The following is a 127,413-nucleotide window of genomic DNA, read 5'->3' on the forward strand; positions in this document are numbered from 1 at the left end:
TAGGGTGAAGGGTTAAGGGGGTTTTGCCTGTTGTGCTTTTTTAGTAATACATTTAGCACATGGGAGGGATATTTTGTACATATTTTGAACATAAAACCAGATGATATTCCAGGAACTTGTAAGTGACTTACATCAAGCCAGCGACTAACATAGCCAACGCATTTGCTCTATGAATCCAAAATATTGGTCTAAGTGTTCTATGGTACCTAAACAAAACATGTGGTGAACTATCCAAAATGAGAGAAAAGGATTCAACTACATCTTTGTTCGTCATAACGGACTCCAAACGAGAGAGGACATTTCTGCATTTTCACATTGGAACCATTACCCATTTTCTGAGCCACCGAAAAGAACAACTAGCTTCTTAGAGCTATATTTCTGCCACTTCAAGGAATATGAAAATACAGTTTTGTGGTTATTGAGAGTACACATCTTTGAGGCAAACCTAGATTCTAGGTCAGCCACTAAATATATAATTTTGGGGAAATTACCTAACCTCTCTAGGTTAGTTTCCCATCTGTAAAATGAGCTGATGATATTTTAATACCTGTCTTCCAGAGTTACCATGAGAATTAGATGAGATGTTGTATGTGAAGCAATTAACACCCCCTTGATACTTAGTAAGCACTCAATAAGCATTCATATTATTCTTATTAATTGAGAAGTCAAGTCCAACACAATCTCTGCAATTCCTTGGCTATCCAGCTAGGGTAGAAACCAATTATTGTTGTGCCCACAGTCCCGACCAAAGGAAAAAGGTATGTGTGTTGGGGTGGAAGGAGGGTGAAGTTCACCTATCCTCAGGCCTATGAAAATTTGCTCTTAACCCTGAACTATAAGGATCTTAAAACATCTCCAGGTCCTAGAATGTAAGGGTCATTGGGATAAATGAAAGCAAAGTTATGTACTAAAAAGTCAAAAAATGAGACAGAAGCGGAGCTATCTTAGAAGAAGGTTATAGCCTTACTTCTGCCTCCATCTCTAACTATATTGCTTGCTGATGAATTAGAAGAGGCTAGGTGGGGCTGGCCACAAAACATGTTCCCATGACACAAGACAATAACCAGCTCACACATCTTTGGTGGCCCCTGGTACTGAGCACCAGAGGCCCTCATTGAGGATGGGTACTCATTTTTCACCTAAAAGTATTTCCTCTCTACTGGGAATCAAAAATTGCCTTCTACAAACTAAATTGCCAGCAACATTCATCAAGAAAATAGCACTAACTTAGCATAAGAGGCCTTGGGTTTAGAAGATGACACAACAACATCTAGAGACCCAACATGATTGTCAAAGACTGGGGAGCTTGCTGAGTGGGTGAGCAAACACATTCTAAGTAGCCTCTGTATTGGGAGGTGAGAAGTCCTATATAAAAGTACTAATAATCTGCATTAATTTATTTGTTGAAAAAACAAAAAATAAAAATAAAGTCACTTACTAACGGCCAGTAAATACAGAATTCCTTCCTTGGGTAATAGATAGTATAATGGGACATTGCAAACTTGAGAAATGGAACCATTTCTGATTTATGGAGGCATATACAGTCTAAGCTAACTTGTAGGATTACTTTGATGGGATAGAAGAAAATAACCCATTTAAACTCCTCTGACAAATCACTTTTTAAAAATGCTTCCTTTTTAGAGCACTAAAACTTAAAGTAAACTAAAACTATATTGTTTAAGAGTACATAAAAAGGTGATGAAACTACAGTGGAAAGCAAGAACATGAACACCTTGCTGTCCTTGTTAGGATACTTACCTACAGGGGGAAGGAAAAGGGATAAATTAGGTGGTATAATTTAGAAGGTGTAAGCAATGTCCTGTTTCTAGCTTTAATGTTGATCTATACTGCTGCTTGTTTTTTATATACTAGGGTATGTTTTTCATACAGGTGTTCGTTTTATAAATCATTAAACTAAATTTGTTTTATGCAAAAAAAAATTTATTAGAGAAGTATATATCAAACTAACGGTAGTTATGTCTACTGGGAAGAAGTAGAACTGTGAGAATCTGTCAGGGTGACTGTTGTTTTCCTAAAAAATACTTCAGTATCATTATTGTAATAGTATATAGTGCTGATTCACTCAAGCTTTGATTCTAGAGAAATTCAGCAACATTCTTTCAAGAACTCAGTACCAAGGTGTGGGCTAATATTATACTAGAAAGGGCCTCTCTCCATAGTGGCCTCTGTTAAGCCCTTCTGCTGTCTGTATCTTGATTGACAATAGACATTTTGCTGATGCATAAGATATCAAATTAGTCCAATTAATTATGTGATACTAATGACTATTTATTTGCTTGATGCCTGCTAGAAATTTTCTCCTATTTATGTAATTACAGGTATTCAAGGAATGTGGATTGTCTAGAGTTGTTAAAGATGTGTTCACTCCTGTGTGTACAAGGGAACTGAGTAACATGTCTCCTTAGGGATGGAAGATAATCTCTGATACATTCTATATCCAACCATTGTTTCAATCAAATAAGACTGACTAGATGACATAGAAACAAGTCAACCTGTACTCTGACACCTAAAAGTGCAGATGGCTGAGATTTCATGGAGCCTGCAGATCAAGTTCATGAATAGTTTTGTGCCTGCTTGCTGGTGAATGCTTGTTGAATACATATTTGACTATATAGCAGACTTCAGTCTGAGACATGTATTCATTATAACCTGGTAGCAACGTCGTGGAGAAGAAGCTAATCATTGCTACTTCAAAAATATTTTGTGGCTACTGTTATCAAGACAAAAAAAGAAAGAACCTAACAGTTTTGCATGACTAACATGATGAAAGTTGGTTCACAACAGAGTCTTTTGCTTTTTACTGATCTTTTTCTAAAATTATTGACATTTGTAAATTGAATGAGTCTTATTTTACAAAAAGAAAAACTATGAAAATACCTAATAGAAAAAGAAGCAAAAGACCCAAGCAGACATTTCACACACAAAAAAATATATAGTCAAAAAACATATAAGGAGTTGTTCAACATTATTATTAATCAGAGGAATTAATCAATGTGATATCATTTTAAACTCATTCATTTGGCAAAAAAAAAAAAAAAAAAAAAATACTGAGTCTGACAATACTTGGCATTTTCAAGGATGTGGAGCCACAGAATTTTCTATGTCTTGCTGGAAGTAGTTTAAATTGAGTCAATCACTTTGGAAAATAATTTTTCTCATCTCAAGAAGTTAAACATTCACATACCCTCTTTCACTCCCGGGGTATACCCAGTAGAAATCCTTGTGCCAGTACTCCCAGAAACATGCTCAGGAATGTCTGTAGCAGCACCGTACACAAAAGCAAAACTAGAAATAGCCCAAATGCCCATCAACAGGATGGATGGAAAAAAATGGCATATTCATACAACAAAGTACTATTCTGAAATCTCATAAATTGACAATAGCAATACACAATAATATAGATGAATCTTAGCAGTATGTTGTTAAGTTAAACATAAGTCTCAAAAGATTACACACACAGTAGGATATCTTATTTAGGAATAGATACAGATGCAATAAATTATATTAAAAGAAAAGCAAGAGAAAGCAAGGGTGATGCTTCCCTGGGAAGAGAAAGCTAGGAATGGGGTGGTACAGAAGAAGGAAACCATATAACTTGATGTAAGTTATTATCAATAATTTAGCTTCTGTCTTTGGCCAGGTGCGGTGGCTCACACCTGTAATCCTAACACTTTTGGAGGCCAAGACAGGCAGATCGCTTGAGGTCAGGAGTTTGAGACCAGCCGGGCCAACATGGTGTAACCCCCATCTCTACTAAAAACAAATTACAAAAAATTAGCCAGGCGTGGTGGCACACACCTGTAGTTCCAGCTACTCAGGAGGCTGAGGCAGAGATCGGCTTGAACATGGAAGGCAGAGGTTTCAGGGAGTCGAGATCACACCACTGCTCTCCAGTCTGGGTGACAGAGTGAGACTCTGTCTCAAAAAAAAAAAAAAAAAAAAGAATTTAGCTTTTATTGTTGATGATGAGTTTATGGATGATTATATTAATCATGATGGATGAGGAGATAAAAGCTGGTCATACATACAACAATGGTGAGGTTGTATCATGAGACATGAATTAAGTTTTCTCCTTTCTGTTCACCTGAAGACAAAATCAAAACAAATCTAGGAGAAAAATAAAACTTTAAATCATATATATTTATATACATATAGTAGGCAACCCAATTGTGTTAATTCTGGATGAAAACTATTGCTGTTATCTTGCTTCTCACATCAAAACATCTGTATCAAATTGTTTTTTAACACCATCCTAAGGATTTTTTTTTTTTTGCATTTTATCTTCTAGCCAAAGCCAAGTATAGTTGGATAGTTCTTTGACTTTCTACAGTTTTTTTAAGTGAAAAGAATATTATTTATCATTTTTATGTTGCAAATGACACAGTAATTACCAAACTAAATAAAATATTTCAGGATCTTTTTGTTACAATTATACCATTTATGAATTTCTTGCTGGAACCCAATTAATTTGAGTGGAAAAAAAAATCAGCTGTAAAAATCACCAAGAAGGAATAAAAGACATATGTATACCCAATTGGAAGTGTAAGCAACAAAAGTCCTGCTTTGAATAAAAACATTACCACATGAAAGTAAATAAAGTATTTTGGAATTTGCTGAGATAATTGTTACATTAAAACATTAAGTACAAGTTTTTCTTTTTTTTTCCCTTCCGACTTTTATTTTAGATTCAAGGGGTACACGTGCAGGTTTGTTACATGGGTAAATTGCATGTCATGGGAGCTGTGTGCAGATAATTTCATCACCCAGGTAATCAGCATAATACCCAATAGACAAGTTTTTAATCCTCACCCTCCTTCTACCCTCCGCCCTCAAATAGGCCTCATTGTTTATTGTTCCCCTCTTTGTGTCCATGTGCACTCAATATTTAGCTCCCACTTATAAGAGAACAAGCAGTATTGGGTTTTTCTGTTCCTGTATTAATTCACTCAGGATAATTGCCTCCAGCTCCACCCATATTGCTACAAAGGACATGCTCTCATTTTTTATAGCTGCATAGTATTCTGGGGTGTATATGTACCATATCTTCTTTACAGTCCCCTGTTGATGGGCATCCAGGTGGATTCTATATTTTTGCTATTGTGAATAGTGCTGCAATAAACACACCTGTGCACGTTTCTTCATGGTAGAATGATTTACGTTCCTTTGAATATATACCCAGTAATGGGATTGCTGGGTTGAATGGTAGTTCTATTTTAAGATCTTTGAGAAATCTCCAGCCTGCTTTCCACAGTGACTGAACTAATTTACATTCCCACCAGCAGTGTATAAGCCTTCCCTTTTCTCTACAATCTCACCAGCATCTGTTATTTAATTGTTTGTTTGTTTATTTTGAGATGGAGTTTCACTCTCCTTGCCTCCTGGGTTCAAGCAATTCTCCTGCCTCAGCCTCCCAAGTAGCTGGGATTACAGGTGCCCACCACCATGCTTGGCTAATTTTTGTATTTGTAGTAGAGACGGGGTTTTACCATGTTAGCCAGGCTGGTCTCCAACTCCTGACCTCAGGTGATCCGCCCGCCTCAGCCTCCCAAAATGCTGGGATTACAGGCATGAGCCACTACATCGGGCCTTTGACTTTTTAATAATGGCCATTCTGACTAGTGTGAGATGGTATCTCATGGTGGTTTTGATTTTCATTTCCTAATGACTGGTGATATTGAGCATTTTTTAATAAGCTTGTTGGCTGTGTGCATGTCTTCTTTTGAGAAGTGCCTGTTTACTTCCTTTGCTCACTTTTTAATGAGGCTGTTTGTTTTTCTCTTGTTAATTTGCTTAAGTTTCTTACAGATTCTGGATATGAGACCTTTGTCAGATGTATAGCTTGAAAATATGTTCTCCCATTCTGTAGATGGTCTGTTTGCTCTGTTGATAGATTATTTTGCTGCGCAGAAGCTTTTTAGTTCAATGAGGTTCCATTTGTCAAGTTTTGTTTTTGTTGCAATTGTTTGGAGTCTTTGTCATGAAGTCTTTGCCTGGGCCAATGTTCAGAATGGTATTTATTGTTCCACTGGTCTATGTGTCTGTTTTTGTACCAGTACCATGCTATTTTAGTTACTGTAGCCTCTGTAGTATAGTTTGAAGTCAGATAGTGTGATGCCTCCAGCTTTGTTCTTTTTGCTTAGGATTTCTTTGGCTATTTAGGCTCTTTTTTAGTTCCAAATGAATTTAGAAAATTTTTTAATTCTGTGAAAAAAAATGTTGCCAATTTGATGGGAATAGCATTGAATCTGTAAATAACTTTGGGCAGTATGGCCAGTTTAATTGATTCTTCCTATCCATGAGAAGGGAATATTTTTCCATTTGTTTGTGTCATCTCTGATTTCTTTCAGGAGTGCTTTGTAATATTCTTTGTAGAGACCTTTCACCTCCCTGGTTAGCTGTATTCCTAGATATTATATTCTTTTTATGGCTGTTGTGAAGGGGATTGCATTCTTGATTTGGCTGTCAATATGTACATTGTTGGTATATAGAAATGCTACTGATTTTTATACATTGATTTTTGCTTCCTGAAATGACTGAAGTTGTTTATCAGATCTAGAAGCCTTTGGCCAGAGACTATGGGGCTTTCTCAGTATAGTATCATATCATCTGCAAACAAAGATAGTTTGACTTCCTCTCTTTCTATTTGGATGCATTTTATGTCTTTGTCTTGCCAAGTTTTTCTTAAGTGTGTTCCTTTTCATCTTGATTCTGACTATTTACTACATATTCAGCAGAATATTCTTTCTCCAAATTAAAACTATTTTTAAGATGAAGAATATAAGATATAAGAAGAATATAAGATAAGAATATAAGAGAATAATATTTAATGACTTCACAACACTCCGTATAAAAAATTCAAGCAGTGAAAAAACAGAAGTTTCTTATGCTAACGTCAAAATCATGACAAACACCATTCCCAGTTTGGAAACACCATATTAACAGAATAATGCATTTTATATAATATCATATTTTATATTCAATTTCAATTTTCTTACATAATAAAAATGTCATTTTTCCAAGAAGAATGTTACTTGAATATTAACAATTATAACCCTAAATAAGACATTTGTCTGAAAGCAGTTTTATTTTCACAAAGACCTAATTGTTGAATACTTAGTATGTGCCAAGCCCATTGCTGACACATACTACTTGGATGTGGTATCTCCTTGTTTGTAAAACACTTGGAAAATAGATGAGTATGTGTTTTTTAAAGATCTATAATGGATCATACTGTTCAAAATATAACCACTGGCCAGACGCAGTGGGTTATACCTGTAATCCCAGCATATTGGGAGGCTGGATGAGGAGGATCACATGAGGCCAGGAGTTTGAGACCAGCCTGGCCAACATGGCAAAACACCATCTCTACCAAAATTACAAAAATTATCTGGGCATGGTGGTGCATGTCTCTAATCCCAGCTCCTCAGGAGGCTAAGGCACAAGAATCACTTGAACCCAGGAGACAGAGGTTGCAGTAAGCCAAGATCACACCACCGCATTCCAGCCTGGGCGACAGAGGGAGACTCTGTCTCAAAAAAATAAAAATAATAAAAAATAACCACCAGTTATTCTTGCAGTCATGCTTACTACTGACACTATGAGTGAGGTACCATGCAGGAGAATGTAAATACTGTCCTGGCATTTTTTAGTAGGCAACTGTTGTCTTGGAGGCGTATCACTTCCACAAGACTATATCCCAGCAGAAACAGAGAGCAACTGGAGACACAGGAGAATTTATCCCTTTGTCTTCCTTTAGGATTCTTGATAAAAGCCCTGCAGCAGAATGTTGTCCTGTGATGAAGTACCCTGGGTCACCCTGCACAGTTCTGAGTATGCACTCTGCATAAAGCACCTATGGGGGCCAAAGTGGTGCTGGATCCACCAGCATAAATTTAACCTGTAGCTTTTCCTAATTGGTATATCTGGAGGGGCTCCTTCTTGTCATTTATTTGCCTAGAAAGAGCAAGTGTTTCTAATTCACATGGAAGTTCAGTGTATATTTGCTAAGACTTTGAAAGCTTCCAACGTGAATTGCCCAGAGTCTAATACCTCTGATGGGTTCCGGGCAACTGTTGTCTCTGAATGTGAGAAGATGATGTACTGGTGAGTCATTCTGACAATCCTAATGCTAACTACTAAGGGAAGGTTGCATGGATGTTTCTCTCCTTCTGCATGTAGCAGAGTAATGCAGCTGAAGCTAAAACAAAGCCGAATCTCTTCTCCCAGAGCTCTGCATAATTATAAATTAATTTTAGTTAACTTGAAACAAAACATGCACCATCGCTCCAATTAAAGAGACTTTAAAAACACACAGAATCCTTCCTACTAACACCCTAAAAACATATCTGCCACCCCGTATAAGAAATATCCATTAGTTGGCCAGGCGTGGTGGCTCATGCCTGTAATCCCAGCACTTTGGAAGGCTGAGGCGGGAGAATCACCTGAGCCTAGGAGTTCAAGACCAGCCTGGCCAACATGGCAAAAAACAATCTCTACTAAAAAATACAATAATTAGCCAGGCATGGTGGTGGGTGCCTATAATCCCAGCTATTCAGGAGGCTAAAGTAGGGAGAATTGCTTGAACCTGGGAGGCGGAGTTTGCAGTGAGCCAAGATCACGCCACTGCACTCCAGTCTGGGCAACAGAGCGAGACTCCGTCTCAAAAACTGAAAAATAAATAAATATCCATTAGTCATACATTGAGTGAAATCACCCAAAAAAAACCTCTATTAAAATAATTAACATTTGTTGCTTATTTTACAGTATACAAAATTAGTAGTATTTTCTATCTTCCTTAGCAAATCTTGAGGAAACAGAAAAAACATCAGCAGCTGTATTTTACATGAGCAAAATTGAAGGTCACAGATTTGCGAGACACAGGTAATAAATAGCAGTCAAAACTAAAAGCCAAGTCTTACAGTTTCCCAATCACTGTGCTTTTCTCAGGCACAAAGCTCTTCTCAGTGATCCATGAACCACCAAGTGCTCATAATGAATCAAAGGACAAACTGAGGGACCCCATTGCTTGAATAGGGAGCAGTTGGTTGGAAAAGATTTGAAGCACAACAAAATAAAATGGAATGGCTGAATGTCTTCATGTCGATGGAGGGGAAGGCAAGTATGTCAGCCAGAGAGATGAGCAGGAGCACAGGTAGAGGAAGAAGAAAGCCTGGGAGGTGTTGAGAGAATGACCCAGTTTAGCTAGATTAAGAGGTGCAGAGAAAGACTAGGAAAATAGGCTAGGGTCGAAGCACAGAGAGCTTTGAGTAACACTATGGAATATTTGGATCTAACCCAGCAGGCAAACAGTTAAGTTCTCTGAATATGGGAGTAGTGTGATCAGAACTGTGTTTTTGGACAGTTAACTTGGTAACAACGTGTAGGATGTGTTATGGAAGGAAAGCCAGAGGCAGGGAGACTAGGTGTGATGCCACAATAGCCCAGGTGGGAGAAAGTGAGGAATTAAACTGGAACCAAAGCGTTGGCATGGAGAGGAAGAGATGAGCATAAGAGACATTGCAGAGAAAAATATGGTTACTAAGATTTGATGCTTAATAAAATAGGACAATGAAAGAGTACAAAGAATCAAATATGAATCTGTATAACTGAGGAATTATCTGTTCATATAAAGGGAATGCTTTTTTTCCCCCCCAGACAGAGTCTTTCTCTGTCACCCAGGCTGGAGCATGATCTCGGCTCACTAAAACCTCCACTTCTCAGGTTCAAGCAATTCTCATGCCTCAGCCTCCCAAGTAACTGAGACTACAGGTGCATGCTACCATGCCCGGCTAATTTTTGTATTTTTAGTAGAGATGGGGTTTCACCATGTTGGCCAGGTTGGTCTTGAACTCCTGACCTCAAGTGATCCGCTTGCCTCGGCCTCCCAAAGTGCTGGGATTACAGGAGTGAGCGACCATGTCCAGCCTAAAGTGAATGCTTTAAAAAAAGATCATTAACTTCTTAAATTTTCTCCTAGCTTATGTCATAAATCCATAATGAAGGAGGTTCACATCAAGTTATTAATCCCTGTCCTGCTGGCACAAAGAGAGCAATGGTCCTTAGAAAGCCTCCATTTTAAAATGTCTCACTTTTATCTTACCACTGAGAGATTCACTTTAGTTAGCAAGTTCCTCTTTTAAAATGCAAATGGCCCCTGGAAGAGTTATTCCATTATTCAATCCAAAGTGGAAATGATAATAACCGGATAACCAGCTATATTGATGAAGAAAAGGCACACTGTGAGATTAGCACTTAGTATTCCCATTTTGCAGATGAGTAAACTGTGATTCGCAGAAGTTCATAACTTGCCCAATGTTACAGAGCTAGCAAGTGCTATATCCAATGTCTTACCTCTTCTGTCTGATCCCAATGTCTGTACTCTTTCCACTATATTAGCAGATTTCCCTGTAGAATCAAACAATTGGGGAAGCCATTTTCTATAAAGGACAACACAAGGAGAAAAGTAGAACATTTTCCAAAATTAAACAACTGTCCTGCACCACTTCTCCAATGTTAATTGCCAAGATGATAACTATATGGTTCTCTTAGTGACCTGAAAGAGGTAATGGACATAATTTCAAGTCTCAGTAGCTAGAGCAAAAGAGAAAAATCTCTCATTTGATGAGAATAGGGGCCACAAATTCAAGTGTCTATAGAAACCAGGCAAATATAGAGATGAGTGAAGTAGGCCAAGTACAAGCTATAAGTTGGCAATTAGTGCAGGCCCCGTTTTACAGATCTCTTTAAGGAACAGAGAAGAATTGCATAAAAGGGAAAGTGTAGGCCCCAACTGAAATAGAAGCAGTAACTCATCTCCAGCTAGTTTTTGACAAGCAGGAATACAAACTAGTATTGTCAAATTATTTACTTCTTTTAGCCAGAAATTTAGATTATTGTGTAAAATCACTCAAATTTTTAAATGCTGACAACTAATTTAAATTTAAACATCATTCAAGGGCCAGATGCAGCGACTCACCCCTGTAATCCCAGCACTTTGGGAGGCCAAGGTGGGTGGATTGCTTCATCCCAGGAGTTCAAGACCAGCCTGGGAAACACGGCGAAACCCCATCTCTACCAAAAATACAAAAATTCATTGGGCATGGTAGTGCATGCCTATAGTTCCAGCTTATTCAGAAGGTTGAGGTGGGAGGATCACTTGAGCCCAGGAGGAAGAGGTTGCAGTGAGCTGAGATCATGCCACTGTAATCCAGCCTGGGTGAGAGAGTGGGACCATCTCAAAAAAATAACATAAAATAAAATAAAACATCATGCAAGCCAGGACTGTAGAAGTTAAACCAAATACACTTAAAGAGAATATAGGCCACAGGCTATCAGTTTTTTACTTCTAAAATGCAAAAAATTTGATCTTCAAGATAATGTTGGGAGTCGTCACAAACTTGCTGAGTTGAAACATTATCAGATATCAGTGCCTTTTCTCTAGGAGTTTGCAATCTACTGGGACAGAACAGCCCACTTAATTCCATGTAAATAGGACTAGTCAAAAACAACATGCTGAATAAACGATGAATGTAAGTGTACTGCCACACATCCATCACCCCAAGATCTATTTGAATGTCACATAATGACATGAGCCACATTTGCCATCCATAAATCAGCATGAATTATCTGCTGGGCTCCATTCTGGATTCTGAGGATAAAGCAGTAAACAGCAAGGTATCTGTCTGCTTGGAGTTTACACTCTAATATTGCAGTTATCATCCTGTCATGAGCATGGATATGAAGGAAACTAATGCAGGATATGGCAACAGGAAAAAGAGAGTCATCCGAGAAGCCTCTCTGAGAAAGGTTGGTTTGATGGAGAGTAGAATGTAAAGGGGAACTCAGTCACATCCAGGGTAGAAGCATTGCAGAGGAGAAAAGAGCAAGGACAAAGCTGTAGGTGGGAAATTGCCTCAAGTATTGCAGGAACAGGTAAGGTCATGTAGGGCAGCAGAGAGGCTGGTAGGGGATGAGGTTTGGGTGCTAGCCAACAACCTGTTCATATAGGGCCCTGTAGGGCTTGAGAAGGACTTTGCTTTTATTCTAGTTGTAAGGAGAAGCAGAGGCAGGAAACAATCTGGTTTACATTTTTAAAGTTTCATTTCTGGATGCTGAGCAGAGAATGTGCTACCAGGGTCACAAGAGTGGAAGCAGGGAGACAAGTCATGAAGCTGCTGCAGTGGTCCAGGACAGGGGGAGGGGTGAGGACTCAGTCAGTGATGATGGAGATGGGGAAGAGCAGTCAGTGTAGGTGAAGTCAGCAGGATTTGTTGATGGAGTTGATATGGGGATGTGAGATAAAGAAAGGATCAGAAATGTCCCCACAGTGTTTTTGCATAACCAGCTGGGTAGACAGTGGTATCATCTTCTGAGTTATTTCTTGTGCAAGGAAAGAACAAGTTTCTTTTTAGGAGAAGGGCGATGTGGAATCAGGAGTGTGTTGGAAATATTAAATGTGGAAGTCTACCAAACTTCTAAGTGGAGATGCGTAGACAGCTGAGTTTCAGTCTGGAATTCTGGGGAATCGTCAGCACTGGAACTAGAGAGAGGGTATTTAAGGTACAGAAGTGCATGAGGTCATCTGAGGGAGAGAGAAGAAAGGGAGCAGAGCTATGAGAACAAGCCCTGGGGCACTCTGGGCAGAAGTCATGAGAAGAAAGGGAGATTCAGTACTGAAACTGAAGAGGGTCAGAACAGGAGAGATGGAAAAGCAGAAATGGGGTTGGCCCAGGAGCCTGGTGAGGAAAGTGTTTCAAGGAGGCAGTGAATTGATGTGGAATACTTTGAAGAGGTCGGGGAAATGCGAACTAACTGATCGTGACATTTCTCCACATAGAGCACAATGGAGACCTCAATAAGAAGCATTTCAGCAGTGTGGAGGGGAGACCAGTCTAACTGGAGTGGGTTCAAGAGACACTGGGAAGCAAGCCGACTGAGATAGCAGTACAGCCAATTCTCTTGAGTTTATTTTTAAAATATATTCCAGAGGAGAAAGAAAGAAAATTCTCCTCACACGCACATAAATTTTCCAACCTGCTAGAATTCTTCCCAATTACAGTTCACCACCTAACACCATACTTAAACCTAAACACAAGTCAAAATGCAGCAATCATTGGTAGACTAAATCTCAATAGAAAAAGCAATGCCCAAAAACATAAGTCACGTCCAAAAACTAGCCTCAACTACTGTACTAACCAAAAAGCCCAATGAAACTGCTTTCTCTCATTTCTCATTCCACTTTTTCTAAGTACACTTCTTGTTACCTAATTTCCTCAAATAATCTCAATTACAATGGAAATACTAACAAAGATCAATGCTGCATGCCCGAAACTTGCATGTGTTCCTCGTACTTTGAAAGAAGACAAGATAGCTCTATATGCAGATGACACTGTACTGTGGAAGACAGACTGATAGTGTCTTAGTCAGTTCGAGCTGCTATAGCAAACTACCAAAGGCTGAGTAGCTTAAACAACAAACATGTATTCCTCCTGGTTCTGGAAGCTGGAAGTCCAAGAATAGTGGCAGCATGCTCAGGTTATGGTGAGGGCCCCTCTTCCTAGAAATAAGCTTCTTAGGGCTCTATCTTTCGTCTCCTAATCCTTTTTTCCACTTTTACTCTCTTAAAAAATCTCTACACCCAAATTTCTTTCTCTTTCTTCCCTCCCCTCCCCTCTCCTGCCTTCTTTTTGTTTTGTTTTGTTTAAGGCCTCTGATTACATGATTGATTACATATCTCCTCATCACCCCCACACCTCTACAAACCACCAGCAGCAACCTATCAAGCTGTTCTAGGTCAAGAGCTAATTGTTCCTCTTCTGCCCTCAACCTGTAGGGAGTCCCAGAAATATCTCCAAGCAAAATTGTTCTCTTTCCTTCCCCAGGACATCTAAACCAGGTCTAGTTGAAGCAAAGTTGGTTGACAGCTCACGCCTCTTGTCCTAGCCTGTTCCTCCAGTCTCTACAGCTGCCATTGACGTTCAATCTCCAATGACAAGGTAACCAGGGGCAGGGACTCCAGGTCTGGAAGCCAAGCTGGGGATGGGAGAAGTTAACCCTTCTCTCAGTTTCCCAAAGCGAAAAGTGTGGAGAGGCTTCTGAATTTTCAGCAGCTGCTCCCTCCTCTCCCTTCCTAGCCTACTTAGGTCTATGTCGGTGAAGCAGGCAACAAAACCACCCATTGCCGTCATGTGTTAGCTCAGGTTCCCAGAGAATCTGAAAGGCTCACCTTGCTCGATGTGTTCAGGCCATTCAGCTACAGTGTTTTAAGGTTACTGACATTTTTCTCAGGCTCAGAACCTTAAGATGATGCTTTTTCTGATGACTGCCTAGATTTTCTGGTATTGATCAGATTAGAGCATGTCTGAGAAAATCTGTCCTCTGGGGACCAGATAGGAAAAGAGACGGTGAATGATGAAAAAAAAAAAAAAAAAAAAAAGTCAATTTACAGATACCACAAACAGCCAGGAACATTTCTGGCCAGAGGTGTCCTTTCTGATAGTGCTAAATGGGTTAAAAAGCCATCTCATCAGATCAGTGGAACAAATGAGAAACCACAACTGCGAGTCAATAGGTATTGATTTAACCCTGTTGTGCTTTAATGATGTTTCAAAAGAAAAATGATACCTGAGCAGAGGCACACATCCACAGCAGCCAGCCTTTCTGAAAGGTCAATCAAGAGTCCCACAAATAAATTGCCTACCATTGACAGCAGGGGTGTTTCCGTTTAAGCTTTATTGAAATAGAAATCTACAGCCTTTGCAAATGTAACATGTGAGACCAGGAAATTTGTCTTTTCAAATCATTAAATGGTTAACACCTTAGCTAATTCAGTAGCAAGTGCACCCACTGAAGCAGAACCTAGAGTTGTGAACTAGCCCTAAGACCCATAAATCTTTTACATTGAGAAATAGGCTAGAACCTGCTTTTTTTACACCAAAATGCTAAAACTTTTTAAAATACTCTGGGATCATTTGGGATTATTACAGCTATAAGAAAAATACATGTTTCATTGAATCACAGGTGTTAAATACTCCCTATATTCACAAAGTCTCTCTTATTAAGGGAAGGGATTGCCGTGTCAATCTATTTATAAGAGAAAAAAAAAATGACTCAGGTCCAAAAAGAACGTAGTATATTTTACAAGTAGGAGTTAGATCCCATTCAGAAACTGCAGGTGGAAACAGTATCTATTATGGACATTGGGCTGGTCAACAAGGAAACTGTGGGCCAAAAACCATGCGAAGAAGTAATAGCAGTGCCATCAGCCAGTTAGGGCAAAAGGGTGAAATGGCATACCTGTCACTTTCCCTTTTACAGTTTTCCTTCTCCAGCTGAAAGTTATTGGCTTCACAATGACCTCAACTCCTCTTCCATTAAAACGTGTTGAGACATGTTGGCACCTTAAAGCATTCCCAAAATTTTCAGAAGATGAAAAGACCAAAACTGTTAAGCCTAGCTTGCAAAAATAACAACTGCAAAATGAAGTGGGAAATATGTTTCAACCAGCCAGGGGGCCGAAGTCCAGCACACTGGGCTTCAAAGAGCTCTATGATTATAAACACACACCTGAATGCTAATCCACACCAAAAACATACATTCTGAAAATAACAGAGGAGGCCAGTGAGCAACACAATCTCAGATCAGTCAATAAACACCCTCTTGTTCTGGGAAGACAGGGAAGAGGAACTACAGAAAGACAAAGGTGAAAATCAGCCAACTATATATGTTTTGACAAACTTTGAGCTTGTACAAAGATATGAAAAAGTTCATCTCTAGAGGAAAAGTTAAGCATTCCTGCAAACTAACTGGGCAGTTCATGAGAAATCTACTCCTCATTTCCAATGATGTTGAAACAATTTTTCCAAGAAGTCTTCTCTCTCACTCATGGGAAGAAGCCTGTAGCAAATCACTTTTGAAATTCTTCCCTCAGGCATCCCCCCGTCCTCAGATCTAGGCACTTTGAGTTTTCTTTGACTACAGTGCACATCTCCATCCGTAGGACCTCCCTAGGCTGTGAACACACTGCATACCTTGCATATTTTCCTGCTTTTCCCTTCCATGTAAAATATACTTGTCCTATGTTCCATTTCTCTAGATTCAGTCCTCAACCAAAGTCACAATGAATTAATTATATAAACAAATTAGCCCGTGTGCTACACCTCTCACCTAGAAAAATATGTTTGTAATCTTGTTTAAATGCTTATTTTCGTCAAAAGACATTTGAGTGGACTAGATGACCTTCAAATTCTCTACCAATGCTAACATTGTAAAATTATATGAGTAATTCCAATCAGAAAAACAAAAATTAAACCTTGGCCTAAGCTAATTGGTAAGTTGACCTTTTGGGGTCCTTGAAATTAGGCCATTTGTGTTGTTGCTACTGGGTGTAAACATGTCACATCTGCAGTTGACCTTCAATCAAAAATTTAATGGCAATTTTTAGAGGTTATTATTACGTTTTCTTGTCTATTCTATGTCCTTCAGTGAATTAAAGATGACTCAAATTCTTTGCTCTTCCTGCCATCAGAAAGTTAGTCTATTTTCTCTCCAACATGGAATCAAGCCAGCCTTATGAATTTGTTAATCAATAGAAGGTAGTGAAAGTGACACCTTGCCAGCTCTGGCCTAGGCTTTCATAGGCATGGAAGCTGCTTTCAGCCTCTTGGGAACCTTAGCCAATACATAGAAACATTCCATTACTCTGCTGCAAAGACCAGTAGAGGGAGAGAGAGAAAGATTTCTGGCTAGCCTCCAGTTGCTTCAGGCATCTTAGCTGAGGTGCCAAACATATGAATAAAGCCATTTTGGATCCCCAATCCTATAAAACCTCCAGATAAGTGCAGCCACATGAGTAAGTCAGACAAGGCCAACAGAAGAATCACCCACCTGAGCTCAGCCCATAGTTGTCATTATCAAGCTACTACATTTCAGAATGGTTTGTTACCCTGCAATAGATAACTGCAGCACATCCCCAAAGGTTGACCTATTCCTGTCTTTGAATAAAGAAGGAATTAATAACAAACAAAATAATTTTTAAATTAAAGTTTCTAATTATCATAGTCCTTTCACCCTCCAGCACACACTTACTCTTACAATGGCACATCAATAAAACTCATTCAACACTTTCTCAGCTGCATGCATGTCCTTAATATCTGTTGCCATCCACAAAGTCATAAATTGTAAGATCCTGCTGGCTAGGATCCAGAAACTCCAATAAATATTTTGTAAAGGCTTTTTAGCAATAATTTCAGTCAAAGCCTTCAGCAATGATCAGCAATATTTCCTATAAGTCTTACTACTTTTCCACATTGAGAAGTCTAGAAATGGATCCTCAGAGAGAAACTCCACTTTTAAAGCCTCCACTTTTCATGTCATGCTTTTGACTTTAAAGAGCATCAAAACCGTAAACCTCTCCCAATGTTCTTTCCACAACAACACAATGAATTATAATTTGGCAACAAGCAGGAGTCTATTTGTATTAATTGGCTGGGAGGTTGGTTATTTGTAAAAGGAAATTTTTAATTCCTCTGCCATGCATTCATGTGTGACAAATCCCTGACACCTGCATAGACATTCCTAGGCCAGAAGCTTATGGTCTTGTCTGGCCCCCCTAAGCTAAAGAGTCATCCTGAAAGAATCCATGGATAACAGAGATGACAGTGTTTCAGAAGCTTAGAGTTTGTAAACCATCATCAGAAATCCAATAGGCCACTCATCCATGACCCCTTTCCATGACCTATGACCTTTTCTCATAGGTCATGGAAAAGTGAAATGTTGATTTAATTTTTTTCATAAAATGCAAAGTTAAAATGGTATGAATTTTGTATTAGTCCATTTTCATGCTACTGATAAAGACGTACTTGAGACTGGGAAGAAAAAGAGGTTTCATTGAACTTACTGTTCCACATGACTGGGAGGCCTCAGAATCATGGCAGGAGGGTGAAAGGCACTTCTTACGTGGTGGTAGCAAGAGACAAGGAGGAGGAAGCAAAATCGGAAACCCCTGATAAACCCATCAGATCTCATGAGACTTATTTGCTATCATGAGAATAGCACAGTAAAGACCAGCCTCCATGATTCAATTACCTCTCACTGGGTTCCTCCCACAACAGTGGGAATTCTGGCAGATATAATTCAAGTTGAGATTTGGGTGGGGGCACAGCCAAACCATATCAAATTTCTTTTGGGTAAAGGATATTCCGTTTACAGTCTATATACTTCTGAAATGTTGTGCTTTTTAAGAATAAATATGCATTATTTCAGTATTCTTTTAAACATATAATCAGCAGAGAAATTAAATTGTACATAAAACATTCATATTAATATCTTTTTTTTTATTTGTGGAACAGTCATAGCATAAGTCAGGAAACTGTGAGGCATCCTAATGAAGACAGGGCTGTTACACACATCGTGACACAAAGGACTGATATTGTTATACTTTATCTTAATGTAACGACAATTGACTTATAAATGCACTATATATACATCATGCCCTTTCCTATGACACTGCATAAATCTCCACATCAAACACCAAACTCTTAAAATTTGAATAATGTAAAATGCTGTGTCTTGATTATAATGTAAACTGTCTGCCACATAATGTGATCTAAAAGTCAGTTTTGCACCCTAAATCTCCTTTTTTACCAGCCTCTTTTTAGCCATCTCTTTTTTACCAACTTAACCTAAAGAATTTCAAGTATGGCTGTGCTTGAAATTCCTGCCAAAGCCATTCTTCAGGTTGTTATAATGCCTACAGGAGACCTCCTTTAAATACAAATAGCGGACTGGGCACGGTGCCTCATGCCTGTAATCCCAGCACTTTAGGAGGCCAAGGCGGGAGGATCACTTGAGGTCAGGAGTTCGAGAACAGCCTGGCTAATATGGTGAAGCCCTGTCTCTACTAAAAACACAAAAATTACCCAGGCATGGTGGTGGGCGCCTGTAATCCCAGCTACTGAGGAGGCTGAGGCAGGGGAATCACTTGAACCCAGAAGGCAGAGGTTGCAGTAAGCCGAGATCACGCCATTGCATTCAAGCCTGGGTGGCAGAGCGAGGCTCTTTCTCAAAAAACAAAAATACAAATAGTGGTTTTCTTAGAAAAGTAACCAATTCACCTGTTAGAATCAACAGTTTTACCTGATTAAACCATTACTATACAAGGCTTGACTCCAAATAATGATCACTGCTGATTGCGCTTACTTTCCTGATCTTTTCTCATGTTACTATTAATGCAAATGATCATGATTATCTATACAATTTGCTGAGCACCCCTAATGAATTGGGTCCAGTAATTAGTACTTGCCACACATTATTTCTAATACTGATATCACATTGCAACATCCTATTCTCTCATTTCATGGATTAAGAAACAGATTCGATAAATTTACGTGATTCACCCAAGTACACGTAGCTCCTAAGAAAGAAAGTCAAGATGCCAAGCAGAGCGTGTGAACCCAAAGCCAGAAATTCCTCTACACTGTGCTGATACTTAAAGCCAAGCAAGCGCTGTACCTCTGACGAAGTTACAGAATTACCTGATTTATAAGGAAAATTCTTTTTTCTCTGCCATGCCATATTCTTGCCATTTAGAGCCAGTGACAGAAAGAAGGTAATGTCACCAATCCAGTCCATCTTCTGCATGTTCCTTTTCTCAACCCGTGGCCCTTAGCCAAGATTCTGGTCTATCCCACCCTCCTTCAGTTATTCAAGTCTAATTATAGCTCTCAGAAGCCTAACTCAGCAGATAATAACCACATCCTGTTGAGTTCAAATAAAATATTTTTAAAACAATGATAATTGTACTTAGTGATGTTTTTATAAATAACAAAAAGATATTCACCCTTTAAATTCATACAGTGAGTTCTTCCTTCTCAAGGAACTTTACAAGTATTAACTAACTGGTGTTGTAAGATACAGTCATAGTAACTATCCTCTAGCTTGTGGAAGCAAGAGTGTCTTACTTAAGGTAAAGCAATTCTGACCCTTGCCTGATAGCACAGGGTAGGCCTGACTCTCACCCTGTGGAGAGGAGCCTCCTGAGCACAATGGGGATGGAGCAGAAAGTAAAGTGAAAACAACAGCTAGGAATTTGTGGAAATCTTTTCATCTACTGGCCACGCTATTCACAACAATTATTTTGATAAAACGTTCTCCCGGCCATACAATGTCTTTTTTTGTTTTTGTTTTTGAGACAGTCTCGCTCTGTCGGCCAGGCTGATGTGCAGTGGCGCAATCTCAGCTCACTGCAACCTCCACCTCATGGGTTCGAGTGATTCTCATGCCTCACTCTCCAGAGTAGCTGGGATTACAGGCATGCGCCACCACACCCAGCTAATTTTTTGTATTTTTAGTAGAGATGGGGTCTCGCCATGTTTCCCTGGCTGGTCTCAAACTCCTGAGCTCAGGCAATCTGCCCACCTCGGCTTCCGAAAGCGCTGGGATTACAGGCATGAGCCACCACACCCAGCCTGCTATTTTAAAATGTGGCTTTCCCAGGAATTTGAGACTGCAATGAGCTATGATTGCACCACTGCACTCCAGCCTGGGTGACAGACTGAGATTTAGTCACTAAAAATAAATAAATAAATAAATAAATAAATAAATAAATAAAATAAGGCTTCCATCAATTATGATAGTGTAGTATATGATGTAAGGAAAGGCTGAAATCTCAGCAAACTATTCAACCTGACACTGGATAAAAAACTAAGCTAGTAATACTTAAGGCCATCCAGCCTTCTGCCACCTAAGGAAACGCTTCAGATGGCCAAATATTTCCCTGGTTCTGTTTCAGCTTTTATTGGAATTGTGGCTAAGTTCCTCTATTGTTTTAGTACAAATTGCTCTAATAGTTAAATAACATACCTTTTCTCTATTAATTTCTCTAATATTTGAACACTTCCTTTAAAGATTTCCAAATAACCCTTATTGGCATGACAACATGTTATCTCAGGGGCACAACTCTGAAACTGACTAGAGAAATATGTGAGACCCTTTTTGGGACCCTGGGCTGAAAGATGCACAAGTGTAATCCAAACTAAATGGAATTCTGTACAGAAATGGGACCCCATGCAACATTCAAGAAGCTAGCTCTCCTAGCCAGTAAGAAAGAAAAGAGAAAAAGTTGCCTTCTATGTTTAACTTATTTTAATAAAAGAATCTCCCAAAGAACGATCTGGCTGTTTCATCTTTATGTTTATATTATTAGGCATTCATAGCCTAGTAACTAGAGCTACAGTGGAATCCCCAGGTGCTGCAGAAATCCTAACATGTCAAAGACAGCGCTCATCAAATTCTGTGGACTTCTCTATATTTCACAGCCTCTTTCGCAGGTACATTGGGGGGTCACATGACTTCTAGTCAAAGGAGTCTGAGCGGAAATGACGTGTCACTTCCAGGCTAAGGTGAGTGAGAGCCAGTGCACCTCTGCCATCTCTCACTTCCCGTGCTATGATCATTGCAGAGGGTGCACATTCCAGATTCTATAGCTGCAAGATAGAATGGGAAATAAGCAAGAAATAACCATTTACTGTGTGAAGTCCCTGATATTTCAAGATTTTTATCTATGTGACAGCTAGGGTTAATTTTTTTATCTAATACACCTTAGAACTCTCATTCCTGCAGAATACTTTATGACTTCAATACCATTTTAAGCTTGAATATGAACTTGAACCTGCCTGCCAAGTTGTAATATCATACAGTAGTGGCTGGACGACTGAATATGGTGGCAACAAGGCAGTTTTAGCATTGTGTCTCCATAGGAACCACTCATTGAACTCCTTCTGTGTGCTTCAGCCTGGGCTACATGATACGGAGAGACAAGAAGGATAAAGACACAGTTCAGGCTCTTCCAATGCTCAGGATTTTGTTTCCAGTAAGGTTTTAGGCTCCTGCCTCTCCTAACCAGGGTATTACTAATGCACTGTGGCTGGATTGCTTAACAAATTACGTAATTATGCCACATCAAGGATTTATACATGCCTAGAATGGCAATCACGTGAACAAAGGGAATAAGATATGATGATTTAATTGATGCTATGAATTTCAACTCCAATAGATTAATTAAATTTATAATTTAGTTTATAGTAACTTTTTCCACCGTAACTCTGCCAGTGTTTGGGAAGTGGTAAGGGTTAATTTAAAATAATCAGAAAAAAAAATGCTAATTGAAACCATAAAACTAGTGTGGTGGCTAGATTAGTAGGCATTTTAGCCAATAGTAATCTCCATATCTCATTTCAAAAGACATGAGAACCTTCTTTTGTCATTTATCTTCTTTTCACTAATGGGAAAACTTAGGGACATGTGGGCCTATGCCCCCTCTCAGTCCTCCTGCCCTTTCCTTTTGTCTTTTTGAATGTCACTTCCCTGTTCTCAGACGATTAAAAATATTATTTTGTTTTTGTTTTTTGGTTTTGCCTCTTTTGTTTCCATGGCATCTACCTATTGCATTTGAGTTGCTGGGAAATCAGGTGCACTGCCTGGTTCTCTTGTGACTCTTCAATAACTTCTTCCAGTGTCTGTTTTTGGAAGAAAAAAAGAGAGAAAAAGAACAATTTGCTTAATGAATTTTCCCCCTCTAAGAGCCAGTGGAATCCTAATTATCAAAGCCTTATATAGGAACCTGTCAAGGGTATGAACTGATTGGTTTATATTAGGCCAACTCCCTCTTGCTGGAACTGTCATTTACTCAGAGTAATTTATTTTATTTATTTTTATTTATTTATTATTTTTGAGATAGAGTCTCACTCTGTCTCCCGGGCTGGAATGCAATGGCACCATCTCGGCTCACCACAGCCTCTGCCTCCCGGGTTCCAGTGATTCTTGTGCCTCAGCCTCCAGAGTAGCTGGAACTACAGGCACAAGCCACCATGTCCAGCTAATTTTTGCATTTTTTTGTAGAGATGGGGTTTCCCCATCTTGCCCCAGCTGGTCTCGAACTCCTAGCCTCAAGTGGTCTGCCCACTTCAGTCTCCCAAAGTGCTAGAATTACAGGGGAGAGCCACCACGCCCAGCCAGAATAACTTCTGTTAAATTGCCTGTTGATTCCTCCAGCTACCATAATAAGCATTTCAATTGCTTCCTCTAAATGTCTCAGGGAAAGGAAAAAACTGTCGGGTTAAAGAATGTTATATTAAGAAAATAAAAAAAGAACAAAACAAGACTATTGAAGACTTGCTACACTATAGGTCAAATGGTTTTGTTTGCATTATATGTATTTTCTCATTTTATTAACTTGCAAAAATGTCTGCAATATAAATATAGGTGTAACATTTGTCCATATATGGCCACTTAATAAAAGCTATCATTCTGTGATACTCTCACTAAAGCATAGCCTTTTAAATAAAGTCTTCCTCTAAGAAGATTCAGCTCTTAAGTATTCTTTGTGAAGCTCCATAATGCCATAAATCTTACATTGAATATAAAGGTACTTCTCCATTTGCATTATTCTAAAATGTGGCAAAATATATTGAAGGAATCAACATGCACTATAACATAAAGGCAGCTTATTTTGCTGGGTGTTTTCTCCATATGATCAGAAAATACTTTATTTTCATACAGTGTTCTAAAGTGAATTACGTTTTTAGGTAGAATGGAAAGAACATGGGACTGAGAACTGGAACACCTGCATGCTGAACCTCGCCTTGTGCCTTAGACAGCTGTGTAACTTGAGGAAGTCACTTAATGTCTCTACGACTCAGTTCCTCATCTACAAAATGACGAGCACATTTCTATATTGTCTGAAAAATCTAATTTAGAATACATGCTAATGATCATATATTTAATAATATTTTTCATTTCTCTTATACCTCCATCTCTCCACCATCAAATAATCGATGATCAGTCACCTATTGTATGTTAGTCTCTGCTAAAGCCTAAGGATACAATTTAAAAAAAAAAGATTAACTCTGTTTTCTACAAGACCATAAGTGGGTGAGGAAACAGTCATGTAAACAACTAATTCAATGTTATCATTGCTATAATAGGGATGAGGATCCAAGATCTACAGGAAAACAAACAGGGCAGTTGGAACAGTCAGAAAAGGCTTCAGAGAATATATGGCATTTGTTTAGGGCCAAGAAAGATGAACACATCATATTTTTGCATAATCTCTCTCTCTCCACCTGCTACTACTTTAATGAGTATTTGGTCTTCTTTCATGATACATTAAAAACCAGTGCTCCAACAAACTTAACCATGGCCCTAAATAAAATTTCTTTTCTGACTATACAGCAGTAATCCAGTTGCCAAAATAAAAACACTTTATCTCTCTTAGGAGGGAGAATGGATACATAAAATTAAGCAGAATGGAATGTGAAAGTGACTTAAGATATAGAGTCAACTGAAACAATCCAAAGAGCCCACAGTTTCCGTCTCTCATAAGGAAATTCTACTTTGAGATGCCCTGTGATTTTACAGTGTTCTCTTGCTTAGATACCCAAACTCTTGTAAAAGAAATTCTATCCAAAAAATCTAAGCTTTGGTTTATCCTTGGAACCTATAAAACATATATTGACACATATAGGGATGTGATGACTCAAGCATCTCTATCAACACATCCATAGCTGTGTATTCCAACCAGCCTCCATTCACAGCCAGAGTCCTATCACTCCTACCATCTTCTATCAACACTCTAACCAGGCAAGTAACCTGTATTCTTCCCATCAACAACTGCATCGGGGTAGACTTGATATGGAGAGATTCTCAAGTTGGTGTGGCAGTATGCTAAAGTGAATGGAGTAAAATCTTAAAGATGTGCGCAATGGAACCCTTCAGGGGGATCTTAAATAAAATAAAAAACATCCTTTTTATATTAAAAAATGAGTCCTCAAGGCTGACAAGAGTTTAATGGAAGCAAGAATACTAATGCACTCTTGACAGGTCTGCAGAAGATTATAGTCCTTTAGGAAGTGATTTATCCACATGTCTCAAAAACGTAAAAATGTTCATGCCCTTTGTACTAGTCCATTTTCACACTGCTGATAAAGACATATCTGAGACTGGGCAATTTACAAAACAAAGAGGTTTAATGGACTCACAGTTCTACGTGGCTGGGGAGGTCTCACAATCATGGCAGAAGGCAAAAGGCACATCTCACATGGTGGCAGACAAGAGAACAGATTGAGAGCCAAGCAAAGGGGGTTTCTCCTTATAAAACCATCAGATCTTGTGAAACTTATTCACTACCATGAGAACAGTATGGGGGAAACCACCCCCATGATTCAATTATGTCCCACTGGGTCCCTCCCACAACATGAGGGAATTATGGGAGGTACAATTCAAGATGATATTCGGGTGGGGACACAGCCAAACCGTATTACCCTTGGACACAGCTTCTGGGACATAACCCTACTAATGTTGTTACCTAATGATTGTTAATTGTAATAAAAATACAATACAATCCAAAAGTTCAACAATGAGAAAATTGTGTATTGAAATTATTGCAAATTCATTTTACAATACTGCAGTATACAATAGATTCATTAAGTAAAACTTAACAAAGAGTTTATAAAATAACTTAGGTTACAATATTAAAGTATTACACCAAAATACAAAATTAAATAAACACTTGAATTTTAGACATAATCATGCTTTCTAAAAAATGCATTAAAAAAGATTGGCAACATGCAGAGAAGGCAGTTCCAAGATGGCCAAATAGGAACAGGTCCAGTCTACAGCTCCCAGCGTGAGCGACGCAGAAGGTGGGTGATTTCTGCATTTCCAACTGAGGTACCGGGTTCATCTCACTGGGGCTTGTCGGACACTGGGTGCAGGACAGTGGGTGCAGTGCACCGAGTGTGAGCAGAAGCAGGGTGAGCCATCCCTTCACCAGGGAAGCAAAAGAGGTCAGGGAATTCCCTTTCCTAGCCAAGCGAAGCTGTGACAGATGGCACCTGGAAAATTGGGCCACTCCAAGTCTCATACTGAGCTTTTCCAATGGTCTTAGCAAATGGTACACCAGGAGATTATATCCCACACCTGGCTCAGAGGATCCCATGGCCACGGAGCCTCCTCACTCATTGCTAGCACAGCAGTCTGAGATCAAACTGCAAGGCGGCAGAGAGGCTGGGAGAGGGATGCCCACCATTGCTGAAGCTTGAGTAGGTAAACAAAGCCACCAGGAAGCTCGAACTGGGTGGAGCCCACCACAGCTCAAGGAGGTTATGCCTGCCTCTGTAGACTCCACCTCTGGGGCAGGGGCATAGCCAAACAAAAGGCAGCAGAAACCTCTGCAGACTTAAATGTCCCTGCCTGACAGCTTTGAAGAGAGTAGTGGTTCTCCAAGCATGGAGGTTGAAATCTGAGAATGGACAGACTGCCTCCTCAAGTGGGTCCCTGACCCCTGAGTAGCCTAACTAGGAGGCACCCTCCAGTAGGGGCACACTGACACCTCACATGGCCGGGTACCCCTCTGAGACGAAACTTCCAGAAGAATGATCAGGCAGCAACATTTGCTGTTCGGCAATATTTGCTGTTCTGCAGCATCCGCTGGTGATATCCAGGCAAACAAGGTCTGGAGTGGATCTCGAGCAAACTCCAACAGACCTGCAGCTGGGGGTCTTGACTTTTAGAAGGAAAATTAACAAAGAGAAAGTACATCCACACCAAACCCCATCTGTATGTCACCATCATCAAAGACCATCAAAGACCAAAGGTAGATAAAACCACAAAGATGAGGAAAAAACAGAGCAGAAAAGCTGAAAATTCTAAAAATCAGAATGCCTCTCCCCCTCCAAAGGAATGCAGCTCCTTGCCAGCAAGGGAACAAAGATGGATGGAGAATGACTTTGATGAGTTGAGAGAAGAAGTCCTCAGACGATCAAACTTCTCCAAGCTAAAGGAGGAAGTTCGAACCCATCACAAAGAAGCTAAAAACCTTGAAAAAAGATTAAACAAATGGCAAACTAGAATAACCAGTGTAGAGAAGTCCTTAAATGACCTGATGGAGCTGAAAACCATGGCACGAGAACTACGCGACAAATGCACAAGCTTCAGTAGTTGATTCGATCAACTGGAAGAAAGGGTATCAGTGATTGAAGATGAAATGAATGAAATAAAGCGAGAAGAGAAGTTTAGAGAAAAAAGAGTAAAAAGAAACAAACAAAGCCTCCAAGAAATATGGGACTATGTGAAAAGACCAAATCTACATCTGATTGGTGTCCTTGAAAGTGACGGGGAGAATGGAAATAAGTTGGAAAATACTCTGCAGGATATCATCCAGGAGAACTTCCCCAACGTAGTAAGGCAGGCCAACATTCAAATTCAGGAAATACACAGAATGCCGCAAGGATCCTCCTCAAGAGGAGCAACTCTAAGACACATAATTGTCAGATTCACCAAAGTTGAAATGAAGGGAAAAATGTTAAGGGCAGCCAGAGATAAAGGTCGAGTTACCCACAAAGGGAAGCCCATCAGAATAACAGCAGATCTCTTGGCAGAAATTCTACAAGCTAGATGAGAGTGAGGGCCGATATTCAACATTCTTAAAGAAAAGAATTTTCAACCCAGAATTTTATATCCAGTCAAACTAAGCTTCATAAGTGAAGGAGAAATAAAATCCTTTACAGACAAGCAAATGCTGCGAGATTTTGTCACCACCAAGTCTGCCCTACAAGAGCTCCTGAAGGAAGCACTAAACATGGAAAGGAAAAACCAGTAGCAACAACTGCAAAAACATGCCAAATTGTAAAGACCATTGATGCTATGAAGAAACTGAATCAACTAACGAGCAAAATAACCAGCTAACATCATAATGACAGGATCAAATTCACACATAACAATATTAACCTTAAATGTAAATGGGCTAAATGTTCCAATTAAAAGACACAGACTGGCAAATTGGAACAAATTGAGTCAAGACCCATCAGTGTGCTGTATTCAGGAGACCCATCTCAAGTACAGAGACACACATAGGCTCAAAATAAAGGGATGGAGGAAGATCTACCAAGCAAATGGAAAGCAAAAAAAGGCAGGGGTGGCAATCCTAGTCTCTGATAAAACAGACTTTAAACCAACAAAGATCAAAAGAGACAAAGAAGGCCATTACATCATGGTAAAGGTATGAATTCAACAAGAAGAGCTAACTATCCTAAATATATATGCACCCAATACAGGAGCACCCAGATCATAAAGCACATCCTTAGAGACTTACAAAGAGATTTAGACTCCCACACAATAATACTGGGAGACTTTAACACCCCACTGACAACATCAGACAGATCAATGAGACAGAAAGTTAACAAGGATATCCAGGAATTGAACTCAACTCTTCACGAAGCAGATTTAATAGACATCTACAGAACTCTACACCCCGAATCACCAGAATATATGTTCTTCTCAGAACCACATCGCACTTATTCCAAAATTGACCACATAGTTGGAAGTAAAGCACTCCTCAGCAAATGTACAAGAACAGAAATTATAACAAACTGTCTCTCAGACCACAGTGCAATCAAACTAGAACTCAGGATTAAGAAACTCACTCAAAACCACTCAACTACATGGAAACTGAACAACCTGCTCCTGAATGACTACTGGGTACATAAAGAAATGAAGACAGAAATAAAGATGATCTTTGAAACCAATGAAAACAAAGACACAACATACCAGAATCTCTGGATACTTTTAAAGCACTGTGTAGATGGAAATGTAAAGCACTAAATGCCCACAAGAGAAAGTAGGAAAGATCTAAAATTGACACCCTAATGTCACCATTAAAAGAACTAGAGAAGCAAGAGCAAACATATTCAAAAGCTAGCAGAAGGAGAGAAATAACTAAGATCAGAGCAGAACTGAAGGAGATAAAGACACAAAGAACCCTCCAAAAAATCAATGACTCCAGGAGCTGATTTTTCTAAAAGATCAACAAAATTGATAGACCACTAGCAGACTAATAAAGAAGAAAAGAGAGAAGAATCAAATAGATGCAATAAAAAATGATAAAGGGGATATCACCACCAATCCCACAGGAATACAAAAAACCATCAGAGAATACTATAAACACCTCTACACAAATAAACTAGAAAATCTAGAAGAAATGGATAAATTCCTGGACACATACACCTTCCCAAGGCTATGCCAGGAAGAAGTTGAATCTCTGAATAGACCAATAACAGGCTCTGAAATTGAGGCAATAATTAATAGCTTACCAACCAAAAAAAGTCCAGGACCAGAAGGATTCACAGTCAAATTCTACCAAAGGTACAAGGAGGAGCTGGTACCATTCCTTCTGAAACTATTCCAATCAATAGAAAAAGAGGGACTCCTCCCTAACTCATTTTATGAGGCCAGCATCATCCTGATACCAAAGCCTGGCAGAGACACAACAAATAAAGAGAATTTTAGACCAATATCCCTCATGAACATCGATGCAAAAATCCTCAATAAAATACTGGCACACCGAATCCAGTAGTACATCAAAAAGCTTATCCACTATGATCAAGTGGGCTTCATCCCTGGGATGCAAGGCTTTTTCAACATACACAAATCAATAAACATAATCCAGCATATAAACAGAACCAAAGACAAAAACCACATGATTATCTCAACAGATGCAGAAAAGGCCTTTCACAAAATTCAACAGCCCTTCATGCTAAAAACTCTCAATAAATTAGGTACTGATGGGGCATATCTCAAAATAATAAGAGCTCTTTATGACAAACCCACAGCCCATATCATACTGAATGGGCAAAAACTGGAAGCATTCCCTTTGAAAACTAGCACAAGACAAGGATGCCCTCTCTCACCACTCCTATTCCACACAGTGTGGGAAGTTCTGGCGAGGGTAATCAGGCAAGAGAAAGAAATAAAGGGTATTCAATTAGGAAAAGAGGAAGTCAAATTGTCCCTGTTTGCAGATGACATTATTGTATATCTAGAAAACCCCATCATCTCAGCCCAAAATCTCCTTAAGCTGATAAGCAACTTCAGCAAAGTCTCAGGATACAAAATCAATGTGCAAAAATCACAAGCATTCTTATACACCAATAACTGACAAATAGAGAGCCAAATGATGTGTGAACTCCCATTCACAACTGCTTCAAAGAGAATAAAATACCTAGGAATCCAACTTACAAGTGATGTGAAGGACCTCTTTAAGGAGAACTACAAATCACTGCTCAATGAAACAAAAGAGGACACAAACAAATGGAAGAACATTCCTATGCTCATGGATAGGAAGAATCAATATCATGAAAATGGCCATACTGCCCAAGGTAATTTATAGATTCAATGTCATCCCCATCAAGCTACCAATGACTTTCTTCACAGAATTGGAAAAAAACTACTTTAAAGTTCATATGGAACCAACAAGAGCTCACATTGCCAAGTCAATCCTAAGCCAAAAGAATAAAACTGGAGGCATCACGCTACCTCCATGACTTCAAACTATATTACAAGGCTACAGCAACCAAAACAGCATGGTACTGGTACCAAAACAGAAATATAGACCAATGGAACAGAACAGAGCCCTCAGAAATAATAACACACATCTACAACTATCTGATCTTTGACAAACCTGACAAAAACAAGAAATGCGGAAATAATTCCCTGTTTAATAAATGGTGCTGGAAAACTGGCTAGCCATATGCAGAAAGCTGAAACTGGACCCCTTCCTTACACCTTATACAGAAATTAATTCGAGATGGATTAAAGACTTAAATGTTAGACCTAAAACCATAAAACCCTAGAAGAAAGCATAGGCAATACCATTGAGGACGTAGGTATGGGCAAGGACTTCATATCTAAAACACCAAAAGCAATGGCAACAAGAGCCAAAATTGACAAATGGGATCCAAGTAAACTGAAGAGCTTCTGCACAGCAAAAGAAACTACCATCAGAGTCAACAGGCAACCCACAGAATGGGAAAAAAAAAATTTTGCAATCCACTCATCTGACAAAGGGCTAATATCCAGAATCTACAAAGAACTCAAACAATTTTTCAAGAAAAAAAACAAACAAGCCCATCAAAAAGTGGGCAAAGTATATGTCTCAAAAGAAGACATTTATGCAGCCAACAGAAACATTAAAAAATGTTCATGATCACTGGCCATCAAAGAAATGCAAATCAAAACCACAATGAGATACCATCTCACACCAGTTAGAATGGCCATCATTAAAAAGTCAGGAAACAACAGATGCTGGAGAGGATGTGGAGAAGTAGGAACACTTTTACACTGTTGATGGGACTGTAAACTAGTTCAACCATTGTGGATGACAGTGTGGTGATTCCTCAAGGATCTAGAACTAGAAATACCATTTGACCCAGCCATCCCATTACTGGGTATATACCCAAAGGATTATAAATCATGCTGCTATAAAGACACATGTATGTTTATTGCAGCACTATTTACAATAGCAAAGACTTGGAACCAACCCACATGTCCATCAGTGATAGACTGGATTAAGAAAATGTGGCACAAATACACCATGGAATACTATGCAGCCATAAAAAAGGATGAGTTCATGTCCTTTGTAGGGATATGGATGAAGCTGGAAACCATCATTCTGAGTAAACTATCGCAAGGACAAAAAACCAAACACCGCATGTTCTCACTCATAGGTGGGAATTGAACAATGAGAACACTTGGACACAGGAAGGGGATCATCACACGCTGGGGCCTGTTGTGAGGTAGGGGGAAGGGGGAGGGATAGCATTAGGAGATACACCTAATGTAAACAATGAGTTAATGGGTGCAGCACACCAACATGGCACATGTATACATATGTAGCAAACCTGCACGTTGTGCACATATACCATAGAACTTAAAGTATAATTTTAAAAAAAGAGTAAAAATAAATAAATAAATAAATAATAAATTTAAAAGATTGGTAGAAAATACACAAAAAAAATTCCCAGTGATTGCCTTTGAGTAAAATAAATTGACCAACATTTGTATTATTTTACTTTATAGTATTTTCCTTGTTTTCACTAATGAGATTCAGGAAAAAATTAAGTTCGTCATATGCAATAATTTAGAATGGTGCTGTTCAGGTATGGTGTTTTTCATAAATCCACAGACAGCCAGACAGATCAATGACCTCTATGAGCCACACAAAATTCCAAAGGATGACAACGAAGTCAAGAGCTAAGGGAGGCTCAGTGATATAAAACAGCAAAGTTAGATTCCCAAAGCTTGTGAGTAATAAAAAGATAAATGCAGAGAAATATTGTTATTCAAAATGCATCTGATTTAAGAATAATTTGCATGACAGATGCATTCAGAGTGTCTCTGCTATTGAATCTTAATTTAACCAAAGAATTAATTCAATTAATTCAACCAATCTTTATTGAGCACCTGCTGTATGCCAGGTATTTGTCTGTGTACCTGGAACACAAATATTGCATTGTCCTTCAAGAAGCTTAGAAGAGTATAGTTCAGTTCTGTAGCTCTTATTATATCTGGATTTAACTAATGCAGGTCGTTTCCAAAAAATTGCCTAAAGATAAGAAATTTTTAAACACTTCATTTTGACTAGTAGAAAAGAAGGAAAGTTAAATTCTTAGGAACTGATGATGAAACGTTAAAATTTGGAGTTAGGAAGTCAAGTTAAGATAAAGACAATCATAATTCATTCTGATATCCTACAGCTGCTAATACTAATAAGTTGGAGGAAGAAATCAGCTCACCGGAAGTGAGTCAGCTGTCCACGACCATTAGTTGTGTGCCCACTATGGTCAGAAGCACAAAAAAAAAAATTTTAATAAAGAACATTTTATCTCTTCCACAAGAAGCATACACAGTAATTTGGGAAACATAATGCAAAAGAAATAAGAAAGCTTTTGCAAGCCTGGTGTGATGGCTCATGCCTGTAATCCCAGCACTTCGGAAAGCCGAGGTGGGCGGATCACTTGAGCCCACTAGTTATAGACTAGCCTGGGCAACATGGTGAAATCCCCGTCTCTACAAAAAATACACACATTAGCTGGGCGTGGTGTGTGCAGCTGTAATCCCAGCTGTTCTAGAGGCTGAGGTGGGAGAATTGCTTGAACCCGGGAGGTGGAGGTTGCAGTGAGCTGAGATCAAGCAACTGCACTCCAGCCTGGGTGACAGAGAGAGACACTGTCTCGAAAAAAAAAAGACAGAAAGCTTTTTTGTGAATGTCACTTGTCCAATAAATCCAAATGGAAAAGTAATGAGTAAGAAAGGCACCACACAAAACAGGGAGCATAATCTCGGGTATAAATAACACAAAGATCCCTGGAAAGGCATCTTTGCAACTGTCTTCTGCAGATAATGAGGGACGCTGACAGAAAAGAAAGAGGAATGGCGCCCCTCATGGAAGTGAAACTAAAAGGAAACATCCAAAATAAGGCCAGGAAGTTGAGTTTAGCTTGACTCTAGCCCACTGATTCCCAACCTCGATGACTCCTGGGAACTTTTTAAACACACCTGTGCCCAGAGATTCTGGCTTAATTGATCTGTGTAGGGCCTAGGTGTTAGTGATTTCAAGAAAATTCTCCCAATTGATTCTGGTGTTCAGCCAGTGTGGAGAACCCCTAGATAAAGAAACCATGTGACTGAATTATGTGAAATGATGTACTTGAAATAGAAAACAAATATTTGTGGCTTAGTTAAAAGATAGCTATAAATACCATAATTAATTTGACTCATTAGACTGTGAATTTCCCAGAAGCAGGGATCATGTTTTTATTCATTTCTGTATGAAAATAATACTAAGTTAATACTTTTAATGATTGAATGATTGATTAAATGAAAGAATATGATGTTTTAAAAATCACAATAGGCACTTCAGCCAACAGATAAGACGATAATAATTTTTAAAGGAGGTTATTTCAACACTGCAACCAAAGGGTGAAAAAACAGGTAATGGTTAAATGCTAGGGAATGCTCCCTGTGCACCAGGTGGTGTACATGCAGTGTGTAATGTCACATACTCAGCCTTTCAAGTAGATGTTATCCCAAATAAGGGAACCAAGGTCCAAGATCACTCCGTGTTGATGAATAGCAAAGCTAGGAATCTAGATTTGCAAAAATGTTGTGATAGTTCCTCTTGGTGAATGCCTAAATGTATATGAACAAACACCACACACACCAACACAGGTTCAACTTTCTGAAGAGAGTTCCAGCTTTGGTCCTGCTCTAATGATACAGAAATAGTATGTGATTTAATTAAGATACTTACCTAACTACAAGATTAGAGCTCTTAACGGTAATCAGACAGGTGGGTCAACATTTGATGTTTCTGGGAAATAATTTCTATTGCTTCATCTCTTCTCTCATATAATTTTATCAGAAATGTAATAGAAAAGAACACATATTGCATTGCACTTTGTTTTGGAATAGGAAATACAATTGCTTTCTCATTTAGGGGAAATTTTTCATCACTCATTATTTCTCTGTTCGCATTTAAAGAAACCTTTTCTTTTCATTCTTTCAGAGATTGTCTGAAAAGAAATGTTTCCGTTCTGTATGATGTCATGTATTATCTAAAATAGCAGAATTATATGTGGATAGAATTAAGAAACTAATAAACTGAAGAGAGCTTCTCAAATCATGTATTAAAGATTGTGATTGACCTTGAAAGACTGCTCTAGATAACCTTATTTGGGGAACAAGACACTTTAAGCAGTAAATTTGTTTAAAAAGTCAGACTGAGGACATTTTAGGAAATATTATCGTCTGTTCAAGGATAAGTAGAAGCCCTCAATTACAAAAGGAAAAATGCAGCCACCCTGAAATGGAAAATGGGAAATCATCCTATCAGCATTCAGCACTATCGATATAAACAAGTTAAGCACATTAATTGCTTTGTGATGCTTTGGGAAATCAGAAACTGGAACTTTTGAGAAACTCTATGTTTGGATACAACCAAAGCCAATTTAGTCGAACAACAATTTGCAATATATTGCCAACTGGAAACACAGCTGAATTTTTCTATTCTTAAAACACTTCAACTTTGTAACTTCAACCTCCAAAATCATATAACCTCTACACATTTTCAATTTTAACTTCCTTTTAGTATGAATGATCTTATCACTTGAAAACCTTGAATTCGCTGTTAGAATTTTCAGCCCAGGCTCAGCAACTACTACCTCTGAAACATTCATTCATTTACTAACTGAGGTTTGCTTATATTTTTAAAATATCAAACTTTCAATGTCCCTCTTTCTGGCCTATTCCTCCTCCCTCAAATGCATGAATGACTGCAGTAAACATCACTTATTTTTGGCGTCCAAGCTTCTATGTTCTAGTTGGGAGCTTTGCTTTTGGCTTGGACTATGCACTAATGATACTCAACAAAGCTCCTGTGACAGAGTCTCTGAATTGTTCTAGAAGTTAGAAAACAGAATTATCTAGAAATTTTCTTGAACTATATTTAGGAAGAGTTTACTACCCTCTGTCAAGGGAACCTACCTTCTGGGTCCCCTGATTTATCAGAAAGGTACTTTGGGATTTAGAATGGTCTTTTTTTTTTCATTGCTTTTTTTTTCTGTTTTGTTTTGTTTTGTTTTGTTTTTTCACTTCAAGGTCTGGGGTAAATGTACTGAACGTACAGGTTTGTTACATAGGTATACATGTGCTGTGGTGGTTTGCTGCACCTATCAAGCCTAGACCGGTCTTTCTAACTTATTAGATGCAAGACTGGGACTTCTCCATAGTCTAGCCCAGGAGGGCCACTCTGAAAAAAATAAAGGTCTTCCTTGCTGGGGACATGGACTGTCACTTTATGTAACAATTGTAAATTATATTACTCTCCATTTTCACTGCCTGTGTCTCTCATCATTATACTCTCTTATTCTTCATTTTAAAATGACAGATAAAAGGGAAGTGAGCAATGATAAAATAGTTCAGAGATTACATAATCAAAGGCAGAACTCAAACCATAAAACAAGTTGCTACAGTAAAACCACCAAACCCCAACGGAATAAAAACAACACTATGAGAAGCAAAGTCCTCTGACAAAATACGGTTCATTGAAACAGAAGTATTTTTGGAAGTGGAGCCAAAAGGCAATCTCCTGTGAGGGTCCCAATGACTTTCACCCTGAATACCTAGAAGAGGCTGAGACAGAGCTAACTACCATGGGCAGCCCATAATATGCAAAGCTCTGTACCCCACATACTGCCCAGTTTATTTCTTTCCCAATCAGTTGTGTACACATGATGTTCTTCCTTTCCCTTTTTCCTCCTTTAAATTGCTGCGTTGCACAAATAATGTGTTTTAGTCATCTTTCTGTCGCTGCAATACAGTGCTTTGCAATAAATGCTTATTGAATTAAAAATTCTAATTCAAGACTGTGCCATTAATACAGGTCTTTTCATTGCAAATACAGGAAGATCTATTTATATAAACACAAACTAATTTTAATGACCTGCTTTGGTAGGAGTTTCGTGCAGTAAATTGATTGTTAGAAGGCCATATTTTAAGCCTAATGTTTTGTTTATAACATCCTAATAAATAATAGGGGTCAATAATGTGAATATTAGTCTGTAAAATTGTGTTATTAAGTGCTATTTAACTCTCACAACCTTTCCTTCTTATTCCAATACAAAAAAAAAATGTGGAGCAAGTGAGGATTCAACAATTATGCCTCTTGTTTCTGCTCAACAAAAACAAAAAAAATATTTAATTTAAATATACGTAAGTATTAACACCTTTCATATTTTGAAATTATAATTGTAATTTCTGTTTCAAAACAGAAAAACAGCAAAAGGATTTCCTTTTGTTTTATAACCAAACCAAATCGAGAGAAAACTAAACACATTTTCCACAGCACCTCCAGCCAGTAATCTTCACAGCTACTGAATTTTTTCTAAGTTCGTTTTCCTAAGACAGAAAGTAAGCAAATTAAAAGAATTTTTAAAATCAAAAATACTGTACCCCAAGTTCCCTGGTCATTTAGGTTAAGTACAAGAAAGGAAAATGTTTTGCATTCAAGCTTCTGTCCCCACTTCCCTTTATGTGTGAAAAAGTTCTCTGATTACAGTGATGGTATTTTAATAATAATCTGAAACCGTACCTGTGTTCAAAGCACTTACACACATTATCTCCATCTAACTTCCATAGCAGACATATGAGGTCACTATTATTATTATCCTCACTTTACAGATAGAGAAACTGAGAAGTGAAATAATTTGCTCAAGTGATTCACATAGTTATTTGGAAGGTCTGAGATTATAGGCACACACACTGGAACCATCTTCCCTTATATAACTCTGTGAGGTGGGTAGAAGCAGAAGTAAAGTAAAGTAAATGTTTTCTTTTCTTTTCTAAGCAAGTAAAATAACTCAACTGAAAGTTTTCAGGAAGTCACTCCCAAAAAGGTTCATTCGTGACCAAACTATTATAAAAACTCTCCTTATCAAACGATTCCTATCTTTAGTGGCTGATCCATTTATCTTGCTTCTAAAATTTCCTGTAAATAATATATTTTACTCAGGTATTAGAGTTCTTTCTCAATTATCAAAACCCAAATTCCTTGGAACACATAATTTAAAATATTTATAAATATTTCCAATTATTCGATTAACATTGCACAGAGAGATGTTACAGGAATCCAAACATGAAGAATCTTTTGGATATAAGAAAATAGATAAGACCAACAACCAGGAAACATCTCATTCAGTTTTTGGAGTGTCTAATCTTAACTCTACAGGGAAGAGAATTAGGAGGATGGTTTATGCTATACCCACACATGGAGGGAAAATGTAAAACAAGACATACAGGAAAAATGTCTAAGATTTTTAAATTATTGTTTTTGTGTATATGATATAAGTGATTTCTCCTCCTTTCTGTTGTTCTCTATATTAGTTTTAAAATAGAAAACATAATCCATATTTTACAAAATTTAAGGCACCATCAATTTTTTTAATTTACTCTTTTTATTTCTTTTGAGATAGGGTCTGGCTCTGTCACACAGGCTGGAGTGCAATGACGCAATCTCAGCTCACTTCAACATCAGTCTGCCAGGTTCATGCAATTCTAGTGCCTCAGCCTCCCGAGTAGCTGAGATTACATGTGTGCACCACCATGCCTGGCAACTTTTTGCATTTTTAGTAGAGAAGGGCTTTCACAGGCTGGTCTTGAACTCCTGACCTCAAGTGATCCACCCACCTTGGCCTCCCAAAGTGCTGGGATTACAGGCATGAGCCACTGCACCTGGCCTTAATTTGCTTTTGTTAGCCAATTTCAATGATGTGTAAAGTACAATTTTACATACAGTAAAAAGCACCAATTTTAAGTACAGAATTCAGTGAGCTTTGGCAAGTGCATTCAGTTGTGTGACCATCACCACAATCATGATAGAGAACTTTTCCATCATCTCAAAAAATTCTTTTCTATCCCTATGCAGAGTCTTTTCACCCCGACCTGAAACAACTATTAGTCTGTTTTCAATCACAATAGTTTTGCCTTTTCTATAATTTTATATAATTGAAATTATATTATGTGGAGACTTTTGCATCCAGCTTCTTTAACTTTTAAGATTCATCCATGATGTCATATGTATATTCATAGTTTACTCTTTTTTGTTGTTGAATTCATTATATGGACACATTACAATTTCTTTATCCAATCATGGTTAATGGAATTTAGGTTGTTTCCAATTTGAGACTAGTATGAATATTAGCATATAAATGTTTCTTTGAATATGTTTTCATTTCTCTTGATTAAATAGCCAGAAATTGAATTGTTGGGACATACACTAAGCATGTCTAACTTTTTAAGAAAGTGACAAATTCTTTTTCCAAAGTGGCCATATAATTTTGCATTTCTACCAGCAAAACATGAGAGTTCCAATTGTTTCACACCCTTACCAACAACTGGTTTTGTCAGTCTTTTTCAGTTTAGCCATTCTAGTAAGTATGTAGTGAGATCATGTTGTAATGTTAATTTACATTTGCTTATGACTGATCATAAATGTAAGATGCCATTGATATTTAATGTGCTACCAAAAAGAAAAACTCTTGCCAATTAAACAATTGCACAATGATGTTTTATCACTTAGAAATTTTATTTTATGGCTACTTCTTAAAGTCATCTCAGACTTATTTAGACATAAATTTTTTTCATATATCTCTCATGTATAAACTAAAAAGGAATATATAAGCAAAATTAATTGGTGAAGAAAACCCTAAAACTTCTTAAAATTTGGAGCTCCACACTTCTAAATCCTTTTGGCACAGTTATCAATGTTAGCGTTTTCCTTGTAACATCATCTTCTGTGTCCACAATGGCAGTGGAGCAGCAGCATTTTATTTTGGAGTGTGCACCATTGTTGCTTCTGAAAATTTTCATTAAGCCACTAACAACATTCTGCAAGCTTTGATGCTGAAACTTGCTTGATTTTATCAGACTGAAGTGAATTTCTTATCAGAAAAGATTCACATTTTTTCTTCCTATGGCTTATAGACTGAAATGGTAACGGGTTTCAGTTGTGCATCACGCTACCAGCAATGACAAGCATGAGTGAACGTGAACAACAAACGATAACTGAATCAGGACAGTTGTCCAAAAGTAGTTACTGTATAGATGTATTATCAAGATTGTAAAGATCAATTGTAAGATACACCCCAGTTTCAGAAGAATATGTGAAAAGTGCATCTTAGAAGCATAAAATATAATTGAAAATAAGCATGCTTTTTAAAAGTTGTCTTCTTGTCTTAGATCTGTGTTCTTCAATATATGACACACTCATAAATGCTGCACTTCCATTGTTCTTAAACTACATCACACAATTTGACAAGTAATTACTCACAGTCATAAAATACGCTCCAGTTGTTGGTAAGTTAGTCTTCTCCCCAACCCCACTTGACTATAAAGTTCCTCCAGTTCAGGAATTTTTCCTTTGCCTCCTCTCATATTGTTTATAGCATTAATTTCAAATTTTGTGTAATAACACATTAGAGTCATGAAATCATTCTGGTGGGTCATGACCAGCACTTTTTAAGCAAAATAGAATAAAAAATATGAGTGCAATACATAGTAAGGGTAAGAATCATTCCATAATACTTTTGTTTTTAAATTATATTTATATATGTGTGGACTACTTGTGGCATCAAATGTATTTCTTACAGAATGTCATAACAACAAAGGACTCAAAGACATTACTATAATGGCATTAGAAGCATTCAATAATACCAATTAATTGACTTTTGCAGACTAAGCCAATTTTAAATTTCTAAAGTAGCCTACCATGATGGTCCAAGTCTTTAGAAGTTATTATCAGGATGGTATACTTCTACCTTATTTCAATGAGGATAATATAGGGAAAGCTCTTGCAATCCCTGTTTATCTATATGATTACCATAGAATCGATATAATTCTGTTTCTAAAGGGAAGAGTCTCAATTTCTGACTTGAAAATGAGAAAATCAGGGTTCTGCATCTGGTGTAGGTTCTGCAATCTGAACTGGACCCAGAATTTTGAGTCCCCGGGAGCCTAGTTATTTCAAACCCTTTCAAACTGAAATTATTTAAATAATTATTCAGCCTTTAATTGAAAAAAAAGCCCTCTCCTCAATTCTTCTATCAGTAAATCTTGTCCCCAATCTGCAGACCCAAACCAAAGACACAAGGATTCTAGGGATAATCAGATCCAATCTCCCTAAAAAGCAGTTCTAGGACGACTTATTTGTAATTTCTTAAACACACCACTCAGTGTGACCTCACTGCACACACATGACTTATCAAAATATTTCTTCCAATCAAATCTGGTAGTTCTTTCAGGAAGAAGATGTGGTGCATACAATTTCTTCCATCCCTGTTTCAACAATTTCAGTAATGTTCAGCTTCCTGGCAACCTGCTTTCTTCTAGAATTGCCTGTCTAACCTATCTCATAATGCCCTCAATCTAACTCTGGCTGTCATAGGAATACTGCCCTTGAGCCAGGAGTTTTGAGTCCCTGGCCATGTCACACAAGTGATCTTCGACATTTTACTTAGACTCAGTGGGTTCCATTGTCTTCACCTGTAGACAAAATTAGCTCTCTGCCTTTATGTGCTCCAATGCTCTATCTAACGTCATGAGTTCATATTCTTGATGAGTAGACTTCATATCTTCTCCAAGAAATAAGGGTTATGAGACGTGAGGTATGAACATTAAGACCATGCCATAGAAGTTCTGCTACAATCAGTTTTATATGTTAAATGTATATCAGGTTTCATTTAAACAAGTGATTCCCTAGACAAAATAAATAAAGCATTATAGGCAACTGATTCATTTCAAATATTTGTTACAGCCAGGTATGGTGGCTCACATCTATAATCCCAGCACTTTGAGAGGCCAAGGCAGGAAGATTACCTGAGCCCAGGAATTCAAAACTAGCCTCAGCGACATAGGAAAACCCTGTCTCTGCAAAACAACAACAAACAAATAAACAAACAAAACAATAGCCAGGCGGGCTACTTGGGAGGCTGAGGTGGGTGGATTGTCTGAGCCCAGGAGGTTGAGGTTGCAGTGAGCTGTGATCATGCCTCCAGCCTGGGCACCATGCCACTACACTCCAGCCTAGGCAAAAGAGCAAGACCCTGTCTTAAAAAAAAAAAAGGGTGTGTGTGTGTATATATATATATATATAATTTGTTAAGTAAGAAGTAAGATCCCAGACACTGTTCTAGGAGCTGAAGTTTTCCTTGTGAACACCACAGAGAACCACCCTGCCTTGGTGGATATTTAAGTGAATATTTATACGAAAGCAATTTTTATAAACTTGAAAGCACTACACAAAGTAATATGTTTACTTACATTAAGTGTATATAATTTTATTTTAAAAAGTCTTATTTTATCATTAAAATGTTTCTATCAGATCTAGTATTGGTATAGTCCATAAGAAGAACATAACTGAAAATATCTATATAATCAGCTGGAAAAGAAAAACATTTTGTAACAAGAACTGAATTTCTGTAAAATATATCTCACTAAATGAGTGTAACAAAGATATTACAGCATTTCCTTTCAAATAAGGAACTGCCGATCATCTGTTAGATAAAAATCATGAGAACAGAGACTGAATATAACGGAACCTGCCAATATTAATCTGACCCTTAATATCCATCTCTTCCACAACACCGTAAATCCCTTCAGGGAGTTTGTCATGAGGATACATATATCTATCATGCATTTAGTTCTCTCATAGCACCTACAATAAGACTTTCTTATACATTGGCTTAATGAATGAAACATGCCAGGCACTCAACTCTGGGAGCTAACACTCCACTGCCACCACCATGGTAAGTAGATAACATCAGTTTACCCAAACTAGTTCCAGCATAAGCCTGTTGAAGGATAATTATTATCAGTGCCCCTTTCACTCACAGAAGTATCATGTTTTGCAAGATAAATCATATGTTTGTCCTAATTATAGGACTTAGTCACATTTATCCTACTTTGTAATTGCTTTTAAGGCAAAGAATTCACAAACATTCTAGCTTCATTTCCTGATTTTATTTTGCTCTGTAAGTGAGAAGAGTAAGTGCAGATCCCAATAAATGCATTCCTGTTTCACTCTCATCACAGGACCTATGGGGACTCTCCTTAGGGAGAGTGTGTATCTTTTAGAGACCAAGCTAAACCACAAGCAAACCTTGCCTATGAAGACAAGACCACCAAGAAATTTGACTGAAAGGCAAGCAGTCTCAAGATTCCCCCGTAAATAAAGATATGACCTGGAGAGAAACCTTCACCTCCATCCTGGTGATCCTAAACATCTATTAGGTGGATAAACCATGCTACCTGCTACATCCAGGGATTCGGAAGGACAACTGAATCACATCTGTTAATTACTTTGAATTCCACAGAAATGGAATTTCCAGAGAAATTCCTGACATTGTTAGAAGAATGTTGCAAAGGTCAGATGGTAGGATAATTTCTCTCTGGTTATAACTTCAGGGAAATTACCCCAATCTAGAGTTCTACTTCCATCAAATGTGCAAAATAGTAACCCAGTAGCACCCCCTTTGACTTTACCCCTCTGCTCTCTCACAACCCTGTGAACATGCATAGGGAGGCAAGAGTTTGGGGGCAAATGGTGGCACGCAGCATCTGTGTGAGGGAAATGCCAGTAAGAGATGGCCAAGTTTTGAACATAGAGAATCACCTTGAGGATAAAGTAAAAGCAGCCTACATCCTTTGTGTTTATATAGATAATGTCCAGATTAGGACTGTCAGGGTCTTCTGATTTCTCATCTTCTTCCTGCTCTGGGTCTGGTAGTGATATAGGCAATTAAGTAGCAGCCCCAACAATGTACCAGATGTCCTGAAGAGGAGGTCCCAGAAAAGGAAACATTGTCTCCCTTCTTCCCAAGTGAAGTTAATTCCTGTCCAAGCCTAAAAGTCCAAAATTAGATAAAAAAGAGTCCTGGAGGCATCAAACTGACCCCAGGGAAAGTGTGAAGCTAAATGCCCACTTACGGTACTCTCAGAGAGAGGTTTATGTCACCCTGGACTTATATAAGATATGACAGATATCCCCAATTTAATTCTGATCTTAGGTTAACATACCTACCTGCCTTTCTTCCTCCTTCTTTTATACTTTATACTTCTTAGCTACCCCACTGTCTCACCCAACAGTAACAAGTCATTTAACCTCTTCATATTTTAGTTTCCTCATAGGCAAAATCAGTGAGGCAGTTGAGAGAAGAATGGGGACTACATTTAGACAAAAACCACCCTACAGAAGCCCTGTATTTCTTCATGAAGCAAAGGCATAGCTACCAACTCCCTATACCTAATCACTCTGCAAAGTGTGAAGAATAAAGTGAAAGTGACCAAGGCACTGACATCAAAGGCAAGCTAATTCTGTTGCTACATCAAAGGATGGTTATAGTATAATCAGAGCTGTGCAGGGTTCCATAAAACAAGTCATTTATCCATAATACTCATTGCAGGTGCTTCCCAGTCTGTTTTCCCTCTGTCTCCAACTTGAAACTATAGGAGTCAAAGAGAACTGCCTACTTATCGATCCCAAACAACTTGCCCCCATCTGCCATGCCTATAGAAAGGGAGATCCAGAAGTTGAGAGCCCGGATCTAGCCCACTCTCAAACAAGAATCAATTCTGTGATCCTGGGGCCATCTTTTAACTTCCTGGACCGATTTTCTCTCCCAGCGCCAATGAAGGGTTTTGTCTCCATTAACTTTAAGATTCTTTCTATTCAAACATCTCCAATTGCCTAAGACTTTTTATGTTCTTTTATATCTCCTCCTTTCTGTCTTCTTACAGTTGTGTTTGTGCTCCCATGCTCCTGTATTTATAATCATCTGGCAGAGCCATAATAGATCAGAGGTTAAGAAGTACAGCCTTCGGCATCAGAGAAACCAAGATTTGAGGTGCAATCCTGCTACATACCAGCCGTGTAACTTCAGGTAACTTATCTTACCTTATCTGTAAAATGAGAATAATAATAGTGCCTACCGCGTAGGGTTGTAGAGATATTGCATGCAGAATTCTTGACACTTATTCAGTTATTCAAGAACCTACTTTGTAACAGGCACAGTGCTGGACCCTGGGAATACAGCGATGAGCAAAACAGATAAGATCTCTGCCTATATGGAGATTACTATCTTGTGGGGAGTGAGTTCTTGAACAAGTCATTACTAAAGTCCAAGAGTGATACATCCTGATGAAGGAACCATCTGGAGGGGTGCTGAACGATGTAACAAGGAAATTAATTTTGGTGGGAACATGGCAAGAAAATCTTCCTCAAGAAAACTTTAAGTCTGAGTAGAATGGGGGCCAAGGAAAGAGTGGGAACAAGACCCCAAGCAAGGTTGGGGAAGGGCTCATGGGAAAACCTAAAGCTGGAAGGAGTGGCCACGGCCAGAGATGTTGAGTACAAAAGTGGCTAGAGAAGTAGGCAGAGGTTTCATCTTGCAGGCAGAGCAGTCACACAGAGGTTGGTTGCTGCCATTATTACCATCCCCACAAATTTAACGTATCTAAACTGAAATCCATCTTTCAGCCTAAAGCAATTCCTCCCTCCTGCCTTCCCCATCTGTTATCACGGTAATGTTATTTTGCTGTCTTCATATTTTAAAGTCCTCCTTGGTACTTTTCTCCTCTTAGCACTTTCGTTCATTTGTTCCACAAGTTTTAAGTACCTGCTTTGCTAAGAGGCATAATCTATCTGAGTTTCTTCCTCTTTCTGCTCTTGTTTCTATTCCAACAGTTCCCACCAAAGGCCTTATTACCTCATGCCTGAGTTACTTCAGTAGCCTCTTAACTGGCAGCCTTATCTTCATTCTATATCAACTCTAAGAACCCCTGGCCACAGACTGAACAAAATACTGCTTTATCCATCTTTATTACTGCTCAATAATAATAATAATAGCCTCCCATCAATCTTCAGATGAAACCGGTTTTCAGAGTTCTTCAAGATATTCCCTGCCTATCCTCAGGCTGCTCTGCGTGTAGGATGAAGAACGCCCATTCTCTTCAAACTGATCTCCTTTGTCCTCCAAACACATGAGACTCATTCCACACTCTAAGCCAGTTCTCAATCCATGAGGCCCATTTTAATCACCTAAAAAGTGCCTAAAATACCCATGCTTGTGCCCACCTCTGGAGATTCTGGAGAGGAACTCAGTCATCAGAATTTTTTTAAGCATGCTAGGTGATTCAAATGTGCAGTCAAGGTTGAAAACCACTGCTCTATGCATTCTACCTGCTGTATCCCTGCCTAAGATGCCTATTCTTCTTCCCTCCCCCACCCCTTCTTCTGTGTCCTTGTAGGTTCAACAATTCCGACTGTACCTCTCTTCTACTGACCATCCAGATTCCAACTTTCTCAAGACCCTTAGAGTATTAGTGGTTTGAGTCAGTTGTTTTAGCAACAAAAAAGCTTTACACTAAGTGGGTGTCCTAGAACTCAGGACCTATAATATATGATGAAATAAAAAGATTAGTGTGAGTCAGTCTTGGAAATTCATGATCATTTATAAGATTTTTATCTCTAGAAAAGTAAGTCCTCTCTTATTAAAGAATCTAACGACCATTAGGAGAATGCACTCAGATTTCTAATGTGGGACACTAAGCATTCAACCCTGCCTGTCTTTACTGCCACTCTAGAGGAGTAAGAAATATCATGTCGGGAGGCCAAGACGGGCGGATCACAAGGTCAGGAGATCGAGACCATCTTGGCTAACCCGGTGAAACCCCGTCTCTACTGAAAAATACAAAAAACTAGCCGGGTGAGGTGGCGGGCGCCTGTAGTCCCAGCTACTCGGAAGGCTGAGGCAGGAGAATGGCGTAAACCCGGGAGGCAGAGCTTGCAGTGAGCTGAGATCTGGCCACTGCACTCCAGCCTGGGCGACAGAGTGAGACTCTGTCTCAAAAAAAAAAAAAAAGAAAGAAAGAAAAGAAATATCATGTCACTAATATCTCACGTGCTGGCAAAGACAGAACAAATTTTTCAAGGCTCTGGCGTTGGTTTTCACGTCCTTTGACACCTACTGGAGACCCGTGTAGCGCCTTCCCCTTTGCTGAATATGTAGCAAATGTACTATGTTAGATAGTGCTAATTGTTTGTCCTCATCCTGGAATGAAGCACTTCAAATAAATGGATTTTCTAGAAAGCTAAAATTTACCTCTTTGAATACACAAGTTTTGTCTTATCCATTTTATTATAATACATTCTTACTTACCTTTGAGCTGAGTAAATGTATTGAAATCTCTTCTTAGTCACTCAGTACCATTATCATGAGTCATCAAGAGAGCCATGTAACATCATACAGATGCCTGCGAGGGTTTTTAAAATATCAAAACACTTCCCTCATATATATTCAGTTATCTCATACTGATATCATTTGAATGTATGTCCCTGCCAAATTTCATGTTCAATTGTAATCCCCAATGTTGGTGGGTGGGGCCAGGTGGGAGGTGTTTTGATCATGGTGGTGGATCTCTCATGAATGGCTTGGGCAATTCCCTGGGCAGTAACTCTAGCTCTGAGTTCACATGAGATCTGGTCATTTAAAAGTGTATGGCATCTCCCCGTAAACTCTCTGTTTTCGCCATGTGAAGTGCCTGCTCCCGCCTCGCCTTCCACCAGGATTTGAAAGTCCCTGAGGCCTCTCTCCAGAAGCCAAGCAGATGCTGGTGTCATGCTTCCTGTACAGCCTGCAGAACCATGAGCCAATTCAACCTCTTTTCTTTATAAATTACCCAGTCTCACATATTTCTTTATAGTAATGCAAGAATGACCTAACACACAGACGTAAACACTTGGCATGTTTATGCCAAAGGGAGGGGAGGAAAACTTTGAAGACTGACAAAGTCATGAACGTCTACCTTGTGCCTGAACCTTGCTGTGTGTGCTCCCATTGACCACACGCCTGAATCTTTCTGTGTGTATTCTGTGTGATCTGGATGAAAGGTTGAGGGTGACTCCTCTTTTGACCCCATTATAGCATACTTAAATTCAGTGATGGATATCTTTCTCACTGTTAGAATCATCTTTGTTTCATGGATCATTAACCCCAAGGTGACCAGAAGCCTGAAATAAAATGAATGTGTAGAAGAGATTTTCTTGTTAGGGAATAGGTTTTTTTGCATTGATTATGCAAGTGATTCTGGTTCTTGGTAGGAAATTTGCAGTAGGCAATGACCTACAAAAGAGTATTAGATCTAACATCCCCAACCAAATCCCAATAATACAACATAAAAATCTAAGTAACCCTTATATTGCACTTAATACCTGTTTGGAATTAACAGTCATAATCTTGGAACATTTTCTAAAACTTTTCTTGGGACCCAAATGCATAGTTAGGTTCTTGAATGTATTCCATGACCCTCAGGTGATAAAGGCTTATAATCCCCTGGTTATAACCTTATACACAAGCTCCTGGAGGCTTTAAAATACCCATCACACCCCAAAACAAGACACGCCTTAGATTTAGGCCAAAGTAAGCACCCATATCTGCATATTTCAACAACAACAGTAAGATTTATTTGCCCTATTTGATAATTTTCTGATTGTTAAATTTGTGGTAAGTATTCTAATATATATATATATATTTTTTCCTATTTGCAGCTATTATTCTTTCTCAAAGAAAAGTAAAAAACCAAAGTTATTTCTACATCTACATCACTGTTATAGCATCTTTCTATCTGCAAGTAAATCCTTGTGAATTTTGTTGGCAGTTCATTGGTAGTTCCTCTCTCTAGCTCTCAGTCTCTCTCTGTCTCCCTCCCACAACCTTCTCTCTCCCTTAGTTGTTTGAAACTTGAAATGAAAATGAATCAGCAACAATGACTGCTGCACTTAAGGAAATGTATGCTCTGGTTTATAATTTATGTATTGAAATCCTGAAGGAGCTTAAGTACTTAACCCCCAGTTTATGATGAAAGTATGAGTAACGGCATCTCTGAATTTGTATCTGATTCAACTTGCTCATTTTATCCAAATCGGGTGTCTAAATTTAGTTCCCACTCAACTTTCATTTCACCAGCATTTTAATCCCTGAATGTGGAGCTGCAATAAAATATTTGTGCTTATCCAAAATGCTTTTTGTTTCTACTTTCAAGAAAAACTATAGCATAGTATCTTTCATAGTCTCAGAAAACTATACAGCTCTACCTGATGGTAAGTAGGATTACTCCAAGGAATTCTTTCTCAGGGAACTATGTCAAGGGGAGGAGGAAAGGGAGAAGAGAGCAATCACATAAGAGAAACATTTGTTGATCTGGTGTATTAATAATCAACTAAATACTTTCAAAATTATCTAAGGATAATTTTATTCGTGTCTTTCCTATCACCACATCAAATCCAAACTTTTCTATTCAGTTTTTAAGATTTAGCTCTACCTTTTCCATCTAAACATACCTTCCCACTTCTCCCCAAAATAAAGTGCCTGCCCCATTGGATCCCACACAAACTCTGCTCACTCCTAACTCTGTTAACTGTGTGACTTGATTAGCTAAGAGGTGGGTGCATAATGGAAAGAACCCTAGACTAGAAAATAGGAGGTATGGATTTTATTTCTTTTTTGTTAATAAACTAACTGACTTTGCTATGTTACTTAACTCCTGTGAGCCTCAGCTTCCTCATTTATAAAATGAGAGGGTTAGCTTGATACTGTCTAATTGCATCACTTTTTTAGAGCATTCTCTATGCCTACATCACTAACCTAAATATTCTTTTAATTCCATAGTACTCATCATGGAATATATTTTTACTTATCAATTTTTTTCTTACCTCTTTGTATTAGAATGCAAGTTCTATGTGGGCAAAGGTGTTTTCCCATTTTGTTCACTACTGTATTCCCAGAACTTAGAAAAGTTCAATGCATCATAGACACTAAATAAATACTTGTTGAATGAATTAATGCATTAAAGAATCATAGATATTATTCTTCTTTAAAGGTGCTCTGCAGATTGAGTTTTTTTCCATCAAACTCTGTTGACTATTTCAAACCCACATTTCTCCCTTCCATGCACTTCTAAGGCAATTACAGTTAGTTGTATAGTTTGGCATTTAAGAATCCTCTTAATATTTCGGATAGATCAGTGTTAACTTCCTTTGTTAAGATTATACATTTCTGACATTTTGGGCTAGATGATTTAAAAAGAGTATAGATTTCTTAGCGCCAAGGGCTCTAGCCTATGATATATTTGCTAGGTATTTGATCAATTAAATTTATTAAAAATGTCAGCCACATGTTAGGTAACTAACTCAGGTTTTGGTCATCTGCATTTCTTATCTGCAATTCTCTGTGTCTGTTTCGTGGCCGGAGATTATGGAGGTGATGAATAAGTCTCTGCAGGGAGCACAGGGGAAGAGCAGTTATTGCTTCCTTAGCTTGTCACTCCAAATGCAAGTATATAATAGTATCCCTGGGTAATAAAGAGATTGTAGTTGTGGGGAGGGAGGATTTTTGGGAGAGTCAGAATAAAAATAACTGCAAGGATCTTTTAAATAGGAGAAAGAGGAAGTAGAGGACTTGACTTCAAACATTAAAGATATAAAAGTACCTTAGGCATTGCCTCTTCTCTTACCCTGTGTTTGTGTAAGGAAATTGATTATCAGAGAGGTGAAATGATTTGCCTAAATGCACAAAGAGATTATTATTGAAAGTACAGTGAAATACTGCTCATCAAACTCTGGTCAAATAAATTGAATTTTCTCTTTAAAGTTTTACAGGAAACCCATTTGATGTGTAAATATGATCAAAAAACTTTCTAAAATATACCAGCGAGGATACATAATATATTGATACATTTTACTTCTAAGTATAGCCTAGTTAAAGTAATTTCATCTGTGTTTGATATTTTAGGGATATATTACCTGGCATCAGTTGTAACCATAGTGTATTAAAGATGTGAAAACTATAGGAGCTACAATTGAATTATGCTTGGCCCTGAAAATGGATTTGGGGATAGTTGCGTTTTCTAATTTATTTCCTTGGATTTGCTTCTTTCTCTTAAAAGTCAAACATATACAAATAAATAAATTACAAACCCAAATTAGCTCATTTCCAGTTCTCGTTCTATAATCATGGAAAAGGGTTTTTTATAAATGAATTAACTGTATCATTGCAGAAATTCTGATTTTGCATTTATAAAAAGGTGTTAGTGGGTTAATCAAATGTATCTTTATTGACTATGCTTCCATTTTCATTGCAGAGTCGTAGGTCGAGAACTTAAAGAATACCTCACCATATCTCTTCACATATCCATGAAGAAATTGAGATGCAAAGAAGTTAAGTGATAAACCTGAAACCACACAGCCAGTTAGAGTTAGGACTTCTAATAAAATCCCAATGGTTAACTTCAGGACCATAACCAAAGGTATCCTAGTTGCTCCAGGGGGCAACCTTCCACGGGCTACAATTGCTGTTAATCCAGACCCATGTGCACAGCTTCCTTGTGATTCCCTACACCTTTTTATGAGAATGTAATCTCAACTGCTGGAAGTTGCCCTGTTGACCCTGAAAAGGCTGCCACGTGGGTGTTCCTGAAACCTACTGAATCCAAGTTTAATCTTTTCCGTTAAGCAATGCACAGCATGTAAGCCTCAGTTGTGGAAATTCTCAAGAAAGCTCATTCTGTATGAATCAAATTTCTGAAGTGATTCTATTCTAGGGAACTGCAATCAGTCCTGTCTGGACTTCACGTTAAATAGCTCATTTTTTGAGCCTTCATCATACTCAACATTCATTGCGAAAGTTCCCAGGGAGCCACAGTTTCTGAAGGATGCTATTGTTGCTCAACTGGCAAACTCAAATGTGGCTTGAAGAGCGTAAATCTTAATTTCCTAGGTTAAAACTTATTTTGCTTCTCAAATCCCATTTATCGATGAAATCGTTTTGTTTTGTTTGTTTAACTGAATAACATCACAAGTGCAGAAGACTTAGCTGGGATGGAGGTTGGGGGAGTGTCCATGCCTGTTTCAGGGAACCAATAAAGGACATCTCAAAAACCAAACACAGTACTTATGATGTGCCAGGCACTCTTCTGAGGGCTTTACACAGTGTAACTCATTTAATCTTGAGAAAACCCCTAAGAGGTAGATATTGACATTATCCCATTTTATAGATGAGAATCTGAGGACAGATACATTAGGTAACTGGCCCAAAGTCATTGTAGATAATAAGTCACAAAGCTGGGAGTATGAGCCTGGCAGTTTGTGTTTTTACCACTGTGCTACACCTTACATATGTAATTTGAGAAAAAAAAATTGAAACAACCTTTTAACCTCCATTTTCTAAACATCTCAAGTTAAAGTATTTGGGGTCTGAGGAAAGTATTTGGATAACTGACCCAATAGCTAAAGACTCAGCCATGTAATCATCTCATAATTTTCACAATTTACAGCTTCACAGTTTTACAAAAAAAGAGTCCAATGTGTGAGCAAATTTATAAGCTACATAATCTTGATTAAAAAAACAATTCACTAACTACCTATTATGTGCCAGGCTCTGGAACAATGCCACGAATTAGACATGGCTATTCCAAAAATGCTCTGTGGAGACAATATTTGGATATAGGAAAAAAATGTAACAACAAAGGCAATGAATGATTTATATCAAACTGGTAGGCTAACAATAAATGAAAAAAACTCTTCTAGAAAGAATTTGTGCATTTAGCATTCCAAATATTAAAGAATATAAAAAATCTTAGAATAACTAAAAGAAAATGTGAAGATTTTTGTATTTTTTATTACAATTGTGGAGATATTTCTTTTCAGATATTGTTATAATCAAATGAACACTTTACTAGATATCTACTCCAATTAAAACACTTTGATAATGCTTTCTAAAGAATTGTAAATTGGATACCAGATAAATATTTCCTTTGTTACTCACTAACAACTTCTATTAAAGCTTTTATGCTCATGGAAATGTGAACTAGTAAAACCACTATGGAAGACAGTATGAAGATTTCTCAAAGAACTAAAAGTGGAACTACAATTTGATCCAGCAATTCAACTACTGGGTAAGTACCCAGAGGAAAAGAAGTCATTATATTAAAAAGACATTTGTACACACATGTTTATAGCAGCACAATTTGCAATTGCAAAATTATGGAACGAGCTTAAATGTCTATCAATCAGGTGGATAAAGAAAATGTAGTATATATGGCCAGGTGTGGTGGCTCACACTTGTAATCCCAGCACTTTGGGAGGCCAACGTGGGCGGATCAATTGAGGAAAGGAGTTTGAGACCAGCCTGGCCAACATGTAAAACCCCGTCTCTACTAAAACTACCAAAAAAAAAAAAAAAATTAGCCAGGCATGGTGGCAGGTGCCTATAATCCCAGCTACTCGGGAGGCTGAGGCAGGAGAATTGCTCAAACCCAGGAGGCGGAGGTTGCAGTGAGCCAAGATCACACCATTGCAACCCAGCCTGGTCAACAAGAGCAAAACTCCGTCTAAAAAAAAAAAAAAGAAAAGAAAAGAAAATGTGGTATATATATACCATGGAATCCTCCTCAGCCATAAAAAGGAACAAAATAATGGCATTTGCAGAAACCTGGATGGAGTTGGACACCATTATTCTAAGTAACTCGGGAATGAAAAACCTAATATTGTATGTTCTCACTTATAAGTGGGAGCTAAGCTATGAGGACACAAAGGCATAAGAATGATATAATGGACTTTGGGGACTCCAGGGAAGGGTGGAAAGGGGTGAGGGATAAAAGACTACACATTGGGTACTCTGTATGCAGTTCATGTGACAGGTGAACCAAAGTCTCAGAAATCACCACTAAAGAACTTATCCACGTAACCAAAAACCACCTGTTCCCCAAAAACTATTGAAATTTGTTTTTAATTTTAGTTTAATGTTAATACCTTTTTCATGTCTGTTTTTCTTTTAAAAAAATAATAAAGGAAGTAACATAAGTCCCTTTCATTATAATCATAAAAAGATTTCAAAATATACCACACAAACATCAGAAGCATTCTTACGTTAATTTCCCTCTATTACAAATGTACAATTTAATTGTTCTTTATGCGTTAAATGTGTGTCATAAATTTGCCTATACATCAAGTTGATGTTCTATTTTAATTTTCTTTCTTTGGCAAAACAGGTTCGTAATTATCTGTTTTATATCAATAAACTATCATCAGTTATTTTAGTATGAATGTTTATAGTCATTTTTATTCCCAATTCATTCCCACTGAAATTTGTAAGAATAACAAAAAAGCAGTGGTGGCTGGAAAGATGGCCGAATAGGAACAGCTCTGGTCTATAGCTCCCAGCGAGATCAACAAAGAAGGCAGGTGATTTTTGCATTTCTACCTGAGGTACCTGGCTCATCTCATTAGGACTGGTTAGACAGCAGGTACAGCCCACAGAGGGCGAGCTGAAGCAGGGTGGGGCATTGCCTCACCTGGGAGGCATGAGGGGTCCGGGAACTCCCTCCCCTAGCTAAGGGAAGCCATGAGGAACTGTGCATGAGGAATGGTGCACTCTGGCCCAGATACTACACTTTTCCTATGGTCTTCAAAACCCACAAACCAGGAGATTCCCTCGAGTGCCTACACCACCAGGACCCTGGGTTTCAAGCACAAAACTGGGCCATTGTTTGGGCAGACACTGAGCTAGCTGCAGCAGTTTTTTATTTATACCCCTGTGGTGCCCAGAACCCCAGGGAGACAGAAATGTTCACTCCCCTGGAAAGGGGGCTGAAGCCTGGGAGCCAAGTGGTCTGGCCCGGCAGGTCCCACCCCCATGGAACCCAGCAAGCTAAGATCCACTGGCTTGAAATTCTGGCTGCCAGCACAAGAGTCTGAAGTTGACCTGGGACTTCAGTTTGGTGGGGGGAGGGGCATCCACCATTACTGAGGCCTGAGTAGGCGATTTTCCCCTCACAGTGTAAACAAAGCCACATGGAAGTTCAAACGGGGTGGAGCCCACTGCAGCTCAGCAAACCCGCTGTAACAAGACTGCCTCTCTAGATTCCTTCTCTCTGGGCAGGGCATCTCTGAAAGAAAGCCAGCACTCCAGTCAGGGACTCATAGATAAAACTCCCATCACCCTGGGACAGAGCACCTAGGGGAAGGAGTGGCTGTGGGTACAGTTTCAGGAGACTTAAACGTTACTGCCTGCTGACTCTGAAAAGAGCAGTGGATCTCTCAGGACAGTGCTCAAGCTCTGCTAAAGGACAGACTACCTCCTTAAGTGGGTCCCTGACATGCATGCCTCCTGACTGGGAGACACCTCCCAGCAGGGGTAAACAGACAACTTATACAGGAGAGCTCCCGCTGGCATCTGGCAGGTGCCCCTCTAGGACTAAGCTTCTAGAGGAAGGAACAGGAAGTAATCTTTACTGTTCTGCAGCCTCTGCCAGTGATACCCAGGCAAACAGGGTCCAAAGTGGACCTCCAGCAAACTCCAGCAGACCTTCAGCAGAAGGGCCTGAGTGTTAGAAGGAAAACTAACAAAGTAATAGCATCAACATCAACGAAAAGGACGTCCACACAGAAACCCCATCTGAAGGTCACCAACATCAAAGACCAAAGGTAGATAAATCCACAAAGATGAGGAAAAACCTGCACAAAAAAGCTAAAAATATCAAAAACCAGAATGCCTCTTCTTTTCCAAAGGATCACAACTCCTCACCAGCAAGGGAAAAAAACTAGACAGAGAATGAGTTTGAAGAACTGATAGAAGTAGGCTTCAGAAGGTAGGTAATAACAAACTCTTCCAAGATAAAGCAGCATGTTCTAACCCAAGGCAAGGAAGCTAAGAACCTTGAAAAAAGGTTGCAGGAATTGCTAACTAGAATAACCAGTTTAGAGAAGAACATAAATGACCTGATGGAGCTGAAAAACGCAGCTCAAGAACTTCATGAAGTATACACAAGTAAAATACCCAAATAGATCAAGTGGAAGAAAGGATATCAGAGATTGAAGATCAACTTAATGAAATAAAGCATGAAGACAAGATTAGAGAAAAAAAGAATGAAAAAGAATAAACAAAGCCTCCAAGAAATATGGGACTATGTGAAAAGACCAAACGTATGTTTGATTGGTGTACCTGAAAGTGACACGGAGAATGGAACCAACTTGGAAAACTCTCCTCAGGATATTATCCAGGAGAACTTCCACAACTTAGCAAGAGTGGCCAACATTCAAATTCAGGAAATGCAGAGAACACCACAAAGATATTCCTCAAGAAGAGCAACCCCAAGATACATAATCATCAGATTCACTAAGGTTGAAATGAAGGAAAAAATGTTAAGGGCAGCCAGCGAGAAAGGTCGGGTTACCCACAAAGGGAAGCCCATCAGACTAACAGCAGATCTCTTGGCAGAAACCCTACAAGCCAGAAGACAGTGGGGCCAATATTCAATATTCTTAAAGAAAAGAATTTTCAACCCAGAATTTCATATCTAGTCAAACTAAGCTTCATAAACGAAGGAGAAATAAAATCCTTTACAGACAAGCAAATGCTGAGAGATTTTGCCACCACCAGGACTGTCTTACAAGAGCTCCTGAAGTAAGTACTAAATACGGAAAGGAAAAACCAGTACCAACCACGAAAAGCATACCAAATTGTAAAGACCATCAACACTATGAAGAAACTGCATCAACTAATGGGCAAAATAACTAGCTAGCATCATAATGACACATAACACATAACATATAACAATATTAACCTTAAATGTAAACAGGCTAAATGCCCCAATTAAAAGACACAGACTTGCAAATAGGATAAAGAGTGAAGACCCATTGGTGTGCTGTATTCAGGAGACCCATCTCACACGTAAAGACACACATATGCTCAAAATGAAAGGATGGAGGAAGATATACCAAGCAAACGGAAAGCAAAAAAAAAAAAAAAAAAATGGGGCGGGGGGGTTACAATCCTAGTTTCTGATAAAACAGACTTTAAACCAATGAAGAGCAAAAAAACAAAGAAGGGCATTCCATAATCATAAAGGGATCAATTCAACAAGAAGAGCTAACTATCCTAAATATATATGCACCCAATACAGGAGCACCTAGATTCATAAAGCAAGTTCTTAGAGACCTACAAAGAGACTTAGACTCTCACACAATAATAGTGCGAGAATTTAACACCCCACTGTCAATATTAGACAGATCAACAAGACAGAAAATTAACAAGGATATTCAGGACTTGAACTCAGCTCTGGACCAAGCAGATCTAATAGACATCTACAGAACTCTCCACCCCAAATCACCAGAATATACATTCTTCTCGGCAAAACATCACACTTATTCTAAAATTGACCACATAATTGGAAGTAAAACACTCCTCAGCAAATGCCAAAGAACAGAAATCATAACAAATGGTCTCTCAGACCACAGTGCAATCAAATTAGAATTCAGGATTAAGAAACTTACTCAAAACTGCACAACTACATGGAAACTGAACAACTTGCTCCTGAGTGACTACTAGGTAAATAACAAAATTAAGGCAGAAATAAGTAAGTTCTTTGAAACAAATGAGAACAAAGACACAATGTACCAGAATCTCTGGGAACAGCCAAAGCAGCATTCAGAGGGAAATTTGTAGCATTAAATGCCCACAGGAGAAAGCGGGAAAGATCTAAAATTGACACCCTAACATCACAATCAAAAGAACTAGAGAAGCAAGAGCAAACAAATTCAAAAGCTAGCAGAAGACAAGAAAAAACTATGATCAGAGCAGAACTGAAGGCGATATAGACACGAAAATCCCCTCAAAAAATCAATGAATCAAGGAGGTGGTTTTTTGAAAAGATCAACAAAATAGATAGAACTCTAGCCAGACTATTAAAGAAGCAGAGAGAAGAATCAAATAGACACTATAAAAAATGATAAAGGGGATATCACCAGTGATCCTACAGAAGTGCAAACTACCATCAGAGAATACTATAAACACCTCTACACAAATAAACCTCAAAATCTAGAAGAAACGGACAAATTCTGGGACATACAACCTCCCAAGATTAAACCAGGAAGAAGTCAAATCCCTGAAGAGTCCAATAACAAGTTCTGAAATTGAGGCAGTAATTAATAGCCTACCAAACCAATAAAAGCCCAGGACCAGATGAATTTACAGCAAAATTCTACCAGACGTACAAAGAGGAGCTGGTACCATTGCTTCTGAAACTATTCCAAACAACAGAAAAAAACGGAATCCTCCCTAACTCATTTTATGAGGCCAGCATCATCCTGATAGCAAAACCTGGCAGAGACACAACAAAAAAAGAAAATTTCAGGCCAACATTGATGCAAAAATCCTCAATAAAATACTGGCAAACCAAATCCATCAGCACATCAAAAAGCTTATCCACCATGATCAAGTTGGCTTCATCCCTGGGATGCAAGGTTGGTTCAGCATATGCAAATCAATAAACGTAATCCATCACATAAACAGAACCAATGACAAAACCACATGATTATCTCAATAGATGCAGAAAAGGCCTTTGGTAAAATTCAACATCCCTTCATGCTAAAAACTCTCAAGAAATGAGGTACTGATGGAACATATCTCAAAATAATAAGAGTTATTTTTGAGAAACACACAGCTAACATCATATTGAAAGGGCAAAAACTGGAAGCATTCCCTTTGAAAACTGGCACAAGACAAGGATGCCCTCTCTCAGCACTCATATTTAATATAGTGTTGGAAGTTCTGGCTATGTCAATCAGGCAAGAGAAAGAAATAAAGGTATTCAATTAGGAAAAGAGGAAGTCAAATTTTCTCTGTTTGCAGATGACATGATTGTATATTCAGAAAACCCCATCATCTCAGCCCAAAATCTCCTAAGCTGATAAGCAACTTCCGCAAAGTCTCAGGATACAAAATCAATGTGCAAAAATCACAAGCATTCCTATACACCAATAACAGACAGAGAACCAAATCATGAGTGTACCCCATTCACAATTGCTACAAAGAGAGTTAAATACCTAGGAATACAACTTACAAGGGATGTGAAGGACCTCTTCAAGGAACCACAAGCCACTGTTCAAGGAAATAAGAGAGAACACAAACAAATGGAAAAACTATTCCATGCTAATGGATAGGAAGAATCAATATCATGAAAATAGCCATAATGCCCAAAGTAATTTATACATTCAATGCTATCACCATCAAGCTACCATTGACTTTCTTCACAGAATTAGAAAAAAACTACTTTAAATTTCATATGGAACCAACAAAGAGCCCGCATATCCATGACAATCCTAAGGAAAAAGAACAAAGTTGGAGGCATCATGCTACCTGACTTCAAACTATACTACAAGGCTACAGCAATCAAAACAGCATGGAACTGATACCAAAACAGATATATAGACCAATGGAACAGAACAGAGGCCTCACAAATAATGCCACACATCTACAACCATCCGATCTTTGACAAATCTGACAAAAACAAGAAATGGGGAAAGGATTCCCTATTTAATAAATGGTATTGGGAAAACTGGCTAGCCATACACAGAAAACAGAAACTGGACCCCTTCCTTACACCTTATACAAAAATTAAATCAAGATGAATTAAAGACTTAAACATAAGACCTAAGACCATGAAAACCCTAGAAGAAAACCTAGACATTACCATTCAGGACATAGGTGTGGGCAAAGACTTCATGACGAAAATACCAAAAGCAATGGCAACAAAAGCCAAAATTGACAAATGAGATCTAATTAAACTGAAAAGCTTCTGCACAGCACAAGAAACTATCATCAGAGTGAACAAGCAACCTACAGAATGGGAGAAAATTTCTGCAATCTATCCATCTGACAATGGGCTAATATCCATAATCTACAAAGAACTTAAACAAATTTGCAAGAAAAAAACAAACAACCTCATCAAAAAGTGGGCAAAGGAATGAACAGACACTTCTCAAAAGAAGACATTTATGCAGTCAACAAACATATGAAAAAAAGTTCATCATCACTAGTCATGAGAGAAATGCAAGTCAAAACCACAATAGATACCATCTCATGCCAGCCAGAATAACAATCACTAAAAAGTCAGGAAACAACAAATGCTGGAGAGGATGTGGAGAAATAGGAACGCTTCTACACTGTTGGTGGGAGTGTACATTGGTTCAACCATTGTGGAAGACAGTGTGGCGATTCCTCAAGGAGCTAGAACCAGAAACACCATTTGACCCAGCAATCCCATTACTGGGTATATACCCAAATAATTATAAATCATTTTACTCTAAAAACACATGCACACATATGTTTATTGCAGCACTATTCACAGTAGCAAAGACTTGGAACCAAATGCCTATCAAGATAGACTGAACAAAGAAAATGTGGCACATATACACTGTGGAATACTATGCATCCATATAAAAAGACAAGTTCATGTTCTTTTCAGGGACACAGATGAAACTGGAAACCATCATTCTCAGAAGACTAACACAGGAACAGAAAACCAAACACCACATGTTCTCACTCATAAGTGGGAGCTGAACATTGAGAAAACATGGACTTAGGGAGGGGAACATCACACTCCAAGGCCTGTCAGGGGGTGAGGAGCTAGGGGAGGGATAGGATTAGGAGAAATACCTAATGTAGATGACGGTTTGATGGGTGCAACAAACCACCGTGGCACATGTATACCTATGTATACACCTGCACGTTCTGCACATGTATCCCAGAACTTAAAGTATAATAAAAATAACAATAATAATAAAGCTCTGTAAGAATTTATCCACTGTATGGACTGAATTATGTTCCCCTCCCACTCCACTCTTTCCCCAGCTCCTGCAAATTGATATGAAGCCCTTACCTCAGAATGTGACTGCATTTAGAGATACATTTAGAGATAAAACCTTTATGGGGTGATTAAGTTCATGTGTGGGCATTAGTGTGGGCCCTAATCCAATCTGACTGGTATCCTTATAAGATGAGGAAATCTGGATGCCTCCAAGGGCAAGGAGCACAGAGGAAAGATGGTAGGAGGACACAGCAAGAAGGCAGCAAGCCAAGAGGGAAGGTTCCAGGAGACACCAACCCTGCTGACACCTTGATCTTGGACTTCCAGCCTCCAAAACTGTGAGAAAATAAATTTCTATTTCTTAAGGCACCCAGTCTATGGTATTTTATTATGACAGCGCAAGCAACATGGGTTTGAATTCTGCAGGCCCACTCGTATGCAGATTTTTTTCAATAAATATATTGGAAAGCATTTTGGAGATTTATGACAATTTGAAAAAACTTGTAGATGAGTTTCATAGCCTAGAAGTAACAAAAAACTTAAGAAAAAGTTAGAAATGTAATGAATGCATAAAATATATGTAGACACTGCTCTATTTTATCACTTATAACCATAAAATATACACAAATTTATTTTAAAAGTTAAAATTTATCAAAACTTATGCACACAAACACAGATTGTACATGGTGCCATTCAGTTGAGAAAAATATAAACAAAAGTGAAAATGCAGTATTAAATTATAACATCACAAAATGATCATCCATACTGTACTGCTGTAATAATTTTGTAGCCACGTCCTATTGTTACTGCATTGAGCTCGTGCTGTGCGTATTCCCTTAAAAAGCCATGTGATGATCATTCCCCCTGAGCAGTTCATCTCTACAGTAAATTGCATATCACAGTACAACTTGATCTCTCATGGTTCTTTTGTTTTTTTCATCCTGTTTAGTTCTATACTGCAAATCTTGAATAACATCACATGATCCACAGGAAGTGTAGTGATGCTGGAAATACTCCCAAGAAGCAGAGAAAAGTCATGACATTACAAGAAGTTAAATTGCTTGATATGTGCCATAGATTGAGGTCTGCAGTTGCAGTTTCTGCCATTCCAGACAGATGATTCATCTTGTAAAAAGATAATGTAGGTCTGGGTGTCGTGGCTCACGCCTGTAATCCCAGCACTTTGGACGGCCGAGGTGGGTGGATCATGAGGTCAGGAGTTTGAGACCAACCTGGCCAATATGGTGAAACCCCATCTCTACTAAAAATACAAAAATCAGCCAGGCATGGTGGTGCGTGCCTGTAATTCCAGCTACTTGGGAGGCTGAGGCAGAAGAATTGCTTGAACCCGGGAGGCGGAGGTTGCAGTGAGCCGAGATGATGCCAGACTCTGTCTCAAAAAAGAAAAAGACAATGTAAACTTATAGTATGGATAAATACAGTACAGTACCGGAAGTGTATTTTCTCTTCCTTATGATTTTCTTAATAATAGTTTTTCTCTAGCTTGCCCTATTGTAAAAATACAGTGTATAACACATATAAGATATGTGTTGAATGACAGTTTATGTTATTGGTAAGGCTTCTGGTCAGCAATGGGCTATTAGTAGTTAAGTTTGGGGGGAATCAACAGTTATATGTGGATTTTCCTCTGCAAAGGGGCTTGATACACCCTCACCCCTGTGTTGTTCAAGGGTCAACTGTAGACTAGTACACACCAGTACACCCATGGAGATAATTACTTTTATCTTCCAGAGAGCCAAGTCCTTAGAGGTAGAACTTTAAGAATTCCAGTTTGTCTGTGTTATCTTATTTCCGCCTTTCCTTCCATGTCATATTTCTTTTCTTCTCTGCTAAATCATGCCAAATTTAGGAACACAAGCTATAGCTCTAGTGAGATGAGTTCTAAAACACATGCGGAAATCCTGACAGCTTTTAAATTTTTAGGAAGGATACTGCTTCAGGATCAGAGTGTCTCTCCTAAGTTAAGAGCATCTGAGAGCCACTAGTTTTCATCTTCGCCATTTTTATTATAAGTGTAATTTACATTAATTATTTTTAAAAATAAAACAATATAGGTATATATAAAGTTAAAATGGAAGATACGCCTACTGACTGAACACCCACCAAATCTTCACCAAGAAATACTCATTGTTGACAATTTGGTGTGTAAAACCCCTGCTCTAAAATTAGGGGAATCTTAGGGGGAGAAGGAAACCGAAAGTTATTCGTCAAAAGGTACAAATTTTCAGTTATGCAAGACGAAGAAATTCTAGCAATCTACTGTATAGCATAGGGCCTACAGTTAACAATATGGTATTGTGTACTTTAAACATTGGCTAAGAGGGCAGATTTTATGTTAAGTGCTCTTATCAGAAAAAAGAATAAAGAACGTAAGAAGAAACTACTGCAGATGATGGCTATGTATATAGCGCAGATTTTGGTAATGGTTGCACGAGTATATACTTACCTCCAAATTCATCAAGTTGTCTACCTTAAATATGTACAGCTTTTTGTATGTCAGTCATATCCCAATAAAATGGTTTTTAAAATAAATAGAGGAATCTCTGTTAAAACACAGTTGCAATACTCTATAGGCTGCCTTCTTACTTTGTGAGCACTGCTTTAGCCAATTTCTCACACCCTGCAGAAAAGATACCTCCTTCACTTCTGGAGCAGGAGACCCAACTGTAGCTTAATAACCTTGGTATCTGCCAGCCAGAGGAGAATTTCAGTCTATGTAGACAGTCTTCCATAAAGTTCTAATAGAAGCAGCCCAGAATTGCTTAAACATCAGATGAGTAACTGTTCTTATTTATTTGTTCCTGATGCAGTATGCCAACCCTTGCAGTTGAAAATTAAACGATAATATACTTCCCCCTCTGCTCCACAAAGCTATAACTGTTTTCCTGGAGGATAATCAGAGGCCAAAGGGTGGTAATTTATCACAAAAGAGGAATGGGAGTATTGCCAAGAGTAACAAAGGGGCAGTGATATCCCTGTTCCTGCTGTAAGGCACTGGTTTAATTAAGGTAAAGCTAATAAACCTTATCCCCGATTCCCAACAATGGGAGGTCAAATTCAGTCTTCAGTAAGCCAAGGTAGCCAGCCAGATCACAGAAAATATGTAGGAAGTAAAAGATATCATGTTAATCACCTTTTTTATGGCCAAAAGCTATATTCCTAGGAGTCAAAAGACTACTGTGTTATAACCTATTTGGCTTCTTTAAGAATCTGTGATATTTTATACAGATATACTAATTAATAATATGGGCCATACTAGCAGGAACTAAAAGAAATCAGAACAGCCCTCAGAACAAAAATGCAAAGACATTAAGGAACTTAAGTCCTGTGTCTTTCTTTAAAAAAAAAATTATAGATTATTTTTCATGACAATTGCATGTGCATGTGTATATATGTGTATGTGTATGTGAAACCTCTATGTGCAGTCTTAGAATCACGTGCTATTGAAGCCTATTTAAAGACTTTCTGGAAAAGGCACTAAGGAAATAAAAAGTAGTATTAATAAATAGATGAGGCATTAAAGCAAATTTTGTAGCTAATAAATTTTGTTTCCAGGTTCAAACTTACACACATGGAAAGGGTGGCTATGGCTATTCACAAGAAGTGAAACAAGGGAATTCCAAGTCAGTGCTTAGATAATATGAAAATATGTGCAATTTTATATATAAAGAAGAGATGTATATGGATTAGGAGAGACACATCCTTAAAGAATATAGTAATAACAGGCCGGGCGCGGTGGCTCACGCCTGTAGTCCCCGCACTTTGAGAGGCCAAAGCGGGCGGGTCACAAGGTCAGGAGTTCAAGACCAGCCTGACCAACATGGTGAAACCCTGCCTCTACTAAAAATACAAAAATTAGCCAGGCATGGTGGCGCGCACCTATAATCCCAGCTACTCAGGAGGCTGAGGGAGGAGAATCACTTGAACCTGGGAGGCGGAGGTTGCAGTGAGCCAAGATTGTGCCACTACACTCCAGCCTGGGTGACAGAGCAAGACTCCATCTCAAAAAAAAAAAAAAAAAAAGGAAGAATGTAGTAATAACAGCTACTATTTATTGAGTGCTCACCAACTACGTACAGGCATTATTGAGTGCTTTACACATATTAATTCACTTAATCCCCACCACAACCCTGTGAGTTAGGCTCTATTAATAATCCTATCTCCATTTTACTTATGGGGAACCCAAGGTACAGAAATGCTGACTTGTCACATATACATATATACCTCCACGTTAATTCCAACTAAAATAATCACTGTGGGCCATAGAATCTCAAAGTTGTAAGACATTTTAAAGGTATCCTATTTTAGTCTTCTACCAAAAACTTGAACATGAAGTCCTCCAGCTTCCCTTGGGATATCTCTTCAGGGAGAAGAAGCTCATAGAAAAAATCTCTATAGAACCAGCTCTGACTTCTAGAAACTTCTTCCTTCTTGATTGAGCTGAACTCATTTCACCTGTAAATTTCACTTATGCTTGTGGTGTTTGGTCTGTACTCTGGCCCTAGTGGAGTTAATCCCCCCATTCACAAGACAGCTTTTGGATGTTTGCGGAAGACTCTCACATTATCGTTGAGACTTCTCTTTAATATATACTGAAAATAATTTTCTCCTAAAGTAAACCAGATCATGTCACCCTTTATTTGAAATCTCTGTTGACTTTGACTCCTGTTTGCCTGTAAGATAATGCCTAAATTCCTTTGCATGGCATGCATATGCCATGGCTCAAAATCAATAGGAGTATATTTCTCGCTCATATTAAATCCTGAATAGGTGGGCCTCATCAGCAGGCACCTATGGTCCAACAGTTGATTCAGAACTCAGGTCTGTTCAACTTGTGGCTTTGCTGTCCTCAACAAGTGGCTCTAAAGTTGATATACATAGTTTCAGTGAGATGGAGTTTAGTTTATAGGAGATTTGTATGGGCCAGATTGAGAATGGTGTAGATTACTTCTGTGCACATTGCAATTCTGAGAACTCAATCACATGGTCTCACTTAACTGCAAGGGAGGCTGGGAAATGTGTGTGAGGAAGAGGAGGTAATAGCTTGAGGAGCAGCTAACCACTTTCTAGTGAGGCCTTAACATGTCTTTTCTGCCCTAAGTTTCATCATTTACACTTAAACAACTATACTCAAGTCCAACCCAACTTCCTATTATTCTAAAGCACATCAGCTTCTCACTTTGCCTTGTGCATGTCGTTCGTTACATGTAAATTCCTTTCTTTGTTCTATGAAATTGTATTCATGCTTCAAGTCTCAGTTCAAATATCACTCCCACTCTGCCCTACCTCTCATTTCCCTGACTAGTGGTATTATTTTCTGTCTCCAGTGTGTACCCACAAAACTTTACACACTCATGCATTTTAAATTTTATATATTTATATGATATACTAATATATAAAACCCCCATTGTATCATACTATTTTGTTTACCTTCATTATCTTTAAAACTATTTAATTTATTTTTCACCTCCATAGGCCTTTAATTTCTCTACTTGGACTACTGCAAAGCCTGCATACTGATCTTTCTTCTGATCATTTTGCAATCCTCCACACAGATCCCAAAGTAATTGATCTGAAATGTAAATCTTGCTGTGGTACCTAGCTACTACTGAAAACCTTCTAACATGCATGGCATAGGGCAACTCATCTTTTTTTTTTTTTTTTTTACACTTTAAGTTCTAGGGTACATGTGCACAATGTGCAGGTTTGTTACACATGTATACATGTGCCATGTTGGTTTGCTGCACCCATTAACTTGTCATTTACATTAGGTATATCTCCTAACTCTATCCCTCCCCCCTACCCCCTCCCCACAATAGGACCTGGTGTGTGATGTTACCCACCCTGTGTCCATGTGATCTCATTGTTCAATTCCCACCTATGAGTGAGAACATGGGGTATTTGGTTTTCTGTTCTTGCGACAGTTTGCTGAGAATGATGGTTTCCAGCTGCATCCATGTCCCTGCAAAGGACAAAAACTCATCCTTTTTTATGGCTGCATAGTATTCCATGGTGTATATGTGCCACATTTTCTTAATCCAGTCTGTCACTGAAGGACATCTGGGTTGATTTCAAGTCTTTGCTATTGTGAATAGTGCCACAATAAACATACGTGTGCATGTGTCTTTATAGCAGCATTACTTAAAATTCTTTGGGTATATACCCAGTAATGGGATGGCTGGGTCAAACGGTATTTCTAGTTCTAGATCCTTGAGGAATCGCCACACTGTTTTCCACAATGGTTGAACTAGTTTACAGTCCCACCAACAGTGTAAAAGTGTTCCTATTTCTCCACATCCTCTCCAGTACCTGTTGTTTCCTGATTTTTCAATGATTGCCAATCTAACTGGTGTGAGATGCTATCTCATTGTGGTTTTGATTTGCATTTCTCTGATGGTGAGTGATGATGAGCATTTTTTCATGTGTCTGTTGACTGTATGAATGTCTTCTTTTGAGAACTGTCTGTTCATATCCTTTGCCCACTTTTTGATGGCGTTGTTTTTTTCTTGTAAATTTGATTGAGTTCTTTGCAGGTTCTGGATATTAGCCCTTTGTCAGATGAGTAGATTGCAAAAATTTTCTCCCATTCTGTAGGTTGCCTGTTCACTCTGATGGTAGTTTCTTTTGCTGTGGAGAAGCTCTTTAACTAGAATCCCATTTGTCAATTTTGGCTTTTGTTGCCGTTGCTTTTGGTGTTTTAGACATGAAGTCCTTACCCATGCCTATGTCCTGAATGGTATTACCTAGGTTTTCTTCTAGGGTTTTTATGGTTTTAGGTCTAACATTTAAGTCTCTAATCCATCTTGAATTAATTTTCGTATAAGGAGGGCAACTAATCTTAAAACTCAGGGACCCCTGAGTCCCTCCTCCAGAGAGTTTAATTCAGTAAGTCTATAGTAGGGTCCAAGAAATTGCAGTTTTAATAAGTACCCAAATGATTTGAATGTAGGAGGTGGGTAGGCCACATCTTGAGAAATATTGGATTACAGGATAAAATCCCAAAGTCCTGGCATGCCATTAGTTCTGTTAATACCAAACTATGTGTATTTCTCTGTATGAATGCCATAGTTTGAGTCCATTTTACTTCTGCATATGCTCTTCCTATATCTAGATTGCTCTTCTCTGGGTAGTTTTCCTAGTGCATTTCTATTCATTCTTGAAAATGCTGCTTAGGCATTATCTATCTAGGAACATTCCCATAGCAAAATGAATCTCTTCCTTCATATAATTTCTGTGCCTTGTAAATAGTTATATTTTTAAATATATCATGTTGTCAGAGACTCCATCAGCTTGAAGTGAAAGAGAGTAACAAAATAAAAAGAGGCCTTTCTACCCTAAAACTTCAAAAAGCAGGAAGTAAGCTGCAACACACTACTCAGCTGCAAATACACGCCACCTTTCATGAAAATGCAGCAAAGGCTCAGAGGCTGAAAATAAGGGTAGAAGGCGGAGCCTGGAGAATTATTATCAAGGCTTGATTCCTAATCAAGAATTTCCAAATTCAGATTCCCTAGTGGGAAAGCCCTAAACATAGCTGGCAAGTGAGACTGATGCTGGTAGCCCTGCAGGAGCTACAAATTGGTTTTGACATGAATAGATGCTGACTCTGCAGTAGGCTTTGCTTGCCCAGTGAAAGACGAAAATGCTCACTGTGCCATTAAAAAAAAAACCACACACACATGGAACAGAAGATACTGCAAGGATTTGGATACCCACTTCCTTTCCCCAGGCCAGGGAACACACTGTGCCACCGATAATGTCCAACAACAAGCAGAGAGAATCCTCTTTAGGGTAATAGTTTGATGGAGAAATAGAAATCGGCCATTGAAACATTGGTTGTCTAAAACAGAGGGAGATGAAAGCATGAAGGACTGGCTTACACGCCTTCACAAGTGTGTACTCACACTCAACATGAGTGGGACTAAAGAAGTGTCCCTACTAGATCTTTCTCTGTTTTTCTGGTTGATCTGGGAAAGAGCCGGTAGGGAGAATGTTGGTATGGCTATGTAATTCTTGCCAAAGGAAGAGTAAACTAGTATAGTAACTATGATCTTTTTTTCTTACCCAAGTTACCTCAAAAAAATTTTTTTCTCCCTTATTTGATGCAGTGAACTCAGGCCAAGGCTGCAACTATAAGTACTGGAAGCAGAGAGGATTTCTAAGAAACAAACTGTCACTGTGTTTTTAAACTTAGAATTCCTGAAGCTCCGATGGAGGCAGATTGCACCTTCACCTCATCTGGCAAAACTGGGGTTAAGAATAGATATAGCTCTATTGTCTGGTGGTAAAAATGGCTCACTTGTTTGAAACCTAAGTAATACCATTCTGTGTGAATGGAATGGACTGAAGGGGAGGCACTTACTAGACTAGTATTGCTACCGACAACCTGGACCACCACAGTGGCCGAATCTAACACCCCTTCCAAAAGTGAAAAGATTTGGACAAAAATAAATGACAAATGAAGAGAAGGAGGAATAATAGTTAAGGGTAAAGAAATGAATAAATGGGTTATAAATTGAGGGAAATCCAATATTACATTAATAACTCTAAATGGTCCCAGAACAAAAGATGACATTGTCTCCAAGCTCAATTACTCCACATGCCTGAAAAGGTGAAGCTGTATGTTTGCAAGGATCCTTCCTCCTTTTGGAGCCTGACAAGATTGAAAGAAAGCCTACAAACCTGAATGACCTCATACTGGGAGACATTCGTACAATATGATGGGCTGGACTAATTATTAATGGCTGTGTGTATTTTTCTGATGTAAAGAATCTATGGTCAAAAACCAGGGAGTAGCCTGTGATGTTATTTTATACACACACACACATACACACGTTTATGGATGAAAAACATATATACATATGAAAATATATGTTTTCAGGAGGAGGTCAGAGAGATTCTGTTTCATGAGGCCTGCCTCTGAGAACTGACACTCCCAGCATTATAACAAAAGACAATAAAAGGGGCTGTGAGAGTTATTAGCCAGGAACCGTGGATGAAAACATATATACATATGAATAAAAACATAGATACATAGGTTTTCATATGTATATATGTTTCATATATACATATGGATGAAAACATATATACATATGAAACATATATACATATGAAAACCGGGCCGGGCGCGGTGGCTCAAGCCTGTAATCCCAGCACTTTGGGAGGCCGAGGCAGGTGGATCACGAGGTCAGGAGATCGAGACTATCCTGGCTAACATGGTGAAACCCCGTCTCTACTAAAAATACAAAAAACTAGCTGGGCGTGGTGGCGGGCGCCTGTAGTCTCAGCTACTTGGGAGGCTGAGGCCGGAGAATGGCGTGAACCTGGGAGGCGGAGCTTGCAGTGAGCCGAGATCACGCCACTGCACTCCAGCCTGGGAGACACAGCGAGACTCCGTCTCAAAAAAAAAAGAAAAAAAAAAAAAAAAAGAAAGAAAACCTATGTATCTGTGTTTTTATCCATATGTATATATGTTTCATACATGTATATACATGGTTCCTGGCTAATAACTCACACAGCCCTTGCTACTGTCTTTTGTTATAATGTTGGGAGTGTCAGACCTCAGAGGCAGGCTTCATGAAACAGAATCTCTCTGACCTCCTCCTGCCCTCCTTTCACCTGACCCAAGGCAGGACTCTACCCTTCCACACCCTCCCCTTTCTCACTGTGGGTCTTAAGACCCTCTCCAGAGAGGGTCCTGCTCTATACCCAGGAGGAAGGAATGCTGAGGTCATGAAACTTCCCAAAAACCCAAGAGGAAAGACTGGGTTCAGGGAGCTTCCAATTAGCTGAACACATGGAGATTCCTAGAGGGTGGCATCCCAAGGAGGGCATGTGTATTAGTCAGGGATCTCTAGAGGGACAGAACTAATAGTATATATATATAATACATATAAAGGGGAGTTTATTAAGTATTAACTTACATGATCACAAGGTCCCACAATAGGCTGTCTACAAGCTTGAGGAGCAAGGAGAGCCAATTCAATTCTCAAAACTGAAGAACTTGGACTCTGATGTTCTAGGGCAGAAAGCATCCAGCACGAGAGGAAGATGTAGGCTGGAGCCTAGGCCAATCTCACCTTTTCACATTTTTCTGCCTGCTTTATATTCCCTGGCAGCTGATAAGATGGTGCCCACCAGATTAAGGCTGGGTGTGCCTTTCCCAGTCCATTGACTCAAATGTTAATCTCCTTTGGCAACACCCTCACAGACACACCCTGGATCAATACTTTGCGTCCTTCAATACAATCAAGTTAACACTCAGTATTAACCATCACAGCATGAAAGCTCCAAACCCCTTCCCCTATACCTTGCCCCTACACATCTCTTCATCTGTGTCCTTTGTGACATCCTTTATAATAAACCAGTAAATGTTGAAAGAAAGAAAGAAAGAAAAAGAGAAAGAAAGAAAAAGAGAAAGAAAGAAAGAAAGAAAAAAAAGAAAGAAAGAAAAGACAAAAATAAAAAAAACTGCCAACCTGTGCCCAGTTTGATTTCAGAATTACTAATTCCTAATCCTGCTTAACAGGGGACCTAACAGAAGCCTGCTAGCTAACTCAAGCTGTGGTCGCCGGTTGAAAGAAACTCCTAACTGAAATTTGTGATATAATCTTGAGTGAAGACAAATCCCACTGGCCAGAACTGAGGGGTGAGTGGGAAGTGCACTGTAACCATAGGTGCCAGAGCTGGGTGCTCCTGCTTCATGGGCGGACCCAGAAGGGTATGGTCTGAAAGTTGAGGTTTCTGCGGTAGTTTTGAGTTCTGAGCACAGACTGCCATAAATCTAGTTAGCTGCTGCTAGTGGAACACTACAGGTATGAGATTCACCTTGCCAGTTAGTTCGGTGGGACTTACTGCTTGGTGCTTAGTGCTACTCCTCACTCCCCACACAGACTGTTCTGTACAGCAGAGGCAGCTGTACTCCTCCCTGGAACATTACCCCAGCAGCCAGAGAACTGCCCTCCAATCCCCACTGTGGCTGCAGTCTGTGCCCTCACTTGGAAAGCCGGAGCTCGAACTTGCCTAACCCAGCCCACACCCATTTTTGCACCTCGACCCACTGTGGTAGCTTAACACAAAGGACAGAAAGTTTTTGGAGTTCCATGGTCCCAAAAGCACCAGAGGCACTTGAGGCATCAGAGTATCCCCTCTGAGTAACATAAGGCAAGCACAAATTTCCACCACTACCACCACAGCTGGTGCTTTTGCAAGTGCCACCTCTTGGCTGAAGGCCAACCAGCACAGACATTTCAACATCTGCAGAAACAATACCACAACTCTAGGAAAGAGAAAACTTTGGCACAACCTCAGCTATCACCATTACCTACATCACCCTGGCTAACCAGGAGGTGTTGAGTCTGTCCATGTGCCCAGTACATCACTACTACAGCTGACATTTGAGAAAACTAACATAGTAAGGCTATTTATAACCAAGGAAACTTCAGAGTCTTTGCCGCTCTCCTCCCACCCCCCATCAGGGCTGGTACTGGTACCCGCTACTGGGAGACTAGAGGACAGGTCGCAGCACATTCCTAGCACCAGCCTGGAGTGTGGCAGCCGCACTCGGTGGCTAGACCCAGAGGAGCAGCAGGATTCACAGTAGTCTGGCCGTCAGGGGCTGCTACTCCTAGGCAGAGTGCACCACAGTAAGAGAACACCCCGTGGGACAAAAGAAACCAACCTGGGAAACATGGTGAAACCCCATCTCTATAAAAAATACAAAAATTAGCCAGGCATAGCGGTGCATGCCTATAGTAACTACTCAAAAGGCTGAGGTGGGAGGATCACTTGAGCCTGGGAAGTCAAGGCTCCGATGAGCCATGATCGTGTCACTGCATTCCAGCCTGGGTGACAGCAAGACCTTGTCTCAAAAAAAAAAAAAAAAAAGTTGACACCACTAGGGAACAAGACAAGTTTCATGAGACCTCTGCCATTCCAGCCCCACGGCAAACAGTGAACCTGCTCACATACCCACCACGTTGCTGCTACAACCAGCATCTGAGAAAGCTGTTACAAAAAGATTCTCTGTAACCAAGGAATTTATACAGTCTTCACCACTGAATGCACCTAGAGCTGAAGCTAGGTGACAATAAACTACAAACATTAAAGTCACATCCTCAAGGGGAAAAATATTTTAATAAGCCTGTCAAATAAAAAATAAAGACAAAAATAATTAGAAGAAATAGTCCATACCTGAATGAAAAAGAACCAGAAAAATAATCCAGGCGATATGAAAAAACAGGGTTCTATAACAACCCAAAAAGATCACATTAAAACTTTCCAGAGGAAAGTTAAGCAGAAGAAAAGAAATAACAAAGATCAGAGCAGAACTAAATGAAACTGAAACCAAAAAATGGGAAAGATTAATGAAGCAAAAGGCTGGTTGTTTGAAAAGATAAACAAAATTGATAGATCACTACCTAGATTCACCAAGAAAAGACGAAAGAAGATTCAAATAAGCTTAATTACAAATGAAAATGGAAACAATACACCTGACACTACAGAAAGACAAAAGATCATTCGAGACTAGTATGAACACCTCTATGAACACAAACTAGAAAATCTAAAGGAAATGGATAAATTCCTGAAAATATACAACTCCCCTAGCTTGAATCAGAAAGAAATATAAATCCCAAACAGAGCAATGACAAGTGGTGAAATTGAATGAGTAATTTTAATAACTGCCAACAAAGAAAAGCCTAGGGCCAGACGGATTCACAGCCAAATTCTACCAAACATTCAAATAATTAGTACCAGTTCTACTGACACTATTCCAAAAGATTGAGAAGGAGGGAATCCTCCCTAACTCATTCTATGATGCCAGTATTACCCTGATACCAGAGCCAGGAAAGCACATAAAAAAGAAAACTACTGGCCAATATCCATGATAAATACAGATGCAAAAAATTCTCAACAAAATGCTAGCAAACCAAATCTAACGGCACATTAAAAAAAAAAAAATTCACTGTGATGAAGTGAGTTTCATCCCAGGGATGCAGGGATGTTTCAACATATGCAAATCAATAAATGTGTTTCGTTACATCAAGAGAATTAAAATAAAAATCATATGATCATCTCAATAGACACGGAAAAAGCATCTGATAAAATCCAGCATCTCAAGCAGGATTCAGACTAGAATATAGCTGTTAAGTGCTGTGTTGCCATTTCCCCTGCTTAAAATAAAGTTTTTTTCTTAACTATACCTGTCTGCTATCTGCTGTAGCAGCCAGGGATACTTGGTTTCATACATGTTGAAAGGAATAAATTTTAAAAAACACCAGCATCCCTTTATGATAAAAGCCCTCGGCCAGGCGCAGTGGCTCATGCCTGTAATCCCAGCACTTTAGGAGGCCGAGGCAGGCAGATCACAAGGTCAGGAGATCGAGACCATCCTGGCTAACATGGTGAAACCCCATCTCTACTAAAAATACAAAAAATTAGCCAGGTGTGGTGGCGCATGCCTGTAGTCCCAGCTACTCGGGAAGCTGAGGCAGGAGAATGGAATGAACGCGGGAGACGGAGCTTGCAGTGAGCCAAGACTGCGCCACTGCACTCCAGCATGGGCAACAGAGCAAGATTCTGTCTTAAAAAAAAAAAAAAAAAAAAAAAAAGTCCCTCAACAAGCTAAGTATAGAAGGACAAGGACATATCTCAAAAAAAAAAAAAGCCATATATGCCAACACTACAGCCAACATCATGTTGAACGGGGAAAAGTTGAAAGCATTCCCCTTGAGAACTGGAACAAGACAAGTATGCCTATTCAACATAGTACTTAGTGTAAGTCTTAGCCAAAGGAGTCAAAGAAAAAAATAAATGGCAACCAAATTGGAAAACAGGAAGTCAAACTATCACTGTTTGCTGATGATATGATCTCATACCTAGAAAAACCTAAAGACTGCTTCAAAAGACTCCTAGATCTGATGAATTAATTCAGTAAAGTCTCAGGTTACAAAATCAATGTACACAAGTCAGTAGCACTGCTATACAACAAAAATGACCAAGCTGAGAATCAAATCAAGAACTCAATTTATTTTACCATGGCTGATGAATGAATGAATGAATGAATGAATGAATGAATGAATAAATAAATAAATAAAATAGCTAGGAATATACCTAACCAAAGAGGTGAAAGATCTCTACAAGGAGAACTACAAAACAATACCAAAAGAAATCATAGCTGTTACAAACAAACAGAAATACATCCCATGTTCATAGATTGGATGAATCAATGTCATGAAAATGGCTATACTGCCCAAAGTAATTTACAGATTCAATGTAATTCCCATCAAAATACAAATGTTTACAATGAACTGATTTTTGACAAAGCATACAGAAACACAAATGGGGGAAAGGACACCCCATTCAGTAAATGGTGCTGGGAAAATTGGCAAGCTACATGTAGAAGAATGAAACTGGATCTCTATATCTCACCATATATGAAAACTAACTCAAGATGTATTAAAGACTTAAATCTAAGACCTGAAACCATAAAAATTCTAGAAGAAAGCCTAGAAAAATCTCTTCTGGACATTGGCCTAGCTAAAGAATTTATGACTAAGATCCCAAAAGCAAACGCAACAAAAACAAAAATAAATACTGAGACCTAATTAAATTAAAAAGCTTCTGCATAGCAAAATAAATAATCTGCAGAGCAAATGGACCACCTTTTAGTATGGGAGAAAACATTTGCAAATTATGCATCTGACAAAGGATTAATACCCAGAATCTACAAGGAACTCAAACAAATCAGCAAGAAAAACAAATCCCATTAAAAAGTGGACAAAGAATATGGATAGTCATTTCTCAAAAGATATTATCTTTAAAGATATAGAAATGGTCAACAAACATACAAGAAAATGCTCATCACAAATCATCAAGGAAATGCAAATTAAAATCACAATGAGATAACATCTTACTCTAGCCAGAATGGCCATTATTAAAAAGTCAAAAAAGCCGGGCGCGGTGACTGAAGTCTGTAATCCCAGCACTTTGGGAGGCTGAGGCGGGCGGATCACGAGGTCAGGAGATCAAGACCATCTTGGCTAACACGGTGAAACCCTGTTTCTACTAAAAAAACAAAATATTAGCCGGGCGTGGTGGCGGGCGACTGTAGTCCCAGCTACTTAGGAGGCTGAGGAAGGAGAATGGCGTGAACCCAGGAAACGGAGTTTGCAGTGAGCCGAGATCACGCCACTGCACTCCAGCCTGGGTGACAGAGCGAGACTCCATCTCACCAAAAAAAAAAAAAAAAAAAAAAAAAGTCAAAAAATAATCGATGTTGGTGTGGATATGGTAAAAAAAAAAAAAAGGGGGGGGTCGGAGCAAGATGGCCGAATAGGAACAGCTCCAGTCTCCAACTCCCAGCGCAAGCGACACAGAAGACCAGTGATTTCTGCATTTTCAACTGAGGTACTGGGTTCATCTCACTGGGGAGTGCCGGACGATCGGTGCTGGTCAGCTGCTGCAGCCCGACCAGCGAGAGCTGAAGCAGGGTGAGGCATTGCCTCACCTGGGAAGTGCAAGGGGGAAGGGAATCCCTTTTCCTAGCCAGGGGAACTGAGACACACAACACCTGGAAAATCGGGTAACTCCCACCCCAATACTGCACTTTAAGCAAACAGGCACACCAGGAGATCATATCCCACACCTGGCCGGGAGGGTCCCACACCCATGGAGCCTCCCTCATTACTAGCACAGCAGTCTGTGATCTACCAGCAAGGCAGCAGTGAGGCTGGGGGAGGGGCGCCCGACATTGCTGAGGCTTAAGTAGGTAAACAAAGCTGCTGGGAAGCTCGAGCTGGGTGGAGCTCACAGCAGCTCAAGGAAACCTGCCTGTCTCCGTAGACTCCACCTCTGGGGACAGGGCAATAACAAACACAGCGGAAACCTCTGCAGACGCAAACGACTCTGTCTGACAGCTTTGAAGAGAGCAGTGGATCTCCCAACATGGAGGTTGAGATCTGAGAAGGGACAGACTCCCTGCTCAAGTGGGTCCCTGACCCCTGAGTAGCCTAACTGGGAGACATCCCCCACTAGGGGCAGTCTGACACCCCACACCTCACAGGGTGGAGTACACCCCTGAGAGGAAGCTTCCAAAGCAAGAATCAGACAGGTACACTCACTGTTCAGAAATATTCTATCTTCTGCAGCCTCTGCTGCTGATACCCAAGCAAACAGGATCTGGAGTGGACCTCAAGCAATCTCCAACAGACCTACAGCTGAGGGTCCTGACTGTTAGAAGGAAAACTATCAAACAGGAAGGACACCTACACCAAAACCCCATCAGTACATCACCATCATCAAAGACCAGAGGCAGATAAAACCACAAAGATGGGGAAAAAGCAGGGCAGAAAAGCTGGAAATTCAAAAAATAAGAGCGCATCTCCCCCGGCAAAGGAGCGCAGCTCATCGCAAGCAACGGATCAAAGCTGGACGGAGAATGACTTTGACAAGATGAGAGAAGAAGGCTTCAGTCCATCAAATTTCTCAGAGCTAAAGGAGGAATTATGTACCCAGCGCAAAGAAACTAAAAATCTTGAAAAAAAAGTGGAAGAATTGATGGCTAGAGTAATTAATGCAGAGAAGGTCATAAACGAAATGAAAGAGATGAAAACCATGACACGAGAAATACGTGACAAATGCACAAGCTTCAGTAACCGACTCGATCAACTGGAAGAAAGAGTATCTGCGATTGAGGATCAAATGAATGAAATGAAGCGAGAAGAGAAACCAAAAGAAAAAAGAAGAAAAAGAAATGAACAAAGCCTGCAAGAAGTATGGGATTATGTAAAAAGACCAAATCTACGTCTGATTGGAGTGCCTGAAAGTGAGGGGGAAAATGGAACCAAGTTGGAAAACACTCTTCAGGATATCATCCAGGAGAACTTCCCCAACCTAGTAGGGCAGGCCAACATTCAAATCCAGGAAATACAGAGAACGCCACAAAGATACTCCTCGAGAAGAGCAACTCCAAGACACATAATTACCAGATTCACCAAAGTTGAAATGAAGGAAAAAATCTTAAGGGCAGCCAGAGAGAAAGGTCGGGTTACCCACAAAGGGAAGCCCATCAGACTAACAGCAGATCTCTCGGCAGAAACTCTCCAAGCCAGAAGAGAGTGGGGGCCAATATTCAACATTCTTAAAGAAAAGAATTTTCAACCCAGAATTTCATATCCAGCCAAACTAAGTTTCATAAGTGAAGGAGAAATAAAATCCTTTACAGATAAGCAAATGCTTAGAGATTTTGTCACCACTAGGCCTGCCTTACAAGAGACCCTGAAGGAAGCACTCAACATGGAAAGGAACAACCGGTACCAGCCATTGCAAAAACATGCCAAAATGTAAAGACCATCGAGGCTAGGAAGAAACTGCATCAACTAACGAGCAAAATAACCAGTTAATATCATAATGGCAGGATCAAGTTCACACATAACAATCTTAACCTTAAATGTAAATGGACTAAATGCTCCAATTAAAAGACACAGACTGGCAAACTGGATAAAGAGTCAAGACCCATCAGTCTGCTGTATTCAGGAGACCCATCTCACACGCAGAGACATACATAAGCTCAAAATAAAGGGATGGAGGAAGATTTACCAAGCAAATGGAGAACAAAAAAAAGCGGGGATTGCAATACTAGTCTCTGATAAAACAGACTTTAAACCATCAAAGATCAAAAGAGACAAAGAAGGCCATTACATAATGGTAAAGGGATCAATTCAACAGGAAGAGCTAACTATCCTAAATATATATGCACCCAATACAGGAGCACCCAGATTCATAAAGCAAGTCCTTAGAGACTTACAAAGAGACTTAGACTCCCATACAATAATAATGGGAGACTTCAACACTCCACTGTCAACATTAGACAGATCAACGAGACAGAAAGTTAACAAGGATATCCAGGAATTGAACTCATCTCTGCAGCAAGCAGACCTAATAGACATCTATAGAACTCTCCACCCCAAATCAACAGAATATACATTCTTCTCAGCACCACATCGTACTTACTCCAAAATCGACCACGTAATTGGAAGTAAAGCACTCCTCAGCAAATGTACAAGAACAGAAATTATAACAAACTGTCTCTCAGACCACAGTGCAATCAAACTAGAACTCAGGACTAAGAAACTCGATCAAAACCGCTCAACTACATGTAAACTGAACAACCTGCTCCTGAATGACTAGTGGGTACATAACGAAATGAAGGCAGAAATAAAGATGTTCTTTGAAACCAATGAGAACAAAGATACAACATACCAGAATCTCTGGGACACATTTAAAGCAGTGTGTAGAGGGAAATTTATAGCAGTAAATGCCCACAAGAGAAAGCAGGAAAGATCTAAAATTGACACTCTAACATCGCAATTAAAAAACTAGAGAAGCAAGAGCAAACACATTCGAAAGCTAGCAGAAGGCTAGAAATAACTAAGATCAGAGCAGAACTGAAGGAGATAGAGACACAAAAAACTCTCCAAAAAATCAATGAATCCAGGAGTTGGTTTTTTGAAAAGATCAACAAAATTGACAGACCACTAGCCAGACTAATAAAGAAGAAAAGAGAGAAGAATCAAATCGACGCAATTAAAAATGATAAAGGGGATATCACCACCGACCCCACAGAAATACAAACTACCATCAGAGAATACTATAAACACCTCTACGCAAATAAACTGGAAAATCTAGAAGAAATGGATAATTTCCTGGACACTTACACTCTTCCAAGACTAAACCAGGAAGAAGTTGAATCCCTGAATAGACCAATAGCAGGCTCTGAAATTGAGGCAACAATTAATAGCCTACCAACCAAAAAAAGTCCAGGACCAGATGGATTCACAGCTGAATTCTACCAGAGATACAAGGAGGAGTTGGTACCATTCCTTCTGAAACTATTCCAATCAATAGAAAAAGAGGGAATCCTCCCTAACTCATTTTATGAGGCCAACATCATCCTGATACCAAAGCCTGGCAGAGACACAACAAAAAAAGAGAATTTTAGACCAATATCCCTGATGAACATCGATGCAAAAATCCTCAATAAAATACTGGCAAACCGGATTCAGCAACACATCAAAAAGCTTATCCACCATGATCAAGTGGGCTTCATCCCTGGGATGCAAGGCTGGTTCAACATTTGCAAATCAATAAACATAATCTAGCATATAAACAGAACCAAAGACAAGAACCAATGATTATCTCAATTGATGCAGAAAAGGCTTTTGACAAAATTCAACAGCCCTTCATGCTAAAAACGCTCAATAAATTCGATATTGATGGAACGTACCTCAAAATCATAAGAGCTATTTATGACAAACCCACAGCCAATATCATACTGAATGGGCAAAAACTGGAAAAATTCCCTTTGAAAACTGGCACAAGACAGGGATGCCCTCTCTCACCACTCCTATTCAACATAGTGTTGGAAGTTCTGGCTAGGGCAATCAGGCAAGAGAAAGAAATCAAGGGTATTCAGTTAGGAAAAGAAGAAGTCAAACTGTTCCTGTTTGCAGATGACATGATTGTATATTTAGAAAACCCCATTGTCTCAGCCCAAAATCTCCTTAAGCTGATAAGCAACTTCAGCAAAGTCTCAGGATACAAAATTAATGTGCAAAAATCACAAGCATTCTTATACACCAGTAACAGACAAACAGAGAGCCAAATCAGGAATGAACTTCCATTCACAATTGCTTCAAAGAGAATCAAATACCTAGGTATCCAACTTACAAGGGATGTAAAGGACCTCTTCAAGGAGAACTACAAACCACTGCTCAGTGAAATAAAAGAGGACACAAACAAATGGAAGAACATACCATGCTCATGGATAGGAAGAATCAATATCGTGAAAATGGCCATACTGCCCAAGGTAATTTATAGATTCAATGCCATCTCCATCAAGCTACCAATGAGTTTCTTCACAGAATTGGAAAAAACTGCTTTAAAGTTCATATGGAACCAAAAAAGAGCCCGCATCTCCACGACAATCCTAAGTCAAAAGAACAAAGCTGGAGGCATCACGCTACCTGACTTCAAACTATACTACAAGGCTACAGTAACCAAAACAGCATGGTACTGGTACCAAAACAGAGATATAGACCAATGGAACAGAACAGAGTCCTCAGAAATAATACCACACATCTACAGCCATCTGATCTTTGACAAACCTGAGAGAAACAAGAAATGGGGAAAGGATTCCCTATTTAATAAATGGTGCTGGGAAAATTGGCTAGCCATAAGTAGAAAGCTGAAACTGGATCCTTTCCTTACTCCTTATACGAAAATTAATTCAAGATGGATTAGAGACTTAAATGTTAGACCTAATACCATAAAAATCCTAGAGGAAAACCTAGGTAGTACCATTCAGGACATAGGCATGGGCAAAGACTTCATATCTAAAACACCAAAAGCAACGGCAGAAAAAGCCAAAATTGACAAATGGGATCTAATTCAACTAAAGAGCTTCTGCACAGCAAAAGAAACTACCATCAGAGTGAACAGGCAACCTACAGAATGGGAGAACATTTTTGCAATCTACTCATCTGACAAAGGGCTAATATCCAGAACCTACAAAGAACTCAAACAAATTTACAAGAAAAAAACAAACAACCCCATCCAAAAGTGGGCAAAGGATATGAACAGACATTTCTCAAAAGAAGACATTCATACAGCCAACAGACACATGAAAAAATGCTCATCATCACTGGCCATCAGAGAAATGCAAATCAAAACCACAATGAGATACCATCTCACACCAGTTAGAATGGCGATCATTAAAAAGTCAGGAAACAACAGGTGCTGGAGAGGATGTGGAGAAATAGGAACACTTTTACACTGTTGGTGGGATTGTAAACTAGTTCAACCATTATGGAAAACAGTATGGCGATTCCTCAAGGATCTAGAACTAGATGTACCATATGACCCAGCCATCCCATTACTGGGTATATACCCAAAGGATTATAAATTATGCTGCTATAAAGACACATGCACACGTATGTTTATTGCAGCACTATTCACAATAGCAAAGACTTGGAATCAACCCAAATGTCCATCAGTGACAGATTGGATTAAGAAAATGTGGCACATATACACCATGGAATACTATGCAGCCATCAAAAAGGATGAGTTTGTGTCCTTTGTAGGGACATGGATGCAGCTGGAAACCATCATTCTTAGCAAACTATCACAACAACAGAAAACCAAACACCGCATGTTCTCACTCATAGGTGGGAACTGAACAATGAGATCACTTGGACTCAGGAAGGGGAACATCACACACAGGGGCCTATCATGGGGAGGGGGGAGGGGGGAGGGATTGCATTGGGAGTTATACCTGATGTAAATGACGAATTGATGGGTGCAGCACACCACCATGGCACAAGTATACATATGTAACAAACCTGCACGTTATGCACATGTACCCTACAACTTAAAGTATAATAATAATAAATAAATTTTTAAAAAAATTAATGCTTACAGTCTGCTCCTGGGAACATAAATTAATACAGCCTCTATGGAAAACAGTATGAAGATTTCTCAAGGAACTAAAAATAGATCTTCCATTCAATCCAGCAATCCCACGACTGGATATCTACTCAAGAGAAAAGAAGTCACTATGTCAAAAAGGCACCTGTATGTGGATGTTTATTGCAGCACAATTCACAAAGCAAAGATATGGAATCAAGCTAAGTGCCCATAAACTGATGAATGGATAATGAAAATGTGCCATAGATACACCATGGAATACTAGTCAGTCATAATAAAGAAAAAAATCATGTCTTGCAGCAACTTGGGTGGAACTGGACGTCATTTTTCTAAGCAAATTAACTCAAGAATCAAAAACCAAATACTGTGTGTTCTCGCTTATAAGTAGAAACTAAGCTATGGGTACACAAAGACATGCAGGCTGGTATAATGGACATCGGAGACTCAGAAAGGAAGATGATGCAGGATGAAACACTACCTATTAGGTACAATGTACTCTGCCCAGATGATGGATGCACTAAAATCCTAGACTTTATTACAATACATTTATCCATGTAACCAAAAACCACTTGTACCACTCAAGCTAGTGAAATAAAAATAAGGAAAGAATTACTATGGACCGATTACTTCTCTCTATCTTCCATTTTTCCTTTTAAAAGCCTTTTTAAATAAGATTGTCTACTGTGGCTATGCTAGGCTTACCCACTATTGTAGGTTGCCTATGGAGGAATAGATAACCTGTTTCTTCAGTTCATATGTCTTTAGATTGAGAGGAATGGTGTAGTAAAGCTGTACTTAAGGCACTACAACCAAAGAACTTCATCCACACTTGGACCTGATTTTGAAGCCAACATCCTGGATTTGGAGCTGATAACATAAATGGATGTGAGTTTGGGGGAGGGGGAGCAGTAGGAAGAGTTTATGGTATTTTTCATGTCGAGGTAATATAAATAATTTGTGGCCAGAGGAAGAACTGTGGTGGTTTTAAAATATGTCCACAAGTTCTTTTATAGTCCTCCTTTCAAAAGATGGAGCCAATTCCCTCTCCCTTTAAGTGTGGCATTACTTAATGACTTGCTTTTAACAAATAGGGTGTTGTTAAAGTGACAAGTTTTGATACCTGAAAGTGGGACATAAAGGGCATTGTGGACTTCTCCTTACCCTGTCTCTCATTTGGTCAGGTGTTCTGGGAGATACCAGCTGCCATGATGTAAGAACACTCAAGTAGCCCTATGGAGGAGTCCAAGTGGCGTGGAACTGAGGCCTCCAGCAAACAGGCTTGTGAGCGAGCCCTCTTGGAAACAGATACATCAACCCCACTCAATGGTAAAATGATGGCAGCCCTGGCTGACATCTTTACGGTGACTTAATAAGAAACCCTGAAACAGAACCACCCAGACAAGCCACTTCAAATTCTTGTCTCACTGGAACTACAAGATAAAAACTATTTGTTGTTTCAAGTAAATGTCTAAGTTTGTGCAAGATAGGGTTTGGATTTGTGTCCCCACCCAAATCTCATGGAATTGTAATCCCCAGTGTAATCCCCCAGGAAGAGCCTGGTAGGAGGTGACTGAATCAAGAGGGCGGATTTCCCCCTTGCTGTTCCCCTGACAGGGAGTGAGTTCTCATAAGATCTGGTTGTTTAAAAGTGTGTAGCACCTCCCCCTTCTCTCTCTTCCTCCTGCTCTGGCCATGTAAGATATGCCTGCTTCCCTTTCCGCCAGGACTGAAAGTTTCCTGAGGCCTTCCCAGTCATGCTTCCTGTGCAGCCTGTGGAACTGTGAGCCAATTAAACCTCTTTTCTTTATAAATTATCCAGTCTCAGGTAGTTCTTTATAGCACTGTGAGAATGGACTAATACATTGCATTAATTTATTATACAGTAATAGATAATGTATACACTGGGTAATTACAAATATTTCTTTTATTCAGTCAGCACCATGTGCTTTTCTAGACACTGGGGATATAGTGATGAACCACACAGCCATAATCTCTTCACTCAACCAGACTGGTGGGAAAGGCGGAAATTAAACCAATAAGCACATAGAGCCACATTTACAGATTGAGATAAGTGCTGAGATAGAAGCCTATGCCCATGAGGAGAAAAAGAGGAGAGACATAAGTTAGACTTGAAGGATCTCTCTAAGGATGTGGCATTTAAGTATAGCTCCAAATGAGACAGGATTTAGCCAGGTGCAAATTGTGGGAAGAGACTTCCAGGCGAAAGGAGTAGCTTGCACGAAGCCCATGAGTTAGAGAAGGACGTGGACAAGTCAAAGAACTAAGGGAGGGCAGGGGCAGTGACTTGAGTGTGATGGACAAGAGGGAGCTGGTTGAGCTGAGGTTGGAAAGGAGGCCAGAAGTAGATCAACGCAGGAACTTGGTGGGTGATAATGAGCATATTTTAGCTGAGGGAAGCCTCTGAAACTTTTAAACGAAGAATAATGAGGTTCAGCTTATTTTCTTAAAATGACCATTCTGGATGTCATATGGTGAACTGACTGGAAGGGGGCAAGAGTAGAGAAGGGAAACCAGCGAGGAGCCTCTGGCTGTAGACCAGGAGCTAGAAGAAGGTGGAATGGCTGTGAGAGGTAGAGATGGAGAGAGGTGGATGGATGCAAGCAATATTGATGGGGCAGAATTAACCAGCTTTTAATCTATCAAGCCCAAACAGAACAAGCAAAACCTCTAATTAAGATCATTCAAGGCCGGGCGCGGTGGCTCAAGCCTGTAATCCCAGCACTTTGGGAGGCCGAGATGGGCAGATCACGAGGTCAGGAGATCGAGACCATCCTGGCTAACACGGTGAAACCCCGTCTCTACTAAGAAATACAAAAAATAGCCGGGCAAGGTGGCAGCGCCTGTAGTCCCAGCTACTCGGGAGGCTGAGGCCGGAGAATGGCGTGAAACCGGGAGGCGGAGCTTGCAGTGAGCTGAGACCCGGCCACTGCACTCCAGCCTGGGCTACAGAGCAAGACTCCGTCTCAAAAAAAAAAAAAAAAAAAAGATCATTCAAAGCAAAAGCCAGACTCCCTAAAAATTTTTCTGTGGTTTATTATCTAATATTTGACTACTTAATGATCATTCTGCTTTTTCTAAAATGACTCTCCAACATATGAACTCTATTGTTAATGCATGGAGAAAGAAAATAGAAAGGTAAGTTTTGAACTTTTGACAAAAATTTGAATTATAAGCCTTTTATAAAGTGACCCACTTATATAGCTGAGCTAAGAGCTATCCTTTGAAAAGCTAGACCCATTGTACCAGGTCAGTTTCAAACATGCTGCAATCAAGAGGTATGTTTTAAGCTAGATACTTCCTGTTCTGGTTACACAAACTATACCAGCCCTATGTTAAATACCACATGTGTCTGTGTTTACAGTAGGAAAGCCTAGAAAGGAATAAAGAACTAAACATACACTTCTTTGATAGCGGTTTTTTTTTGTTTTTTTTTTTTTTTTTTTTGACATGGAGTCTCGCTTTGTCGCCAGGTTGGAGGGCAGTGGCACAATCTCGGCTCCCTGCAACCTCCGCCTCCCGGGTTCAAGCAATTCTCTTGCCTCAGCCTCCTGAGTAGCTGGGACAACAGGTGTGTGCCACCACACCCACCTAATTTTTGTATTTTTAGTAGAGACAGGGTTTCACCATGTTGGCCAGGATGGTGTCGATCTCTCAACCTCATGATCCGCTCGCCTCAGCCTCCCAAAGTGCTGGGATTATAGGCGTGAGCCCAGCCAACAGCATTATTTTTTAAATTGAGGTCATGCCATGTAGAAGAATTTTCTTAGGTAACTGCTTCAATTACCAAGGTTCTCAGAATGTTTTTCTTCAAGAAGAAGCATTTATCCTCTATAGCAACATTCCTCAAGAAGTGCTCTAGAGACCATTAGCAGGTATCTGCATCACGTGAGGTAAGGCACTGCAAATGCTGACTCAGTGAGTCTTACATGGGACCCCTGAACTGTGTTTTAAATAAGCAAAGAAGTAATCCCTATTTTTATTCACTGGAACCTGCATCAGAGATGCACTATTATGGCTTGCATGAGAACTCTGAGTAAATGCAAAGTTGTGGCTTGATAGGACAAATGATATCAAACTTTTTCTTTTTTTTTTTTTTTTTTTTTTTTTTTTGAGAAAGGGTCTCACTCACTGTGCACTCTGTCACCCAGGCTGGAGTGCAATCATGACTCACTACAACTGTGACCTCCTGGGCTCAAGTAATTCTGGCCCCAGGCTCCTGAGTAGCTGGGATTACAGGCATGCATCACTGCACCCAGCTAGATTTTTTATACTTTGTATAAATGAGGTTTCACTTTGTTGCTTAGGCTGGTCTTGAACCCCTGGCCTCAAGCTCTGGACCACCCAAAGTGCTTGGATTACAGGTGTGAACCACTGTGCCTGGCCTCAGACATCAAACTATTTTAAAAGAAAGGGAGATTTGGTGCCAAAATTATAAATTCACTATTCTACTTTGTGAGGAGAGTAACCATCTTAAATATATATGAACCTTTCCAAATCTTCAAACCTTCACAATCAGAAAACTTACTGCTGACTGTTAAAACTACATTGGTCAAGCAAAGTCAATTTTCTTCCTCCAGAGGTTTTCACCATACAGGTTTTTTTTAATGGTCTTTGGAATGAAGCACAAGGACAGCTTTGGTGTACGGGTAATGTTCTGTTTCTTGATCTAAATGTTATCTATGAAGCTGTGTTCCATCTGTGAAAATTTCTCAAGCTAAACACTTGTGATAGGTGAACATTTCTGAATGCATAGTATCCTTCAAAAACTATAATTGGTCTTTTAAAAATATTCAAACTTATTAGTTACACTAAAATATTTTAGCATTACACTTCTTACCTTTCAAATTAATAACCCTCAGTGTTGATGACTGCTGAACTGAAAGGAACATTCTCAGATGCACTGCTTTTGGAAAATATAAACTGATGTAAGCCTTTTGGAGAGCAATTTGACAATCAATAGCTGTCCAAAGCTCTGAAAACAGTCATAACTTAGTAATTTAGTTCTCAGAATCTATCTCAAAGAAATAATCTTCACTATGGGAAAGTCCTATTCCCAACATCAAAAAACATAAACCCACCTAAATAATCACAATATGGTCATTATTAATTAGGTTGTAGCATATCTATATCATAATTTGTATACATTGATGGTAAAGCTGAAAAGCAAAGCAAGGAAATCATTGATACAAAACTTCTCTATGCATCTGGGGAAGAACACAAATGCACTCCCACGTATGTAGTAATATTCTATTTAAGCTGAGTGGTGCATACACAGGTACTCCTATTATTATGATTATTTAAACTATACATATATTTTATATACTAACGTGTGAATATATATTTTATAATATAGAAGTTTTGGTATATTCAGAACAATTAATGTTTACTAAAAGTTTGTCAACATGAAAAATGCTTATGTCATGCTCACTGTGGCAGCACATATAGTAAAATTGGAATGAAAAATGGTCATATCATAATTGTGAGTAAAAAGCTAGGGCACCATCAATGGATAGACTAGATAAAGAAAATATGACACATATACACCATGGAATACTATGCAGTCATAAAAAAGGATGAGTTCATGTCCTTTGCAGGAATATGGATAGAGCTGGGGGCCATCATTTTCAGCAAACTAACACAGGAACAAAAAACCAGACACCACATGTTCTTACTCATAAGTCAGGGTTGAACAATGAGGACACATGGACACAGGGAGGTGAACATCACACACTGGGGCCTGCTGGGGATGGGGGTGGGGGCAAGGGGAGGGAGAGCATTAGGACAAACACCTAATGCATGCGGGGCTCAAAACCTAGATGACGGGTTGATAGGTGCAGCAAACCACAATGGCACATGTATACCTATGTAACAAACCTGCACATTCTGCACATGTATCCCAGAACTTAAACGGAAGTAAAATAAAAATAAAAATAAAAACTAGGGCACTAAATTAGTCATAAATTGTGGCACACAGATCTTGTAAAAGGAGGTTGGAATAGTCATACAAAGACACTCATTTCAACCATGACTTAACGTCGTGCTGAGGATCCCAGTCAAGAATTCCTCTCATAAAAACAAAAGAAAGGACCCACTTAAATTGATATTCTTTTTTTATAATTGTGTACCTAGAACATTCAACACAATCAACTGACAATGTACCAATACTAATAAGAGTTTAGTAAACCAAGAACTGTTCTAGATGCGAAAAGAAATGACGGCTAACAGTTTTTGAGGGCTATGTACCAGGCACTGAATAAGGTGCTTTTCATGTATTAACTCCTGAGGGAAGCTGGTATTATTATCCTGACTTTCAAATTTAAAAACTCCTAAGAAACAGAGAGGTTAAATAACTTGTGTAAGGCCACACAGCTAGCAAGGGACAGAGTTTGGCAATCTTTGCACATAACCATTACATTTTATTACCCCAACAATAAGCAGTTAGAAAATGTAATAGGTAGCCAGGCGAGGTGGCTCATGCCTATAATCCCAGCACTTTGGGAGGCCGAGGCAGGCAGATCACTTGAGGCTGGGAGTTTGAGACCGGCCTGGGCAACATGGCAAAACCTCGTCTCTACTAAAAAAAATAAAAAGTTAGCCAGGCACGGTGGCACATGCCTGTTATCCCAGCTACTTGGGAGGCTGAGAATCACTTGAAACCGGGAGGCAGAGGTGGCAGTGAGCCGAGACCAGGCCACTGCACTCCAGCCTGGGCAACAGAATGAGACTGTGTTTCAAAAAAGAAAAGAAAATGCAATAGATCACAGGATCTCCTTCATAATACAATCAAAAAGCAAACAACCAACAAAACAAACAAAAACAAACAAACAAAAAACACACACTAGGGAACATGTTTTTAAGAGTTATATTTTTAAAAATTTAAAGCAAGACCAAATTGAATACTCGAAATTATGTTACATGGATGTGAATTCTCCAAAACAACAAAAATCTTTGGGGATAGGGTACGCAAAGGAAGCTGTGCCCTCCAGATAGTCTCATCTTTTGGCCAGTTGTCACTTAGGGAATTCTCTGGAGATGGAATGGTGCATGGTGCTCCGGTCATACAAAGATAACTAAAATTCAGGAATCTGGTTTAGCCACTTTGAGAAAAGGTCTTGCAAAAGAAAAAGGGTTAATCAGGAACCCCAAATAATGAATGGTAGGCCATGGAATGAAGGGTTCTGCCGAGCTGTCATCAATGTGACAGCCTGCGGTGGATAAGCAGATCATACCACCACTGTAGCCTTCCACTTACATCAAAGTTGTTGAGCTGAATTCAACATATGCTCCAATCCAACTCTTCCTATTTATAGACAAAGAAACTGAGGTCTAGAACAGGCTTCCCCTCCCAGCTCACAAATTATTTTAAGGCAGAACCAGAGAGCTAACTAAGCACTCCCCTTCCCCAAGTTTCCTGAAGACCAGTCTGAATATATGTATCCAAATGACCGCACCCATTTAAGCACACTGTATTGAATTTCTATTTATAGACTAAGTCAGCATTTTCCAACCTTCAGACATTCACCTTCCACCTTATGATTTTGTCATATTCATATATCTCTACTATAATTCACTTTATTTTTTTTAATCTATATACTTTTTTACATGAAATTAGCTTCATCCTAAGCAACAATATTAATAAAATAATACATGAAGTGTGTATTTTTCTAACACATTAAGACAAATGTGTATCTATTGAAGTTTCAGTGTTTGCATTTGAACCACTTGTCAGAAAAGTAAACCATCCTTTGCTGTATTTGAAAAGACTCTCTCCAGGTGTTTCAAGGAATTCTAATCTGTTTAATGTTAATGGGTGTTATTGATGAAAGAGTACTTGATCAAATAAATCTGGGGAATGTTAGGTTTTTTGTTTGTTCGTCTGTTTGTTTAGAAACAAGGTCTTGCTCTGTCGCCTAGGCTGGAGTGCAGTGGTGTGATCATAGCTCACTGCAGCCTCAAACTCCTGGGTTCAAGTGATCCTCCTGCCTCAGCCTCCCAAGTAGCTGAGACTACAAGCGCATGCCACAATACCCGGCTAATTTTTCTTTTATGTTTTGTAGAGATAGGGTCTTGCCTTCAAGAGGTCCTCTCACCTTGGCCTCCCAAAGTGTTGGGATTACAGGTGCACAGGCGTGAGCCACCACACCGCAGAATATTTCTCTGATTATTTAAAAAATCAGAGGTAAGGCGTGAAAAAAATTTTCCCTAGTGTGAAACACAGGGTGTTTCACAACATTGTGCAATGAGATTATTGTAACAGGTATAGCACTTAACAAGATTTATTTGACCATGAAACCTTTTTTTCAAGACAGTATTAGTGTTGATAACATGTTCTAAGCTGTATTAATTTTCAGAGGTTTTGTTTTTCTTTTTGACCCCATAATTGATATAAGTAGATACGGTGTATAATAATTTGCACTGTGTCCATATTAGCATATTCAGAATATTTTATGGTAGAAAAAAGTGGGTAGAAAAGCATAGTATTTCCTCTTGTCATTTTCAAAGTGTCAGTCTCTTGGAGAAAAGTGACACACCTTGTTCAGAATGAAACATCTGCATTAAACTTGGGCATTCTAAAATAATACAAATAAATTTTAATAAGTCATCCAGATAGCCTACATTAGTAAGGCTTTCCATTCATGTTTGTTTTTGTTGTCTTGGGGACTTCTAAACTTCTAGGTGGAACTTTAAGAGTGATAAGCCCATAATATCACATTTAATCTGTGGGTGTGACTGGGAGAAAATGTATCACTCACTCATTTACAACCCATTCGTTTCCTCTTTCTTTCTTTTTCTTTCTTTCTCCCTTTCTCTTCCTTTCCTTTCTCCCTTCCCTTCCTCCTTTCCCTTTTCTTTCTCTCTTTCTCTCTTCTCTTTCTTCAATGTTTTGATATAAAAAACTGAAAAAGATATTTATTGCATTTTTATCTTTCTGTATATTTGTGTTATCATAGGAAAAACATCTCATAGTTAATAAACTAATGCTTTAAAGCCAAAATATATGAATATTTCTTTCTAGTGCACTTTTAGTTAAAATTAAGAACTAAGATTCAAGGCAAAGAAATGCTGTAATACTCTTGATTCAGTATTCATGTTAGCGAAATTAAGTACAGTAGTACACTAATATGGGAGGAAAAATAGTGATGTGTTAAGGACAAAGTGTTTCATCATCCGGCCATAAACCAATTCACAGACCATCTCAAGTATGTTACTCTTAAATACTTTTTGTTCCAGCAATCAAAGTTTCAATATATCTTCTTCTACACCTTACAAAAATAATCAAATTTTAGAGCCGATTTTTATTCTTAGAAATGCTTTTTATTCTCTAATTCACAAATATTTATTAATTAAAAAGTTGTGTTCTTCTGAGATTCCTCACCAATCCATGGAGTCAGTTAGGTATTTGGGAAGTTGTTCAGCTCTTACAAATATCCACATTTGACACTAACGCACCACAACAGAATAACCTGAGTAAGCTCGATTCTCTGAAATAGTCAGAGGAACCGAAAAAAATAACTATTAGGTACTAGGCTTAGTACCTAGGTGCCAAAATAATCTATACAACAAACCCCTGTGACATGAGTTAACCTGTATAACAAACCTGCACATGTACCCTTCAATCTAAAAGTTTAAAAAAAATAGTTTTCTCTCCTCTCTGGTTATAGAGTCAATTGTGCACTCCACTGCATTTATAATGAGGAAATAAACAGCATACCCTTTTAGTATGGGAGGTAAACAAGAGTTAACTTGTATAAATATAATTTAAAATGTGTATTCTACTTAACACATGAGAATTATTAAAATACATGTGCATCAAAAATTAACTAAAAAATAGAAATAATTAATAAGTGCCGATCCTTTAGCAGAATATTTCCCAGAGCTCGATTATGTAGCAAACTTCTATGCCATAAGTTTGAAATGATTCCATTTTTCAAATATTCATTTTTGTGTATATTTAAACATCATAAAGTGTCTACTCAATAAAGTTAGGTTTTAATAATCGCAATTCATCTTTTTAAAAAATAATTTACTCTCCATTTGGCTTCCAAAATTTTATTGCAGTATTTAGATTTAGTTAGTTTCTAATAGCTGAAAACCTTCAGACTTAAATGTTTGACCCAAATGCACTTGGTTCCTGGCCTCTTCAGTTTGTGTCCTACTGCTTCCAAATGACAAATGTGGGCACTTTGTGTAAAGGCATTGATTGTACTGTTACATAGATTCTAGACATGCTTATTAAAAAGGCATCTTTTTATAGGTGAATATGCCTTGCAGGATCCTGTATCCTAGGTGAGATTATTTTCATAGTTACATATTTAATGATAATAATCACTTGCATCTATGTCGCTTTCATATTCTCTTGGCACCAAGTTTGCCTTCCAAAGCAAACTTTGACTAAAGATCTTCAGGGCTCATCCATAGCTGCGTAGGCAAAGAAGTTCTCATACATACAACCATCACACGTTTGCAAAACCACCATTTATTAGGGTCTCTTAGAATGAATTCTGTACATATGTATGCTAAAGATGGAAAAGATGTTTCATTTTTTATGCATCACTGGATGGGTAGTGGGGGCTTAGACGAAGCAGTGGGGTTGTTGATCAGCAATGTCTACAACATGTATAGGAAGAAGGAGAGGGGCAGATGATGTATTGCTCCCTCTCCCTATTTGTCATCCCTGAAACTTTCTGTCCCATAGTCATTTCCACCCCATCTCCCACAAAAAAAAAAAAAAAAAAATGCACCAAATGAATGCAGATTTCCTTACTGACTTTACATCCTCATAGAGCAATAGATGATAAAGCTCATGTTCTTATGGAGCCAAAAAAAGTCTCATAGTATGTATATTACGGCCTGTTAGTGTTGAAGCCATGAATAAGCATGTGTGAGCTGTTTAGTGACAAAAAGAGAGCAGAGATTTGGGCTATTAGAGGCAATCCTGGCAGTGACATCTGTTGACAGAGCTGGGAAGTTAGATAACACCAGTAAAAACTGACGGCATAAGGAAAGGAGACCTTCGGGAAGTTACTTTGCCTGATCTTCCACTCATCACGCTAGACCACCTCCCTGTAGCTGGGTGGTTAAGCAACCACTCTCTTGTCCTCCTTCCTTCTTTCAAAAGCCCAGTTCATTCCTCTGCAAAATGGAACAATCATGCGTGGAGGTTTACCATAGGCTTAACTAAGATAAATATTAAGGGCTTAGTACAATCCTTGGCAGATAGTTTGCACTTGTTCCGTGTTTTTTCATGATATTGACACAATTGTTCACTTCATCACTATGTCCAGGCTCAACCTAAGCAGGAAAGTTGATTTCAGCATGTGTTTGTGAACAGAATAAGCCAAGACTTCACAAGGAAATATTTAATCATTTAAACGTCATAGAAATTATTACCAATCCCCTTGGCAGTTGCTGCAATGGTAAGTTAACCCCACATGAAATAGAAAATTAAAATACGTGGCTACAAGATTAAATCAGAAATGCTGTGAAACATTTTCTGCTTCCTGTTTCTGGTACCAGCTTCCTGAAGGCACAGGGATGGATGGTAGGTGGCTAGACTGAATATACCATTATTATTCAGAGAATTTTCACCTTTATTCCTTTATTGAAATGGGGTGGCTTTTGTTCTTTTGTGTTTTTAGGAATGGAGTGAGGAGTTTAGGAATGGGACAGTATAACTCAGTGGTCAGTAACACACATACTCTGCCATAGCACTTATGAGTTTGTGACCTTAGAAAAATTACTGAACTTCTCTCCATCTCAGTATCCTCATTTGTAAAACAGGGGGAGAAACTCACTAAAAACCTTTTCACGTTGCCTGGTACGTAGTGAGTGCTTAATCATGTTAGCTACTGAAGTTGATACAGAGTGAGAAATGAAGGAAAGAATGGAAAGAGAGAAAACAGAAATAGAAGAAAGGAAAGAAGGAGTAAAGCTCTGCTTGGCTTAGCTCTGCAAATCATTTTGGACAGGTGCCTAGAGTCCTGGTTGTCTACATTCCCGGATTTGCTGATTCAGGGCTTAATACATGAGTGCTATTCTAAGGTGGAGTGGTGGGGCCACCACTGTCATAGAGCAGTTTCTTAAGGAAAGGGCTGTATTAAAAGGAAGCTCCCCATGTCAGGTGCAGTAGCTCATGCCTGTAGTCCCAACACTTTGGGAGGGCAAAGTGGGAGGATAGTTTGAGCCTAGGAGTTTAAGACCAGCCTGGGGGCCGGGCGCGGTGGCTCAAGCCTGTAATCCCAGCACTTTGGGAGGCCGAGACGGGTGGATCACGAGGTCAGGAGATCGAGACCATCCTGGATAACACGGTGAAACCCCGTCTCTACTAAGAAATACAAAAAACTAGCCGGGTGAGGTGGCGGGCACCTGTAGTCCCAGCTACTCGGGAGGCTGAGGCCGGAGAATGGCGTGAACCCGGGAGGCGGAGCTTGCAGTGAGCTGAGATCCGGCCACTGCACTCCAGCCTGGGCTACAGAGCGAGACTCCGTCTCAAAAAAAAAAAAATAGACCAGCCTGGGCAACATAGCGAGACGTCGTCTCTACAAATAATAAAAAAAAATTTAATTAAAAAAAAGGAAGCTCCCAAAGTGACCCTTAAAATGAATTCTAGGAAAGCTTTTATCATTATCATGGATGGAAAGGAAAATGAGATGTTAGCATCCGCTCCAAGCTTAAAATGTCACCACAATTAACACAGTAGCTCAGTTGACACTGGCTCTGCAAAGGAAATTATTCCCCCAAGCTTCTAAAAGCAAACAAGCACCCCCCAACCCTGCAACCATTACACAGAAATCTAGGAATTACCTGGACAGAACTGAACACTTTCTGATAAATATGGCTTTCGTAAAGCTACAGAAATCTCAGGTATTTCTCTCCAAAAGTGAATGTGCTTGTTCAAATTTGTAAACAGTAGACTTGATCTTCTAACCCTTTTGTACAAATCTTATCTCATAAAAACAGGGAAAAAGTCAAATGCAAAAACATGTTTTGTCCACTTCCAAAGAGAATAACCTCACCCTGAAAAAAATGCCAAGGGAAAATGTTTAAGATATGTAAGTAAAATACTCATGGAAGAACTGACTGCTATCAAAATTTAAGTTGAACACAGTTCAATTCGTTTCAGAGTAAATCACATTTTAGGCAATGTACTGACTTCATATCTTTTCAAATCCCTGCAGCAGTGATGGGATATGATCAGAGACTAAGACATATCATTAAGATAGCAAGATAATTTTGAGAAGTGTATGCTGTTCAGCCACCAAAATTTCAAAAATTTATTAGTTCTTAACAGCTGACACTTTTACATTAATTCAGGATTCAGAGAAAAAAGTCTACATTTGATTTCTCAGCCCTCAAATTAGATGTCTTCAATAGGCGCTTACTTTTCTTTGGTTAGATTAAACAAGTTAATCTTTCTACAGATCTGCTTTAGGCAAATTTTATGACTCTTTCAACATACAATCAATAATTTTCTTAAAAAATATACTCAAAATATAATTTGGCATCAGAAAAACTTATAGTAACAAAAATGGTATTCATATGAAAAATCAAATCTACTTTGTTGTTACATCAAACACTGTAGCTTTTAAAAAGAAAAAAAAAAGCGTAAGTTGGCTGGGCGCAGTGGCTCACGCCTGTAATCCCAGCACTTTGGGAGGTTGAGGCGGGTGGATCACTAGGTCAGGAGATCGAGACTATCCTGGCCAACGTGGTGAAACCTCGTCTCTACTAAAAATACAAAAATTAGCCAGGCGTGGTGGTGCACACCTGTAATCCTAGCTACTTGGGAGCCTGAGGCAGGAGAATTGCTTGAACCCCGGAGGTGACGGTTGCAGTGAGCCAAGATCCCACCACTGCACTCCAGCCTGGGTGACAGAGTGAGACTCTGTCTCAAAACACAAGAACCAAACAAACAAATAAAAAAAAAAACCAGCCCGTCTAATTCATTTATTTTGAAGGAGCTGACTTTCCTCAGACTTTCACATCTTCAGATCTTCTTAAACTGCAGCAGAGTTTTAACTCTTGAGTTTCCTCTGTGATCCAAACCCATTAACCTGGAAGGCAAGGAGCACACCAGGCCTAAAACTAGTTCTTGGCTTGAGTTTCAACAGATTGTGATATTGGTATTATCGTCAGAAAACAACGCTACTTCATCTCTCCTCCCCACCAGTTAAGAGATTTGGACTTCTGTTGCAGGAGTTCACTAGGCAACACAGTTAAGTGACAGATTCTCTTGAGTCATAAGTTCCTCTTTTCAAACTTGAATAGTTTCCTATATTTCAAAGCTTCTCACTCACACATATCCAGTTCCTAGTTTCCTCAAGATGCACTCTCTGAATTCCCAAAAACGTTCTGGGCTCCAGTTCTTAGTCTGAAGGATCTCCACCGTCTTCTCTGAGGCATCAGAGTAGATATGAGGCCTGGAGCCAGAAAGTGCTTACTGCTTCCTGGTCTTGGGGTGGAAGAGAAACTATTCTTGTTGTTAACAAGAGAGGTATTTTGAAGAGAAACAAACAATACCCTTCTTCAGAATGTGCCACTTCCTCAGAATGTCCATTCCTGATCTCAAATCTAAAGGCAATCTGTCCTGTTCTTTTCTTTCACGGCATTGATCAGAGTGTGTAAATGTATGTTTGTGTGTGTTTATTTGTACATTCAATGTCTGTTTCCATTTCTGGACTGAAAGCTTTCCCCTACTGCACAGTATGCTATATGAGGGCAGGGACTATTTATTTTATTCAGTGAGCGAACTCAGAGGCTAGCACAGAGTTATATGCAGTCGGCTCTCCATAAACACTTGTTGAATGGATGAATGAATGGAAAGAAGAAAGGAAGAAATTTCTGTGGTTGGCCAGCTCAAGCACAATGAGTATACCAGGCAAATGCCCCCTGCTCACTGGAGAATGAAAACATCACGCTTCTCTGTGTTCTAGGTCAACTGGAGAGAACTATGTCTGAAAATGCATGAGGAACATGTTTATTGGTGGGGTGAGGGCAGTGACATGTGCCCATGCGTCTTCAGGTTAGGTGTGTATCTACATGTATATAGGTATTATAAGCAAAGAGATTGTTTGAGACTAGCTGCAAAATGGAACTTGTATGGATCACAAAGATCAAGGGGTTAATTTCTTGAATGCTCATGCCACTCTTGCTGTGCCAAGGATTGTGCTAGAGCACTGGCAGTCTTTGCAAGACAGGGTCCCAGTTGTGCTCAAGATGAGCTGATGCCAGGGAAATGGACTCCGTAGCTATAGTCTCTGACAAGGCAACCTGAGTCCTTTGTCAAAGAGCAGCTTCCTTCCTGAATACATCTTTGCTTACAAAGACATTTGTTCTTTTTCTTTCCACTTTAACTGAAAAAGTCCTTCTCTCAACTCTCCCTCCCACCCCCAACCCCACCCCACCCGCTTAATGCCATCATACTCATTCCTTGTTTCCAGGCAGATTCGCATTCATCTCTCCAAATAAATGTGCCTCCGTTTTTCTTACAGACATCTCAAAATTAAAAATTAGAAACATATTCTGGGAGAAAACCAGGTGAATTCTGTGTCTGGGGTAAAATTCACTAATTTTCCTCCGTAACAGCTACACTGTAATTACATAGTCAATACTAAATGTGCCCCTAAGCAATAATCTTACTGAATTTATGCAGTGTAAGTAGGCAATAGAAATCATCTCACTGAAAGTAATTCTTTCCTTCTCATCAAAAGGAAGGGAGGGGTTGTCTAAGTTATCTAAATAATTATCTTAATTCCTTCTTTGTGGTTACGTACACAACCAGTCTTTGGATATTTGGGGTTAGGCCCAGGCAAAAATCAGTTCCATCAAAGTTATATATATTCAATTTATCACAATGCCCTCTAAATACATTATGGCCAAAAACTACACAATCATTAGAAGTGAATTTTGAAAACATAACTAATAATAGGCTAATATTTTTAACGTTTTAATATGTACCAGACACCTTATTTGTATTATATTACTTAATCTTTGAAATGATCCATTTAATGAAAACTCCTTTTTATTAAGCCTTAGGCAACTTACCTACTATGGCCTTGAACCCAGATTATCTCTATCCCAAAGGCAATGAGGGAGAAAAAAGAGGACTAAGAGTTATGTGGTTTGAGGTCGAGTTTACGTTAAGATACATAGAGGTTAGGGGTACACGTTTGGGGATCAAGGAGACCTAGATTAAAATCCTTGCTCTACCATTTATCAGAACTGTGATCTTAGAGAGTTTACTCAATTTTTCTGTCTTGGGTAGGCTTATTATTTGCAAGCAACAGAAACTGAGCATGGTCAATATAAGTAGGAAAGTAATTTATTGGAAAGACAACCAATTACACAAAGAGTCAACAGGAAGGCTGCCAGCAGGAAATTCAGCCAAGGTTGCACCATCCTAACCAAGTAGTTAGCATGCCTCAACCAACAGCCATTATCACTACAGGACCCTTGACACCACGAGCCCCAAACAAACTGCTGCTGTGAATGACTTCTGAAATTGCTCTTATGTCTTTGTGCCACTCCTTCAAGATTAAATTTCTAAACAGTGGTATCTGATAAGCCAAGCAAAGGTCATATGCTCAAGCCCTGGCAGGGGATGGAAGGAGAAAATCCAGCCCATTTAGCTTCTCTCATGGCAGGCCAGGTCTTGCCTCCAAATAATATTATGCAATGGAAGATTCTTACTAACAGAAAAGGAGTTCAGCTGCTGGGCAGCCTTTCAAAACTGACAACACCTGGTCTGGGTGTGGTGGCTAATGCCTGTAATCCCATCACTTTGTGAGGTGGAGGCGTGTGGATCTCTTGAGCTCAGGAGTTCGAGACCAGCCTGAGCAACATGGGGTAACCCTATCTCCACAAAAAATACAAAAATTAGCCAGGCATAGTGGCACCTGCCTGTAGTCCTGGCTTACTTGGGAGGCTGAGGATCACTGGAGCCCAGGAGGTGGAGGTTGCAGTGAGCCAAGATCGCCCCGCTGCACTCCAGCCTGGGTGACAGGGTGACAGAATGGGACCCTGCCAAAAAAAAAACAAAAACAAAAGAATAAAACAAACAAAAAAAACACGCTCCCAGCATTCATTACCCAAACTTTGGTTTGCTCATCTGTGAAAGGGGCATCTGACTGCCTAGTACCTTCCTCATAGGTTTGCTGTGAGAATTCGACAGCATGTGCATGTTGCAGTTAGCATGATGTCTCACATAGGCTGAGCACTGGATAAATTTCAGCTATTCTTACTAATTTGTTACTCTGAGCAAGCCACGTAGAATCTCTGTGCCCACATTCTCACTCACTGAAGGAAGATGACATCAACCGTACTAAATTAGTCAACATAGGCTAATTGTTGAAACAAGGGGCCCCCCAAATCTCAGTAGATTATTTCTCATTCACTTCATCATCCAGTGAGGGCTGCTGGGATTTGAATGAGATCCATATAGGCATTCAGAGGCCAGGTCACCTTCTATCTAGTGGCTCTGCCTTATACCCGGGACCTGTACTATGTTGGCAGAGGACGAAAGATAGCACAGAGGACCAGGGTCTTTTAGGGACCAAGCCTGGAAGTGGCATACATCAATTCTACCTCTATTCCATTGGCGAGAATTCAGTCACATGAGCTGCACCTCACCACAGGAAGTCAGTTTGGGAAATAATACCAAGCTATGTGTTCCAGAAGAAATGGAAACAAGATTTGGTGAAACACAGCAGTCTCTGTCACACCTACCTAACCTCCTCAGGGGGCTGCTAATAAAAGCGCATGTGAACACCAGTGTCAAAGTGCTATGGAAAGTGATAAACTAACATGAGCTACAGGTGATGCTGCTGTTGTTGATTAAGCTAGGAAGTTTCTGTGCATCCTCCACATTGCTAAAACATACAGCAATTTGGGTATGAGAAGAAACTGAAATATAATCAGAAGGTCCTTCCTCCTGTACGGAGACTCCTGAACTAGTAAGACTTTATTTCTCCACTTGTATCTTCAAAAGTAGGCCACTCCGGGCATGGTGGCTCATGCCTGTAATCCCAGCATTTTGGGAAGCCGAAGCGGGGGTAGATCACGAAGTCAGGAGTTCGAGACAAGCCTGGCCAATATGGTGAAACTCCATCTCCACTAAAATTACAAAATTAGCCAGGCATGGTGGCGCATGCCTGTAATCTCAGCTACTCAGGAGGCTGAGGCAGGAGAATTGCTTGAATCCAGGAGGCAGAGGTTGCAGTGAGCCAAGTCGCACCACTGCACTCCAGCCTGGGTGACAGAGTGAGACTCCATCTCAAAAAAAAGGGGGGGAGGGCCACTGCAGGTATATAATCTCCTTTCTTTGCCCATTGGTCCAATCCACATGGGGGTGTAGTGAAACTGGAGGGAAAAAAGGGGAGACAGCAGAATAAAAGAACAGGAAGCTATTACTTTGAGGAGTGTAATTGTCAGAGCAGGCTGTCAGGGCAGCCTGAAGCAATCAGTAGGTAGTGGCCAGCCTCCACAGCAGTAGTTTATCGCCACATGAAGATGCTGGAGAGTTAATCACACCACTGATAGGTGTCAGCTCCAGGCATTGGACTCAGCATAAAATGAAAATCATGCTTAGAAAATGAAAATAATTAAGAGGCCACACATTTGAAATGTACCACTAAAAAGGGAGGGCAGTCATCTTAGGGTTAGGTGAATGCCATGTTTGTAATCCACTGAACCAACTGGATGAGCCTGTAGAGGGTAAATGTGTCCAAGGGTACTTTGTTATTTGTACCTGATAGATGCCTTTCACACTGTTTTGAGTCTCTGCATGGCCTGTCATGAAAGACAAAAGCAAACACAATTTGCCCAGGCTTTGCTACATGAATATTAGTGCTTCAGGAATGCTCTAAGATCCTGCCAGCTGTGGCTCAGGAAGGGATCCAGGCCAGATCTGACTCATCCTGCTGCCTTCCTCCTGGAAATGATCCCCTTTCTCACCCCACTCCTGCTGGCTGAGCCCAGGTCCTGTCTGTCCCATATTTCCTTTGATCCAAGGAAAACTAAAAGTGATTACTAGCTCCCAAGCAGCCTTTGTTTACAAATGGGTTCCCACCTGAATATGTTTACTCAAAAAAGTAGTCAAATAATTAGCTAGAACAGAGCAATCAAACTGATCAGACAATTCCTGGAGTAGGTCAAACCTTCAGAGCTATTTAACGACAGTTTTAAAGAACTGAACTGGGGTCTTCCAGCATAGAGAAGCAGGGATTGTGGCAGAAACTGCGAGGGAGAATTTTAAAAGTGCTTAGAATAAAAATCTTTTCATTGAAAAAAAATGACAAGAATTGCCCACATAATTATGGCAATTCTTCCTTTCCTTTTGCAATGCAAATTCCTGGCAGAGTGTGAGAGAAACTGAATTCTACTGTCCTAGTTTTTCAAACTAAGAAAATAAAATAATTTGTTACCGAAACTTTCAACTTCTACTTTTGAAAGCTACATTTAAGTTTTAAGAATCACATAACAAAAGAGACTACAGATAAACCTCATTACAATGTTTTAGTATTGAGTATTAGGTTATTTACTTTTCTTCTTCCTAAAGCTACTGTAGAAAGAAAATTCAAAGGACTAGTAAGAAGAATAGCTCAATTGATAACAAGTCTGGTTTGTCAATGACATGCTAATACCTGTAACAGTTATTAATTATCTCAGCAGCATCTGTTTTTATATGTAATATATTCTTCATCATACTTAAATTAATAAATAGCAACCAATTGTTGTCTCTTTTACAAGCTTCATATGGAAAGAAAACTGAAAAAAATATATTTGTATTAGCAGAAAGTGAGTATAAGGAACTTCCCAGCCTCCCCTCCATATATTTACTGACAAGCAACTGACAAGAGTGATAGCAAAGCAATGTGGTTAGTGAGGAACGGCGCAGAGTGTGCAGTTTCCTTTTCTCTAATGTTGATTTGTTTTCTGTGCTGACACAGTCCTAGAGGTTACTGTTCAAAGGAAGCATCAACAACAGAAGTAGTTAGAGTGCTGATTAAAGAAGATTCTAAGAAAATGACCAATCACCATCAATCTTTTTAATACTGGCTAACAAATATGTATTTTTCCTTCTGATATTATTAATAGTATAAACAGAACAATTCTATTTTAATATATCCATATAGTGCCTTATGCAAGTAAATATGATTCTGGATATTTTATGACCTGTAATTACTTGAAATCGGAAAGTCCTCTTAGTTTCTCCTATTACCCATGTGCTGCTGAGACCAACTGAAGAACCAGTTAGGAGGTTTGTTCATTCAAGAAATAACATTTAAGAAATGGGTACCTGCTTATCATATAAAAGAATCCAGTTATGTACTTACCATGTGAGGAGACATACGTTAAAATGCTTGTACACTGCAGATGGGAAGAGGTTTCTCCAGGAATTTAAATTGTGCAATAGGGCCACACAATCTTACTTTAAAAAAAAAATGGTAAAGGGATTTTAATTACACCATGAAGTTTTACAATTTTTTAAGTTTTTAGTTCTAGTTTTAGAAAACAGAGTAGAAGGAGTACAGAGAAAAACTTCACCATTAGACAAGTCAAACTAATTGTAAGGGCCGCGCAAACAGGCTTTTCCAAAAATTAATCATGAGGTGGTGCTTGGAGAATTCCTTTACCCCAGTGACTTTCAAACCCCCTTCTCACCCTCCACTAGTCTTTCAAAGGATTTATGGTGAATGGGGTCTAAGGAGTATAACACGGCCGAAGGCATGAAGTTCACTCTACCCTTTCAGGGCGGAGAAGTTCCCCGGAAAGAGAATGGAGAAAAAGATCGCAGTTAGGCAGTCCTCCCAACCCCACCAAGGCTCCACCTCTCGAAAGCTGCAAGGTTCTGCCACCTGCGCCGGGAGAGGCTGCAGTCACTGTCTCCTCCTCTTTCTTTTTTTTTTTTTTTTTTCCTTTTTCGCCTGGGGTGCCCTACCAAGCGCAGCCCGCAGCCCGGTCACTGCCAAATTACTCCAACTCCTTTTATGGTGAGAGGATGGATTCTTCGTTATTTCCCCGCCCAACCTGGTACCCACTCACCCACCTACCACGTCCGCTGGGCGCACCCAAGTCTAACCCAGGGGCGCACGCGCTAGCGCACACAGACACCCCATTTCTCCTCCTTTCTCGGCCAACCCTAGGTAGAATGCTAAAGCAACTGCCCTCTCTTCCACGACCTAGATGTTGCGGCCCGCGGGCAGGAGGTTCAAGAAATAGTCCACTCCAAGCGGCAGGCAGCAAGGCGGAAAGGGTCGCTGGTTTCAGTGGTAGCCCCACTGGAAGCCGAGTTCAGGAGCGGCTAAGCGGTTGCCGGGGAAAGCACCGGGGCTTCCCAGGGTCTCCTCCCGGCTCCCACTCCGCAGCTCAGGGGGCGGGAAAACCACGGAAGCCGCCCCGCCCCACGCAGCCCAGCCCCGCCCCAGCCCGAACACCGCCCCCCGCCGGGCTCCCCAGCGGCGCCCAGGGAGGACGCGCTCCGCCCCCTTCCAATCCGGCCAATGGGCGTCCGGGCAGCGCACGGTTTGCCTCCGCCTCCGCCAGGGAAACTTGGAGGAGGAGAAAAGTTTGTACAGAGGGTGGAAAGGCGAGAGCGGAGCTCCAAGCGCGGCAGCCCGAGAGGAAGATGAACAGCCCCAGGCCAGCGCCTCGGGCAGAGTGGACCCCGAGCCGCCCCCAGGTAGCCAGGAGCGGCCTCAGCGGCAGCCGCAAACTCCGGTAGCTGCCCGAGCTGCCCGTGACTGGGGCGGAGGGCGGCCAGAACTGGGGACCGAGGCTCCGCGCCACCTGCGCGCGTGGCCTCACACCTGAACGCTGTCCTCCAGCGGACGAGACCAGCGGGCACTGCGAAGCTGGGACTCGTCTTTGAAGGAAAAAAAAAAAAATAGCGAACAAGAAATCCAGCACCATTCTTCACTGACCCATCCAGCTGCCCCTCTTGTTTCCCAAGTTTTTGAAAGCTGGCAACTCTGACCTCAGTGTCCAAAAATCGGCAGCCACTGAGACCGGCTCTGAGAAGCCGAAGGTTTGGCAATTTCCAGACTGAGCGGGACAAGGTGAAAGCAGGTTGGAGGCGGGCCAGGACATCTGAGAGCTGACCCTGGGGGCTCGCGAGGCTGCCGCCGCTGCTGCTGCTACAGGTGAGATGGCGTTGGGCTGGCGTTGGGGTCAACGGGTAGGGAACGCGGAGATGCGGCGCTCGCCGAAGAGAGCCAAGAAGGGAAGAGCGCGCTCTCCAAATTGCTTTTGTAACTTGTTTTCAGTGAGAATTTCATTGACTCAGAATCTATCGGGAATAGCAATAGGGAGCTACTTTTCCCTTGAGATGGCTCTTATTCATCTTGGCAATGGAGTGAGTTGGGTTGAGGGGAGGAAGAGGAATGGGAGAAGCAGTTTATAAATATTAATGTCAGCAAGAGTGTGCTGCTGGCAGGACGTATCAGGAGCCTAGAGATTTTGGTGGCCGCAGTTGGTAAGTGGCTACAATCCAGAAAGTAGGATCGAGTTGCTCCCCTTGGCTTATCAGTGTATCGTTTCTTGGGCGCGCGTCTAACACCTTACAAGTGGTAATTTCCGCTCACGGCAGCTTTGTCTCTCTTCTACCATCCCCAGACCCAGCCTTGCACTCCAAGGCTGCGCACCGCCAGCCACTATCATGTCCACTCCCGGGGTCAATGCGTCCACCTCCTTGAGCCCCGACCGGCTGAACAGCCCAGTGACCATCCCGGCGGTGATGTTCATCTTCGGGGTGGTGGGCAACCTGGTGGCCATCGTGGTGCTGTGCAAGTCGCGCAAGGAGCAGAAGGAGACAACCTTCTACACGCTGGTATGTGGGCTGGCTGTCACCGACCTGTTGGGCACTTTGCTGGTGAGCCCGGTGACCATCGCCACGTACATGAAGGGCCAATGGCCCGGGGGCCAGCCGCTGTGCGAGTACAGCACCTTCATTCTGCTCTTCTTCAGCCTGTCCGGCCTTAGCATCATCTGCGCCATGAGTGTCGAGCGCTACCTGGCCATCAACCACGCCTATTTCTACAGCCACTACGTGGACAAGCGGTTGGCGGGCCTCACGCTCTTTGCAGTCTATGCGTCCAACGTGCTCTTCTGCGCGCTGCCCAACATGGGCCTCGGTAGCTCGCGGCTGCAGTACCCAGACACCTGGTGCTTCATCGACTGGACCACCAACGTGACGGCGCACGCTGCCTACTCCTACATGTACGCGGGCTTCAGCTCCTTCCTCATTCTCGCCACCGTCCTCTGCAACGTGCTTGTGTGCGGCGCGCTGCTCCGCATGCACCGCCAGTTCATGCGCCGCACCTCGCTGGGCACCGAGCAGCACCATGCGGCCGCGACAGCCGTGACCTCGGTTGTCTCCCGGGGCCACCCCGCCGCCTCCCCAGGCTTGCCGCGCCTCAGCGACTTTCGCCGCCGCCGGAGTTTCCGCCGCATCGCGGGCGCCGAGATCCAGATGGTCATCTTACTCATTGCCACCTCCCTGGTGGTGCTCATCTGCTCCATCCCGCTCGTGGTGAGTGACCAGGGCTGGGGCCCCACCCGGCCCTTTTCTCGCATCCACCTCCCTCCTCCGTTCCCCGCTCCCCGCTTTCCCTCTCAGTCTTTGGCAGTGAACGTGTCTCCTTTAGGTCGGGGCTGGGATTCCCACACTTTCTCAGAGCGGGCCCAACCCTCTTTGAAGTCCCAGTCCTAATGAGATTTAGCAGGTGTTTTGCCCCCACATCCCCCAGTTTATGTTCCCGAAAGCCTGGGTTTTTTTCTCTACCGGGACAGCCCTTACCCCTCGCTGCCTGACATTGGCCGAGTCTTCCAAGAAAACCCCCACCCCCTCTGTTAGATGTGGAGGGGAAGCTGCTGTAGCGTAACTTAGCCCACTCCTCCGTACTGTGAACTGTGAACTGCAGAAGCTGAAACGTCAGGGATGGTGATCTGTTCGTTGTAAACCATTTCTAAGGAAAGTGGGGTTTTTGGTGTTTTGATTTATGCAAGTTTTTTTGACTTTTTCCCCCCCGGTGGATTGCGTAGAATTTTAAAGCTAGAAGAGATATCAAGAGGTGTTTTAGTCTAACTCCCTCACTTCACTGAGGGAGTGAATGATATGCTTAAAATAATCCAGCCAAACCTACAGAGTCAAGCTAGGCTCCCTGCTCTACCATGGTGTGCCCTGGGAGGGCAGCTTAAAGCACACAAATTCTAATTCATACACGGGGCAGGGTCCAGACTCAGTTTCTTTCATTCTGTGTAGGCCAGGAAAGCAAAGTTTCTCAGGGTGACTAATTATGGAAAAGCTGGTATACATGGGGTATGGGATTTGAATTCTCTACAACTGTGCAAGAAACAGTACCATTTTAGAGAAACCGAGATTTAGAGATGGCTGTCTTCGTTTCTTCAAGCCAAAGCTCTACAGCTTGTAATGGACCTTTGGCCCGTCTGAGGCCAGACCCAGCTCATTGTGTTATTACATCACGTCTCCCTCCTAGAACATTTCTCATTTTGGCCTTTGTAAAGCGTGGGTTGGAGTTTTGGTACACTTCATTTTTAGTTCATCTTTTAAGAATTGCCTTTGGATTAACTTTTAAAATATGATAAACAGAAAGGCTCAAACCCTACCTAGTTCTTTACTTTGCCTCTGACTAAAATGGAATGCACCAGAAGCAGATGGGCAGAAGAATGCAATACTTTATCTAGAGTTTCTCTTGAAAGCAACTAGTTATGAGTTCTTCCATCTTCCAAAACCCCACATTCCTGGAAATTCTAAACTACCAACTCAAAAAGAGATAACTGCTTTTTCTTATGCTTATTGGGAACAAGAGAAAATAAAATGTAATAGGCTATTATTCCTTCCTTTTCCTTATTAATACTGTCCAGGGATCTTTGGTGTAGAAATATTATATCTCTGATAAAAGTGACTGTAAATGGAAGGAACTTAGAGGGGGCTGAGAGCCAGAATACAGTAGCTTCTTACCAATTTGTATAAACAGTAATAAATATAATTGGCCATAAGAGCCTTTAAGCCATTCCAGGACCCAATATAATTTACAGAGTTAAGTCACACTTGAGCCACATAAATACATTTTATTGTCTGTAATGGCAACCTAGAATAAAGTGAGATTTTGGACAAAAACAACTCTGCTCCTGATGGGGCCCCTGTTCCTGGGCCTCTGCCTTGTGTTTTACAGAACAGTAAATGACAAAGTGAATGGTTGTTATTCTCAGAACATCCACTTAAAGGGACAGAGGAATTAGAGCTAGAAGGTTAGCAACATGCACATACTTTATATGTGTTTTGGTTGGAAGTAAGCCTGTAAAGCTATGGATTTCTGCACAGCCACGGATGAATTATTTTCTTCTAACATCTAGAAAGACATACAAGGCTTAATTCACCTCGTGGGCTGAAGTGGTAGACCTGGACCTAAGATTCAGGGCCCTTACACAAAGCCATAAAATTATTTGAGGACCTAGAGGCGAGAAATTATAGGAGCTGTATTTGTGGTTTGCAGATTAACCACATTTTAACTAACAAGAAATACTGTTCACCTGTATAATGTTAGTAACATGATGTAAATTTTAAGTAATCTTAACCTGAAAATTGAAACTAGCTCAATTAAGAAGTAATCCCATTAGTCAAGTATTTATGTAGCTTTTTGAGAAATAAGGAATCCTACAAATAGCAGTGGCATCAGTTTGTCGCCCTTAGTTTTGGGTACTAAAATCTAATTTCAGAATCGGTTTAAAAATCAGTGATAAATGATGGGTTCGTTATACTACCCCCCCACCCCCCCACAATTCAGCAATTACTGAACTAATCGAAAACCCTTCTGCAAATACAGTTTTCCTTGGCTTCCTTTTACAACTTTCTTTTTTCATGTTTTCATATTCATATTATAAATTAAGATTAAAGCTCAGAACTCTCTGATATTGAAAGCAGATGAGCCTATCTTCAGTTCCAAAGAAACTAATGAAGCATCTAATTTTATCAAATCAAGTGGTTGCTAATCCCATTTAAGGAAAATCAAAGCGTTGGAATTATTTTAAATGCTTTGGAAAGGCTAACAAAGCAAATATAGCTTACTTGGAATTTCAGAAAGCTTGATATAATACATAAGGAAAACAAGCAGCCATTGAAAAGCAGCCAAGGTTTTGCCTCTTGGACACCAGGGAAGAAAGAACTACAGCTCTTAGAGGGGGTTGGTATTGAGTTTAGTATAAAAAATAAAATTTAATTTGCTATCCAAAATATACATGTTTCATAAATAGAGCTAAGATTGGAGTGGAAATTTGAGAAAGGTTGGGAAATTAGTTGTGGATATAAGGAACTGTGCTGAACCTTCAGAATTCTTTGAACTGGGTCATAATGAATGATCAGAGAAGGTGTAAGTATGATCTACAAGGAACATCACATGACAAGATATTGTAATGGGTAGGTGGTTCTTGTCATTTTGTCCTTTCTTCTATTTATAACCAGTCTCAGGGTTTTTTAAAATACAGGAGAATTTTGGAAGTGAGAACTTCCAAATTTTTGTGAGAACAAGAAGTGAGAGTCTACATTTCAGATAAACAAAAAGGACTGCATTCTTTAGAAATATGCAAGCAAGACAGTCCCTTAAGGTCCTGGTGCTAAATGCTGTAGCTAGATGAATTTCTAGTGCCTAATTTTTCAGTTACTAATGAATATTAAGATGATTATTATAATCAAATATTTTGCCTCAGGGCTAAACAGTTACTATAGGGTTTGGAAGGGCATTTTCCCCCATACACAAGCAACCCAAAACTGTATTTATTGCTTACTTGTTTCTTTTATTTTTTAACTCTGAAGTAACAAATATTTATCTCAGCTAGGGGCAGAATGGCTAATTTGATTAATCTTCTGCCTTGGTGAAGTAAAACTTAGATTCTTAGGAAAATACTTCCTGTGAGTGTTTACTTGGTTCCTTACTGTAAACTCGTCGTCTCTATAAAGCTTTCACCAGCATTTGATCAGCAAAAGTTTATAAGGACAGATGAAAACTTTGTAAATAGATATACTTTTGTTTACTGTAGGCAAACTGGAAGTGGAGTCATAAAACAACTGATGGGATGTCAGATGAGTGTGAAGCATATCTACACATACAAGAGAAATGCCATACATTTGGGTATGACTACAACAGAATCTAAAAGACTGGATTTGTTCAAATAAATTTGGCTAAGTTTAAAAAATGGCAATGCCCAGAAGCAAGTTTTAAGTCATAACATGAAATTGTAGACCCAGTAGTAGTAACTTGAAGACTATTGAGTTCCATAAAAGTAAGTTATTTCCACATCTAGCATTTCATTTGAATCTTGAAAAGCTCTAAGGAGAAAGTAGGGCTGACCAGTATTTTCACTCTCTCTACACCTCAGTTTTCCCAGCTGCAAATGAAGAATTTATATCATTCTGCAACTTACAGGGTAGCTATAGGTGAGTCCTCATCTAATGCTCATTTCACCATGCTTTGCTGACCTGTCAATTTGTTTGTATTGAATATCTCCTAACAAGTTTTTTTTTTTTTCTCAGCGCTGAAGTGATTCTTGTAGTCTCTTATTAGAATATTCAATGTGAGAGCTTAAAAAACAAAACAAAACAAAAAAGAAACATTCAGTGTAGAGGTTGACCTATAAAGCCTGTAGAGATTTAACTTGCCTTCTACAAATGGCCAGTTAGTGGCCTAGAAGGAACAAGAACCAAGCTCTCCTACACACCACCCAGTCAAGAATTCTTTCCACTATTCTTTACTTGAAAAAAAGAAAGTGATAAGAACTTCTAGTAACAGCTGTGTCAATTTTGGACTCTTCACAAGGCAGTGGGATAACTGAGCACATACAGATAATTCCTTTTATGTGCTTGGAACAGAACAAGTAGCACACACATTCAAATCCAGCTACAGATCTTGTCACTTACTGGAAAGCATTACTACTGTTTTGACAGTCGATTACTAAATCTGTCTAATCAAGAATTCAACATTCTTTCTTCAACATTCCCTGCAAACAGATTATTAAGTAGGAAGTACATGTTTTTGATGTCATATTATTAACTGTATCCCAAAGCTACCTCTAAGCTACAGTTTTCAAATTATTGATATATTCCACACTGGGCAAGCTTCCACATATGGGTTCAAAAAACGTAATGAGAGCCAACATACCTGTTCTATGATAGGCGCTGCGCTGTGCTAAGCACTTTGATCATTTGTACCTATGTTATAAGGAGTGGAGCCAGGATTTGAACAGAGGCTTGTTTGCTTCCAAAGCTTGGGCATCTATCTCTATAGCATATAGCCTCCTTACAGCTTTCTTGTCACCACGTCTTCTTCTGAACTGATTGCATTTTCTGCAAGTTATGTTCCACTGCTCCTGAACCCTAATCTCTAATCATCCTAAAAAGGTGTGAATAACATAATTTTTAAAATGTAGCTTGGTGTGTTGGCATGTGCCTGTTTCCCAGCTACTTGGAAGGTTGAGGCTAGAGGATTGCTTGAGTCCAGGAGGTTGAGGCTGCAATGACCATGTTTGTATCACAGCACTCCAGCCTGGGTGACACAGTGAGACTCTTTCTAAAATAAAATAATTTAGAATACTGTAATATGCCAATATGAACAACAAACCACATATACACATTAGCAGCTACTAAGAAAAATACTTAAAATTGGAAGAAAGGAGATATGTCATTAGTATTCAGTGAGTTTTTTTGTTTTTGTTTTTGTTTTGAGACAGAGTTTCCCTCTTGTTGCCCAGGCTGGAGTGCAATGGCACAATCTCAGCTCACCACAACTTCCGCCTCCCGGGTTCAAGCGATTCTCCTGCCTCAGCCTTCCAAGTAGCTGGGATTATAGGCATGCACCACCATGCTCGGCTAATTTTCTATTTTTAGTAGAGACAGGGTTTCTCCATGTTGGTCAGGCTGGTCTCAAACTCCCGATGTCAGGTGATCCGCCTGCCTCGGCCTCCCAAAGTGCTGGGATTACAGGCGTGAGCCATCGCGCCCGGCCGTATTCAGTGAGTTTTTTAATGATTTTTTTCCGTCCTGACTCAGAGGTTTTTTATCAGCAACACACTCCTCCAACACTGAAAACTGCCTGAACTTGTTTAGTCGTGTAACGTATAGGGCCTGTTAGACAAGAATTCCGAAAAGTGCTTTCACCCGCTCACAAGACATTGAAGCACTACTCCAGATGTTCCCATCTCAACTGCGGTTGTCGCTGCCCTCTTGGAAACAGCAAGTCAAGTAGCCCATTTAAAGTGAAGCAGAGGTTGCTATATGTTTTCAAACATTGCAAGATGCGTGGAGTTTTTGTTTGTTTTGTCTTTTTTCTTTCCCTACTTGAAGTAAGTCTCAACTGAGATATGTTGCAAAGTAAAACTCATATTGATTCTTCCCAGTTTGACCAACTTTTGAGGATGTTTTTACCCAAATTTGAACTTTTGCTCTTTAAACTCATACTTTTGCTACCCTGTGAATTCCCCTTTATTGAAAAGACATTGAATGACCAGGTTCAGTGGCCTGGACTAATTGTAAACTTTTCCTCCCCCATTTCCATAATTTTAATATACTTTTAATATAGCCTCCTTTCCCTCCTATGCTAGTCAAAATCCATTGCTGCTGTAGATAAGATGAGGCACAGAAATGATTCTTTCCTTGCCTCTCATCACCTTTGATTATGACAACCTATTATTGTTTTACAACATTCCGACCTTTCTAAAAGGCCACAGAAATTTTAAAATGCTAACTCCTAATATACTTCTTTGAATGGCTACAAATTGCATTTTAACTGTTCAAAATGTTTCTTCCTTTCAGTAGTAGCCATGTTTCCTTTGAGGTTGTCGCAGGAGAAGCAACCAGCAATAAAACATTTTCAGTGTCAAAAATCTCAGAAACGTCAGGTTGAGACTTAACCAAAATTCTGTTCTGCGAGTCTCAGAGATGGCTTTACACAGTGCTTATTAGGGAGGGAGGATCAGAAACTCTCGAGTGGAGCAACACTGCCACCTGGAGGCTTGAAGGCTCAAGTTCACATAAACCCGGCCGTAGGTCTTTTCCAGAGACCACACACAGGACTTGATACTAACAGATTTAAATCCATCATTTCTTCTACCCTTAGGAACATAGTACGTGATGTGAATAAAATGTAGACCTCATGCTTTTTACCAATAACTCCATTGCCAAGAAATAATGATTAAACAGAAAGCCAGACTGGTAGAACAGAAAAGGCAACATGGAGGTCCAGACCAGATTGCCACCAACAGGGCGGGGGACATCCTAAGTTCCTCAAAAGCTCTGGGTCTCAGTAACAAATACCTCATCTGAGAAAAGGCCTGTACAGTTGAGGGAACTGCTGAGTTTCCAGACATAGCTGAAGACCACAAAGCTTATGGAAGCAAGAAACCAAGATGCTTTATTTTACTAGTAAAATATTTTTTATTATTTTTTATTTTATTTTTATTTTACTACTAGTAAAGATTTTTTTTAAATCAAGTATGCTTTGCCTTGTTACTATCATTTATCCCAGCATAGTTTCTAAAAGTATTTTAAGAGGCGATATTACATACTGATGTTCATTCCAGTTCATTCTTGATTTAGCTGTCTTCCAAATATCAAGATATTAATTTCATCTTGGCTAGAGGCTTTGACTATTTTATTCTCTGAGATTTACAAGCCCATAATCCCATATCCGAAATATTTAGGGGCAGATGAGTTTCAGAATTTAGAATTTCTTGGCTTTTAGAGAAGTAATCAATAATATATTGCAAAATATGTAATATTCTCATCAGAATTGGAACAGTACTCCTGGACCAGAACATAGGAATATTCACTCTAAGTGGAATAAATTGAACTAAATGGCTTCACAGTCTGTTCAGTTCAGTTTTTGCTGCCAAAATAAGTTTAGGTCAGATTTTGCAATAAGTGTAAGTTCTCAAAACAAAACAACAACAAATGAAATGAACAAAAATCTTTTGATAGAGGATCAGAGACCTATAGCTAATTAAGATCTAAATTCCAGTTAAGGAAGAAATAGAAATGCAGTTCTACGTTACTGATCCAGTATTGTTCTGGAATAAATTTAATATAAGTTTAATTTTGCAGGTTAATGAAATGTATTTCTTCAAATATTTTAAACTTCCTTCTTTTATCCAAATTGTTGAAAATCTTTCTGAAATATCCCGACCCAAATATTGTTACATCTAGTAAGTGCCAAAAGAACACATGCAAATGGTCAATGAATCGCCTTTTCCATTGTGAACTGGCACCAGCCTCAACTAAACTATCCCTGTTCTAGGTGATTCATGTACCATGAGTCATTCATTGTTATGCTGTATATAGTAAGGCAGCAATGTCCTCAAGTCTTGTTAGAGATATTTGCCCCTAGTTAAACGGCTCCAGCTATGCTTTTGTGAGTTCTTCTTGCTCCTTTTTGTGGTTTTTATGTATCTTCCTTGACTGTGAGACTCAACCTCTTCTCCCTAACCTAAAATAATTACTAAAGGCAAGAAATAATTAGTAAATAATTACTAAAGATAGATGGCAATTATTTTTATTTCGATACTACTATTTCTATTTCTATATGAATTACTCCTACTATTTCTATATGAATTGCAGATGAGATTTTTATATAAATGATCCCAGTGGAATTAGAAGTAATATCTAGGCAAAAAAAAAATCATAATACTTTGAGAGTGAATTTGAGGCTGAGCATGGTGGCTCACTCCTGTAATCTTAGCACTTTGGGAGACTGCGGCGTGCAGATCACTTGAGCTCAAGAGTTCGAGACTAGCCTGGGCAACATAGAAAGACCTCATCTCTACAAAAATAATAAGTTAGCTAGGCACGGTGGCACACACCTGTAGTCCTGGCTACTCAGGAGGCTACGGCAGGAGGATTGCTGGAGCCTAGGAGCTCAAGGCTGCAGTGAGCAATGATTATACCACTGCACTCCAGCCTGGGCGACAAAGTGAGACCCGGTCTCAAAAAATATATATACATGTACATTTAACAAATGCATTTTCCTCTAAGGAATAAAATGATCATGTAAGTTTACACAAATTCATGCTCCATTCGCTGAATCATTTGAAGTTCCCAGATGTTGACATATCATTTCATCCTTCCATGACTTTGCACATGGAGCTACGTCTATTTGAAATGTGATGTCCTTCCTTCTAAATTTAGCAAATTCCTACTCATCCATCGTGATTACTATAACTGGGGAACAGAGTCATAGAGAAAATGAAAACTATTCTGTGGTCATTCTGGGTGACAGGAGATCCTGCTGTTGGTGTAAAACTTTTCAGCATATTCTTTCTAGACTAAAATAAAAGAATCTGGCCTTATTCTGATGATTAGATGGTTAATTGACTTATAAAATGAGTTCCCTTTAAATTATGTAAAATGACAGCTGGAATAAGAGAAATCAGTAGCTTTTGGGGGAAAAAAATTACTTCATTAGAGTTACAAAAACTTAAAAGCACTCGCAGAAATGAAGTTAATAAAATGTTTCTCAAGAACACTTTATACATATGTGACCTGCACTCACATTGCATTTTTGTATACTGTCTTTGCTCTAGGGAAGATAATCATAAGATAGTTACAAAAATATTAAAGCCATACTAACTCAGAACATATTAATTGCATTTTTCCAGTGACTGGTTTTTCTTTTTCTTTTTCTTTTTCTTTTCTTTCTTTCTTTTTTTTTTTTTTTTTTGAAACAGATTCTAGATCTGTGGCCTTGGCTGGAGTGCAGTGGCGCCATCTCAGCTCACTGCAACCTCTGCCCCCCCCCACCGGGTTCAAGCGATTCTCCTGCCTCAGCCTCCTGAGTAGCTGGGATTATAGGCATGTGCCACCACACCTGGCTAATTTTTGTTTTGTTTTTATTTTTTTGAGATGGAGTCTCACTCTGTTGCCAGGCTGGAGTGCAGTGGCGTGATCTCAGCTCACTACAACCTCCGCCTCCTGGGTTCAAACGATTCTCCTGCCTCAGCCTCCTGAGTAGCTGGGACTACAGGCACATGCCACCATACCCAGCTAAATTTTATGGTTTTAGTAGAGATGGAGTTTCACCATGTTGGCCAGGATGGTCTCAATCTCTTGACCTTGTGATCCGCCCACCTCAGCCTACCAAAATGCTGGGATTACAGCCGTGAGCCACCGCACCCAGCCTAATGTTTGTATTTTTAGTAGAGATGGGGTTTCGCCATGTTGGAAAAGTTGGTCTGGAACTGCTGACCTCAAGTGATTCACCCACCTCGGCCTCCCAAAGTGCTGGGATTACAGGTGTGAGCCACCATACCCAGCCCATGACTGGTTTTTCTGAGGCTTGTTATGTAGCTTCCTCTTTTCCTGGAACTTGAGAAATGAAGGCAGGTTCTTAATATTGCTAAGGTAGACATAGCATTTATATATTTTCCCAGTTGATGAATGATGAAATCTAAATGTGCGGATCTCACTTATGCAGGTGCGAGTATTCGTCAACCAGTTATATCAGCCAAGTTTGGAGCGAGAAGTCAGTAAAAATCCAGATTTGCAGGCCATCCGAATTGCTTCTGTGAACCCCATCCTAGACCCCTGGATATATATCCTCCTGAGAAAGACAGTGCTCAGTAAAGCAATAGAGAAGATCAAATGCCTCTTCTGCCGCATTGGCGGATCCCGCAGAGAGCGCTCCGGACAGCACTGCTCAGACAGTCGAAGGACATCTTCTGCCATGTCGGGCCACTCTCGCTCCTTCTTCTCCCGGGAGCTGAAGGAGATCAGCAGTACATCTCAGACCCTCCTGCCAGACCTCTCACTGCCTGACCTCAGTGAAAATGGCCTTGGAGGCAGGAATTTGCTTCCAGGTGTTCCTGGCATGGGCCTGGCCCAGAAAGACACCACCTCGCTGAGGACTTTGCGAATATCAGAGACCTCAGACTCTTCACAGGGTCAGGACTCAGAGAGTGTCTTACTGGTGGACGAGGTTGGTGGGAGCGGCAGGGCTGGGCCTGCCCCTAAGGGGAGCTCCCTGCAAGTCACATTTCCCAGTGAAACACTGAACTTATCAGAAAAATGTATATAATAGGTAAGGAAAGAAATACAGTACTGTTTCTGGACCCTTATAAAATCCTGTGCAATAGACACATACATGTCACATTTAGCTGTGCTCAGAAGGGCTATCATCATCCTACAACTCGCATTAGAGAACATCCTGGCTTTTGAGCACTTTGCAAACAATCGAGTTGACTCACATGGGTCCTGAGGCCTGCAGCACGTCGGTTAATACCCCACTATGACAGAGGATTGTGGTCACAACTTGATGGCTGGGAAGACCTACTATCAGTTTTTCTACTTGATAGGAGGATGGCAGAAGTTTGGCGGCTTTCCTAACATCCAGAGCTTCGTCGTATTTGGCACACAGCAGAGGCCCAGATATTAGAAAGGCTCTATTCCAGTAAACTATGAGGACTGCCTTATGGATGATTTAAGTGTCTCACTAAAGCATGAAATGTGAATTTTTATTGTTGTACATATGATTTAAGGTATTTAAAGTATTTTCTTCTCTGTGAGAAGGTTTATTGTTAATACAAGGTATAATAAAATTATCGCAAGCCCTCTCCTTCCAGTATAACCAGCTGAAGTTGCAGATGTTAGATATTTTTCATAAACAAGTTCTAGTCAAAGTTGAAAATTCATAGTAAGATTGATATCTATAAAATAGATATAAATTTTTAGGAGAAAGAGTTTAGTATTATCAAAGGGATAAAGAAAAAAATACTATTTAAGATGTGAAAATTACAGTCCAAAATGTTATTCTTTCCAGGCTATGTATAAAATACATAGTGAAAATTATTTAGTGATATTACATTTATTTATCCAGAAAACTGTGATTTCAGGAGAACCTAACATGCTGGTAAATGTTTTCAACTTTTTCCCTCACTAATTGGTACTTTTTAAAACATAACATAAATTTTTTAAAGTCTTTAATAAATAACCCATAATTAAAGTGTATAATAGAAAAAATTTTAAAAATCTAAGCAGCTTATTGTTTCTCTGAAAGTGTGTGTAGTTTTACTTTCCTAAGGAATTACCAAGAACATCCTTTAAAATTTTAAAGGATGGCAAGTTGCATCAGAAAGAGCTTTATTTTGAGATGTAAAGATTCCCAAATGTGGTTACATTAGCCATTCATATATATCAGAAGTGCAGATTTGGGGCACTTAATGGTCACCTTGTAACAGTTTTGTGTAACTCCCAGTGATGCTGTACACGTATTTGAAGGATCTTTCTCAAAGAAATATTAAGCATGTTTTGTTGCTCAAAGTGTTTTTGTGAATTGCTTGGTTGTAATTAAATTCTGAGCCTGATATTGATATGATTTTAAGAAGCAGTTGTACCAAGTGAAATTATTTTGGAGGTTATAATAAATATACACATTCAATCTGAGTTGCATATCCTCAATTTGGGAAAACTTGTGGGGTGGGGGTTTGTTGTTTCAGGTCATCATCTATATCCTTTTTTATATATTTTTTAAATTTATTGGGAAATAATTTTAAAGAAATGTTGCAAGAAAAGTACAAAGCCTTGGATACACTTAGTAGAGAATGACACTTTACTCAAAGCCTCCAGTTTGTATGGGTGATGGATTGAGACAGTATTATGCCTAGCTTGCGACATATAAAGGACTCAAATAATTATTACTAAAATTAGCATATTTTACATTTTGCAGTTTTTTTAACTGCCATTTATTTATTTATTTATTTATTTATTTATTTTTGAGACAGAGTCTTGCTCTGTCAGCCAGACTGGAGTGCATTGGCACAATCTCGGCTCACTGCAACCTCCACCTCCCGGGTTCAAGCAATTCTCATGCCTCAGCCTCTTGACTAGCTGGGATTACAGGCGTGCACCACCATGCCCGGCTAAATTTTGTATTTTTAGGAGAGACATGTCATGCCATGTTGGCCATGGTTGGTCTCAAACTCCTGGCTTCCAGCAGTCTGCCCACCTCAGCCTCCCAAAATGCTAGGGTTGCAGGCAAGAACCACCATGTCCGGGCCTTTTTACATTTTTAAATGCAAATTTTGTTCATTTTTTGAGTGAGTTATGTATCTGCATTAGTCAGCTAAGGCTGCCATAAAATACTATAGATGGGTGGCTTACACAACAGAAACTTATTTTCTCACAGTTGTGGAGGGTGAAAGTCCAAGACCAAGGTGTCAGCAGAGTTGGTTTCTCTTGAGCCCCCTCTCCTTGGCTTGCAGATGGCTCCCTTCTTTCTGTGTCCTCAGATAGCCGTTTCTCCAGGTAAGCACATCCCCAATGCCTCTCTCCTTATAAGGACACCAGTCATACTGGATTAGGGCCCCATCTTTATGACCTCATTTAACCTTAATTCGTCCCTTAAAGGCCCTCTCTCCAAATATAGTCACAATGGGGGTTAGGGCTTCAACAAATGATTTTTGGGGGGCAAGTGTCTTTTTCATTGTTGAGCCTGATTTATTCTTAAACTAGCAACCAAGAAAAATGAATTTCGGCACTGCTCCATCATCTATTCCATATTTATTTATAAGATTTAACAGCTATGCAATGCAAAGATTATTTTTTATTTCTTGCTATGGGACACTTGTTCCAGACCATTTAGAGAACTTCGAATTTTCTACACAGGAAAGTTCTGATTCTTTATCGGCTACTATTAAGTCCTAACATCTCAAAAGGATATAACAGACAAGAAGGTAATTTTAACACCATATTGTAATCTTTGAGACAATCTAACCAATTAAATCAAGTATGTTAGAAAAGATAGATTTGCAGGACTATTAAAATGGTACCTTAGGCCAGGTGCAGGGGCTCACACCTGCAATCCCAACACTTTGGGAGGCCAAGGCAAGTGGATCACTTGAGGTCAAGAGTTCAAGACCAGGATGGCCAACATGGTGAAACTCTGTCTCTGTTAAAAATACAAAAATCGGCTGAGCGTGGTGGCTCACGCCTGTAATCCCAGCACTTTGGGAGGCTGAGGCAGGCAGATCACGAGGTCAGGAGTTCAAGACCAGCCTGGCCAATATAATGAAACCCCATCTCCACTAAAAATATAAAAATTAGCCAGGCATGATGGTGGGTGCCTGTAGTCCAGCTACTTGGGAGGCTGAGGCAAGAGAATCGTTTAAACCCTGGAAGCAGGGGTTGCAGTGAGCCAAGACTGCACAACTGCACTCTAGCCTGGGCGATACAGTGAGACTCTGTCTCAAAAAAAAGAAAAATACAAAAATTAACCAGGCATGGTGGCATGCAGCCAGCTACTCAGGAGGCTGAGGCAGGAGAATCACTTGAACCCAGAATCACATGAGCCAGTATCGGCCTCTGCACTCCAGCCTGGGCGACGGAATGAGACTCCATCTGAAAAAAAGAAAAAAATGGTACTTTGTGCAGCCATAAAAAAGAAAGAAATCATGTCCATGTCCTTTGAGCCAACACGAATGAAGGTGAAGACCATTGTCCTAAGTGAACTAACTCAGAAACAGAGAAGCAAACACTGCATGTTCTCACTTATAAATGAGAGCTATACAATGGGTACACATGGTCATAAAGATGGAACTAGTAGATGCTGGGGACTCCAAAAGTGGGGAGGTGGGGGAGAGCAAGGGGTGAAGAATAACCTACTGGGTACTATGTTCACTATTTGGGTATTGGGTACACTTGAAGCCCAATCCCCACCAGTATGCAATATACCCATTTAACAAACAAACACACATACCCCCCGAATCTAAAATAAAATGATAAAATAAAAAATAAAATGGTACTTTGACCAAGGGACCACAGAATTCAAGAGTTCTTTCCCAAACCATAGCTAGTCCTCTCCACAAGTTTTCTCTTAGGGGCAATAAATACAAAAGGGACATGGAAAAATCAATTAGGTAAGTATTAGGTAAGTATTTCTCTTTCTTGAGAAAGGTTGAAACGGGATTTAATACAAAGGAGGAGAAAAAGAATTCCAAGAACAATGAACAAGAACCCAACGCAACAGCTCTGCAATAGGCAGAGCACAGTGAAACCAGACTGAGGCAGGAGGGAAGGCTCTCTGATGTCCCCACGGTAGAAAGAAAGGAAAGAAAGAAGGAAAGAAAGAAAAGAAAGTAAAGGAAGGAAAGAAAGAAAGAAAGGCCAGGCACAGTGGCTCACCCCTGTAATCCCAGCACTTTGGGAGGCCGAGGCAGGTGGATCACCTGAGTTCGGGAGTTCAAGACCAGCCTGACCAACATGGAGAAACCCTGTCTCTACTAAAAATACAAAATTAGCCAAACGTGGTGGCGCATGCCTGTAATCCCAGCTACTTGGGAGGCTGAGGCAGGAGAATTGCTTGAACCCCGGAGGCGGAGGTTACAGGGTGAGCCGAGATCGCACCATTGCACTCTAGCCTGGGCAGAGAGTAAAATTCTGTCTCAAAACAAAACAAAACAAGCAAACAAAAAAGAAAAAAGAAAAAGAAGGAAAATTAATAGATTATTTGATGTTTGGCAAAATTGAGGGTAGCATTATAGTTCTATTAGAAAAATTAGTAATATATATATACATAGGAAACTAATGAATTAAAAAAGGCAATTATTGACTCCATGAAAAACAAACAGAGGTGGAAGAAAGGTAAAATAAACATAATATACAAAGTGAACTAAATTATGTGTAATGATTATACTCATATCAAATAATGAATATACGGTCAGGTACAGCGGCTCACACCTGTAATCCTAAAGCTTTGGGAGGATGAGACAGGATTGCTTGCACAAACTCCTCTTGGGCAGCCATAAAAAAGAATGAAATCATGTTCTCTGCAGCAGCACAAATGGAACTAGAGACCATTGTCCTAAGTGAACTAACTCAGAAACAGAAAACCAAATACCACATGGTCTCACTTGCGGAGTTCAAGACCAGTCTGGGCAACACAGTGAGAGATCCTGTCTACAAAAAAAAAAAAGAAAAAAAAGAAAAATTATCCAGGCATGGTGGCACGTGCTTGCTGTAGTCCTAGCTACTTGGGAGACTGAGGCAGGCAGATCTATTGAGCCGTGAATTTGAGGTTACAGTAAGCTAAGATGGTATCACTGGACTCCAGCCTGGGCAACAGACCAAGACTCTGTCTCTAAAATGTAATAATAATAATAATCATCATCATCATCATAAATGTAGATTGAAACCTAAATTATAATTATACTGAGAATTAAGAAAGAAGTAGTAAATATCTTGGGAAAATACAAGACAGCTAAGTTTTACTCATCTATAGTACAATGTCAGTACTTAATGTCCTAAATTTTTTAAAATTAAGAAATAGCAGTGAAACCACAATAATACACCCTTATACTCCAATCATATTTGCAAAATAAGTAAAGTATGAAAATACCAAGTATGCTTCAAAAAATATACTGTTCTTGGGAGTATTAAACTGATACAACCACTTTGAAAAATGAATTTAGTATTATCTGCTAAAGTCCAGGATGTATATGCCATCAATGAAAACAGTAACTGCAGAGATTGAAACATATCAATTATGTCTCAATGCATCACTTTATAATGATACAACAAAACAAAACACCTCATTGGTCACCTTTGGAGGATTCTAGGGAGCCAACTAATTATTTTGAAAAGTGGTAAGAAGACAAAGAACAAAGCCTTTATTATATAAACAGCCTTTACTCTGTAGTCTTTCCAGCATAAGAAAATAGTCGACGAGGGAAAGTTTTTCTTTAAAGTTTTCTAGTACCAAAAGAGTAACAGAATTATCACCAGTTTGTAGCCACTAATGAAATAATGGATCTAGACAATCATAGTCAATAGCTCTGACGTTACAAAGAGAAACAGATGGCAAGAAATATTTAACTTCTAGTGATGTACCCACAGCCACCCATGATGTATTCTTGCCAAAAAAACTGAATGAATCTGATCAAACCTCTAGATCTAAGTCCAATGAAGAGGAAATATAGGAACAGAAAAAGCAGTAATGACACCAGGTACAATGCCATAGGCAAAATAGAAAACGTGGAAAATTCTAAAGACAAATGAGCCAGTTCCTTTAAAGATGAGCTGGAAAAAAAAAAAAAAAGAGGAGGGGTAAGTCATAGATTATAAAGGATGAAAAGACATAGCAATAGATGCAATGAATGGACTTTTTTGGATCCTGATTTAATCAAACTACACTATCAAATGTGATATAATTAATAATATTTACACAATAGCTATTTTTAAAACTGAATTTGTAATTAAAAACTTTACCCCCAAAAAAAACCGTAAGCCTAAGTGATTTTATTTGTGAGTTCTTTTAAACATTACAGAAAGACATGACACCAAATCTACAGAAACTATATTGAAAAGAGTAAGTGAAATACTTCTCAACATTTTTTGTGAGGTCAACATATCATGACTTGAAACCCAGACAAAGATATGACAAGAAAAGGAAACTATGGGCCAATATCCCTCATGAACACAGACACAAAAATCCTTCATAAAATGTTAACAAATGGAATCAAGCAATATCTAAAACGGATAATCATCATGAGTAAGGAGGGTTTAATCCCAGAAATACAGTTGATTTAACATCTGAAAAATAAATGTAACTTACCATACAAAGAGAATAAAAGAGAAATATTATCTCATAGATGCGGGAACTATAATTAACAAAATTCAACACCCATTCATAATAAACAAGTGTTCACAGATTAGTAAGGGAATTTTCTCAATTTAATTTAAAAAAAAGTATAAAAATCTACATCAATCTTCACACTTCATGGGGAAAGACTAAAAAGTTGTAAATAAAGTTTATTCTCACAGTTTGTGTATACTGAAAGTTCTAGCAAGTGCAATAAGGCAAGAGAAAGATATAAAAGACACACAGTTTGGAAAGGAAGAAGGAAAACTGTCTTTATTCATAAAGACATGTTATGTATGTAGAACATCCCCAGGCATCTATAAAAGAGCTAATGTAACTAATAAATGAATTCATCAAGGCTATAGATTACAAGGTCAATATACACAAATCAACTGTATTTCTATGTAATAGTTATCAAAATTGGAAGATGAAAATTTAAAAAGACTTCTTATAATTGCATCAAAAATGTGAAACATTTAGGGATAAACTTAAAACATGGGTAAGACTGAGTCATTGAAAACTAAAAAGCAGGTCCACCAGGCGCGGGCCTCCAGCCACCCCCTGCCCAGAGCTATCAAGCCAGTACTAACTCGGCAACTCCCTGAACAGAGCCTCCAGGGGCAGCTGAAAGCCTCTCTGCTACTGCCTCTGCAGTGAAACTGCCCTTGCCACCCTTGGACTAACAAAGGAGCAAAGACCCTAAGTTCCTTATCCATAACTCCAACAAGGTGCAGTCGACCCAAGGAGAGGAGGCCAGTCCATCTCCCATGGGTTGCACACACCCCCATGGCTCATCACCAGACAGGGACTGACTGCACTGCTTGGACTGACTGCACTGAGTGATTCCTGACCTGCATTTCTCTGGAGTGGAGCCCTCAGGAGTCAAGCAAACGACCCTTGGCCACAACCCCTATTAAGATATCTTCCTCTGCTGCCTCTATGATGGGGAAGGGACATAAACACTGAGATTGCCCCAGAGCTGCCGTAGGCAGCCCATGAGTACCAAGTTGTGAACTATAACCAGCTCTCAAGGGGTAGAGGAACCCACACTTTCAGAGCACTGAAAGGGAACATGACTGCAACTGTAAGGAACCATAGGGGAGCCATACAACTGAGCAAGAATCTACACACTGACCAACAAGCCTAAGTGTCACCTGCTGGATCACACCCCAAAACTTCAACACCAAAAATACCTCACTAACATACCCTGACTCTGAAACCAGAGAAAAGAAGTCAATTTCAAATAAAGACCCTACATAAAGCCTCAGCCCAGTGAAAACATCCAGAAAAGAAGCCTATTGACTGTACTCAAGCTACACTGCAGTTAAAGAAACATCCACATGCAGAGATGAGAAAGAACCAATGCAAGAACTCCAGTATCTCCAACAGCCAGGGTGTCCTCCGAATGACTCCACCAGTTCTCCAACAAGAGTTCTTAACCAGGTTGAACTGGCTGAAATGATAGAAATAGAATTCAGAATATGGATAAGAACAAAGAACATCAAGATTCAATAGGATGGCAAAACCAAATCCAAGGGAAATAAGAATCACAATAAAGTGATAAAGGAGCTGAAGGACAAAGTAGCTGGTATCAAAAAGAACCTAACAGGTGTGACAGAGCTGAATAACACAATACAAGAATTTCACAATACAATCACAAGTATTAACAGCAGAATAAACCAAACTGAGGAAAGAATCTCAGAACTTGAAGACTGGTTCTCTGAAATAAGACAATCAAACAAAAATAAAGAAAAAAGAATACAAAGGAATGAACAAAACCTCTGAGAAGTATGGGATTATGTAAAGGGGCCAAATCTACGAATCACTGGCATTCCTGACAGGGAGGAGGGAGAAAGCAAACAAATTATAAAATATATTTCAGGATATCATCTATCAACTTTCTCAATTTTGTAGGGGGGACAACAGTCAAATTCAGGAAATACAGAGAACTCTGTAAGATTCTGCACAAGAAGATCATCCCCAAGACACATAATCCTCAGATTTTCCAAGGTTGAAATGAAAGAAAGAATGTTAAAGGCAGACAGAGAGACAGTGCAAGTCACCTACAAATGGATCCCCGTCAGGCTAACAGCAGACGTCTCAACTAAAAGCCTATAAGCCAGAAGAGATTGGGGGCTTATGTTCAACATCTTAAAGAAAAAAATATTTGGCCAAGAATTTCATATTCAGCCAAATTAAGCTTCCTAAGTGAAGAAGAAATAAGATCCTTTTCAGATAAGCAAATTTTGAGGGACTTCATTTCAGCCAGATCTGCCTACGAGAGATCTTGAAAAGGAACACTAAATATAGAAAGGAAAGACCGCTAGCAGCTGGTACAAAAACACAAACACAGAAACCACTGTCACTATAAAGCAACCACACAAACAAGCCAATATAATAACCAGCTAACAGCACAATAACAGGATCAAATCCACACATATCAATACTAACCTTGAATGTAAACAGGCCAAATGTCCAACTTAAAAGGCACAGTGGCAAGCTGGATAAAAAAGCAAGACCCAATGGTATGCTGTCTTCAAGAGACCCATCTCACACATAATGACACTCACAGGCTCAAAATAAGGGACAGAGAAAAATCTACCAAGCAAATGGAAAACAGAAAAAAGCAAGGGTTGCAATACTAATTTCAGACAAAACAGATTTCAAACCAAAAAAGACAAGGAAGAGCATTACCTTAGTGGTAAAGGGTTCAATTCAACAGGAAGACCTAACTATCCAAAATATATATGCACCCAACACAGGAGCACCCAGATTCATAAAGCAAGTTCTTAGAGACCTAAAAAGAGACATAGATTTCCAAAGAATAATAGTGAGAGACCTCAACACTCCACTGACAGTATTAGATACATCATCAAGGCAGAAAATTAACAAAGATATTCCAGACCTAAATTCAGCACTGGACCAAATGGATCTGATAGACTTTTACAGAAGTCTCACCCAAAAACAACAGAATATATATTCTTCTCATTGCCACATGGCACATACTCTAACATCAACCACATAATTGGACATAAAAACAATCCTCAATAAATGTAAACGAACCAAAGTCATACCAAACACACTCTTGGACTGCAGTGCAATAAAAATAGAAGTTAACACAATGAAAATCACTCAAAACCATAAAATTACATGGAAATTAAACAACATGGTCCTGAATGACTTTTGAGTAAATAATAAAATTACAGCAGAAAGCAAGAAGCTCTTCGAAAATAATGAGAACAAAGATACAACATACTAGAATCTCTGGAACACAGCTAACGCAGTGTTAAGGGAAATTCATAGCACTAAATGTCTGACTCAAAAAGTTACAAAGATCTCAAACTAACAACCTAACTTCACAACTAAAAGAAATAGAGAAGTAAGAACAAATCAATCGCAAAGCTAGCAGAAGATAAGAAATAACAAAAATCAGAGCTGAAAATCAACAATTCAAAAACATTCAAAAAATCAAAGAATCCAGGGGTTGGTTTTTTGGAAAAAATTAATAAAACAGGCCACAATCTACACTTATTAAGAGAGAAGATCCAAATAAACACAATTAGAAATGATGAAGGGCATGCTACTACTTACCTGACAGAAATAAAAACCACCACCAGAAACTACTATGAACACCACTATGCACACAAACTAGAAAATCTGGAAGAGATGGATAAATTCCTGGACACATACACCTTCCCAAGACTGAGCCAAGAAGAAATCAATTCCTTGAACAGACCAATAACAAGCTCTGAAATTGAATCAGTAATAAATAGCCTGCCAATCAAAAAAAGCCCAGGACCTGATGGAGTCACAGCCGAATTCTACCAGATGTACAAAGAAGAGCTGGTACTATCCCTACAGAAACTATTCTAAAAAATTTAGGAAGAAAGCCTTCTCCCCAACTTACTCTATGAGGCCATCATCAGCTTAATACCAAAACCTGGCAGAGACACAACAAAAAAAGAAAACTTCAGGCCAATGAATATCCTTGATGAACATCAATGCAAATATTCTCAACAAAATACTTGTAAACCAAATCCAGCAGCACATCAAAAAGCTAATCCACTATGATCAAGTAGGCTTCATCCTCAGGATGCAAGGTTGGTTCAACATATCAAAATCAATAAATGTGATTCAGCACATAAACAGAACTAAAGACAAAAACCACATGATTATCTCAATAAATGTAGAAAGGCTTTTGATAAAAGTCAACATCCCTTCATGCTAAAAACTCTAAATAAACTAGGCATTGAAGGAACAAAGCTCAAAATAGTAAGAGCCATCTATGATAAACCCACAGACGACATTATACTGAATGGGCAAAAGCTGGAAGCATTCCCCTAGAAAACTGGCACAAGACAAGGATGCCCTCTCTCACCACTTTTATTCAACATAGTATTGGAAGTCCAGGCCGGAGCAATCAGGCAATAGAAAGAAATAAAGGGAACCCAAATAGGAAGAGAGGAAATCAAACTATCTCTGTTTGCAGATGACATGATTCTATATCTAGAAAACCCCATAGTCTCAGACCAAGAGCTCCTTCAACTGATAAACAACTTCAGCAAAGTTGCAGGATACAAAATCATTATACAAAAATCACTAGTATTCCTATACACCAACAAGAACCAAACTGAGAGCCAAATCAGAAAGGCAATCCCATTCACAACTGCTGCAAAAATAAAATAAAATACCTAAGACTACAGCTAACCAGGGATGTGAATGGTCTCTACAATGAGAATTACAAAACACTGCTCAAAGAAATCAGAGAAGACACAAACAAATAGAAAAACATCTCATGCTCATGGATAGGAAGAATCGATATCATTAAAATGGCTATACTACCCAAAGCAATTTACAGATTCAATGCTATTTCTATCAAACTACCATGACATTCTTCACATAACTAGAAAAAAAATATTTTAAAATGTATATGGAACCAAAAAAGAGCCCAAATAGCCAAGGCAATCCTAAGCAAAAGGAACAAAGCTGGAGGAATCACATTACTTGACTTCAAACTATACTACAAGGCTACAGTGACCAAAACAGCATGGTACTGGTACAAAAACAGGCACATAGAATAATGGAACAAGTAGATAGCCCAGAAATAAGGCCACACATCTATGAGCATCTGATCTTTGACAAAGCTGATAGAAAGAAG

At 39.5% G+C, this 127,413-nt stretch overlaps 2 protein-coding genes and 1 non-coding gene across 4 annotated transcripts; 2 read left to right on the forward strand and 1 right to left on the reverse strand.

Moving 5' to 3' along the window:
* Positions 1-59,604: 59,604 nt before the first annotated feature.
* LOC144341268 (uncharacterized) lies at positions 59,605-104,283 on the reverse strand. Its single transcript, XM_078004355.1, has 4 exons — positions 104,208-104,283; positions 102,289-103,878; positions 101,961-102,055; positions 59,605-61,492 (listed from the first exon to the last, which is right to left on the reverse strand). The coding sequence occupies exons 1-2, from the start codon at positions 104,281-104,283 to the stop codon at positions 102,929-102,931; spliced, it is 1,026 nt and encodes a 341-aa protein (XP_077860481.1). The 3' UTR covers positions 59,605-61,492; positions 101,961-102,055; positions 102,289-102,928.
* Positions 73,241-73,372, forward strand: LOC114679141 (small nucleolar RNA SNORA63). Its single transcript, XR_003730819.1, has one exon. It is a non-coding gene; the product is annotated as a small nucleolar RNA SNORA63 (small nucleolar RNA).
* On the forward strand, positions 102,881-117,059 carry PTGER4 (prostaglandin E receptor 4). 2 transcript variants are annotated; one of them, XM_078003809.1, is made up of 4 exons: positions 102,881-103,766; positions 104,239-105,154; positions 108,682-108,773; positions 115,101-117,059. In XM_078003809.1, exons 2-4 carry the CDS (start codon positions 104,282-104,284, stop codon positions 115,192-115,194), a joined length of 1,059 nt encoding a protein of 352 aa, XP_077859935.1. In that variant the 5' UTR covers positions 102,881-103,766; positions 104,239-104,281; the 3' UTR covers positions 115,195-117,059.
* The last annotated feature ends 10,354 nt before the right edge of the window (positions 117,060-127,413 follow it).

The sequence above is a fragment of the Macaca mulatta genome, chromosome 6 (genome assembly GCF_049350105.2).
Source record: "Macaca mulatta isolate MMU2019108-1 chromosome 6, T2T-MMU8v2.0, whole genome shotgun sequence".
Taxonomy (NCBI): Eukaryota; Metazoa; Chordata; class Mammalia; order Primates; family Cercopithecidae; genus Macaca; species Macaca mulatta.

Coding starts and splice junctions, on each gene's coding strand:
- PTGER4 (XM_078003809.1), top strand. CDS start 104,282: ATGTCCACTCCCGGGGTCAATGCGTCCACCTCCTTGAGCCCCGACCGG. Junction 105,155..108,681: donor TCTGCTCCATCCCGCTCGTG/GTGAGTGACCAG, acceptor TGTTTACTGTAG/GCAAACTGGAAGTGGAGTCA. Junction 108,774..115,100: donor GAGAAATGCCATACATTTGG/GTATGACTACAA, acceptor TCACTTATGCAG/GTGCGAGTATTCGTCAACCA.
- LOC144341268 (XM_078004355.1), bottom strand. CDS start 104,283: ATGATAGTGGCTGGCGGTGCGCAGCCTTGGAGTGCAAGGCTGGGTCTG. Junction 103,879..104,207: donor AGAAGAGAGACAAAGCTGCC/GTGAGCGGAAAT, acceptor ACTGAAAACAAG/TTACAAAAGCAATTTGGAGA.